Source organism: Hesperophylax consimilis, chromosome 5 (genome assembly GCF_061612785.1).
Source record: "Hesperophylax consimilis isolate HC1 chromosome 5, BYU_Hcon_1.0, whole genome shotgun sequence".
In the NCBI taxonomy this organism is placed as follows: domain Eukaryota; kingdom Metazoa; phylum Arthropoda; class Insecta; order Trichoptera; family Limnephilidae; genus Hesperophylax; species Hesperophylax consimilis.
This window is the reverse complement of record NC_142840.1, coordinates 5,353,911-5,498,089: the sequence shown is the minus strand read 5'-3', so window position 1 is coordinate 5,498,089 and position 144,179 is coordinate 5,353,911. Positions and strand designations below refer to the sequence as shown.

At 33.6% G+C, this 144,179-nt stretch overlaps 1 pseudogene; it reads left to right on the top strand.

Moving 5' to 3' along the window:
* Positions 1-139,851: 139,851 nt before the first annotated feature.
* On the top strand, positions 139,852-140,601 carry LOC149423447 (uncharacterized; annotated as a pseudogene).
* Positions 140,602-144,179: the final 3,578 nt, after the last annotated feature.

Sequence of the window (144,179 nt, the reverse complement as noted above, 5' to 3'; positions counted from 1 at the left end):
GTAAATGTTTGACTTGTATTATGTTTTTAAAAGCCCTATGGTGTTCATTAAATAATCAATAAAAAATGAGTATTCATGACTAGTACACCGATAACATACATATGATACCTCTTTACCTCTAAGTTTTTGTTGTTGTTATGAATATAGTTTCTATCGGAAAGCATGCATCGTCGTGGAAAGTCAGTACAAACTTGTACAGTAAAATATGATTGATTTTCGTAAAACAATTATTATACTAGTGAATTGAAAATAACTTTAACGACAGGATTTGTGTTGAAACTCGTATCTGATAGTATTAATGTCCTAGCGTCTGGACGATGTAGGCCCTCTGATTGGTCAAATTAAAATTGTCTGTTTCGGGTAAATTCAGCTAACTTGAAAATTAAGACACGATTTAATACTAAAATAGGATCGCCTCATAATAATACGAGATTTCTTCAGAAGCATCATTTCTGATCATATAATTTTTGGATAATATCGAAGAAAATATGTTTTAGAAAGTTCATAATCTATTGGATTAATTACATTACAATGAAAATTATCCACAGTTACGTGATTATGTTTGACGTTTATAAAAAAATCACGCGTTCCTTCAATGGCCGATACGCACAGCTATAGATGGCCGACAGAGCGCACCTCTGGCGCTTTAAAAACGAACCAAATGAATGGCGCGAATATTTAAAAATGCAGCTCACAATATTTGACTACTTACGATTAACAAGCGTTTAGTAATAAGATTTCTTCTGGAAGCTTATCACTTTGTAATGGCATTTTTCATTATTATTTATATTTTTTTTGTTTATTAATTATATCTGATTTTATATTGACATGTTTTCTAATTTCTAAAATTTCAAAATTATTTATTTGCGATGCTTTATATCCTGAGTGAAGTATTTTAAGACCTGATTTTTTTATCGAAAGTGTGATCATTATTCAAAAGATGATTTGCAAACTCAGATTCACTATTTCCATTTAGAGCCCTGCGATATTCTTTAGTTCTGACTTCAAAGTTTCTATTGGTTCTACCTTTGTAAAAGAAATTACAATCATCCCAATTGAGTTTTTAAACTCCTGATTTATTTGTTTGAATTTTGCTATCTTTATTATTAAGAATATATTTCTTCATTGTTATTAGTGTAAAACGCCAGTTGAATACTACAAGGATTGTTTTTATATATAATTTTAGAAGTATCGTTATCCACAAACAGAATTCTACGCCATTGTTTATTTTCTATCTTTAGAAAGACCGTTTGAAGAGAATATGTTTAATTTTTTTATTTAGTATTTCAACTGTAAATTTCTTAGAATAACCGTTATTAAATGCTATTTTTCTTATGAATATATTGTTTTATGGTTATATGCTATTTGTTTTTTCAGGTCTAAAAATACTTCACTATAAATAATTTTGAAATTTTAGAAATTAGGAAACATGTTAATATAAAAGCAGATATAATTAACAAGATTTTTTTTATAAACTCTCTATTAAATATTTTCTCACTCAACTGGTCTTTCCCGTCTAACGATATTGTAATTCCTAATTATTATAAACCCAGCCTACTATTACCCCTCCCCCCTCCTTCCACTTCTTCTTTCCCAATTGCAATCTATATTTAATTTTTGACTTCGGTGTATACACAATATAATGTAAACATTAAATTTATTTATTTATTGGACAATTTGCATAGCGCCGTTTTTGTGAGATATCACCTCAGGGGCGCTATATTGTAATAATCTTCATTTATATATAGATTTTTACTCTCCTGATAATGTTGTATATATGTATAATCTAACTTTAAACTTTATTAGATACAGTAACAGTTGTAGGTAAAGAATTACCACCAGTTGGAGTAAAATTAACACCTTTTAATTAAACCGACTGCTAATCTCATCGCACAATTACCCTCCTTTTATTCATAAACACGGGTACAATTAATCAATATGTAAAAATCTATTATTTAAGTCAACTTTGTTATAACTATCTTTAATTGTGACAAACTAAACGATATTGATTCAACTTATAGACATTGACGGTTGTAACACATATTTAAGCACTGCAAGTCTCCTATGAGCTAATTATATTAGGTACGATAACCGTTAATATCAGTTGTAGACATGTAGTTAATAATAGTGTTTCATTTGAAATAATCCATCACAAATACGTAAAATTTCATTTACTCAAACAACTGTCATTCTTATTATGCGTAAATTTAGAATGTTATTATTAATTAACTCCTTCCTGTTCCGTGTTTTAACAATATATATATATTCACCGTCTCTCTGTGAATGTCCTTATATCTATCTATTATATTTACCGGTCAGTGGTTGAGTGGGCATAGCGCTTGGGTCTCACCCGAGCGTCGCGTGTTCGATTCCTCGGCTGGCTAAGTCCTCCATCACAACACAAGCAACATTTTCGGCTTTCTGTGGTGGTAGTAGGAGATTTTCAAACATTGTTGGGTTATCCGTGACCCGGGAATGTTTGTCTTTCTTTTAAAAAAAAAAAAAAACTGTTGTTAATATCACTTAAAATGGGCGAAGCCCATCTAAGAGCCGCCCGCAGGGCCTAGCAGAAAAAAACCCGCGGAGCGTGTTTTTAACTGCTAGTAAATAAATTATTATGCCACATTTTTTTTTCAAGAAAATTTCCTTGGTTACGAATTACTATCAATAATATTTGAAAATCTCCTACTACCACCACAGTAAGCGAAAAATATTGCCTGTGTTGTGATGGAGGACTTTGAGCCAGCCGAGGAATTGAACGTGCTACGCCTGAGTGTGATCCAAACGCAATGCCAACTCAACTACTGACCGGTCTAATATATTTAGAAAGAAAATGGTACCCTGACTTGTGGTGGAAGATTAAAAAACGTTTATATTTTGCAAATAAACCACTTCATCAAGTCAAAATGTTTGGAACGCATCCTTACCTACTCATATTTAGCAATAGTTCTGGGCGGATTTTATAGTAAACTTAAGTTTACAAAATAAGAAGATAATATAATGTACGTGGTTAAAGTAATTACCGTTGGTGAAAGATATACAGAGACATGTTTGAAAAGGGATGGAGAGTGGGGGAATTTAAAGGGTATCCAAAAATATTTTAAGCATGAAGAGATACAAAGACATGTTTGAAAAAGGATGGTGGGAGGGGGAAATTTAAGGGTATCCAGAAATATGTTAAGCACGAAGAGATACAAAGACATGTTTGAAAAAGGATGGTGGGAGGGGAAAATTTTAAGGTTTCCAGAAATATATTAAGCATGAAGAGATACAGAGACATGTTTGAAAGGGAATGGGGAGAGGGGGAAATTTAAGTGTATCCAGAAATATGTCATGCATGAAGACACTCTTAGTTTAATACATTATTGATACTTTTCCAAATTAAGTTTTCCCTCACGTTAAGTACGTGATTGGATTTCTAAATTTCGAGTGTTTATTATTCATTCAATAACATTATGTGTTTTCAAACATTACTTTGTTGCTGACTTGAATTGCAGTAGATGTTAAAGTGAATGGTAAAATCATAGAAACTGTTATTTTAAGAACTTAAGTGTTCTTTGATAAGAGTATCGATAGTTCGTTTTTTTGCAAATAAATAACGATGGGCAACTTTAGCAATCATTTAACTTTATTGGCCTGCTAATGGCTCGAATGGCTTCTATTCCGAGTTCTGAAAAAAGTCCAGAACTATTTCAATTCCAACAAAAGAAACGTTATGTAGGTATGTAGTAGAATAATATGACGCCGATTGATGAGGAAAAAATACAATTCATTCTAAAATGTTAATTTTAAAATTATCTACTAATGATAAGTATATAACGATAGACTTTGCAATTGATAAATAAATCGACGAAACAATTCAACCAATATGGTAATCGTAGAAGAAAGGTTACTTTAAATAGCTTTAGCTATCTTTGGTAACCAGATTTGAATAGCCAGGTACTTCCCAACCTATTTTTTATCCATTTCCTTCCCTTCTTTACACCTTTTTGTTTCACAAAATACCCCTCCAAAAGATCCCATTACTCCACTGCCTCCTGGGAATTGGTACTTCTGTTCAATATTCACAAAAAAGAATCATTTTTCTTTGTTTTTTTTTTCCTTTATAATGCGATACAAAAATTTAATCCAGTTAAAACTATATATATGTAAATACAATAAGGAAGTTGAGTCCATTTTTTTATTTTTTTTTATCAATGTTCGCATTCAAACTTAAATATTGGTTTTTTTTTTTTTTTAAGTTTGTTTTCATAATTAAATTAATTCTCAAAGTTTAAATTTTATTAAGCCCGCCAAAACGAGCGGAATCCGAGCGGTAAGAGGCGGGGTGTGGTGTGACGTCATTCGAACTGTGAAAACCACGTCGCATAAGCATTTTGTATGGAAAAATTTGTAATTCTTCAACAAGGAATTCCAGTAATTTTTTTACCAATGTTAACCGTCTATTAGAATTGATGTTATTAAAAAAAAGAAAATTGATTAAGATTTCATAGTTAAATTAATATTTGAAGTTAGAATATTTGCTTTTCCCGCCCGGTACGGTACTTGTACGGTATTGCCGTCGCTACTTGTTGACGTTCCCCGCGCGAATTCAGGACCACCGCGCAGAAAAGTAAAGACCAATAGTAAAATAACGGTTTACAGCCCAGTTCACTGTGAGACTTTTCTGGGCGGCCGGCGGCCTGAAGTGTATCACATGCTATGTGACATGTATAATAATAAAAACTTCTAAGTTATGCAATAAACAACATATTATTATAAAGCACTATACGAATATGTATCTTTAGAAATCCATTTCATATAATAATAACAACAAATACGTACATATATTTGACAAACCCAAATAAACCTTTGGCCTATACACCTCTCTCATCTAAACCGACCATCTCTCATGTAATAGAAAGAGATGCACCATAGGTGATCCGTTGTACGTACAAGTCACGACACATGTGACGTCAGAATTCTTTCGACCAATCGTGGAGCGTATACAGTCTATTGCTATTGAATGCTTTTTCAAGAACGTTTAACTAATTCTAAGAATAATAATATAGAAATATATTTATATATTTAGAATCGATATTTTTTGATCTACATGAACATATTTTTTATAAGTCAAAATATTTTTTACTCAACTTCCTTATTGCAAGCTGAATAAATATTGCAAAAGTCCATAAAATAATGTATTTTCTGACATATCCAGAGTAAATATTCTGTTGTTTTTTTTTTAAATATAATTATAATATTAATTTAATTTGTTTATATAATTCTGTAATGTTAATTTCTTAAAAAAGGAGGATATCGATAATTTGTTGTTGTGGTAGATATAATTAAAAAAAACATTAAAATTCAACTGTTGTTTTCCTAAAGATTAATACATTACTAGATATTACTAGATGATAAATGAATTGGGAAAAATTTTCATAGGTTTGCTTCAACCGAAACGGTGGGCGCCTTTTAGATAAATGCCCTTCATAAATCGCTCGGATCAGTGGACCCAAAATTGCCGGCGGGTGCCCAGTGACTCGGAGAAAATAATACTCCGGTCAAGGTAACATACTGACTCTACGAATAAATCTTGTTTCTTTAATATTCAGCGCCGTGACCGACCGCGTTCGGGCTTTATTTCTGAAACATTTGCCATTTTTTGCTACCCCTCCTTCGTATCCAAAAGCCGGACCACTACCCTCTGCCCACCACCGCCACTGTCGTAAACTGACGGGCTAAAAGAAAGCGGAAGCCCCCCCACACCCTCCTATTCGGCTCGGCTCCCGGCAGACAACCACAGAGGGTCGCATTGTAAAGGGGTTGCGGTCGATGAAAATGTGATTGATATTTCGGACGCAGGAAAAGTCGGAAATGTGAGAAGCTACTTTGGCGGGAGACATCCTCCTTTAATGCGTCAGTAGCTATTGTTGCCTAGGGATGGCGGTTACTGTCTTTTAAAATTATATTTTTACTAGATTTTGCTAACCTAAGCTTAACTAAAGGCTAAACTGAATAATTTATTTCAACACGCAGTCGCATGCAATAAACGAGTCACCGGAAAAATAATAATCGCACGCGTTTGAACAATATTTTCATTATTGGATGATTGACAAAGATGTTAAAAATAATACATCGTAACTTTTGTAGTATTAAACAGGTAAATGTATATTTCAAAGATTCGCAGCTCCTGATGAAGATATTGGATATTTTGTGATATATTAAACCGAATATATTATTCCGCTTAGTGAGAAAGGTGATCAAAAATTACAAATCAATGTATTGTTTCATTCTGAATCAATTGCGACTTGGTACACTGCGTGATATCAATAATATCTGCGTAAAATCTAAAAAAGCATTAAAAAAAACTGTAAGCACGGCAGTAAATTAATTGTTTCATTTGACAGTTTTATGAGCAAATTTGACACATTGACGGTTCAAACAAAACACTGAATCCACTTTAATCATTATTAATTAAGTAGTCACATTCGTATTATTGTATTGTCATTTTCATTATACCCCTTCAAGAAAATGCCAAATACAGATATTTTTCACTGTTATGACTAAATTTGCTTAAAAATGTGTTTTAAGCTATCCATAGTTTTTCATTCTGCTTTGGTGGCTGGGCTCAAAAAATCCAGTGGAAGTAGGATGTGGGACTTGTTGCATTATAATCCGAAATGAAATTTTGTAATATCATTAACTGTCGATTGCTAATTTGATGTAGGTAACAATAAAATAAGTTAAATGCATAATTTTTTCATGACAGTTCATACGACAGTCATTTTCCCCTTACGATTCATTATTTTGGTATCAAACACTGGTCAATTTTGTTGTTGAAACATAATATATGCTGCATATTGCTACTCTGTACATATGAGTACACTCGAGTCAGAACTCCTCTAGTTCATAATGACGTTGCATTTTGGTCCTTTGACCAATAACAATCATTGAGGAGCAGAATTCGCCTGGTCTTTGACTATCCAATCATATAAACAGAACGTGAGATGGGCTTAGACCACCAATAGATAGGCTGGTTTTATGTTACTGACAAGCTGATGACCGGTCTTTGCGATAGTAACACTACGCAATATGTGAGGCCTCAGTACCGATTGCTTTGTTATCAGTACTCCCATTTACAAGACAAACAAACAATGATGGCATCTGATGATTATTCCTCAAATTTTCAAAAATCAATTCTTCAAATCAATTTACCGAAATCAATTGTTCAAAGTCTCCGAAATACACATTTTTAGAATTCTCAATTCTTAGAATAGCAATTCTTCGAATTCTTGAAGTTTTGCATGTAAAGTATCTTTAAAAAAACAACACTTGATTTTAACTTAAATATCTAATAGAGACAACTATTTAGGTGGGGTTTAAGTAAACTTGAACAAAACAGCTTTTTTAGGTGTTAGCTTAAGGTATTTAAAATTCTAAGAATTAATTAATTCGAAGAATTGATTTTAGAAGAAATGCTTTTGAAGAATTGATTTCTAAGATAACGTTAGATACCGTGCGTGAGACATAACATAATTATAAATAGTTCAGAAGGTAGTGTAAAATAATATATAAATAATTCATTTAAACACTGACAGAGATAAGTGTCCAAAGCAACAAATGGACGATTCTATTAAGCTTAGTCTGAATATGAAGTGTTTCAAGTACTTTATCTTTAACACTGGTCGTATGAATTTTCATTGACATTTTATAAGAAAATGATGCTATGATTAATGGTGTGGTATGTCAAAAAATTAATCTGTGCAGACTTAAGGCGATGCCATACGTAGTAATTCAAAATCATGTGTTTTTGGTTTGAAAATTTGGTCGCCTAGAAATGTTTCAGATGCCTTAATTAAATATTGCGAGTAGAATACATCTTGGCCTTTGAAATAATAGAGTATTTTTTAGATAAATCTTTTTATAAGCCCAGAAAAAAATAATGTAAATGCCTATGAAAACTACTTTAAAGTTCAAAATCTCCTACTTACGAACCCATTTTCGGTTATGATTTTATTGTATAATGTGGCGAATTAATTAATTTATAAAATGATCGAAAAAAAATTAAACATTTATGCCTGAACATCCACAAAATAAAATAAAAGGCACTTTTTGGCCATGTTTTTTACTTGCATAAATCAAAACAGGCGGATTGTGTTAAGCGGGAATTTAAAACTTATCGCCATCTACGTAAGGGTTGTTATTGATAGCGGCTCAGTTAAAAAAAAGGATTTTCAATTGAATTGAATCAAAGGCTCCATAAGTAATCGTTATTTTGATTAGATTGTTAATCTTTTTCTAATTATTTGTTAAGGAGTCTTTTCTCTTTGGTCAAAATTTGATAATCGTACTAGTCCTGAGTTAAATAGGTTTTTTGTTTATTTGATATTACTATGAAGATTTTTTCATTTTATCCTTGAATCACAATAATTCACCGATAAAAGGAACCAGTGATAACCAATAGTTTTCGATTTAGAGGGACAATGATCATAAAACTTTTAAACTACTTATTATATTTTTTGTACATATTGCCAAAGCCAAAACGTGCCAGTTATTGCTAGTTCTCATTTACAAGTTACATTTGAACATTATCTGATTCTAAAATGATTACTTAGTATAATAAAATTCATCCTTTCCCAAAACTAAACACATGGCAACCCCATCCTTTCTATGAACGCGGCAACATAATAAACTTCTTGCAAAGATGCCCTTCACTAAATAAACCTTTTTTTTATCAGAGCGGTGCGCAGAGGCTAAAACTCTCTTTGGAATTTACAGCCTGCCTTAAGCCCACTTCCCCATATAAAAACTACCATCCCGAATAAAACTTGTGACCCCGAAAACCTTCATTATGGTCGAATCAACAAACATGGAACTGGAGTTGCCAGTTGCCCTACCCTTAAGCCGGTGTCACACGGGACGATTTTGTGGTTGCTACTTAAATAGTAGCGACAAAATCGCTTCGAGTTACTTGACTAGCTGCTATCAAAAGTAGAAGCGACTAGATTAGAACGCCTGTAATACCTGCCTGAATAAAGTTTTATAAAGAATTGTCATTGAGGTAGTGACGTTTCTTCAGGCAAAATATGCAATTCCTTATTTTAAATAAAAACATGCAACGTTTAATATATAGTTAATAAGTAGGTAGATATTTGAAAACCCACTTACATATTATCTTGTGATTTCAAAGGAAATTTATATTTTGATTTATTATTTTTGTGCACAGAACTACTAGTTGAAAATACAGAACGCAGTTTAAATAAAAATTAAATTATTCGTATAAATATACTCAAGGACATTTCACGCACTACTATTTCACCTTCTCCTATTCCAGTAGCTTCTGGCGACCGTCCACTAGCGGCTACAGGTAAATGCTATTATTCACCGCGGCAACGAAGCAGCGAAAAAATCGCTACGTTTGACACAAGCCTTATAGCTTACTGCCTCACACACTGTTCCAGGGGACGTCCACATCATCAGCCTCGAGGGAAGGGGATGGGGAAACGGTCACATCTAAGAGTCAAATGGCTGCTATAAACTGACACAAAAGGGGACAGTCCACTCGAATTACATTTTTTTCTTGTATCATTGCGCCAATTCGAAAGCATTGACAATGTTTTTTTCTGAGACACCGTGATTTAAATTAATGTACCTGTAAACACGTGTATTTATTATTTTTAGTTCAATGCCGTTTCAGAACAGCGCAGATCTATTGGAACAACAACATCCCCAATGTTTTACTAAATATTGTTTCGTATAAAGTTTATCAGTTTTCTTTTATTTCATGCTTTCAAAATTGTGTGCATAATTTTCGATAGCTCACTAGGTATATTATGTTCTTAAAAGCCCGGCTGGGCGTTAAGCCAAATAAAAATGAAATAGTACATTTTCACTGTTTTTTTTTTATTCTTGAAAAAAAGTAACGATTATCTAAGTCTTTTCACTGTTGTTTTTTATTCTTGAAAAAAAACGATTGTGAAAGTTTGAAATTTTTTTTTGTAGACCAATTTTTTGTAAAGATTTAAAATGTGCCATTTTCAATTTTCTACCAAAACGACTTGTTTACTTTAACTCTTCCACCCATCTCTAACGGTATTCATTATTTGTGAAAATTCTCAATTGGGCAACATTCTATTTATAGTTAATTCTTGTTTTATTTAATTTGGAATTTTTTACGTTTTTTTCAAAATAGATCAAATTCTCTGAATTTTTCAACAATTAAAGTTCGATGCTAGAATTTTTCAATCTGTTGATTCCTGTTAAAATTCATTACACAAATTTAATAAAAAAATGAAATCGTTCGTTCAACCGTGATATGTCTGAACCATAAATTCCATACATCTTTTTAGAGAAGGCATAGAATTTTATCGTTCGTTTTTAATGATACAATTATACTAACATACATACAAAGATATGAATATTTAAAACATTCATGAGTAAATCTTTTTTTATCAAAATAGTAATCAGAATCGCAATTCCCCGAAATCCGTGAGACTATACTATAGTATTCCGATTGGTGGTATGTTGAAAGATTTAAGACAGTGAAAAATGGATGAAGATTGCATTTAAGAGTTCCTGTTTATTGTCACTTGGTCACCAAATATTCAAGCAACTTTTCGATTATGTACGTTGGTATTTCTGCTGGATGATATATTCAAAGCCATCACTCTAATTTAATAGTAAAATTGAATAGCTAAATGTTGATTTTTCGTTCCCAAAAGAAATCATGGTGTACGAGTAAAAATCAATACAGCTACACTATCAGGTAAAATTGATTTTCGCTTACTTATTGGAACGAGGTAAAATAACAATCTTTACTGGAGGTAATTTTCTTAAGTAGTAACTAATTTATACAGCAGTTGAGATTTACTTACCGTTAGCAAGGAGCTTGTTTTAACATTTTATGTTCCTAAGAACAATACTAATTATATTGAAAACGTATTTGTAAGAAGCTGTAGCATGTTTAATAGATTATGCTCAGACATTGATTTGTTTAGCACGAAACTCACTAAATTCAAAACATTCTTTAAAAAATAACATTGTTCGAATATTTCAGAAGACTTGTGAAATTTTATTGATATATAAACATTATTTTTTTTCACATTAACATTTAATTATTTTTTCCTGTTCTGCTTTCAGTTTGAATTGAAAAAATATGTTTGAAAAGCACAGTTTAAATTTGATAACATCACTTTCCCTCATTATCATTATTGAAACACACTTCATGTTTAAATGTTAGCCTAGAAAATTTAAAAAAATAAACACTTATTTTCTATTATTTAAGTAGATGCATGTTATCAGAACTGCTTATGTTATGTTGTTTTTTTAAGTTGGTTCTAAATGTTTTATGTTATTAATCAATGATATTATCTATTCCTAAAACTGTAAAATATGAATATATAAAGATTCTTTCTAATGCAAATAAATAAATGAAATATAAAATTATTTACTTTGTTTAATAAAAATCTTTCATGAAAACAAATAAAAAATTACGCAAAGCTGGCAGCTTGTCTACATGCTCTACCATTTTTATTATAAACAAAGGCAAAATCAATTAAGATAGTCTAAATTATTGATACATTAGTTACAATTACGAAAAACCAACTAAAATAATTTTCCGTTTAATATATTATATTATAGTTAGGTACTTTATCTCTTGTCTGATTCTAAAAATAATCATTTTAAATAAGTTGTATGGTTTATTGAACTGGAGTTACAGATAGAGGCTCAAACGAAATTATAAGTTTTAATGATGACTTCATGGAATAGTTTAAAGTAAGAATTCACAGCGGATAGTATTAAAGTATGCAAAGAGGATGAGTATGAACTGGGATAATAGAGATGCAGGTTATTTGAATTCTGCTGTAATAAATCTACTGTTATCCAACTTGGAATCCCCTGACTGCTACCAAAACTCAAATCCGGCTCTCAAAGGTAAACACTACTGAGCAGTTTGTGGATTGAAGAATAGAATATTTCTTCAAATTGCCATCTATTATTAATTAAATGCTTTTTTTCGAATAGTTAAATTTTATTTAAAACCTTCGATCACATGTGGCCGAAAAGAATGTTTCTTCAGGTTAGTTTCTAGATATCTTCTTCTAGCACTTGTTCAATGAATGTTCAGAGAAATGTCGTGTTTTTGCGCTGCATGATCCAGTCGATGCGTTGATTTTTTTTCTGAACACACATACTTTTTTAAACTATGGCAGACAGATTTTGTTCAGTAAAATAAATAATAAATAAATGCGCTTGAAAACTGGTAACTATTAAATGAACGGCCGTTAATGTACGTAATTCACACATTACTGCAACCTTTTACACCGCTATCTTTATGGTACTTCAAACTTAGTGTTATTCAGGTTAATGATAACATTGAACGGCCTGGAACAGCGGTTATGGTGATGTAACTTTTACAGATTTTCCCTGAATTTAGGGAACATTAATATCTTTATAAAGAGAAGTTTTCAAAAGATGTAATTTTTAGTTAAGGTGGTATTACAAGACACAGCCGAAAATCAGTGATTTAAAATCGAATTCAAGACGTATCGAATCTTTTCTAAAAAAAACAGCCGAAAATTAGTGATTTTAAATCGAATTATAGACGTATTGACTCTTTTTATAGAAAAAAAAAAATTCATTTCGAAAGATTGTTACTTTATCTTAGTATCTTTTAGATTTTAAAGTACCTATGCAATTTTTTTTAAAAATAAACTTAGTTGTTGCCCTTTTTTTAAAATATTTTAAACGTAATGTTGTAATAAACAACGCATATTTCATGTCATATTATTTTTTTATAAAATAATATTTTTTTATCTTAAGCACTTTTCAGAATTATAATTTTACTTTTAATAAAATTATTAATAATCATTATTATTAATAATTATTGTAAATCCCCCATTTTGTCTATTTATTTACGCACTTACAAATTGATAAAATTTAGGTTTTTTTACACACATATTTTACAATATTAAAAAAATTTGAAATAATTATGACCAAAAATTATTTTTATAAGTGTGTTATTCTAATGTCTTTGCCATGAGCGACACACGCTCTAAGCACGCCGCTATTCCTATTTTTGAAAAAAAAATTAAGAAAATTAAACAAAACAACAACAAAAAACGATAATACGTGCTATCAACAAGCGACCGACAAGATACTCCTCCACTCGACTCTTCACCGAATACAATGTCTTAAACATACGGCAACTCCACATAAAATTTACTCTAATGCATTTTTTGTACAAATATAAGAAAAAAACCCTCGTACACCACAATTACACCACCAGAACAATAACCAACCGAAACTACAACGTACCTACACTACATACCACGTCAGCTCGAAGACATTTCATGTACCTAGCTCCCAAAATATTTAACCTTCTCCCTGAAAACTTCAAAACCGAAACCCAACCCCATAAATTTAAAAAACTAATATCAAAATGGATGAGTTCACTTGGAGACCACAATATATAAAAATTGGTACATAAATTAAATTATATTATAATTTTATCAACTAATTATCAATTATTATTGATATTTCATACTATTTTTATTACTATAAATACATTTAGAAACCATGATTTTAATATTTGTAATGCAATTAAATTTGTATAATTTAATAACTTTTAATTTAATTTAATTTGTATAGTTTTATTACTTACTTATTATTTTATTTTATTGTATAATCTAATTAACTTATATTTTAATCTAATTTGCATAACTTTATAACTTGTAATTAACTTATTTTATAAATCCAATCTGTAAACATCACCCGCCATAACACAGGGACATCCCTAGCATGGCGGATGAATTATCACAAATATGTATAAATGTTCAACAAGTTCTTATAATAAAATAAATAAATAAACCTCTGGCCACTTTCAGTTAGAACTCCGCTACAGTACAGAGGTATTCAGAATCTCGGGAATTACTGGAAATTTTTTTGCAATCTTAAACTGTGTTTCAAATTTACAAAACAAGCAAAGCCGTTCGGGCCAGTAAATGTTGCTTTGGCGATATTATTGGAAACAAAAGCACAGTAAAATGTCGATGATTGCCATCTGGTGTGGTTCTGAGAGCTCGTTTTTTGAGTTTTACATCAACATCATGTACATCAAAACTTTTGACTTATATAATATCCCTTTATATATGATATCCCTTTACAATAAAAAATATTGCAAATACAATACTCTAGATCTATAAAAAAATATTTTTGTTTTAATTAAGTACTCTTAACTGCAATAATTTCTGAGTTTCTTTCCAATAGATTAAAACATTGCATAAAATGTATGAGAATATTGATATTTACATTTTTTTAGATTAAATCTTAAAACTTCTTTTTTATTAAGTTATTATTCTAAATTAAGTTTTTAAACATAATATTTTAATTTAGGGCATCTTTGGAGATGATGTGAGGAAGGATTTTTTAAATAAAGGAAAAGAGAAAGGTACGAGGGGTGGAGTTGGAATTTGGAATTCAGGGATCTTTATTTTCCAGGAATGATTTTTAAATCCATCCTTCTCACTGTGATGCAGCGCGTTCGGTCGTGAGATTGCGAATGGAGAGGTTAAAGGGCATATTTGAACCGGCCTCTTGCGATCTGGCCCGCCAGGCGGCTGGAGGGTAGACGCGTCCGCCACCGAGACCTGGACAAACATCACCTCATCAACCCGGGCTCCCCTGTTAAGTCACCAAATAACGGTGACTGATCCCAAAATGTTTGGAGTCATGTTTTATAGTAGATCAAAGTAGAGATACGTTTTGAACTTCAGTCTCTTAAAAACTGAGTCTCGCCCAGAGGTGTTGGTTATCCGAATTAATGGTTCCCGAGGTAGCGGTACCCATACTCGCCTCTTTAATCGAAAGAAGTCTATCGATGTTGGTAATTGACAAGTTCAGTAAAACTATAGTATGAATAAGTAATAATCACCTAGGTGAAGATATGTTTTTGATGAGGACAGTAACAAAATAAGGCAGGAAATTTTCAATTGAGTTTTTAACTTGTAACACAAATTCGATTGCACTTTTCATAGTTATGTATAATAGGATATTAAAAAAAATATGTTTTTAACAAATAGATGTATGAATTTACTCTATTTAGTCAGTTAAATACGACTGTCGAATATTTATGTTTAATTAATTATTTATATCAAAAGGCAGCGTTTTTTTACCACGTCCCATTTCTACATGAAATGAAAAAAAGTTTGGTTTAGAAATTAATTTTAGGTGTATAAGATGTATAAAATTTTTGTGGTGTCTTAAATAACATACATATTTTCGGAAAATAACATCACGTTTTAAATTTCTGGTACAGATTCCGTTAGTTTCATTCCGTGACGACGTACGAATTTTTAATGCCGTTTTTGGAATAGTTTATAAAATTGTACATAATTATATTTCTTGTAAACGATTTTTATATACGTTTTTTTAACATAACCGAACTGCCCAAGTAATAATATCTTTTAGTCCGTTGAATAATCCACGTTTTTACCCTGGGGTAACATTATTACAATAATATTAATTAGAAGTATATATTATGGTAAGTACTCCCAGAATTACTGCTTTGGCAAAAAAAAATCCGACTTAAATAATAATCTGGAAAAATTTAAAAATAAAACGTTAAAGTAAAGTATGTGATGAAAAGCTTAAAAAGTGTGTACAAACTTTGGCCAAAATGCTAGAAATACGCCAAATACATAAAATTATTCACGTTCAAGGACCTTTTTTTCACATTTTGGTGATTTTTTTTTCACAACTGATTGTTGAAACCAAGCGATAAAGTAGGCTCCAGCGATATTTTTATTAATAATTCAATATTTTAAATACGTATATCTTTTGTTAAATTTTTTGGCATATTTTAATCTGAATCGCTAATGATTTTTGAAACTTTCTATCGGTGTTTATTGGAAGTTTGTTAATTTTTTGATAGGCAATGATTCCAAGGCCAATATTTTACTTCACATTAATTTATTATAATATGCGTTAATGTTATAATAATATGGACAAGGAAATGGCATTTCTCAAATAAAACAAAAGTGGTAAAATGGATCTCAAATGGTGAAGCGAGTTGCTCGTGTTTTATTAAATACTTTCATCGGAAGAAACAAGAAGAAAAAGAAAAACTATTGATTTTTGCATACTTCAAACCAAAAAGCGCATTCGTATTTAAATTCAAAGGCTTAAACTATTGACGAAGTCAAAAATAAATTATTTCCGGCTGAATTTCAAAAACAACAGACGGATACCAAAAATTGACACTCTAACACCATTGTTTACGATACGGATAACGATGCGGATACAGCGAATTCTGAAGTGTGACTTGTCCAAAATATTCAACATGTTACGAAATAACATCAAAAGGCTTCTAAGCAGAGATAATTTATACTGGAAGGCAATTATATTAATGAATTTAATCCTAATTGTATAATATTTAATGTAGCCTCTATATTGAGTATCGTCTAATATTCATGTCAATTGTAATTAACTGTAAATTATTAACAATTCAGACCGTATACTTTTTAAGAACAATTGATAAATCAAACAATCGCCAAATTCCAATTCTAGAGACCATCAGAAGAAAAGCCGTAACAAAACAGGTTGATCCAAGTAATTGTGATATTGTGGCCAACATTCATAACTTTGTAGGAATAGGAGTGCGGCCTTTCTCAAGCAATGGGCAGACTAAGGTGGGGTTATTGATGAGAGTGAAGAACTGTCCCTATGGGCCTACCCGCCCCGTGATGGATAGCCTTCCAAGTTAATGTGATAGCTGTTATTATTAATAGTGCAGTATCGGAGGCCACAGTGAAATATTGCTTCATTTCCCCACATGCTCCCGCCCACTGTTTCTAGGTAGCTACCATACTACTGCTCAACGAGCCGATGTACGTACTCCGTGAACAACGGGGATTCATCGTATTTACGCTACGTTATAACTTCACCTGTTGTAAAAAATAATCTTCACCATCCACATCCTGCGTACTGATTCTTAAGAGTTTACCAATTATTTACTTATTATCGTGAAATACATCATTTTCAGATTTTGCAGATCGTCAGGGCGATATTCTTTCTGAAAGAAAAAATAAAATTATTGAATTTTGACAAAATTTATTTACAGTGCGAAACTTATGCTATGTATCCGCGAGCCAAACTGCCGAACTGAGCCTCAAAATAGAAATAAAAGAACAACCGCAAATGGTGCGAAACGCCGCTTGTAGTTGCTTCGTTCCTTTCCCGTAATTCGTGGTACGGTTCTCCTTTCGGTTCGCAAATGTATACGTACCCTTAGAATTCCGCGCATATTTTACAGCTCGCATGTGGTAACATTCGATGGAAAGGTGTTTTACATTTAAAGTTCTGTGCAATTTAAGATCAACTGTGTATTCATTATTTTATACATTTTAATAGTTTACCCATTTTTCTTAACTTTTCCACAGCCACACAGTGACATTTGTGAATACAAAAAAACTAAATATCGTTAATTATTTGGATTGGTCTAATGATAATGTGGATGTAAAGGTAATTTGATGTAAACATAGTATAAGTTATTTTATGGTTTTTGACAAAAATAGTGCTTTGCTATTAAATGAGTTTTGTTTTGATGAAAAATTAACAAAAAAAAAATATTGACAAAACACAAGACGGAATAATGAAAACAAAACAAAGCCCAAAACAAGTTCTTAAACAATTCTGAAGTTAATATTTTTTATATTTTCAAGACGAAATATAAAAAAAATACATATTATAAGTTTTGAAGGTAGAATTTTTTTTAAATATATTTAAACTAAAAAAAACATATCTGAATGCTCCACTTCCCAAAATAAATACTCAACCCGGGCAATAAGACAAAAATATTGATTACTTCCAGTTTTAATACATCTTTAGGACAGAGTTATATTGAATTGCATTTTACTAAACTATGTAATGCTCTATCAAAACAAACAAAAGATAATAGAAATCAATAATATAATACAAAATTAAAAATATTATTCAGATAATAGAGTGATAATTAAATTGCAAATATTAAGAAGATAGTGTAAAGACAACTAGAAATTAAATATAAATCTAGCCAAATTAGACCAGGAAACCCCAATGAGGAGAACTTTGAACACTTTATATTTATACTTATTATGCTTTATACTGACATCATGTACAATATTTGCCAGATATGTATTTTAAAGAAAGAAAAAAAAACTTTCTTATTTACAATAAAATACAATTTGCGCTGGCACGTAACAAATTTGAGAAACACTGTGAAAAAAATTAATTCTTTACTTAAAAGTAAGTGTTTATCAGCAAAAGACGTTTCCCAACAACCACCAGCAGATTTACCTATACTCCACCTACGGAGATTACCATTTGTCAGTGGATGGCAGAAGAGTGGCTACAAGACAGGATAACGTGACCGGTGACATATTTTTAAAAGCTTGTTTTATAACGGTCCAGAACGAACTTTGAGATTATGAGGCTGGCTGGACCATGAACTGGGGGGTTGTAATAAATCTTGCAAAATCCAACCATTTATTTATCAGAAGAGTTTTATTTACAATGGTACAATTTTCTTATTGGATTTTTAGATAATAATAGAGTCACAACTTCTCCTAATCGTCCAGAGCCAGTGAGACTATGGCATCCCCAGTTGGGGTATGTTATGAGGCTGTAGGTAGTGGTAAGGGGAAGAAAATGATGGAGAGGAAAGTGGTGAAGTATCTGGATACTTAGGTCTGGTCACAAAACGGCTTGTGCCATTTCAAGCAATGTTTCAATTCTGAATGGTCTTCTTATAAAAGGGCGTCATTGAGAGAATCTTTCATTCTGGAACATGCCGCAAATATACAATTGAATAATTTGAAACGCAAGCCAGAGAGAACTACAGACCTCCGGTTTGATCCCACGGAGGCTGTCATGTACAACTGTTTGGAATCAAACAGTATTCAGGAATAAAAAATTATGATGTTTAGGTTATTTATTTTGTCGTGTGCTCCCTATAAAGAAAACATTTCAATTATTACTCAAATTGAGAAATGAGCGAATTTTTCAAATAAATAATACAGCATCTTAACATTATAAACAAGAATAAACGAAGTGTGAAGAAATTTAATCTTTTTATTTTAAAAGCTGCGACGATTTTTTTGATTGAGGCCGAGTCTGAATTTTATTTTTGAAAATAAAAACGTCTTGGTTTTAATAGGCAGCAATAATATTATGAAAACATTTATTTTATAAACCAAAGCTGCCGCGAAAACATTAATTAATGCGATACATCTACCGAAAAATAGGAAAAAAATATTTTTTAAAATATACAAATACCACAAAAAAACAACAAATTTACACTAAAAAAATTAAGAAAAAATCGTTTGTAAATTATTCGGATTTTGTATTCCTTCGATAATATATTTAGAAGTATTTGAAAGCAAGCCCAGAAAAAATGGTTTTGATTCCTAGAAAAAAAAATGGCTGAATGAGATGAGACACAGGTGAGTGAATATTATCGTTTGTCTCATCGTTTCTCAATTTAAAATTTTATAAAAACATTGCTAGAAGTTTTTTTTTGAGTTAGTAGAGTATTTAGAACTTGAACTTAAACAACACATGATTTATTAAATTACACAAAGCCACTCGCAAACTAAATTAAAATAATTTGTTGGATGAAAACTGTAAATATTTTTTGGTTTCACAAGCCAGATTATTACAATAACTTACCGCAGGAATGAAACATTTAGTTAACATAATTAGATAAGAAAATTACAGCACGCAAATGCAAAACTAAATGCAAATACTTGTATCCTGACTTATACCGTGCCCTTTGGACAACAAGGTTCTATCTGACAAAATCAATATATAACTTTTTGCACCAAGTTTTTGTATGTTTTCTCTAACCGTGTACGTGTCCAACTTAATAATTAACTTCGAATTTAATTACGCATCAAAGTTCTATTCAAAACAATACTTTTTTTTAACAAAAATGTTTTATAATATCTATTAAAGAGAAAGATATTTAAAATTTTATAAAAGAAATTTTCGAACCATAAGGTTATAGATAAAATATTTTTGAATCAAGATGGTTTTGTTTTCGTTGTACTTCGAGCTTATTAACTTGGGGCAGCAAGGTTCTATCTTCGATTTAGTGGAACTGACAAAATAAATGGTAAGTGAATATGGAGAAAGTACTGTAATTGATTTATTTTTGGGCTTAAAAACATTATTTGCAAAAAACTGTTGCTCTGAGTTCAACTGTTTGTCAAAGTATTAACGTTATTAAAGTTATATCTGTTTAATTTATTTTACATTTTTAACATCAACTCCACACAAGAGGTCCTAGGAGAAATTATTTCCCTCGTGGCCTATGTCATCTTTAAGGATGCTGTGTGAGGGTCTTTTTTAAATAAAGGAAGGACAAGAAGTTGTCGGAAGGTAAAATGTATTAGGATTGGGTAAGAACTAGGAATCAGTGTGTCCAGGAGCGACGGATGTATGAATACATCGAGACACCAGTTGAAGAGGTCAAAAGGTCTCCCCAAATCAGCCTCTAAAATTTGACGAAAAATACCAAGGACGGGTTGTTATGGAGAATTTGAACAATTCATCAAATTTCAACGGTCATTTTAGGGTTCTGTGAAAGTCCTATTCAAGTTCTGTTATCATATCACTGTAGGCTAGTTGCTTGACAAAACTTAAATAAAAACAGAACTTGAAAATGAACGTTGAAATTTGATGAATTGTTCAAATTCTCCGAAACAACCAGTCCCAAGTGTTTTTTTTGCATTCAATGTTTTTAAGCAAAAATAATATTTATTGACAATACGTTCTGTCAAGTCTGTTCTAATGTCGAGTGTGTATTGCATTCGGAATTCAAAATTTTAATCTCATTATCTCAGATGATTTGAGATTTTCACGGCCGAAAGTATAATAGTGATTTGTTTTTGGGGTATTATGCTTTGTTGCGCTACCCCCTTCTTTAGCCAATGTTTCAGACAGTATTAAAGTATCCACCATCATTACACATCTGCCTGATGATGGATGCTGTAATGCTGTAATGCTGTAATGCAAAATGGCACACTATCCCAAAAATTAATCACCCAGAGTTATATAAATGGCAGATAGAACCTTATTATTCGTTGTTATTCACACTATCCCGATTCCCGTTTTCTGAAAGTGCTCTCTGGAGTGGTATGCGTTAAGTTATTGAATTTGTTATTTAAAGAATGATAAAACTGAGCTGCCGGAAACATCGGAAATGGAACTTATTGGAAATAATTCTTGGGAATAAAAATAAACTGAGATGTTTACAGAGAATTTAGAGATTGATTTTTTCGATGGTACTTTCAAAATCTGTATAATTAGTATTTCGATCAACTTCGTGGAGTTTATAATAGTCGATGTAAAAGACAATTTTGGATGATCAGATATCGAATTGCGTGCGCTGCTAAAATTGTGAAAAATACCAGCCTTATAATAATATAATGTGGTGTAAATATTACGCGGCGCGTAAGGTCAGAACAGTGAAAAACTTGACTTATTACCATGAAGTTTGTTTGGTTAATACGACCTCAAACCAGACTCGAGGCTGGTTTTACCACATCAACATTGTACAGGAGTATTAGAATCTAATTAGTAAGACGTCAAGTGTTAAACACATGAATACGGATTTTGGAACTCAGTTGTGTAGGAAACTTCTTCGTTAGGGTGTTATTATTAGCGGAGTGATACCTGGTTAAAATGTACAGATAACATTCATGTTTCAAGTTGCACATAAAATTAGTTATCTTGATTAGTTTTATAATATCTTAGAAACTCTCAAGTAGAAGACTCAAATCATATCTTGGAAAAAAATAAATAATAAATAATTTAATCACTCGTCAAATCACTTCATTAAAAAATACGTAAATTTAGAAAACGTCACATATTTTAGCAGTTTGATGTAATTTAGACTTGCAAGACAGGGCAAAATTTGCAGTTGCTTTTTTTCTTTCCCGTAATTCGTGCCTCAAGAGCAGTGCATATATATAATTCACCCCGTGAATAATGCCTGGACGGCGAGTGAAGTTTGCAACACTCTGAACATGCATAATCCAATGCGTCTGAAATGTATTCGCTTAAAAATACTAATTTACAATGTTAGCGCTACGACATTCACACATTTAATACAAACGATTAAATAAGATGAAATACGTGCCTTTTACTCTCGAGATGATTATTGGAACTATAATTTAGTAAAAAGAATGAATTGCAGTAGGTATTCATTTAATTACTCTACTTAAATTACAAAAAATTTACATTTTAAAAATAAAATACACTGCTGGCAATTTCAGTCACGGCCGCCTCTGACCACAAGGTCATACAAATCTCGTCAAAATTGTGCTTCTTTTTACTACGTTACTGTTGCGTGTATTTTAATAGTAGATATCACTGATTTGGTCAAGAATATAATATATTACTTTAGATAATATAAATTATAGTTATCATTATTATTCATTACTTTTTGTCAAATCCCAAATCCAGGACAAAACGTCGTTTCGTTGAAAGTAATCAATTAATTTGAGAAATTTGTTGGCACCAAAAAAGAGTTTTTTTATTGTTGTTCAGGAATTACTGCAAAAGTGTAATTCCTCATAATTTTGCCCATGTTCACCTGTTCTTGTCTACTCCCCTATCGGTGCTCAATCAACACTCGACACTCCCACCGCACCGGCCCGTGGGGGGTGTAGGGAGAATTTACGGGGACGGAGCGTAAAAAATGAATCTCATCACCATTACTACAGTAAATGGCGGCAGACACAATCACTGAAAAATTCAACAAGAAAGGCATAATGCGGAAGCCAGCCACTCGGCATTAGTCGGGTAAATAAAAAGTTTGCGAGGTGTTGGCAGAATTGCTGGTTAAATATTTGTCAGTAAGTACAGTTCGCCAGGTCACCTGAGAGCGAGGTCAACGCGGACCGGGCGCTTGAATTATACGGGTTCATAGTTCATTCTAGCAGCAGGAAAACACTTGGGAACTACCCCCACGGCGTATCATACCTATCTCTCTTCATGATGAATTCATTATATCGCGCGTCTCTCGACGATCTCCGTGGCGGAACGGTAAGCTCCTTCGGTATTGGACCCAAAATTGGAATAACTTATATCGACCAATATGATGTTTAATAAATAGGTCCTAATGGTCAAGTGGATTAAGTCGCTTATCTTGGTAAGACAAAAGATCGTCGGTTCGATTCCTGGTTGTGACAGTTATCTTTTTATTTTTCTGTGTTCTGTTCCATTTCATGTTTCGTTTAGATTTATATGCATTGTATCTTCTTCTTCAGTGGTATATTGCATTGATGGGTATAACTTTCAAAATATGTTAACAAGAAAAAATTGTTGATGAATATAATATTTGGCTTCTTTATTTCGGTCATGTGTACAGAATCTGTGTATAATATTCAGGTCATGTGTACAGAACCTGTGTATAATATTCAGGTCATGTGTATAGAACCTATGTATAATATTCGGGTCATGTGTACGGAACCTGTATATAATAAACTAACAAAAATATTTGGTTCATTTGCACCGCGTTTTATAGTGAAATTTTCTCTTAGTACGATTCCGATTAAGGATTATTAAGAACCTAAACGTACTCTAGTTTTTGAGATGATTTGTGCTCGTCTATTTTGTTTTATTGATTGTTTTAACTTACATTGTAGTATCTCTTAACATTTAAGAAAGTTTTGTTATATTCAAAGCGGTAAAATTGAAACTATTCCATAATATAATGCAACTCAAACAAGTAACGCGACAGCGAATAACATCAACTACATGCCAATTTAAGGTTTTTTCGAAAATGAGTAAGTAGGAATTTATATAAAATCAATGACAATGACCTGAGCTACGTAGGTAGGTACATAGATACCGTGTAGACTTCAGTGTACGGACTTTTTCTGGCGATGTTTCAGGTGGGAATTACAAATTCTAACGTTAACAATTATTTACAGTATCAAATTTTGATATTTAAAAAAATACAATCATTTTAGTTAGACAGTACACATTGATAAAAATGTAATGGAATTCATTTTTTTTCTTACTAAGGAGTAAAAAAAATCTCCATACAAATTGCACTAACGTCCATCGCTTGGATTGCAATCGTTTTTTCGGGCTAAAATTCAATATTCAAAGTTGGTGAATTATTTTAAACATGAAAACGAACTAAACTAAACGAACGGAAAAAATACCAGTATCAAAGTTTCAGTGTGGATGATGAAATTTTTTTTAAACGGATCCAAATTTCCTATTCTTCACTCTCAAAACATTTTTAAATAACTCTACACGGGAGGCCCCAAGGAAATAATTTTGTTCAGTGATTTGGGGATACTACGGGGGTTTTAAATGTCGTTCTCTCTTTTCATATTGTAATAAAAAGAGAGGAATTTCTATCGAGTAAAACAGTTGGACAGGGCGTATGAATATGGGGGTCAATGTGTCCAGGATTATGTAACATACAAATACACCCCTCGAAAGAGTTGAGAGAGTCGGCCTGGAGAGGTTGAGGGGTTCATTCAAAACAGGGAAAAACCTTACCCCTTGAACTCGGACACCCCTGCAAAGTCACCAAATGGAGCGAACAACTTTGGGTGACATATGACAGATGTGTTGGTTATCCGTTGAATGGTTTACAGGACAGGTGTACTCATACCCACCTCACAAATTGAAATCAGTTTTTTTTTGTTATTTGACCAGATCAGACCAGTCTCTATAATATCTTATATTTGGAGATGTCATAATGACAGTTATGAATACAAAGCGGTCTCACAAACAAAAATTTAAATCACTCAATAAAATGATACTTAATTATCCCATAATAATCTTGCGTGAATTCTGCCCGGGCGAAGAAAATGCCCAGAAATACCTGAACCAAAGAAAACTAGAATGTAATTGCCTTTTAGAATTCTCAGTATCAGGAAAACATGAAGCCACAGGGTGAGGGTTCGGCTCACCTTCCTTATCACCTACGATACCTCCCGCTTTCCCACATCACTTGGCTGCCCCACCCGTCACCACCCACCCTCACCCCTACCTGCCCCTCGCCCGCAGTACCGACCCATGAATAATGCATGTGGATATTTACACTTGTTACTGGCAGCGCCCGTAGCAAGGTTTTTATGGAGATTTCACATATTAACTTCCAACAAACTCCCGCGAAATATAATAAAATACCAACAAAGCGTCAGAAAAAGTACCTAATTAAATCGACGGTTGTCAACGGGGTAATGTATCACCTTTGAAATATCTAATGGATCTCAATTAAATACAATTTTTGTACCCAATCAAATAATAAACGATTTGTACTTTATTTTTTTTAAGACGAGTAATATTTCTTAAGAATTTGACTTATATAAAATAACATGGTGTAATAATTTTTCACGTTACATACGAATGTTGGCGCAGATTTTTTTTAAAGTAGACGTATTGTTTTCCAATTTTTATTTATTTTGAAACTCAGTTTGCAATAGGTAGCCAAAATTCTACAACGGTGAGCTCTGGCGTTATGTAATTTGAAATTATTTTTAGATGTATAATTTCCAGGTCCACGCAGCCTCTAGCTGCTTCAAAAGTTTTATTGAAAATGTTAATTCATACTACATTAAGAACAGTGCATCACTGCTGTTAATTCACAAATCCACCCAACCGTGTGAAAATCCGTTCGTAGGAGCGGACTCCAGAACGCACCTATGAAGAGAAAATTCCAGTGGGATATTCCGTGCAAGTAATATTATGTCTCGCAGAGTGAGGAGTATTTTTTTTCTATCTCCATGGCCAAAATATTCGTACTTTGTCGCGGAGCTCCTTCCACTAGCATGTACCAATTGTATTGTGCAAGTGACATTTTGGCGTTTATAAAATTCAACTTCGAATAATATCATATATTCTCAATGAAAGCCACAATAAAAAATACGAAATTATTATCGGGTGGATAAAAAATTTTGTTGTTTAGAAAAAAATAATAAGTTCACAAATATTTGATGCATTTGCAAAATTAGATTTTTAATTTTTCAAAAGAAGCAGATACATTGTGACTTGACATTTTAAATAAATGAAATAAAAAATACTTGGTTTTAAGCCACTTTATTCATAAATTTTAATGTCTACCGGTTTTGGTACCTCCTGATGAAGGTACGGAGGTACCGAAACCGGTAGAAGTAAAATTTATCAATAAAGTGACTTAAAAAAAGTATTTTCATTTCATATATTAAATTTTTATGTGAACGGAGAAAATTAATATTAATATAAATAAACCTTCTATGATTAGAAAATAGCTCAGAAAAAAGGAATCACGAGCAAAACCGGGTAGTAAAAATAAAATGTATGACACTTATTATGAAGAAACGTTTTATATCTTCACTTAGCTGCTGAAAATTAAAATGCTTTGGCGGATGACTAATGGCTGTCAGTAATTTTTTTTTTACACTTACCCAAAAAAAAAAAATCAAAAGGTATGAGGGTTGGGTATGAGTCTAGGGATCAGAGTGTCCACGAGTGTCGGACATGTGAATATATTCATCCCACGGCGGCGCAAGGTAATGGGTCAAGAGACCAGTCGGAGAGATCAAATGGTCTCCCCAAACCAGCACGCAACGTAGTTGATGTGCAGGCGCATCTTGAACATACCTCACCCGATGAACCCGGACACCCCTGTTAAATCATTTAACGTAGCGAACCACTCAAGGTGACCTATGGCAGAGGTGTTGGTTATCCAATAAATGGTTCCCGGGGCAGTGGTGCCTAAACCCGCTTCTCAAATTGATGACGTTCAAAATGTTGTCAGAAATATTGGCTGAAGAAAAAGGTACTTACCGCAATAAGGCATAATACCCCAAAAATAAATCACTATCATACTTTTGGCCGTGAAAATCTCAAATCATCTGAGATAATGAGATTAAAATTTTGAATTTAGAACAGACTTGAGAGAACGTATTGTAAATGAATTTTATTTATTCTTGACAACATTGAATTCAAAATACACGTGGTATTTAGCCAAACCTTAGATTGGTAGTTTGGGGAGAGGCTATCCTTGTGACGCAGAGCGAGGGATATATTCATACGTCCGCTACTCCTTGACACACTAATCCCAAGATTCATATCCACCCCTCATACCTTTTTCCTTGCGAGAACTCCTTCTTATTTTTCCCCTAAAAAAACTACCCCACACAGCATCCCCAAAGATGACATAAGCCCCGAAGGAAATTATTTTTTGCTCAGTGCCTCCTGTGTAGGGTAAATGTAAAAAAAATCACGTGAATTCAATCCACCTGCTCTAATTTGGGGTTAATGTATCAATTCTCGGATGTGGAATATTATCACAGGGGAACGCAAACAAAGATTTGAAATAACATGCATTACCGCCGTGAAGCAGATACTGGTATAAATTAGCCTCGAAACATGCTTGTTTATCGCGTATCAGCGAATATAAATATAACGTGACAGATGCGTACATTACCCGGAAGGTACGGGAGTACCAGGGGTGAAGCGGGGGTAGGATGTAGCAGCGACTATGGTAATGCAGCAACCAAACAATCCTCCCCGGGAACCGTCCCTCGGGAGGGGGGCGCGGTGTTACATGAATAACTTCATATTTCTGAAAGTTTGTATGAAAAGTTATGATCCCCTCGCTGAAATATCACTAGCAGCTTCATTTATTATGAATTCATACAGAATCTAATGCATTTTGCTAATGAATTATTAAGCTGCAGAATACTGGTGGATTATAAATTCACAAATTTACTGCACAAAATTTATGAAAACGCTCCATCAATTTAAATATCACAATTTAGTAACAAGAAGGAAAATGATATTGAAAATGAATGGAATACAACCTCTACCTCTTTATTACCTTAGTTATTGACTATTTAAAAAAAAAGTATTAATATAAGTCATAACTGCAACCAAGTGGTACTAAGACATCCATAATAACGAAGTCAAGTGAAAAATATTAACACTTTTAAAACATTCCTCTATCTAGAACAATAAACACTGCTTCTAACTATGTAAGTTTTATTATATTATATTTATTAGTAGAATTTATAAAACGTCATTTAAAAACGAGTAAAACCCCATCACATTAAAACACCGAGATTAGTTGTTAGACTTATTTTGTTGATTCGGATACGTTCTGTCTAATAACCACAGCCAGTCTCCTTTAGTAATTTATCTATGGTCTACAATGTCTTTTTCTTTTGTAGTAATGCAGGTTTTTAAAAACCGGTTAGTTTTTTTACTTTTGTTCAACACAATAAAATTAGTGACGAGATGTTAACATTTTACATAGTGTTTGTCAATGTAATTTTTTTTTGAAGTGAAACTTCTTTAGCCGCGTAATGAATTTTCGGGAACGTAGTAAAACCGAGTCAAGATCGAAACGAAAAAGCGGGTACCCCCACCACCGCTCACCGTTCAGAAAAATGGTGTACAAAATTCGTTGTAATTATTAAACAAGTTAAATAACGTATTTTCGCACAATTTCGCAAGTCCAGTATGGTCTAGTGGCTAGGATACCTGGCTCTCACCCAGGAGGCTCGGGTTCGATTCCCGGTACCGGAAATTATTTTTGGTCAATTTTCTGAGATACTGTTTTATTTAATTTGTGTTTTGATTATTTCAGGTGATATTTTTAAGAATTCATTTTATTAAATACAAGCAGTGACTTGAAAAAAATCATAAAATTGTTAATTTTTCAATATGGACTTTTGGCAGCCGGGATGTATTTATAATTTCACAATTATTTTAGGAATGCGGAAGCACATCATGCAAGATTCCCATTCTTGCGACCCGGGTTCGATTCCCGGGCAGTGCACTCCTTTTTTATGGAGAATCATTATTTTTCAAAGGAAGGATATTTTTGATATTGTATTTTAGCTCCAGTAGTATGAAATAAATTTTTATTTCATATTATATTCATATACCCCCACCACCGCTCACCGTTCAGAAAAATGGTGTACAAAATTCGTTGTAATTATTAAACAAGTTAAATAACGTATTTTCGCACAATTTCGCAAGTCCAGTATGGTCTAGTGGCTAGCTGGCTCTCATAGTGGATACCTGGCTCTCACCCAGGAGGCTCGGGTTCGATTCCCGGTACCGGAAATTATTTTTGGTCAATTTTCTGAGATACTGTTTTATTTAATTTGTGTTTTGATTATTTCAGGTGATATTTTTATTTATTATGTGCATCTATATAAAAAGGTTTATATATTTTTTTTGGCTTTGCCTGTCTCACTAGAAATTCTGTGCCGAGACAGACTAGCTTACAAATATTTTATAATATTAAAATAAAGTGCATTTTTCAATAAAGCAAAAATATATATATTTTTTTGAAGTGAAACTTCTTTAGGCGCGTAATGGATTCGGGGACGGAGTAAAACCGAGTCAGGATCGACACGAAAATGCGGGTACCCCCACCACCGCTCACCGTTCACTGTCCCTCTCTCACCATATGCGCTTGTTGAGGTGGGGGAGCCGCTCACGAACGTTCTCTCTCTTCTCTTCTTTCCTCTCTCTCAGACACCAGCGAACTGCGCCACGCCAAGCATCAGCTGCTTGGTTAGTATACTGCGTCGTGAGTGTAATACGAGTGAAATACGTAATTGATTGTGGTTCATACGGTTAATTTGAAAATAGAGAGAGAGGAATAAATTAAATTTGAAAATAGAGAGAGAGGAATACTAGAAGTTTCACTTCTGTCTTGCGTAGGCTTGACACACCCACTTTTTTGTTTTTTTAAATTGGATCAATTCCCACAACTTAACATTGATATGACCAGTGTAGTTTTAAATATTTACGAATTTCTTGACAATAAATGTCACCTTTGTTAACCACTACTATATTTTAAAATATCAACATGTTTACGAACCAATAGTTCCTTTATCGTCATATAAAGTATACGGTATGATTATGTATTATTGAAAAAAAAAATACCAATCTATGAGTGGTAAGCTACCACAAAAAAATAATAATCGAAATAAATAATGAATATCTGTATAGAAAGAACCAATTCGATCAAATTTGAAAACGTTTACAAAAAGTTTTTTTTTCCTTTTTCCCCCATTCATCGTAAACGTAATCTGTGAATATTAGTCGAAACGCCTTGTAAACTGTGTCTTCCCAAGAAAAGCTGACTCGGTACAACACTCAACTGAGTTTTGGAAGTCTGCAATCATTGTAAGAGAAAATGTCCCCTTGTCCGTAATGTCCCGACGCAAAAAGATGAAATAGTGGGACAAAAAGCGGTCACTCCGCCCCCAGCGAGAGGGAGGCACAGCCGGCTGGGCGGATAACGAACACAGCAGATTAATCACGATTTAAATGAAAACATCCCCCGGCCCAGGTCTGTATTCCGTGCTTCCCATGTATTGAAGGTATCGGAGAATTTACAATTATTTATTTTTAATGTCTACATAAATGGCATTTTGCATTAACTGCCTTTAACAACCTCACCCTGAAATGGTGAAATGCCGTTACGGGGGTGAGATTGTCCGTGTTGAACTAGCTACACGTGGATACAAATGTTTTTTTCAAATTTTAATTTTTTTGTTTTTACATATTTATTTTTTTCAAAAATGATAACTATAACATTATTATATTTTTACATATTAACATATCAATTATAGAATAAATAAGAAAATTCGGAATTGGGAAAATTGGGAATTCCATACAAATTTCAATGGAAACAAGTGTATGGAATTCCCATCTAGTTTCCTTATTTATTTTATAATTCCATACAACCTCACATGGATAAATATAGAATAAACAAGAAAACTTGTTGGGAATTCCATACGAATTTGAATGGAAACAAGTGTCGCCACTGACTACGTACCTTTTGATTCTAGACCATTTAGCACGCGGTCTGTCTCTCATACATTTGCCTAACATTTTATGTAGCTAAAACATTTTAATTTCGTAATCGTGGTAAAAAAACATTTTTGTACTAGAAATTTAAGGCAAATTAGGAAAATATTTGGATCACGAAACACGCCCACAGGCACTTCTTGTGTTATTATTTATTATAAGGGCATCAACGAATTTAGGAAATTCGGGAAGTATGTTAAAAAAAGATGGGAAGGCTGATAGAGATATTGAAAAAAGGGTAAATTCAGGTAACTCCATTAATGTAGGACTGAACGCTGTCGGCGCTAGCAAAAAACTGTCCAATAAAGAGAAGCCAGCAGTCCACAGTGAAGTGCTGGTACCTACCCTTATGTATGGCAGTGAGGCATGGAACTGGTCGAAGGATACAAGTAGATTCCCTGAGGCGTATGTGTGGTAAAACCATGCAAGATAGTGTGAGAAATATGAAGATCCGCAAATAATGCAAGGCTGATGTAAGCTTAATGAGTAAGATTAAGAAAGGCACGATCAAGTGAACCGGTTGATAGGTACTTGAGCCGGGCCAGGTCAAGAGTCAGAATAATGGAAGAGTATGTATTAGACGTATGTAGCAAACGAAAGGTGGGCAGACCTAGGCTGAGATGGGAGGACGATGTCAGGAAAGATGCCAGAGGACTACTCCATGTTGCAGATTGGAAGACGACGGCCGAGGACAGAGGGCGGTGGAGGCTCATGTTAAAGGTGGCCAAGGCTCGAAATGGGCTGTAGCGCCATTGAAGAAGAAGAAGATGTATTAGACGATGTATGAAAGTAAATGAGGCTAGGAGTGTGTGCCAATATCGAATCTGCCTACCCTTGCAAGGAAACGGCGTGATGGTTAAATAATTAGTTAGTTAGTATCAACGAAGGGATTCCATAAAAATATTTGTGACGACATTTTAAAAATTTTCTGTAAGTGGCAAATATATTAAATATAACATATTTAAATACTACACAAATTATAAACAACAATAAACCTTACACTAATAGTTGTTAATCAGTTGTGTAATATTAAACACGTTTATTAATAATGCCCATAATATTTTAATGCTGTGTATAACTAATGCAACAAATTTTATATTTTTCATAATAAAAGATAGGTATGTTAGTTCTTTGGTCGGTTCTCGACGGGGTTCTAATCAAATTACATTAAAGTAAAAAAATATATCCACGGCCTTTACGGCTATATAAACATTGTTATAAAATAAGTCATCTGCGGTAAAAAATGAAAAGTTAAAGGTTATAAATACCTGCTAACCATTCAATAATACGATGCAATTTTACTTTTCTTAAATATATTCAATTACCGTTTAATGTAAACCGCATTGCCGGCAATGATAGCATCCGTGGTGGAGGGGTGAAGCTATTGGCTAGCAATCCGGGTGCAAATCCCGGCGTGCGCAAATAATTTTTATTTGATGAATTTGTGCTCTTTGACAATTTATTGATTTAAAATAATGACATAGTGTAGCGGCAGCTACTATTAATTTCTAGGAAATCTATACCTGCAACGCGCATCACATTGGAACCTACGAGTAAGATGGCGAATGTACGCTGCATCTTTCTATCCAGAATAAACAAAGCCACCAACCTACCTACTAACGATTTGTTCTCGAACGAGTTGACCTATATTAACATGGCGATATCGAGGTACCTAGAGTAAGTACCATTCAAGCGTTCAGGTGCAACTAACGACGGGCAGCCCGCTCCCGCATCAAGCCGCAGTACCAACTGCGTGTACCCATCATCGCTAACGCGGTTCGAACCAGTCATCAGCCAACCAGGTCCACAGTAAATTTGGCCTACTTAACACTGGAGAACCAGGAAAACCCATGGTCTTCACCAGTGATGAACCTTCTGCAAGTCAGGACTCCACCGACGCGGTGTCGAGACATTGACTTCATTGCCGTGATCATGCACCACGAATTTACATCCCACCGTGACGTGAACTACATGCACATCAACTACGATGACGACATCGTCATTCATCGTCAGCAACAACTGTGACTACTCTGGCTACTCTATTTGGACTCTGTAATTCGACTACCTCAGTAAAACCGATGCTAAGACCTTACAACATCCTTCATTCGTCTCCTTACCAAAATACTATACTTGCGTCACTTTCCAGAGTGGAAGATACTCTCAGTATAGCCCTGGCTTAAGACCACCATTCAGAATTGAAACCTTGCTTGAATGATATTAACCGTGTTTGGTCCAGATTGGAACAGCCAGGTACTTTCCTACTTCCTGTTCCTCATTTTATTCCCCTCCCCACTACCTTCAGCCTCACCACATACCCCAATTGGAGTATATATATTTAAAGATATTTGTAAAGGTTTCCGGAAAATCTTGGAAACTGGATGACAGCACTGGCTGAAAACCTCTAACCGAGTACCGAGCAGGTACTAACTCGTACATGCTCGCATAGCGGAAGGAATATTTTTCAGTTAAATTAATATCTGTTCGAAACATAATTTATTTTTATTGCCAAATATACAATGCTGTTTCTCTCGTGCAGATATCGGAAAATTTATTCAAATGATTCATTGTTTGCCAACAATAAACTATACATAAGCATAATGTCCACTCACAACTTGAATATTCTAGTAGGTATTAACGGAACTAGGTAGTGACGTAACAAAACTACGCATTCACAGGGACTAAACCTATGTCATTACCTGCCTTACATTTAGTACACAGGGTTGATGAGTGAAAAGTAAACTAATAATTTATTATTCAACGTTCCTTGTGGCGGCAAACTATGTCAAAACCACATATCGGATGGGACTGAAGGAATCGAAACCACAATCGCCTACTTGAAGTCAAATGCGTAAACCACTGCGCTTCCAAGGTAATAAATATTTGAGTAGGAATTTTGTATTGAGAAAATCAAACAAAATTATTTACAATATAATTCTAGAATAGAACGAATCCCACCAAAATGTAAAAAAATAGTCATCATCCATTTATTCCAAAAACACTTCTTAGAAACGGAAAAAACACTTTTTACCCTCGATTTTAAAGCTTCTCTAGAATTTTCAAATAATAATGTAATGTCAATCACGTTTTCAGTTTCCTGGTATCACTTGTGTATATAATATTATGTTATTATAGTGCGACACTCGGTTGCGGCAGAATATTGTTTCTTGGATGGGGCTTTGGGAATAAGGCCGCGTCACGAGTCACGAGCATCGGAAGGGAAATCTCGATCCGATAATATTTTCACTCAGCGAATAGAGTAATATCGTTCGCTTATAATACCTCGGATGTAGTAGCACGGAGCACGGGGCACGGCGTAGAGTTCCCAGGAGGGTGTCGGGAGATCCTCCAGGGAGATTCTCTGAGAGGCTGTAAACTCACTAGAAGAAGGTGGAGGGGGCATGAAAGAAGCCTTTGTATAAGTTGAGCATTCCGTGCGAATTCACTCGGAATCTTTTTTTGTTTCTGGCCATCAAATAAAATGATTAAGGCTTCAACAGGCCAAAAAATCCCTAGAAAAACCGCACGGCCGCATAACGCGGGGTATTACACCCCCAAACACCACTTAGGATTGTATACTCGCCTGGCTATTGTGAACGCCAACATGATAAATGGTTTGTGTCGTGTCTGGATACCTTACGGCGGGAGATGTGCGGCGTGCGTGTTGTACACGGTACACACACACCACGCACGTGTATGTGGGCGCTACGTGAGCAATTCTTTATTCAAATCAAATTCCTTACGTCTTTTAAATAACATGAAGCTTTATATGTGGAACAAGCGTACTATTCATGTTTATGGTCGTAACGGGACTGGGTCTTTATTTCACCACTCTGGTCGGTTCCTGGAATATTTCTTTCTATTGGAAAGGAATGAAAAAAAAAATACTTTCCCCACTATAACCCGTGTTTGAATAAGAAAGATTTCTTATTGTTAATTTTATTATATTTTAAGGTATGGTGAACATGTTATTTATTCTGATCAAATAATAACAACAACAAACAAAAATAGGATAGATACGACTAGTCGTATCTATCCTATTTTTGATATCTAGATATGAAATTTTCAAAGGAAACTAATGTTCAATAAAATTGGGTATTCAAATATCAGAGCCCTCAGTGTTATTTTCACTAATGCCTTATCCTTATTTTTTCAAAGCCCGATAGAATTGCCAATGATTGGTAAATATCAATTAATAATATCGCTGGACTATAAAACCGGCGCGCGGATAGTCCAACCAATAATGTATTTAAAAAAAAGTATTTTTTAACATTAATTTAATTTAAATTATTATTATATTTATTTTTAGTCTGTAATATGGTGATAGTGAAAAAATATTAAAAAAGTATATCACAAACAATATTATTAATTATCTTGTGTCACAATTTTTTTCATATTACATTTTTGAAGGAATCAAAGGCTTAGGGGTGTGAGATTATTATATCAAATGAAATAAATATGATTAGTAAAACATCATTTTTATTGAATTAATAAATGACAGCAACAAAGTTTTGATCATCTCAAGCTTTGTCATGGCGAACGTACAGACATATATATATATATATATATATATATATATATATATATATATTGTCCTCTTCCCGTATTATGTTGATCCAGTAAGAAGTTGTTAGACTAAGTTGATCCACCTTAAACACCATATAACTTGGCTATTATGGAATACATCTGAATGAATTGACAACAGTGGTACAATACTTATCAATGTTGCCAGTTTGCCAGAAAAACCATTTGATATACTGTTAGTAAAATTTTCAAAATTTGTATGGAAATCGGATGCATAATTTATGTTGATCTACCAAAATTGGCATACTTATGTTGATCTCATATATATTGATCTATTCCCGTAGTATGTTGATCTACCCAAATTGGCATACTTATGTATGTTGATCTCATATATATTGATCTATTCCCGTAGTATGTTGATCCAGGTAAGAAGTTATTAGACAAAGTTGATCTGTGTCCCTATATATGGTTTTACTAAATGAACCAATCAAGGGGCAATCGGTGGACTGTTCATCACAAGGTTTTATGTGATTCCATAATCTTTTGTGATATTGAACTCAAAGTATTAGTCTCTAGAGTCGAATATCGCATGAAATGACTGTGAAATGGTACCGTTTCAAATCAAAATGACGTGTGTTGCTTGAATTGTTTATAAGAAATGTATGCGTATTTAGATCGAAACGAAAATTTCGCAAAAACAAATCCATAAAAAAATCATAACTTAGCAGGGGTACACGGGTTCATAGGGTGAGGTTTGTCTAGGTCCTGGCGGCGGATGCGTTTTCCCATCTACTGCGTGGCGGGCCGGATCGAAATAAACTGGTTGAGGGATACCTTTCGACCATAAAAATCCAAAATGGCGGCAAAAGGAATAATGTTATGTAGGAAATTTTGAACCTGTATCTTTTACCATCTCTCCTGATTACGCTTCGTGACTTAGTAGGGGAGGCCGGGTTCTTGGTTATAATGGGTAATTAATGGATGATTGGACGCGGTTGGAGCTAACTAAAAACTGTCCAAAGAAGCGAAGCTAGCAGTCCACAATGGAGTGCTGGTACCTACCCTAATATATGTTGCTTGAATTGTTTATAAGAAATGTATGCGTATTTAGATTGAAACGAAACTTTCGCAAAAATCAAATCCATAAAAAATACCTACTGCGTGGCGGGCCGGATCGAAAGAGACTGGTTGAGGGATACCTTTTGACCATCAAAATCCAAAATGGCAGCAAAAGGCATAATGTTATATGGGAAATTTTGAACTTGCATCTATTACCATCTCTCCTGATTATGCTTCGTGACTTAGTAGGGGTGGCCGGGTTCTTGGTTATAATGGGTAATTAATGGATGATTGGACGAGGTTGGAGCTAACAAAAAACTGTCCAAAGAAGCGAAGCTAGCAGTCCACAATGGAGTGCTGGTACCTACCCTAATATACGGAAGTGAGGCATGGAACTAGCAGAAGAAGGCTGAAAGTATTTTTACAGTATTACCGCACAAGAGTCCCAACTGCTCCCGTCTGGAGCCAGTGAGACTATGGCATCCCCAATTGGGGTATGTTGTGAGGCTGAGGGTATTGGGGAGGGGAGGGAGATGGGGAAGAGGAAGGTGGGGAAGTACCTGGCTATTCAGATCTGGTCACCAAACACGGCTAAAGCCATTTCAAGCAACGTTTCAATTCTGAATGGTGGTCTTACACCAGGGCGATACTGATAGTATCTTCCACTCTGGAACGTGCCGCAAATATACTATATATTATTTTTAATTAATTAATTGTGAAATAACACAAATTAATCAAATAAAATTTATTTGCGCACGCCGGGTTCGAACCCGCGACCTTCGGATCTGTAGTCAAAAGCGTATACCACTAGACCACGCCGGCCGTCAGTAGACTGAATACTGTAGAAATGAGATCCCTGAGGCATATGTACGGTAAAATCATGTATGACAAAATGTGCGAATGCTGTGTCTATTCTACAGATATTTTATTAGAGCCTGTTAAAGGGAGCTAGCAGCATTGATCCCCGGTGCACCGTGCACGTGCTTGATACTCGACGGACCGAGCGGAATACACGTTCACAGTTAAGTTGATGTTATCTATACATATATGAACGGGTCGTTTCTCCGACTCGTTTTATCGTAAGTCGGCTCGCATGTGGAACGAGCTATCAATATAATCCGGGCCTCTTTAAGACCCGCATTAATAAATTCATTCCTACAGCCCCTACCTTAACCCGCCTCATAACGCTGCCCAACCGGTTGGCGACATAGTTTCTATGTTTTTAACGTGTAAAGACAGGGGCGCTCTAGTGAGATGTGTCACATAAAAAAATCATACCGCCGAATTTGAATATGGAGACTTACAAAAACTTCCGTCTGGAGCCAGTGAGACTATGGCATCCTCAAAGGAGACCTCAAAGGAGATGACGAGGAGGAAGGTGGGAGAGTACCTGGCTATTCAGATATAACCAAACACTAATTGTAAAATAGTGCAAATTAATTTTAATAAAATTTATTTGAACCCGCGACCTACGGATTGCTAGTCGAGAGCCACCTCAAGTAGTTTGATATGTTTGGTGACTTAGCAGGAGTGCCCGGGTTTATGGGGTGAGGTTTGTTCGGTTCTTGGCGGCGGATGCGCTTGCCTACCAAATGCGTGGTGGGCCGGATCGATTAATCCTCTTTCAACGCATCGCCTTGCAACGCAGTAGGAGAGTTGGAATCTTATGTTTATCACTCGAACACACTGACCCCCAGAATACTACCCACCCATCCATACCTATTTCCTTCCCAGAACTCACTGACCTTCCTTTCTTTCAAAATACCCCCAACACAGCATTCACAAAGATGACATAGGCCTTGAGAGTTACGATTTTCCTTAGGGCCTCCTGTGTGGAGACGATGTAAAAAAATACAAAAAATAAACAACTATCTCGCTAAAACGTTGGCGGTGACTAATGGTAGGTGTACTGGTTATCTAATATATTGGCTCCCGGGGCGGCGGTACAGATAATTGTAATAATTCTCGAGGGCTCTGATGTACAGACATTATGGCTCCTGTTGATTGACGAACATATACTAAAACATCGTTGGTTGGAATCGGTGCTTGAAATGACTTTAGCCATGTTTAGTAAAAAACAAATTGGAATAAATTTTTCAGCAATTTCAATTTAAAATTTGAAAAATTAAATTCTCACCAATCTAATCACCGCAATTTTAATAGGCACATATTATGGATATTACGCTTTGTTTCAACTTAATCATTACAAGAAACTTACGTCGGGATAGATGGTAAAAGATACATTAAAATAAAATTTTATTCAATCAATGTTCAAAATTTCTCTTATAAAATGACTTAGACAAATCTCACCCCATGAACCCGGGCACCCCTGCTAAGTCACGAAACGTAGTAAATGATGCATTAAAGTTACATTTTTGTTTAATCAAGTTCAAAAGATTTTGTTGATCTCATATATATTGATCTATTCCCGAAGTATGTTGATCCAGGTAAGAAGTTATTAGACAAAGTTGATCTGTGTCCCTATATATGGTTTTACTAAATGAACCAATCAAGGGGGCAATCGGTGGACTGTTCATCACAAGGTTTTATGTGATTCCGTAATCTTTTGTGATATTGAACTCAAAGTATTAGTCTCTAGAGTCGAATATCGCATGAAATGACTGTGAGATGGTACCGTTTCAAATCAAAATGACGTGTGTTTCTTGAATTGTTTATAAGAAATGTATGCGTATTTAGATTGAAACGAAAATTTCGCAAAAACAAATCCATAAAAAAATCATAACTTAGCAGGGGTACACGGGTTCATAGGGTGAGGTTTGTCTAAGTCCTGGCGGCGGATGCGTTTGCCCATCTACTGCGTGGCGGGCCGGATCGAAAGAAACTGGTTGAGGGATACCTTTCGACCATAAAAATCCAAAATGGCGGCAAAAGGAATAATGTTATGTAGAAAGTTTTGAACTTGTATCTTTTACCATCTCTCCTGATTACGCTTCGTGACTTAGTAGGGGAGGCCGGGTTCTTGGTTATAATGGGTAATTAATGGATGATTGGACGCGGTTAGAGCTAACTAAAAACTATCCAAAGAAGCGAAGCTAGCAGTCCACAATGTAGTGCTGGTACCTACCCTAATATATGGAAATGAGGCATGGAATTGGCAGAAGAAGGCTGAAAGTAGACAGAATACTGTAGAAATGAGATACCTGAGGCATATGTGCGATAAAATCATGTATGACGAAATGTGCGTATGCTGTGTCTATTCTACAGATATTTTATTACAGCCTGTTAAAAGGAGCTAGCAGCATTGATCCCCGGTGCACCGTGCACGTGCTTGATACTCGACGGACCGAGCGGAATACACGTTCACAGTTAAGTTGATGTTATCTATACATATATGAACGGGTCGTTTTTCCGACTCGTTTTATCGTAAGTCGGCTCGCATGTGGAACGAGCTATCAATATAATCCGGGCCTTTTAAGACCCGCATTAATAAATTCATTCCTACAGCCCCTACCTTAACCCGCCTCATAACGCTGCCCAACCGGTTGGCGACATAGTTTCTATGTATTTAACGTGTAAAGACAGGGGCGCTCTAGTGAGAGGTGTCACATAAAAAAATCATACCGCCGAATTTGAATATGGAGACTTACAAAAACTTCCGTCTGGAGCCAGTGAGACTATGGCATCCTCAAAGGTGACCTCAAAGGAGATGACGAGGAGGAAGGTGGGAGAGTACCTGGCTATTCAGATATAACCAAACACTAATTGTAAAATAGTGCAAATTAATTTTAATAAAATTTATTTGAACCCGCGACCTACGGATTGCTAGTCGAGAGCCACCTCAAGTAGTTTGATATGTTTGGTGACTTAGCAGGAGTGCCCGGGTTTATGGGGTGAGGTTTGTTCGGTTCTTGGCGGCGGATGCGCTTGCCTACCAAATGCGTGGTGGGCCGGATCGATTAATCCTCTTTCAACGCATCGCCTTGCAACGCAGTAGGAGAGTTGGAATCTTATGTTTATCACTCGAACACACTGACCTCCAGAATACTACCCACCCATCCATACCTATTTCCTTCCCAGAACTCACTGACCTTCCTTTCTTTCAAAATACCCCCAACACAGCATTCACAAAGATGACATAGGCCTTGAGAGTTACGATTTTCCTTAGGGCCTCCTGTGTGGAGACGATGTAAAAAAATACAAAAAATAAACAACTATCTCGCTAAACCGTTGGCGGTGACTAATGGTAGGTGTATTGGTTATCTAATAAATGGCTCCCGGGGCGGCGGTACACATAATTGTAATAATTTTCGAGGGCTCTGATGTACAGACATTATGGCTCCTGTTGATTGACGAACATATACTAAAACATCGTTGGTTGGACTCGGTGCTTGAAATGACTTTAGCCATGTTTAGTAAAAAACAAATTGGAATAAATTTTTCAGCAATTTCAATTTAAAATTTGAAAAATTAAATTCTCACCAATCTAATCACCGCAATTTTAATAGGCACATATTATGGATATTACGCTTTGTTTCAACTTAATCATTACAAGAAACTTACGTCGGGATAGATGGTAAAAGATACATTAAAATAAAATTTTATTCAATCAATGTTCAAAATTTCTCTTATAAAATGACTTAGACAAATCTCACCCCATGAACCCGGGCACCCCTGCTAGGTCACGAAACGTAGTAAATGATGCATTAAAGTTACATTTTTGTTTAAACAAGTTCAAAAGATTTTTTAAGCATGGATTTGACGTTTTTGAAAGTTCCATTTCAATATAAATACGCGTGAGGCAGTCTATCCTCTTTAAGTACAGAGTCATTTTCATAGAATATGGATGTTCTAACGGAATCTAAAAAGTACCACAACGCGCGCGAAATTGGCGGTTACAAGTTACAACACATGCAAGCGGTCAAGTTTGTCAGAAATATATAGATCAACAAAATAAATCGTGTAAAATGTATATGCGACCGAAAAATGGGCGTGGCTTACAGCAAAATCTCGATGACACAAGTTGATCTGTAGGGATTTACATATGTATGCCAGCTTGGGTAGTGGATCAACATATCCGGGGTGGATCAACAAATGCAAACGGATCAACATATACCTGGCGTACCGTCGCGCGAGATCATATATATATATATATATATATATATATATATATATATATATATATATATATATATATATATATATATATATATATATATATATATTTTATCAGTGAACCCCGTTATCAGTAACATTATGGTGATGTATTATGGTGATAGTGAAAATACATAATACAATGAGAGAAAGAGATAAATAGAGATGAATACACCTTATTGGTGACAGAAAGACATACAAAATACTAGAAATTAAGAGAGCCGTACTCCAACATAATTGATAATCAAATTTAACTGTATAATAATTTGTCTCCCTCTTTTCTATTTGTAAATATGTGTCTGTGTGTAATTATGACTAGTTTATATAATTGCTCTTGTAATGTTTTCCCCGTCTCCCCTTATTCTCGTTAACGGATTAATCTTTTGTTATACGTTTGATTTACAACTTCCCGCGGTTTATCAACCCTTCAATCTTAACGAATTAATATGTCACGTTGTGTCAATTTTTTGTTTCGACAGGGATTAATTCATTGAAGGATCCTTTTAATTGGTTGTGGTAACTTTGGTTCTTTTTAGATGAGGCGTGTTACATTCTGTATGGTTTGAAAATAAGACAATGACCGACTACCCTGATTTTAACTACCTTTTCCTACCTTGTTTGCTCGCCCAAACGTTTCCGGTTGCTGCAGTTGATAATGTGCTAATATAATGAGACAATTAATTACAAATTAAGTACATGAAATTCACTATAGACAATTCAATTCAAGATGCACAAGATTCTAAGTTAATGATTTGACTATGGATTGTTAGTTTTGTGAGTTATTTCTATGAGTAGGTATTTTCGGGAATAGCTAGAGACAAAACATGTGTTGCTTTCGATTGGTCTCCGTCCAAATCCCATCCATCAACGTGACCAGCACGAGAGCAGCCAAGTTGATGGTCCAATCCCAACACCTCCAGAAATGAATTGAATATCGCTCAGCGACAGATGAGATAATGACATGTTTTGCCTCCTGCCGGAGGGTGATGAAGGTGGAATGTGGGTCCTTGGTGGTAGCTGTTGATGTTGATGTTGATGATGAATGATGAAGATTCATCTTATACCGTTAGGTACAAGGAGCTGCTCTGGTCCGGTGGCATGATAGCCTGGTGTCAGGAACCATTTGGGCCACGTGGGTAGCGCGAGGTTTAGGTCGCGTCAACCTCCCCCAAATCGATGATGAGTTGAGCTTCGCCAGCATGCCGAAAATTAGGAGTCCACTCTACTAACCTCAAACATAAACATATACTGAAGTGGTTTGCATCAGCAACGTCAGGAGTTCGGGAGTCCCGTGAACACCCCTCTGGTTTACGCTCGTAAAAATAATGATGAATTCAGCTTCAATTTGTTCGACTTCGCCTCTGCAGTCACGCTACTCCAAATAGCTCCTGGCTCCAGTCTATACAGCTTCTCGTTCCAGTAGAGGTAATGACACATATTTATCATATGTACAATACAGAACATACTTCAAGTCTTTTGTCCACACTCAAAATAGTCATGTCAATATTTAATTTGGATGAGGGCGTCCATCCGACATAACGAATGTTTCCTAGACGGGAGATTTTACCCCACTTCAAAGTCATGGTCATTCGCTCTATCGTTTGTTACCCTCCGCTCGCTTCAAATATCAAAGAATGGTAGAAATTGATATCCTCGACTTCCGGCGCTAAGGATCAGGGATACTGGAATCATCAGGTCGTGAATCTGAAATCATCCGATCTCCGTCAGCTCAAACGGTTTCAGTCGGAGTCAATTTCCAACCTAATTCTGGATGACTTCTCCTCCTATAGTGGGGTAAGTACTTATTGAATTTGACAGGAAGGACGTCAGAAAGCGCCGAAACAACTTCATATTCGTCACGATCCCTTCGTTCTGTCAGCGAGAAAATCCTCCTCACACGCCAGCCAAGAATAGCATAGCCCTTATCCGCTTTGTTCCTTCGTCTACCAGCTAACTCAAGTAGGAAAGCCCATTAGCAATTTTCGTTCCCTTCGATCTGAACTCAGTGAAAGCGTCCTCTCACCAGCTGAAAATACTCGAAACAGGGGTCTATTCCGGGTGACTATCTAAGGCTGGTCCGCCAACACCTTCGACTGAAACCGGTGCTTTTACGGGAATAACTCAACCACACCAATAGCAGGGGAAAAAGCCGGCGCTGCTATACTAAAATAGACGTTATCTCGGTATCCAGGGTTATCGACTTTGCTAACACAAAAGTCCCTATTAGGCAAGCCAAATTACAAATTTCGTTCCCTTCGCTTTTGTCGCTTTGGTAAGATAGGACAGCCTACGGAAAATTCGTACACTCCGTCCCCGCCAAACTTATGCAAAAGGAAAGTCTCACTTGATAGAATAGGAATGCCAGACAGATGCATTCTCTCGGCGACTAGCCTCGATCCGCTGCGTTATTCCGATTCAAAAATGAATTAAAAGAGTGATGTTTGAATAAATTATATTTAATTAAATATATTTTATGAATTCCGTATAGAATAAGTTGAATTCCCAAGGAGGATACGACAACTCATTTTCAAATAACAGGCATTGAAGCATTTAATTAACCGTTCTATCCGTTACTATAAAAACACAGCATAAATACAATGGTTTGTGTTCTTTAAATTTTGGCGCTAAATATAACTACTGGAGAATTATTAGATCATTTTAAATTGCATAAAATAGTCTAACTCATAAACAATGTCTATTGTTGGATGATCTAAAGCGGTTTCAGGGTAACCGTTCTTCGTCCTTTTTTTTAATGGCCAGGTCTCGTAATTTATGGCCTCCTTTGCTAACGGGTACCTATAGTGCTCAAGTTAAATACCCCTACTTCAAAATACAATTGAATTATTTGGTTTACATTAGGGAAATAAGTGTTAATAATTAGATTATAATAGACTTACCGATACATCTTAGTGTCAACAATCCAAATAATTATAAAAAAACAAACACAGTCACATGCAGAAAAACTCATGCTGTTAGAAAACCGCACCTTCTACACTAAATGATTTTAGCCGTGTTCGCGTCCCGACGATTAATTCTTGTTGACGCGCTTCCTAGTTTTTACTAACTCGACTATCTTAAAACGCTGACCGATCCTGATTATTCCTGACCGTCTCCCAACGTTTTCAAAACCTGACTATCTTGAACCGCTCTTTCTAACCACGACTATCGACTTTCTTCCCCCGTTCTTCAACGCTAACTCTCTATCCGCCCGCGCTCCCTAATCACGACTCCCTTCTCCCGTTCTTCCACGTTAACTGTCTTGAACCGCTTTTTCTAACCACGACTATCGACTTCCTCCTTCCGATCTTCAACGCTAACTGTCTTGAACCGCTTTTTCTAACCACGACTATCGACTTCCTCCTTCCGATCTTCAACGCTAACTGTCCCGACCGTCTCCCCGCGCTTTCAAATCCAGACTCCCCCTTCTCAAACCACCCCCCCCAAATCACCATATGCGATTTCTAATTTATGTTCTTTTGAATTCTGAATGCTTTTTGTTTTCAAAAGACAGAAATGCACTAAAGGAACACATCAATTATGGCCCTAGAACCTGTCACATTAATTTTAAATCGTTTCAAAACCAATAAATTGTTACTTCTCCAGTAAAATGTCTAATTCTTTGTTCAAAGGATGAAACTTGACTACCCCCAGTCCAGCGGCGTGTTGGCCTACCAGCATTTTAGCTCGGCTTACTATTATCAACCACCATCACGGAGGTCTCTGCCGATACAGTGCATGTTCCTATTTTTTTTTCTCTACCCTAATAAATCTAAACACTTGTTTTAAAATCAGTTGTCCAACATCTGGTAATCTCCTATGTCGTGAGACCAACTGAAAATTTCTTTCCCACCATAATAAATCAACAATAAAAAAAATTTATCCCAGGGCGAGTCCATCACACTCTGATGAAGCTTGAGATAAGCGAACCCTTGTTGGCTGTCATTTATTAAATTATTTAAAGCGGTTAATTACATAATCTTTTTGATTGATTTATTTATGCTATGTTCATCTTGTTTAGCATGTATCTATTCATTTAACTTATTGCCCATCACACCGTTTCTCCGCAGGGGTGGGCAAAGAAGACAGATTGCCAAACAAGTCGTCTTGGCACACACTCCTTGCCTCATTCACATTCATACATAGTCTCATACACACTCTTCTATTTTTCTGTCTTTTGACATGGCCGACCCAAGTATCTGGTTTACTTGATGTTGCAGACTTCAATGAATTTTAAAAATGAATTTCAAATATGCTCCAAAAATCATTTTTTTTGTGTTGAAACTGTGCACTAAGTATTTGTTTTAATTATTTATTAACAAAGTATACATAGATAGATAGACACAAACACTTTTTGTTGGTGTAACCTCCTAATCATTTCCGTTGTTAATTAAGATTCTAACTGCTATACATCAGAGTTGATATCAGAATATCATTGTGAACTGCTATTTCCCGTTTTCAGTGACATATTTTAGTACCTTTAAATGCATTCAGCCCTCCATTCAATGAATTTCTAGCCGTTCTCGCGAGAATGTTTTACATATATTTTTACAAACACGTCGACTTGCTCCAAGAAGTCCCCTTTTACAGCCTATTCAGTTCACATCCTCTCCTTCAAATTCTTTGACTTGAGACTTTCATCAATAAATCATTTCACATTCCAGCTTCGCTCATCCCAGACACGAGAGACTGCAGATATTAAACACTGTTAAATTTCCAGAACACCTTCAAATTATTAATTTCATCACCTACGTAGACTGTTCTATACCTATAGTAATAGTTCTTGCACACACATTAATTATTCATGAAGAGATTTAAGAATCATGGCGACATAACACAGGCGTGTTATTCTTATTTTTTTGTCGTCATAGAAAGATCTTTTTTGGAGTTTGTGAAATGAATTGGACAAAAAGTGCCTTGAAGCATTGTTGTATTTATCAATGTAAAACCTTTTATCATTGTGATCTTAATACATGCTTAGTCTTAGTGAGGTTATTAATAATTTTATTTTAAAACAATAGATTTTAAAATGTAAAGATATAATAAAAAATAAATCCATTCAAGATTTTCTTTTTTTAAGTGAATACGGCATAAGAGTTTCAACCGTATGAAGACAGTGAGACCATGGAATCCCCAAATGAGGTATGTTGTGAGGCTGAAGTCAGTACGGATGGGAAGGAGAAGAAAAAGGTGGAAGAGTACCTGGCTATTCAGAGTACATGGCTGTTTCAATTCTGAATGGTGGGATTACAACAACAAGATACTGAGAGTATATTCCACTCTGGAACGTTCCGCAAGTATACTAAATATTATTTTAAATTTATAAATTGTGAAATAATTAAATTAATAATTAATTCGCCAAAAAAAAAGAAAAAATTCACGGCAATTTTTCTTCAATGTAAATGTAGTTTAAATGATACCAGCTGACGAATACCCTGCGTTGATCAACTTTTCTCTAATTTCAAAACATATAATATCCAAATATTGTACTAATGAACTTTTCGGTAGAAATTCTCTAAATGATAGTGAAAACCCCATCAAACTGCCTTGCATAGTTTAGAAGAACTAAATGCTCAAAGAGGCGGATAGTGATTTCGTACTATTTAGAGATAACTTAAAAATGCATTAGTAAAAAGAAAATTTAATAACACGATCAAATAGTGAGTCTTATTCGACAGAGATTTTATTGGGCAGGGCCATTGTTACTTCGTGCAACGTAAACAGCTTTTATATTGTTAGTGTTCAAATTTTAATTTGTCAAAATTTTAGTACTGTCGCATGATAAGAAATATGTAATTAATTTTTGTTGAACCGACGCGAAAACACGAATAAAATACTTTACAGTAGTGCTCTGCAACCTTTTCTGATCGACGGATTAAAAAATGCCATTTCTATCGTTTTGCGAAACACCGGGATTATTGTTTGATCTGAAGGATTAGATTAAATTTCACCCGATGAATCCGGTCACTCTTGCTGAATCACCGAACGTAACAAATCACTTGGGGTGATCTACGGCAGAGGTGTTGGTTATCCACTAAATAAATGGTTCCAATTTAAACATCCAAAACATTGTGTTCTAATTTAATCTAATTAATTGTGACAGATTCCCTTGATTAATTTGTGTAATTCCTGATCGAATTTTGCTAAACTGCTACACAGTAGTCTAAAAAAAGTCTTTATTGATTAAGTAGGAGCCGAGTGGATAAATACATCGGGGTTGCCACCCAGGCGTCGCGAGTTCAATCCTGTTCTACTTCCACCAAGTCCTACATCATTGAACAAGTAACATTTTAGGTTTAGCTGGTAGTATAAGGTTTTCAAATATATTCAGGTTATTATTATTTGTAACTTAAATATGTTGGATGTCGATTTTTCTTTAAAAAATTATGTTGGTACCCATATTGAATTGGATATTATATCAACAGGAATTTTCATTTCATTCTTATTTCTTATTTTGGGGGTCAAAAGGGAATATCATGGCCTAATAAACAGTCTAGATCTCAATAGTCACACCTCACTGCAGCTGGCCTATCACAGCTGAAATATACAGCATACATATTAAAGACTACTTATTTGTGACCATAGACATAAAAAACTACAGACATGCCGATAACGGCGAAGGCAACAAACCATGTTGCGCGGAGCTATCATTAAAATATTACAATCATCTCCTTTAATTTAAACTGATTTATTTAATATTTTTTCGCATAAATAATTCAATTAAAATAATATATAGTAGGTACATTTTTATTTCTCCCTATGTGTAGTAGATACTTTTAGTATCGCCCTGGTTGCTTGAAATGACTTTAGTCGTATTTAGTGGCCGAATTTACTATTTGTCACCATTACCACCAGTCCGCAACCTCTTGAATATAATTAATTTATGTGAATTATTTCACACATAATTTAATTCATACAATTTATACTATTATTAACACCTTAAGCCATAATTTTTATACGGTTATAAAATGATATGCATCTTGCAAGAGTAGGCTTCGGAAAAAATCTATACTTTTTTGAAGGTACAATGATTTTGCCTAAAATAAATAAAAAATTTAATAAAATATATAATACCACGGAGGAATATGTACATAAGGTTATGAAAGCAAAATATACAGTTATTATTATATGTATATTTTAAAGTGCACAGGGTGATTCTCTATAAATTTATTTAAACTTTTATATCGCTATGCAACCCGTTGTGATAGTACTATTCGGTTCGGTTAGAAACGTACATTCAGACCCTGCACAGAAAAGTCCCTCAATGGATTGCGCTGCAAGCGTTACCTTAATTTAGCGAAATTTTCTTTTTTGTGCAAGGTTTGGTTATTTCAATGTTTTCTCGTGGCGGTCAATTTACGAATGATGTCGTCGTTTATTAAAAACATGCTAGATGTCCCCTGGTACCTGATTGTAACGCGGATCGCTTCCCACTCATAGAAATGATACTCAGATTTTGTGTTATGGCTTGTCTACTGTTTCTTGTATCTAAGTTTGGGACCCTTTCCTCTAACAGAAAGGCAATGTGCCCTGGCACAACTACCAACATCTCACAGCACACCGGTTGCGGGCACCGCAGTAAAGTACGTCGTTTACAGGCAGCCCCGGAACGCGGAGGTAGCGGGGAGGAGTACCTACTACTCCCACGCCCATGGACTCTCATAAACTCAGCATTTAATGAACATTATATTTCGGTCGTAAATATTTAATTAAATATTTAATATAACCTTTGGATGGCGGAGCCTCGAATAAAATTGAGCAGCCCCCTTTTGTTACGTTGTATCTTTTAATTTACATTTTTAATTAATCGATTCATATATTAGGTCTTTTCATTTGAGATAATTAATAACGTTGTTGCTATTAATTTTCCAGTTGAACAAACTGCACACAGCAACTAAATTCTCTGAAAACACACTCACTTAAAATGATATGTAATTGTTTAGAAATTTACATAAATCTCTTTGTAGGCTTCAGGGGCGGGTCTAGCCACTAACGCAATGCATTTCAAAATACATCTTTTGAGGAAGAATACAAGGCTATTTAAAATCAGCGAATGATATTTAAAACCAGTAGACGAGTGAAGACATGTGGACAACTGCAATAATAATAATAATAATATTTGGCTAATTTATATAGCGCCGTTTTCGTGAGAAATCACCTCAAGGGCGCTGTACAAATATATTTCTTAAATAGTTAATACTAGAACTACTGACTTATCTCTAAGATTTATATCTAGTGACTTACGACTAAGGCCTATAACTACTATCTTAACGACATATATACGAGTATTTACATATTTAGCAACTTACAACTAAAATTAATATTAACAATCTAATCTTACTTAACGCCAGAAGAAGAAGGAAGTTCCATTATATTAGGGTGTTTTATGGTTAGCTGGATATATATGTTAAATGAATGAAATTAGTGAATAAAATCAATATTCAATCTTAAACGCATTTAGATGATTCATCTGCCAATAATTAAACCGATTGACTTGTTATGTTCCCGCTGATATTGTCCATTGTCCATTGGTAGGCAAGTTAATAGAAAAATTGAATAAACGGAATCGCTAGATAATGTAACAATTACAGTATAAAAGATGAAAAAAAAAAATATATATATATGTGGATAGAATGACGGATTTATGGAAATGAGTTTCTGAAAAAGTGAGTTTTTAGTTTGGATCTAAATTCTGTTGGGCTGGTTATACATCTCAATTCCATAGGAAGTTTATTCCAAGCCTTAGGGCCGGATACTCCGAATGCACGATCACCAAACTTAGTGTTCGGATTTCGCTAAGGCTCTTTCAACCTTCCAATTGCAGATGATTTCGCTGATCTAAGACTTGACTGCCTTAGACCAGTATTTTCCGAAATGCATAGCTCAGTAATATACGGTGGCGCCATTTCGTTGATAGCTTTAAACACCATCCAGCATAGCTTGTACTGGATCCTTTCAGGACACTTCAGCCAGTGAAGATTTCGGAGGTGCTCCGAAATGTGCGAAAACTTGGGTACCCCGGTGATAAGCCTTGCTGCGGCGTTGAACACTGATTGTAGTTTATCAGTTTCGCATTTAGGAAGATTTGCATAAATGCCGTTGCAATAGTCAAGACGTGATACTATATATGAGTTCACAAGTAATTTAGTTGCCTCTGTTGAAAGGTTCCTACGAACTGACTTAAGTTGTCTAAGGTAGAAGAACCCCGTGCTAACGGTCTTATTTACCTGACTTTTTAAAGAAAGGTCTGAATCCAGATAAACTCCCAGAAGTTTGACGGTTGTTTTAGCAGTTACGTCGTTGCCGGAAATAGCGATTGGTGAGTTTTCTATTAAATGTTGGCGTCTGCTGCCCAGAGAAACTCCGTTTTTGAAGGATTTAGCTTAAGTTTATTTGAGGACATCCAGAGATTGATTGCTTCTATACACTCAGCTGTGCGAATTTTTAGGCCGTCGATCTCATTTGGTGAGCAGTAAAAGTATATTTGCTGATCGTCAGCATAACAGTGAGATAAAAGACCAAATGACTCGATAATTTTTGCGACGTCATTTGTAAAAAGAATGAAGAGAAGTGGACCCAAAACGGATCCCTGGGGTACCCCTGAAGAGAGTTTTGTGAAGTTGGACTGTTTATTTCCAACCTTTACTGCTTGCGAGCGATTGGATAGATAGGATTCTAGCCAATATTTGATGTTAGAATGTAAACCAAACGTTACTTCTAGTCTCTTAATGAGAAAGTCGTGGTCAATGGTATCAAATGCAGCGCTCATATCCAAAAGTGAAATAAGTGCTAACATACCTGACTCTATGGCAAGGGTTATATCTGACAGGACACGAAGTAATCCGGTTTCTGTTGAGTGGAACCTCCTATATGCAGATTGACGATTGGTGATTAATTTATTCAGATTTAAGTGGGAGATTATTTGAGAAGCCACAATTTTTTCTAGGAGTTTAGCTACGAAAGGCAGATTTGATACAGGTCGATAATTACCCAGGTTGTCAGCATTAAGTTGTGCTTTTTTAATAATTGGAGTAACTACAGCAGACTTAAGTGGCTCCGGGAAGTCACCTGTGCTTAGGGACTTATTAAACACGTGAACTAGGAAAGGGGATAACACGCTGCAACATTTCTTGAGAAGCCACGTTGGGATAGGGTCAAGAGTACATTGTTTGTTTTGCGAACTAAGGATCAACTTTCCTACTTCTTCCAGCGTTGTAGGTTCAAAAGATGACAGTATCCTTGTGGAATTGGCTGTAAATCTTGGCGGAGGGGCAGAAGATGTGGAGGCGCGTATGGTTTCTATTTTTTCACAGAAAAACTTAGAGAAAGCCTGCGGTGTAATTTCTGTAGCAGTTGGAACAGTATTACCAGCGATGATAGTTTTGACCGAGTTCCAGAGACGTCGTGGATTTTTCCGCTTAGAGTCAATTTTATTGATCCAATAATCTGATCTTTTGTCACTTATTCTGCTTCTGTACTCATTTTGTGCATTTATCCACTCATCTCGTGTAGTAACATCGGGGTTTCTTCTGTATGACCTCTCTAGTTTCCTCATTCGCCTTTTCTGGCTTCGGCACTCTTCGTCGAACCAGCCGTCAGACTTCCGAACTTTCCGCGTTTTCAAGGTGGTTGGAGCATATTTTATTAATAAATTTGAAAGAGTGGTGTTATACTCCTCGATGAGATCTGTCGTCGTCTTAATTTCCCAGTTGCTTTCTTTGCATAGAGAAGAATTTTTGAGATCTTCAAGGAAATTTTCGAAATTAAATTTACGCCATTCCCTCGATTCTATTGTTTTATATGACACTTTTGGCGGGTTGAAATGAATTTCGGTGCGGACAAGTCGATGATCTGATAAGCCTATATCACAGACTTTAGCGATCAGTGGTGGGCTATTACACATGGATACAAAAATGTTTATAATTCCACCAGCATCATGAGTTGGTTCGTTGACCCATTGCCGGAGTCCAAAACTATCCAGTAAGTCGATGAATTTGATAGCGTTGGGTGATGTCTCGCGCTCGAGGTGAATATTTATATCACCCGTGATGATGAGAGTTTCGGAAAGACCCACTGCCCATTCCAAAAAACACAAAAACTCATTAAAAAATTCTACACATATCGTTTTCGAACCGGGTCGGTACAGTGTTAATAGTATAAATGACGATCCCGCAGAAGAAACACGGCAGCCAATGTACTCAAATGTACTGAATGTACCATTTTCGACCCTGGTAAGCCGCAGTCCTTGTCGGGCTATTATCACGACACCCCCATGATTTACATGTGATATATTATTAGAGTGTTCCGTAGCTCTGGGTCGAGCCTGCTCCAGAACGACATACCCAAGAGCTTGAAGTCTTTTGATTGAATAAGATTCACTGTTTTCATGCCAGCTTTCTGTGATGGTGAGTATGTGGAGTTTTTGATCTTTAAAAACATCATCCACCTCCTCTAACTTGTTGTTCAGAGAACGTGCGTTCCAGGAACCCACCGCAAGCCGTCTGCTTCTAAAATTCACATGCCGTTCTGATCGAATTTTATTCAAGTTCAGTTTGTCACATTTATCAGAATCGCATAAGGCTTCAGAAGCTAGGATGCTCCGTTTGTCAGTTGGTATGACCACTTGAATACCCTGTTCTGATAGAGAGTTAATATTATTAGAGTTATTATTAGTTTTAAAGTCTTGTTCCTTCCTGCATAGATATTTTTTCCTGTTTTGTCCTCCACGACAACCCCGGTACCTAGCTTTTACATTTGGGTCACGCACAAGGTTGTACAAGGTTACTTTTGCGGCAACCAGAGGGTCCAACAATACACGTTTATTTTTAAAACTTAATAGTGTTGCCCGATTATACACAATAGTAGTGTTTATATTATGCATTGCATAACAAAGTAAACATCGTAAATCACTGCACTACAAACTGAACACTTGGGATTAGTTGCTGGGTCCAGCCACGTGCGGTATGCACATGTGTCCAGTTGACCATCGGATGGAAGCGGATTGTGTTTTAAGAAACGTGTGCAATGTGTCGGCAATTCATGAAATATCTTGTTTTCACTATTATGGATTACGGTTTTCTAACGCAAATGCTTGTATGATTGATATACTACAACTTTACTAATTTATTTATTCATTTAAATTTACACACAGTACAATATGTAATATACAAGATATAATTAAAATATTTTATGATTATTGATTATTGTACCTTATCAGGTCGAAATTATTGGTTCCTAACTAGGAAAATTGCCCGTTCCAAGAAACAAAAAAATATGTGAAAGTAAGTGTGTGATTTGTCTATGTCTATAATATATCTCATTAATGTTTTAATTTGTGATGTTTAATCGTTACAATCTTATGATAGAGTCGAACTTGAGCTGTTGTGTATGTTTCAATTGTGTATGAGCAATAATTAGAATAATGGAAGATATATATAGTGTGTGATTAGTCTATGTCTATGTATTACGTGACGTTTTTTAACATTTTTTCAGATTCTCCTCTGCCCAGTCCAATCAACCATTTAGTTATTATTGGGCCTATGTATGAGATATTAAAAGTTTTTATGTTTAATTCAGGGGGGATTTCGTTGTACAATTTAGGTCCCATGTATGTGTGTGTCTTTTGGTACTTTGCCATATTGCTCGTTGGGATCATAAGGTCATTTCTGGTGTGGCTTCTTGTGATGTGTTTATGGTCAATTTTATTAATATTGTCTAGATTTTTATGTACATGGATAATAACCCTTTTCATATAGTTTTGACGAACATCAAGTACATTAAATTGTTTAAAGAGCTCATCGCTAGAGAACCTATATGGTTTGCGCATTATGACTTTAATTATTGATTTCTGGGCCTTCATAAGCGGATCTAGAATTGATCTTCCTGATGCTCCCCAGCCAATGCAACCATACATTAAGAGGGGGTTGCACAGTCCGAAATATATTTTTCTTAGATCTACTCATCTAATTATGTTTCGCACTGCAAAGAAAATGTGAGTAAGTTTTCTTACCCTAGTTGTAAGATTGTCAATGTAATAATTCCACTTAAGATGATTGTCTATTATAACACCTAGGTACTTGATGTTTTTCACACATTTAAGATCTTCACAATTGCAGTTAGGTTCAGTATTATAGGAGTTACAGTCATGATTATGTGTTTTTATTGTGTGTGTTGTACTAGGTTGTCCCTTTATGGTTGAGCTGAATCTCATGTATTTGGTTTTAGAAGTTTTTCAGTGTTAGTAGATTTTTGTTGAGCCATTGTTTTATCACATTAATTCCACTTTCAGCAAGTTTGTGTGTGTCAGTCCAGTCATCTCCTTCAAAGATAGCTACCGTATCATCTGCGAATGTAATAATTTTACCACCGATTGGTAGCTCGCACAACTCATTGATATATTTTATAAATAGAAGGGGTCCCAATGTGGTTCCTTGTGGTACACCAAAGTTAGTGCCTAGTGAGTAATATTAAGTAATAAGTAGTAATATTGCATCGGTTCAAAAGAAAAATACCATTTTTATACATTATACAGCTTTCAGATTACTTTTTTTTTCAATTATTAAGCCCATTAATAAGATGTTATGAATATAAACACGTTAATCACAAACGTATAAGGAAAATTTCACAGCACTAAAATCATACGTTGAACATTATGAAGGGATGCTTGAATTTTATGTTTATCTGTGTTTGTTAAATTTAAAATTTATCAAAACAACAAAAAAATCATACTGTTATTGTTAAATCTAGTCATTATAAGCCATGTTACAGAAATTTAATGATGTCCCTAAACTAATTATCTCAAATTTGTAGAAATATCAATAGAACAATTCTCAGGTTTGAAATTAGAATATCTAAACATAAAGAATACCTTTAAATAAACACTTTGTTGGTATTATAGTTTTCATAAAATGTCTACTAGAATAGAATATATTTTGACCTCCAAAACAATATAATTTTCACCAAGAAGCTTTAGAAAGGGTTGAAAATAGTTTTCTTAATTATAAATTTAGTTTTACTTCAAATAAGACTCACAATTTGACTACTAATTGAATTGAAACACACAAATTATTTGAATCAATATTATTTTATAATATTTTAACAGGAGTAAGGGTATCTAATTAGTATAAAATAAAGTCGCTATCCGCGTCTGTCTGTTGTGCGCCTAGTTTTTTGAAACAACGCAACAGATTTTGATAGAATTTTCACTATCGTTTAGAGAATTTGAAGAATATTGATACACTATAAATAATATTCAAATTATTTATTAGTTCACAGCTTAATTTACAAACCAGTCAACTCAGTGTGTGGGAAATTTATAACATAGAGCAAGCGTTTTAGAGTAATTTCACATTTTAACCATTAAACATTAAATTACATCAAGATTTTTCTAATTAATAAAAAACAGAAAAATGGTTGTTATCAAACATTAAATAATATTGTAATTTTTTAATATCCAGTCTGTGTTATAACATACATTTGGCGCATGCGAAGCCGTTTTCATACATAAGTTGGCTGGTAAATCGATAAATTACCCCTAAAAAATCCTAGGGTTTGTAAACAAGTATTTTGCAAGTCATGTATCTTGATAATCGATTAACATTAAGCTAAAGACACATTACGCTACACGTATAAACGCTTTTTTTGGAGGGGCCTATACATATTATATGTCAATTATGTTATAATTTTCCTCAGGAGAGGGGGTTAAATCGAATTTGAGAAATGCCGCGGCATATCATTTCTTTCTATGGGATCTATAACCTTGACAGATGACAGCTGCGTGATCACAACGCTCCGTTCATTAATATAAAAGTCACATTTATTTATTTATACTGGTATTTTACAGATGTTCTCACTTACGTGAGAACTATCCACATCATTTTCAAATATCGCCTGGCTAGCAGATTATGGCGTATCATCGTCGCCACGCCCACTCTTATAACATATCTTTCAGGTGTGATATGTATACGTGGGATTGTGTGGTGAGGTATATTGAATTTAAAATGATTTGGTGCGCATAGCGTAATGTGTCGCCCATATTAGGCGTGCAACGCAGCTGTGTAATTTGTGTTTGCCTTTTTACGAAAGGAAAACGAAGTATTAAATAGAAGATCTGTATTCATGTATCAATGTAATGGCTAAGCGAATAGGCGCTGCAAGTAGGTCAGGCATTGAACGGATTTATGAAGTGATATTGGATTATTACATACTGGTGCGATGGTGTAACCCTCCCTAGTCCCAGTCTCACCCTCGTACCACTAGCTGAAGCTCCTATATACCATCAAGCACCAGCCACCAACTAACACTGGAGTGGCAACAGGTCTTTACAGAACAATGAATGAATAATAATCCGCTTTGTTTGCTCACTGAGGGTTGTGAGGCCATTACTCGCTAAACCCGTAGCCCAATTCACTAATGAGCTGGCTTCGATGAGCCACAAACTGTAAATATACACCGGACGAAACTTTATTAATATAGTCTCAACCATTAACAGTAAACTTTGATAAAAAAAACAATGTGAATTTATTTTAAAATGTGCTTATTTTACATAATACTAATAATTATGTTATTATTAAAGTAAGATTTTAACGCTGAAAGTATTTATAAAATAATTACATCAGGATATATATTAAAATTTAAGTAATTTAATGTTTTTTGTTGACAAAAAAATAGAGCTCTCTCTGTACTAGAAATACCGTTTGATTGAACACCGTAAGTAAACATTAGATATGTAAAATATAAGGAATTATTAATGAATAAAATAATTTTGGTACCTACTTTATCATTTGTCTGTCGATGTGATTTATATTTACTAATTCTAATTTTGAATATTAAATATTCATTGAACTTATATTATTGCACCTACAACCGAGATTAGTGTGTTTATTGAAAGAATGTCGTTATAATGCTTTTAAAGGAAGTAACTTAGCACTAAAGATTTTTAATATGTTTCATTTATAATTTTCTGGAAGAGAAAGGAAGAATGAAAAAAATCATTTCAAAATATAAACTTTACATAGATGATATAGAACGTATCCAAAACAAATTTATAAAATATATTACCTAAAATTCAACTATAAGTTTGAGTTTTTTTGTTATATGTTTTTGGGGTGTTATGCCGTGTTGCGCTAACTCCTTCTTTAGCCAACGTTTCGGACAACATTGCAGTGTAACAGCGCAACACGGCATAACACCCCAAAAACATATAACAAAAATACTTTTAGCCGTGAAAATCTTAAATCATATTATAAATTTGAGTGTACATTTGAAACTTTGCAGCGAAGAGCTGACTCAATATTTATACACAGAATTTTAAACAATGACACTTCCGAACTTCTGTCCTTTATTAACTTTAACATACCTGAGACGTACACGACATACAGTGCTATTTCACATGCAGTATCTAATTTGCCAATTAACCGAGCTCTTCATACTCTAAATAATATTTGTCTTAACTCTAACCTTGACATTTTTTCGGATTCACTGCCCAAATTCAAACGAGGCATCATTTCAATAATTTAAATTGTTCAATGCGCATACATATAGACACACAAACAATCACACATAAATTACACACGTCACACACACACCTATATACTAGACACGTCACCTGGTAATGGAATAAACATACCACTTACCAGACATTACAAGGAAATATATCATAGGTACCCAACATGAAGTATCTTATTCCTATATATCATCTCTGTAAATCATGTACTTTTGTTTCTACAATATAAAATAAAATAAAACAGTTTGTTGGTTTACGAACGCATATGCGATTCTAGGCTATGATCTTTTTTGGACTTTTATCGCGTACCTTCGTTGAGTAATACAGTATGAGTTAGGTTCTACTCGTATTGTATCAATAAACGTATGCTGATGAAGGTTATAACGGCCTACTGAAGTTCATTGAAAATGTTTTTTTACACATAATCATCTAATTAGTTTTCCTATGTTACAATAATATAATCATCTAATTAGTTTTCCTATGTTACTATAATATAATCATCTAATTTGTTTTCCTATGTTACTATAATATAATCATCTAATTAGTTTTCCTATGTTACTATAATATAATCATCTAATTAGTTTTCCTATGTTACTACAATATTATCATCTAATTATTTTTCCTATGTTACTATAATATTATCGACTGTTTGTAATTTTGTTCACAAATTCTAAAAAATGATGGTGAAAAACCCTTGTGTTTCATCTCACCTCTACATACGATAAGTATATATTAATTGTTCAGTCGCATCATCTACAATTTACATCTCTTCTGAAAAAGCAGTTTATTATGTACATTAGGCTGGAGCCACAATGCATTGAACTTTTTTTTTGGATTTTGGGTCAATACCCAAAGCTTCTACCGAGAGAAAGCCAGTGAGATTATTTGTTTTTATAACATAACGCAAGAGCATATGGTTATAATCATTCACATTTTAAGTATTTTTCGAGAATGTGGATGATATAAAGTAACTTTCTTTTGCTATTACAATTAATTAAAGCGAAAATAGTGATGGAAAAGCAATTGCATCCTCTGTTTGCCTCCTTTGCGCCCCGAATAATTCAATTATGCAAGCATACAAAAATAGAAAAGATTTTTGTATCACATCAATCAATCAAGTAACTGAAATTTTAAGACCATAGTGTTTTTACTATACGTAAATAATATACTCGGTATATATATTTTTTGAAATTTTTGATTAAATGGTGGTAAGTAAAAGGTGTTTGATTTTCATATAATTAAACGCCAAAAAGTAATCTTGCACTTATTGAAGAAGTTTATAATTTCATATCAATTTGACACCATTCGTTAAAAAACGCAAAACTTATTATTTCTGCATTCATTAATGAATGGTTGCCGAATAAAGACATATGCATAAAACAAATGGAAGTATTTTTACTAGAATGTGGATGATAAACCGCAACCTTTTTTGCTATTGTAGGTACTACTGGCATTGGAATTTTGCTCCACGCCAATGTACATATCCCATGAATTCATCGGTTCCATGCTAAATCAACACAGTGACAATTCAACACACTTTTAAAAAGTGATATTGAGTCATTAGAAACCTAACTTATCTAACCTAACCTACTTAAACCAGTTAATAAAGTTTTTTTTCATCACTTTCCATGACTTTATATAACTTTTAAAGATGTGATGAATTATCATTGTGATAATTTATCTGGTCACCGAATTCATCAACACATATATTGATATGTATCATTTTCAATATTTATCTTGTTAAATCCGTGAAATAAGTTTTTTTGGCCACGGAGCCTTGTTCTGAGAAAAATTAGGTCAAATCAGCGTGCGATTTTTTCGAACTGAAATTGTGAAGATAGATCATCATTTTGTCTGAAGCCTTGAAGGAACTGTCTTACTTCGATATTGTGAATTTATCAATATAATCATACAACATAAGGTGTTCCAAAACCAATGATCTGGATATCTCATGTATTGAACGTGTAATATTCATTAAAACATCAATTAGATAATAAACAGGACTATGAAATGCATAAGATTTGATTAATTTTAAACGATCAACCACTCTAACTCCAACTGAATTAAGTGAAATCATTTCAATGGCCTTATTAACTGCATGAAACGTTACATATAATATTTAAAAAGTTCTTCATTTAACAAAATATGATCAAGTTAGGACGGGTTGTTTCAGAGGATTTGAACAATTCTTCAAATTAAAAAGTTCTGTTATTATTTCAGTTCTATCAAGCAACTAGCCTAAAATGAAATAATAACAGAACTTGATAAAATTTTCATAGAACCCGAAAATGAACGTTGAAATTTGATGAATTGTTCAATTTCTGTGAAACAACCCATCATTAGAATAAATATTTCAATAATTCATTAAATTTAAAGTATTTATCCATACCCCAATGAACAAATTAATTATCATTATTTAATTAGATTACATGGAAATGTTTATTTCCGATACCACAAATTCGTTTTGAAATTCCATCGCATGAAATTTTAATTTCAAACCTAAACATTTATTTAGCCTATAATTATTGTTGGTTTCCACCAATTTATTTGATACTGGGTAGATAACTGCTTAGAATGTCTAGATGTTTCTTAACTTGTCAATGTCCTAATTTTTATTTTGATAGCAGAAGTCGTCGAAGGTAGTAAAGTCTCAATATTCTAGGATATGCGTAATCAGAGCATTGCATAAATCGGTATGGTGAACCGGATAAACTTACAAAACAACATTGATAAAATGGGTTTTTTAAATGACAGACCTGTTGTACCAATCATAGTGCATCGGAAGGCGTGGTAGTATAAAAAGAACACTGCTACCAACAATCCGGAAACGTATGCTAGCAATTCTACGTTATCCGAGCTCGGCTAATAAAATCATAAAAACATTGTTTCATTTTGTCAGTTTTGCCCAACAAAGGCTTGAAAAAGCTATGTATTGTATCGTGTTGTTTTTTCGAATGAATTCCAATTTTGCTCCTGGGTTCGGCTTTATCAAAACTATTTAATGTCATGGATATTTTTGATTCTGTTCTTTGAAAAGTAAACAAAAAATGCATGGTTATTTCGAGGCAATACACACAAGTGCGATATTTACACACTTCAAAACGAAGTAATTCTCTTATCATTATCCATGTTAAACAGGCTAAATATTACATTTTTTGGCAAATATAAATATATCCGCCCGTTAACACAATAATAGTTACCTAGTTAATTTGACAGTTAATTAACTTTTGTTCCTCATATAAATGAAATAACCAACAAGGCCATGAAATGCCTGGGGTTCATTCTGAGGACGATAAAAGAATTTAAAACAATTAATTCCTTCAAATTGCTTTATACTGGGTTGGTAAGAAGTAATTTGGAGTAAAACTCAACAATCTGGGCTCCATTTTATAAGACTCATCAGCAAAAAATCGAAAGAGTACAACATAAGTTTCTAAGGTTTATTAATTACACACTTGGAATACCAATCGAAGAACTTAATTATACATGTCTAATGGAATTACTAAACCTAAGCGATTTAACTACAAGACACACAGTGAGTGACTTAGTTTGCCTTTTCAATATATCAAATGGCAACCTGGACGCCCTCGATTTAACGAGCTTAATTAATTTGCGTATACCTACCCGTGATACCCGTTTAAATGCTCTATATTTTGTTACCAAATCTGCCAATAATTACTTCGTAAACTCTCCAATTCAAAGGCTTCATACACTTGGAAACAAATATAGTTTAATCGATGTCTATCATTTCCAATCGGTTTCCAAATTTAAAACCAAAATATTAGAACTTTTAAAATAAAACAATAAACATCTAGCTATTGCACCTCTTATTGAATTATTTCCCCAAGATTGACAAAACAGGCTTCTACCTACAAACTATCATGTTTAGATTTGCTTTTTGCTTGGTTTTATATGTCTAATAGTGAATGTTATATTATTGCTTTACTATTCTAAATATATAATCTTCACAATATTTTTTTATTATAAAATATGTAAAATGGCTGACCGATCGCCCTAGATTTAGCAGGCCACTTCAACCAGTCAAACGCAGTATATCTGTTAACAATACTGCCAATAGTTCTAACTCAAAGGCCTCATACACTATGTGTCGTATTGTATCATGTTACTGCTGCCACTACCTAGTATTTACATATAAACTTTACATTTCTTATTAACTAATTTAAGTCTGTATAACTTAGGAGTAGGAATATTCTTATTTTTGTACTATTTACTTGTGGTTATAATATGTCAAATGGATATGGTTATATGTATTTTTACTATTACTTTTGTGAACTTGCAATCTTCAGAATATCATTTTTTATGAACTATGTATGTAAAAGCCCAATGGGCGTATAAATAAATAAATATAATAAGCCCTGATGAAGCTTGAGATAAGCGAAACCCGGTTGGCTGTCATTATTAATTCAAATAAAAAGTGGTGTCTTACAAAGTGTGTTTTTTTCAATTAATATACAATAATTTGCATTCAAACCTACTTAATCTACTTTCAAATACAAACTAAAAATGATGGGAATGTATTTAATTATTTAAAAATTGAATAGCTATAAAAATAGTTTAATTTATTTAACGTTTGCGGACTTTTACCGTTCAGTTGCATAAATGCTCCTCATGTTCGGGAGTTGGTTTTTTTTATTACTGCCATCAGTGCATCCACAATTTTAATTTTTTTTATGGAAATACCGCACAAGAGTCTTAACTGCGCCCAACCGTCTGAAGCTAGTGAAATTATGGCACACCCAAATGGGGTACGTTGAGAGCTAGAAGGTAGCAGGAAGGAGAAGGAAGGTGATGGAGTACCTGGCTATTCGAATCTAGTAACCAATCATGGCTAAAGCTATTTCAAGAACCTTTTTAATTCTGAATGGTGATCTTACACCAGGGAAATAATGAGAGTATCTTCCATTTTGGAACATGCCGCAAGTATACGATATGTTATTTTTAATTAATAATTTATGAAATAACGCGAATGAAATAAAAATAACTTGTGCACGTCGGGATTTAAACCCGCGACCTTCGGCTTGCTAGTCGAGAGCCTTACTTATCTACCACGGAGACCACGTGATAAAATTGAACGTTCATCTCTCTTGTAAATCTTCTTGCCGTATCAGGTGTCTACCTACTTTACGTAGGTACAAGCCCCTGAGCGGTAGTTCCCTAGAGCCAACATTTACAGCCCACTCGTACCTTTAATCCTGTACCTTGACTTCTGCTCCTGAACAATAACAATCACATTAATACAGAGCAATAAAGTGATATTTCACCCCAAGTGTGCTTAACACCAATAAATTAACCAATTTTACACAATATACACTTGCTTAGATAATCTACAGGGTTCGGCAAAACAGACAGTGAAGTTTTGAAGGGCTATTTAAGAAAGTGGCACAATTTACAGAAATAGGGTTTATGTTATTTTATTTGATACTTCCTGCCGTGTTATGCATCATGCCCTGAAGATAACATCAAAAAGATGATGGCATTCAGCAGCGATACATCGAAGAAGAAGATTTAAGAAGTTTTCCGCCGTATTTTGGCATATCTCGACGGGTATTGCGGCGATTTTTTGCCGAATTCGATCATTGAGATCTTCTTACATGTGAGACCTTTTCCTTTTGGTAGCTCGACAGGAAGAAGTTGCAAACTGCAGACGGAAGACCCGATAGGTGTCGATGAGAGAACGGCCATTTTCAAGAAACATTCAAACCGCGAAGCCTCGGTGTTTTCCAGACCAAACCATGGTCACGACTAAAAATGGCACAACCCTCCCGATACAAGATTCCCCTTCCAGGTTAAAACCCCACCACGCGGGATGTACCAGCCCTTCAAAAGTGCACTGTCTGTTTTGCTGCACCCTGTATTTAGTGGTTTTCTGCTTAAAATATCTTCTACAGTGGTTCTACATACCTACAGTATTCTACAGTCTATATCAGAATATTACAGCGTCTATAGTACAAACATAAAATTTACGATCCCCATTTGACCTTAACCTCATCAAAGCCATGAAAGTAATTAGTTGATAACACTTTTTTCACAAAGCCTCGTAATTTTGAGTTAACGAAAACGTGATGGTTTTATGCTGTGCTAGTAGTAATTATTCACATATTACATTAACTCAATTTTCTTAAAATATATATATTTTCAAATAATCATACAATGTTGCCTCTATCCTATTTATTTTGATAGCTAAAAACTGCCTGTGCATATAAATTACAGAAAAAATTCAAAATTTCATTGATTGAAATTGACGTAACCAGTAGAACACACACTCCTCTTCTATCCACAAGCAAATACGATGGAAGAGCAGTTTAAATCGTAAGATACAAAATAACTCATTGTAAAACCTAATGTTATATAATAAAGTTTTATTAATATAAGAAAACTTTCTGATAGGTATTGTTAATTTATTAAGAATTTCTTGAAATTATTCGTAATCCGGTTAAAAACGGGATTTAACCTTTAACGAAAGAAATTGATAAGTTTCCACATAAAACTTAAAAAAAAAAACTAATATTTTTTCATCATGTCCAACATTTATGCACATCGTCATAATATATTATTACGACAAAATCAGGTGGATGAGTACGTGTTTCGATATTATTATGAATGTACTAACACTTTATCAAGAAGCGGCTATCAGTCCCATTTTTAATAGGCTTACCAATAATTTGTAGAGATGTAAAAAAAAATGCATTACACATTATTCTCCGCGCACAGTAACGAAAAAAAATCCGGACATGTGTGCAATTCTAAAATGTGTTATTAAAGCTAACTGTTTGAGAATTTTTCCTTCATTTTACCAGATTTCTCTTTTATAAATAAGGTAATTGTAATATTGAATCTTTACAAGATTTCACCTTTTAGGTTCAGGTAATGGGGGTAGACCTAACTGTTGAATCGAAGTAATACCTACTTAACTTATTGAACATTCTGAAATGCGTGAGCATGGCTATCATATCCTTAAGGGTAGCCTTTATGGGAGATAATAAAATTATACTTAACTAGGTACGTGAGAAACTTGGTTTTTCTGAGCCAATGGTATTGCTGTTCGACATTTTTTTTAATGTTCAGTAGGAACGTAATAATATTTGGTTTTAATAAAAATTTTCATCCAAAAAATAGGTTGTAACATTTTAAGAACGTTTTAAAAAGTGCTATGCTTTATCTGCAGTATGTTCGATTCAAATTGATCTACAGCAACGACTAACGAAAATACCCGTTTTACATGACACCTTTTTTCATCCAGTTGGTCAAATCGGGACGAAAAAAGGGATGTGTTTTACTATGTTATTATCGATTTATTATATATTTTATCGATTTATTATATATTTTATGATATTGTCGATTTATTATTTATGATATTGTCGATTCATTATGTATCATATATATCGTGGTATTATCGATTTTCGTACAGTTTAAGATGGCGGCCATTTTTTGACATCTGCCATCTCTCATTGGCGTTTATTCATTTTCACATTTAAAATATTAATAAAAAGACTTTAATTTATATTTTTATCTGATTGTGAATGCGTATTTGCATCTGCCATCTCTTATTATTTTACGTAACTATAATTACGTGAACATGTTGTATTTTATTCAGTTTTACAATTAAAATATTAATAAAATGTATTTGTTACTGATTTTGAATGTATATTACTGTTAGGTATTTTAATTTTTTGGTGATTTGACCATTTTTTGAGAAAATAATACACGAGGACTTTACATACACACTGTTAACTCATAGATTGTAAGAAATCTACGTGTGTTTACTTAATATTGTAACATACTTTTCGATCAATGAACAGAGACAAGGTTGTAAGAGCTATTGCTTTATTTTCTGCACTGCTGTGTTTTGGGGGTTCCACTTCATATATTATACGAATATCGTACCGATCAAAATACGATGATCAGGTAAGCAGTTTTGTCAAGGCATAGGTACATATGAAAATGATTGTAATAAAGGTTCAAAGACGAATGGGTAAACAAAAAAATCCATTGAATAATGACCAAGCACGTTAAAAAGCTCGTAAATGACGGTGAAAGATGCTTAGGGGTTATGTTATGTTCAAGGTATTTTTTGACGATATAGTACCGTCTTTAAATATTATTTCTTTTCTTCTGGCAACTATGTGCACTGTATATGAAAATAATGATAAGTATTGTTTAAAGCAGGTATAAGAGAGCATGGCATACCAATAAAAAATTCTTTCCAAATAGTAACATAAACATGGCTGTCCAAATGGCGGCAACGCCAGACCGTTTCGATGGTTATTATTCAGTGGATTGTGACATTTTATTGACATTTGGTGGAAACAATAATTATTACGTACTTATCATAACCCATGCCGTAGAAATAAAATTCATTGTTGTTTGTACAATACTGTATTTAAGTATCATATTATATTTTTCTGGTAAGCCTAGAACTTTTCAATTTTCCAAACGTGGATACATAATTTGTTATACTATGTGTTTTTTAATTCATAACCTTATAAACATAATAATTAAACAATAATAAAATAAACAAATATATTAAAGCCTACCACACAAATACAGGATATTTTTCCCTTGTACCGCGAACATTAAGAAATTATAACATAATACATGGCTCTAATAATGAAATAGACATTTTTAATGACCAATTAAAACACTTCAAAAAAATGTATTACCTTTAATCATATTAAGCTGATATTGTGATGAAACCCTTTATTTAATGAGAAGCAACATTGTACCTACCTAATCAGTGTCTCGCCAGTACAGGTGTGACAATAACAAATCGTTTATGAACATATTTGTATTAACTTTTACCCATTCTTATTTGTTATTTACTTCTGCATATTTAGCTTATTCATTTTGTTACTATTTTTGTTATTATCATTTTGTTATTATTATGTATTTAAACATCCATGTTTGTAAATTCTTGAGCACCATGCCTGTTTTATGTACTTAAATAAAAAAAATAAAAAAAAACGTAATTATACCAACATATTTTGTTGTGAGCACTGCGTCATTTATAGAATTACATTCAATGTTCTTTTTACGAAAGTATTTTGAACACAGAAGAGATCTTGGTTGACTTCCAACCCTGAGTTTGCATAGCTTTGAAGCACATTTTTTGCTGCTAGGTGTACCGCTTGGAAAAATTAAAAGTGCACTTATATCACAAACATGTTATGGATATTCCCATGAAAATGGAACAAAAAAGATCATAACACGACATGAATAGGAACATTCACCAGTTACGGAAGTTTTAACAGTTGGAATGGTGAGTTCTTGATATTCCATTCTTAAAGTGTAACAAATGAAATTAAATAATTTCCTTTTTTATCTTAAATTTATAATCTTAATCACAAGTATATTATGATACATCATTGAATGGTGCTTTATTAATTTTCCGACTTTGTGTCCGGGTTAAATCTTCCACAAAGGAAAACTAAACCCTTACACACACTTTTCCACAAATGATCATCTAGTCAATCCACATTATGCAAGTGCATTATATAAGCATAATAAATAAAAAAATAATAAAAAAAACAACACGTCAAATCACCAGAGATCAATTGGGAAAATAATTCACCGACTCCAGATATTTTCATATCCAACTTCTAATTGGACCTTTAAATCCTACTGATCCCTCAATATAAATATTTAAAAAAATATTTCGTAATGCTACACGAATTAATTTATTTAAGTAAGTTCTAAGAATTAAATTTATAAAGGTGTTATCATTGGTACAGTTAAAAATAAATTGTTGAGCCTAAATATATTAGCCCGGGTCGTGCCGCATTTTTGCTGAGCCTCTGTATTTTCATTTAAATTTGGTTGGTTTTATGTTCTTAAAGAATAAATCTCTCGGTGAATAGAATATTAACTCACAACATACTTAAATATCGTACTCTAAAACATGTCTAAACGATCAAATAAACTGAAATTTTCTTGACAGGAATGCTTCCATAAAATTTCACTTACCTGGAAATGATATTCCTGCCATTATTTTATTCTAAAAGCTGTTGTAATCGTTTGTTGAATACTTATGCGGCATCTTGAATGTATATTAAATAAACTTAATATTGTTTTAGCCAACTGACAGTTCAAAAAAATGGACTATCGAAAATGGCTTCGACACGTCATACTAGACAAACAATTGAAATTTCATAATGTAGTTTTAAAAGAAAACGTAGGCGATGATATTATTCTAGTCTCTGTCTCACAAGACAGGATGGCAAGAGAAGAGTGCAACTATGCAATGCTAATAAGTAATCTATTTGTTTTTTCATTCTGTGTTATAAAGGGCACTTCATCTCTTTATTCTTTATTCGATGATCGTCAGATATGCAGATCGCTGTGTACTAAATGTGAGCTTTAAAAAATGTCTCTGTGAGACCAATGGACCTTAAATCATAGTTCGAGCGTAAATAACGCTCATTTTTAAATAAATGGAATTTTTATTGAAGATTTTACACTCATGATAATTTTATTGGTCTCCTTTCGTGACAAAGGTTGAACACCTTATATAATACATATATTTTTTTCCCTAAGAGACCAAAAACCAAAATTTATTTCCATAGACATTTTATCGCATATCCAAATCCTTTAGTCATCACAATCAGTGTTCCATAGAGTCTATGGACAAAGGAATAATAATATTGATGTGGGTCCTGGAGAGCCCAAATAGTCCGATTTTCAATCCAGAAACTATTTCTTATCTCGGGGTGTTATGGGTTGTGAGCATTGAAAGTACAATGCTGACGCGGATATTAATTACGTACCATTTTTAAAATGTACACATTTAGGTTGCCTACAGTAAAAAAATAAATTTAGTGTTCTGAATTAATAAAATAAATTAACTTTACCTTCGCTTCCAAAAAGCGTTCCGAGTATTATTTTTCTGAGATAAAATGATGATCTTTCCGATAGTTACACTCCGAAATCAACCAGCCTAAATTACTTCACAAAAAGCTCTTTAGCTGTAATGTGAAGAAAATCATTTCGCTAGCTGTGGACATCCCTTCAATGTCATTATATCTCCCCCACTGAGCAAGCTGTAATTCTTAAAAGGTTCCAAATATACGCGTGGTCATCTTTCGAAACGAAAAGTCAATTTTATCACTAACCGATATTTGATTTCCCCCCACGACTTCCCGAGGAAATCTCACTCAAGTATAGAAGAATAAGACATCTTGGAGGTGTATAAGGAATGATTTTATGTGACGTCTATTCCGTGAAAACGATTCTCTCCCCGAAACATCCTCTCCCTCGCCCTACCCGAGAACACGAACATTAGATTTTATATAACTTGAAATGAACGCGAATGAACGTCGGCCGACAGGACTAGAACTAGTTCTCAGTTCCCTCCTACCCTCCCTCACCTACCACCGCCTACCACCACCCAACCACCACCCACCTCACAAGCTCCTGCCGACCTTTCACTGACTCTGGTTTTATCTCCCATTTATTTGAAAGCTTTTTCTATCCCAGTGCGATTTAGTCTCTCTCTTACCTCTCTCTCTCCCCTCCGCAGTTTCTTCAGAGAACGCAATATACTAAGGAGGATAATCTGTTTGTACAAGATTACTCATATGAAAAAGGACGTAGGAATTGTCTTATGGAAAAATGATTCTTTATTTTCAAGTGCATTGGAAAGTATTTCTCTCGGAAAAGCGGATAAATAATTAACCTCCGCGCTTGAAGAGTTCTGGGAAATTTGTGTGAATATTCAAAATATGCGGCTGTTCAACTTTTGAAGGGCTACAAACTTTTCTTAGCTTTGAGGAATGTAAGAAAAAAGTCTGAATTATTTGGGGTTGGAAACAAGGTGTATAGTAAGTAGCGTTCTGTTGATTATACTGTGAAAACCTTTAACGCCGTTATGATGGTGATTTTTAAATTCATTTATAATCGGACGGGGAATATTTGATGGAACTTTCATACTTGTAACGACTGATGAAAGGGACACGTTAAACAAACATGGATAGTATATGTATAGTTCTACGAATGCAGAAATACATTGTCCAAATCAATTATCAATCGGCTCTTTACGACGTGACATACGACACGTGTGTAACGTTATGTGTCCCTTTCAACAGTTGTTACTAGTTATCAGCCATTTTTGAAAGTTTCATCAAATTAATATTCCCCGTCCGATTATAAATGATTTAAAAATCACTTCAATATTCGAATGAGATGTGAAAATTGTATTAAAAATTATGATAACGTTGCCCTGACCCGTGAAAAATCACGAGATAGTTGGAATAGTCTGAATTCCGGACAAATCAATTTCCATTTTGAAAATGACAATTAAAATTATTATTTTATATAACGTTTCTTTACCGCTTCACACAATCAGTTTTAATTTTGAAAAGGACACTTAAATTCAATTCAAATTTGATTTCATTGAACCAGAGTTACACGGACAGACACACATACGAAATAAGTATTTTTGATAATAATATAAGTAGTATTATTTATCTTAATTTGAATGGATTGTTTTGTTATAAGTGATGGCTTATCTTTTCGCACGTAACTCTGTCAGAGTTTGTTTTCTCACAGCGAGTAATGCTCCCTTTATAAAAAAATATAACATTTATACAAAAAGAGTATTCGTTCATTCAGTAGGGCTTAATTTATGTATGGTTCGTTTGTGAGTCGGATCGTAAAGGCATCAAATTAATTTTTATTTATTGTTTAATCCCTATCTTAATTTCAAATAATATATAATATCTACATTCCCAATAAGTTTGAAAACAAACAATGTCAAAACATATTCTTTTTTTATTATTAATTGTTTGTGTTGATTATAAATTTAGTATTTTCGTCAGTTCCCCGAAAACAATATCCATTGTTTGAAGTAGTTTTCTGTGAAGTTAAATTTCACTTGTCATATTATTTCTATTGGACTCAGTCTCATAGCGCTCTACAGAAAACTCCATCTCTTTTCATGAATGGTCTCAACTTCTGTCGAAAAAAATATTTTTAAGAAACTGCTGATTCAACACCGATGATGATGTCTTCTGGGAGAAGTTTTCTCGACACAGCGGCATAATACTACTTGAAACTTCTGAGGTTTTATTTGCTGACAAACTAGACAAGTTATAAACTATTTTTTGTTGTTGAATTTCTTAGGTTGTTCGGGTTTCCTATTTAGTAAATTAAATATAAATTGTAGCTCTGCCTTCTAATTACTTTCGATTCCGTCGAGTGCCACCTATACAAAAATGTAGTGTCTTGATCTATATCTTAGAAATCAGAAGATAAGTAGATTCTGGAAATTTATGCGTATAACATATTTTTTAAAATTAATTTTATTATTAAAAAATACCGATATCTTTTGAGATCTCTCGATAACTTTAGGCTTTAAGCCTTTTAACCTAGACAACCTTAATCATTAGAGGAATGAATTCTCATGTATGAATATAACTGAACAGTTACTTACCTACGTCATTAAAAGATCTCAACGCATAAATTACTTTGTTTTCATTACACCATCTAATTAATAAAGTATAAAATAATTTGTAAACCACTTAGAACATTAGAACGTCAAAAGACGTAAATATGATAATAGCGGTCAAGACATTAGAACGTTTTTTCACGTAAACGCGCGAGATTTTACGAAAATTGATTTATTTCCATCACTAGTATACGGATTGCCATGATTTAAAAACCAGAGTATTGATAATGAATAACGCTACGCGTCTGTATTCAAGAATATCTATGGAACGTAGAGGTGCATTATCTAAGCCGATTGAAACTGTCAAGATGTTCGTTAATAATTTATTGCGTTTCTAAATAATTTATTAAAAATATTTTAGTTTGGACGGTTAATATTTTGAGGTCACTAATAGTTTTTAAATATATTTATTCAATATATAAAGTATCATTCCTTTATGCTACTCAGAAAAAAGTACATTTTCAAGGTTTTGAAATAATGGTAAGCGATTTTTACATATGTTTGACGTTTTCATAAAATGTATATTTAGAAACGCAAATATTTACGTACACAATGCGATAATGGATTTTATAATCTTTTCAAAACATTTTTTAGAATGAGGCTACGTTTTCCAAAACGTGAGTTATGAAGATTTTAGTAAAACTCGTAAATAACACAAAAATTATCACGTTCTGACAGTTCTCAAAGGGACACATAATAAATAAAATTCTATGTTTGAGAGTTAATTAACATTTACAAGACATTCATAGATTGAATCACCATACAAGGCAACTGCCTGTTTCATGGTGACCAATACATTATAGTTATTTTATAAGGTACAATATAATGTAAGATTTTGGATCTTACAAATAAATGTGTTTCAAATCCAATACAACTGATACCCAACCTTTAATGTAGAGTAATGGTTATTTTTGAGCTGCACAAAATCTAAAACACGCCCATTGATAAGGGGGTAAAAATGTTAAAATTATGAATATATGTAGTTTTGATTAGATGTTGTTTTGAATAGATGTAGTTTAGAATAGATGTTGTTTTGAATAGATGTAGTTTAGAATAGATGTTGTTTTGAATAGATGTAGTTTTGAATAGATGTGGTTTTGAAGAGATGTAGTTTTGAATATATGTAGTTTTTAATAGATGTAGTTTTGAATAGAAGTAGTTTTGAATATATGTCGTTTTAAAACAAATTAAATCGGTTAAATTGGTTGGTTTATGTGTTTAATTTTAATTAAATACACGAAGAAAAATGACTATGGCTTTTTTATGAAAATACCGTTAAAAATGTGACTGCATTATCATTTCCGAATAAAATATTAACAATTCAGAATATATCTGAACACGTGTTCACGCAGGTGCCCTTGTCCGAATAAAAATAATGGACGAGATGTGAAACTATTATTATTTTGAACAACACGTGTTCCGACTTTTTTATGACATATTCATGCTTTATTGATAGTTTGTTATAAAAGTTGTCAAATCATTCGCCATAGGCCTCCAGTCCCATTGTTAACAGGAAAACGGAAAATTTTACCCAATTTTTTTAAAAATTAACAATATTTCATCAATAAGTTATAACTTTTCTAAGTAAGGTTGGGTTTATAGACCATCACTATGTGTTTCGTGGTATAATCCAGTTTTTACTTAATCAATAATATTTTATTTGTTGGGATTTAACGAACTCATATTATATTTCACCAACTAACCTAACAACGTTTTTTGGATAGAAATAAACGACTTGTAGTATTTTTTTTTGTTTGTAATCTTATTAATGTTATTTCTAATTTCATCTGTAAGCTGTACATGAATCTAATTTAAATCACATTTTTGCATAGTTTTTTATCAACACTGATCAAAATACAAATCAGAAACGAATTTAAAAAAAAAAAACACCGCCACCAATAATATTTGGCAAATTTGTATAGGGCCTTTTTCGTGACAAATCACCTCAAGGACCAAGTACTTAATAAATTCAACTAGCCGCCATCGATAGGAACGTCAACGTCAGTATGCTACACTCACGCCTCTAGCGACCGGGGTTGTCAATATTTACAAAATTTTACCGGAGTTGGACACATTATTTATATTTCAAAAAAAATATTCGATTAACTCACAATGAGGAAAATAATTTCCCTCAGGGCCTATGTCATATTTTGGGAAGTTGTGTGGATGGTCTTTTTTAAGAAAAGGAAATCCTAAAAATGTTAAAGGTTGGGTAGGAATCTAGGGATCATTGTATCCAGGAGTGAAGGACATATGAATATATCTCTCCAAATGCGGCCCAAGGCAATGTGTCGAGAGATCAGTTGGAGAGGTCAAAGAGTCTCCCCAAGCCAGCCTATCCCGATCTGGCACGCATGCAGCTAATGGGCAGGAATATCCTTAACACACCTCACCCGATAAACCTCGGCTCCCCTGCTGAGTCACAAAACAAAGCAAACCACTTGGTATGAGAAGAACCACCTATGGCAGAGGTGTTGGTTATCCAATAAATGTTTCACGGGGCAGCTGTACCCAAACCCGCCTATTAAATTGGTGTTTATCATAATGTGGTATTTATTTAAACGGTAATGCACACCCTTCCTTATTATGCATGAGTACCCCAAGTGCAGAAAAACGAATCCCTTTCTCAATATGTTTTAAGCGAAACTTTACAAGTCATTCATATTTAAATAGATTTCAATATTTGTTTAAGTCTCACGTATCTCTGCGGGGATTTTTCAAAATTGCATTTGAGGTAAAACACCCCCAGTTGGTGCGCGTCTTGATATTCCTTGGGTGGCTTCCATACAACTTGAGAAATGATGTTCCCGGGTAGTGGAGAAAGTTAGTAATTGCACCGGGGCGCTTGTCGGCTGAAAAATTGTATTTTTCGCTCACTTATTCACCATCTGAAACTTTTCTCTAAACTTATAATTATTTCAAATTGCTCCTACAGATGTTGAAAATAGTTTTGACCATACCTATTTATTCACTGTAGCGAGTTGGAACTTTATTTTATCAAAGGGAACGTATTGTTATTTTTTAACATTGAAGAAGATAGTTTTATATAAATTTTAGCGAAACAAGAAACAGAACAAGAAACAGACAATAAAAAGGTAACGGTCGCAACTGGGAATCGAACTAAGGACGGGACAAAGCCTCTATCGACTTCGCCATTGTGGGACATATTTCAAACTCAGAATTAAAAATATTATCTTCAACTATTTTCTCATAAATTTTTGGTTGCTATATTTTTGAATGATTGGAAAGTTTTTATTAAATTTATTTGTAACCGAAATAGTGGCCCGGATAAATGTATTATGTAGGGTGCCTATTGACCTTTTCTACAAATCTGGAGTGAATATTCAATTTATCTTTAAATATGAGAGTAACAGAGCGGAAAATAAAAAAGGCAAATAACATTGATAGGTATCACATTCAAATAAAATTGTGAATTGTTTTTTTTAAGAAAGAACTTCAATAAGCTAATCTCCGGCTTAACTCCCCAAAACTTCTTTATTCTCAGTTTTAAATTATTATTTATATATATTTTTGGATACTGTACAAGAGTCACAACTGCCCGTGGTATCTATTATCTATGTGCATCTGGGATGGGTACATTTTTTTATTATATTTATTTCTTGCTAGAGCAATTCTGATGAGTTACGAAATTTATCGTAGAACTATCGTATCGGAAGGAACTTACAATACGTAGGTGGATCTTAACAGGTAAAATTTTACAACGGTATTTTGATATAAAAAATATAAATTTCACATACAAAACATTACAAAAATAGAAAAAGGGAGGTAAAGTATAACAATCAAGAAAAAAAGTTTAAAAAAAAACAGGGATATATACACATAAGCACAAAGCCAAGGTAAACATTTTCCAAAGGGTACTTACCCACTAATACATTCGTAAAAATAGATTATGCTCGATTACAAATACGAAGGATAGAAAAGGAGAGAAAAAAAATAGACAAAATACAACATGATAAGAATTACTTATTTTCGTTTTTGTATGTTCTTTAAAAAAATCCTTTAAAGCATTAGTTTGAATTTTTTTAAATGCTTGCTGTTTTTATACAAATTTGTATGTAATTTATAGAGTGGGTAGTCAATTTAATTAGGAGATTTTATCCTATATTTTGTAGTGTATTAGGGGAATGCGGATTTGCCGAATTGCGGATTTTTTTAGTTATAAAGAAGTTAGGAGTATTGTGGTTGTGAATGTCTTGATTGTAAAGTAGTTTGATGTTAGTGTAGGTTAATTTCTGGGTAATTTGTACATAGGATGGTTCATAATTTCATGTTTGGAAAAGAAGCCGGAAACTGAATGGATGTCCTTGGTATGTGTGTCCCATTGCAGACCACATGCAGGTCAGCTTTCAGTTTATTTGAAGTAAAGAAACAAATACAGCAGAGATAGGATAGGTGTAAATGTACCATGGAATAATACACCAAAATTAGAAAATAAATGGGTATATATTACACCAGTTACAGGGGTAATTTTTTCCTTCGCATGATTTTTGTGGAGATCCCACGATAGCTAGGACTCTATAATTTGTGATCGTTTTCTTTTCGAGACATTTGTCACACTTTTTGATAGTGAGGCTGCAATTTTTCTTATTGTCAAAAAGTATTTATTGCGTTTTTTTACGTTAATGGTCAGTTTGTTTATTCTCAACCAGCTTGTGAGATGGGAAACATCAACATTTCTTTATGTTTCGAGCTCCGCTGAATTCCGTTTGTTAAAAAAAAATACTATGTCATCAGCATAAAGCTGTAGAGTTCCTTTAATAACCCACTTATTAGGAACAGCAACGGTAAGAAAATTAATCTCTGTGACACTCCACATGATATTTTACCTAAGTGACTCCACCCAGTTCTACTGCTGAAAATCGATTCGATAGGTAAGATTGGAAAAGTTCCAGGGAAGTGCCAACAGTGCCTAAATGTTTCAGTTTTTCTACCAATGTCTTATGATCCATTGTGTCAAAAGTCTTTGTTAGATTAATAAATATTGCTGCCGTAAAATCACCACTATCAATATATTTCTGTGGATTCGATATGAAATCGAAAGCTGCACATATATTTTTTGAAACCGCATTGTTATGACATGAGAATTTCCTTGTGTTCGAGATATTTAAATAGGCTTTCTTTAATGACTTATTCAAAAATTAACTGGAAAGCATAGAGATTAAACGAAAATTTTGAATATTTTTTTAAGTTCCTCTTTACGTAAAGGTATTAATTTTACAATTTTTAGTTTGTCTGGAAAGATACCCTTTGACAGAGAGAGATTTATTAAGAATACGAGGTCGTCCATTAGCATGGAGCGACATTACAAAAATCAAATCTCGGTATTGTAATAGCTGCCAAAAGATGCTTCATGTCATTCATATTCTCGTAAAAATACTTTAAAAAATCTAAACTTATGTCTTCATTCAACAACCTAGCGATTTCGTAACGTAAAAAACGTAAATTTAGCCTTTTTTTCCCAAAATCTGAGTACAGTCTCAAAAATATAAAATAATATCAATTACTTTCAATTACATTTACCTTATTGAACATTACGTGTTTTATAAAAAAAAAAAACACTGCATAAATTGCTGTTAAACTAGTGAGTTTGTGAGCACTGTGGAGGTGGGGGGGATAATTTCGCTCCTATTGTTTCGTCGCAGAAACTAGATGCGACTTGCATCTAGTTTCGTTTCGGCTACCGCTGACCGTAGACGTGTTAGAATCTTTTTCCGATTCAATTTTAACACATATAATTGTTGCGAAAATGAATGCAAATTACACGAGAAGCAAAATTTTATGTCCAATATTTGGGGCACCAACTGAAATGAACTCTCAAGTGTTACCTACTGTCTCAGAAGTGATTAAACATTATTTGTTCTTACGATATGAGCGTAATCTTAACTCTACAAAAAAACCGTCAGTATTCGAAATAAAAAGTGTTATATCTGCAATTGTTGAAGAAATTTGGAAGCGCGCTTCTATTCCCATTGTTTCACACAATCGAGTGATGAAACTGAACCAAGATCATTATAACGAATACTTAAAACTTAAAAATTGGCCAAAAAAAGTGTGCATTATTATGTTAAGTTAAATTCTTATAAAATCAAAATGAATAAACTTTTCGATATTGCTTCATGCAAATGTAACAATCTGAATATGTGTTCCTGCGAAAAGACGCGAAAGGTACCCACCAAAGAACAAGCATTCCTTCAAACATCCTCGAGAAAAATGATGCTGGGAGCAATAGACACCGACACAACAAAAAAATTACATCGGAAAATGAGGATGCAAGCTCGTTTATCTGAACTTGCTTCGAAGGTCAGCTCATCTACAGCATCAGCGACAAAACCACGTCAACCTTTTTTTGATGAAAATCAATCATTTTCTTCACATTCTTCGCAACCTCCAGAAAATTCCCGTATGATTTTAAAACTCCCCACTTTGGCCAGAATCTGCGATCAGTATGGTTTATCAGACATGTCGGCATCAGCTGTTGCAAGTGCTACATTACAAGATTTTGGCATAGTAACCGAAGACGACTCTAAAATGGTGATTGATAGGAGCAAACTCAGACGAGCTAGACAAACGTGTCGCATTTCTTTAATAAAAACATGGCAGATGTCGTCGTAGTCAACAAAAATTCGAGGTGTATATTTCGATGGAAGGAAGGATAAAACACTGTCTCAGGAAAAAAAGGGGATAGATATCATCGGAGAATGATTTCAGAAGAACATTATTCCATTTTATCTGAGCCGGGGTCTCAATATGTTGGACATGTTACACCATTTTTGTTATTTGTTTTTGGGGTATTATGCCGTGTTGCGCTAACTCCTTCTTTAGCCAACGTTTCGGACAGCATTGCAGTGTCCATCATCAGGGCAGATGTCAATAAGACATCTGCCCTGATGATGGACACTGCAATGCTGTCCGAAACGTTGGCTAAAGAAGGAGTTAGCGTAACACGGCATAATACCCCAAAAACAAATAACAAAAATACTTTTGGCCGTGAAAATCTTAAATCATATATGTTACACCATTATCAGGAACTGGCAAAAACATCGCAAAGAGCATGTTACACCATTTAAAAATGAACGGTTTTAATTTGAAGGATTTATCAGCGATTGGATGTGATGAGAGTGCTGTCAATACAGGCAAAAAAATGGAACTATTAGATTCATGGAATTGGAATTAGGTCATCCGTTACAATGGTTTATCTGTCAGCTGCATGCAAACGAACTTCCCCTTCGCCACTTGTTTCAACACTTAGATGGTGCTACAACAGGACCTAAAGGGTTTTCAGGACCTATTGGAAAATTTCTTTCAAGCAGCTCTAAAAACACCGTTATAAATTATTCACCAATACACTTTGAGATGCACAAACTCAACGCAGAGGAATTGAAAAATTTGAGCACGGACCAAAAATACTTGTACGAAATATGTTTTGCAGTTACAACAGGTCACTGCCCACCAAATTTAGCAAACCGTCATCCAGGTAGTATTTGTCACTCACGCTGGTTGACGACAGCAAACTCAATACTTCGATTATATATAGGAACAACTAACCCTTCAGTGAACCTAAAAATTCTTGCTGAATATGTTGTTAAAGCATATGCTCCGACATGGTTTGAGATAAAGAGGCACCCGTCGGGTAAAGATGGGGCATTACATGTTTTTACTATAATAAAACTCACACGATATTTGAGCACCGATCTACGAGATATAATTAATCCAGTAATTCAAAGAAACGCCTATTTTTGCCACCCGGAAAATCTGCTACTATCCATGATAATGGATGACAACCTTATTGTAAGAGAATTGGGTTTGAGACGAATATTAAAGGCGCGAGATAGATGTCCGAGTCCATCTGTTGTTGGAGACTTTATTATTCCAACAATAAACTTTTCAGCAAGTAAATATTACGATATTATCAACTGGCAGGAATGTGAAGTTACACCGCCACCGATACTATCCGAAATCAGTAATGACGACCTAGTCAAAATGATAAATAATTTCGGTGAAGAAAAGGACAGTATTGAATTTCCCAGATTTCCCTGCCACACTCAAGCAGTCGAGAGGTGCATCAAATTAGTTACCCAGGCATCGTTGTCTACAGTTGGGCCTGGAGCAAGAGATGGATTCATTCGGGCGACAATAAAATCTAGGCATATAATGTCCGAATTTCACACCAAATCTCATTTCAAAACACGATAAATATTATAAAACTTCGATAATGTTTAAAAAAATTCTCTTTGTTAAAGTATTTTATTTAATAAAAAAAACATGTTTCTCAAAAACACGAAAAAAACCATAAAAAATCAATAATCCTCTTCAAAAAACCAAAAATAGACCCCGCCTTGAAACTATGGTAATTTTATTTTTATTTTCACATGTGTTATGCACCTTATTAGCTATAAAACCCCAAATAAAATTGTATTTTTGCTATGAATATCGCTTGTTTATAATGCTTGGCAGAGTTTTCAGCGACTTTTTTCATACATTTTTTTTTTAAATATAAATGTGCTGGTTGTTGAATAAAGGAATGTTTCGATCGAGTTGATTGATTTTTTTAGACGAAAGAGGTGTTATATAAAGGCAACTTTTTTTTGCTACTACAGTACTGGCATCTTTAAAAAAAAAGTCCCATACAACGTCACTCCACCCTATCGTCAATCAATTGGTGTTTGCAATTTTCGAGAAGGAGAGAGGTTACACCATGGACACCAGCTGCCACTTTAGACTAAAGATTAGATATGGTCCGTAAAATTTCCTTTCTATTTGTCCTGATTATGTTATTGCTTGAGGTTCCGTTTAGATCATATTTACATAAAATTTAGACGTTTTTATGACTGATGCTAAGTTTTCTCCAACTGAAAGAAAAAAATCTTTAAATGCGGTTGCAATCTTCTTTGGTTCCTTTACTTCTTCGTCATTTATGACTAGAAATTTACAAGCTATTGATGGGCTTTCCAAGCTATTTGATAGAATGGAATTTTTTGTTTTCCAGGTTTGTTGTGGCTTATTCATGTTTTCATTAAAATTCAGTACTTTTGTATAATATTTAGACTTTGTATATCTTCTATAATTGGAGAAAGTATTACGAGAATTATTTTATTCTGTTGTCAACAGAATAGTTCCGTTTTTTAATCGGTGTGTCAAATTTGGCATCAAACCATGGAGTATTGTTCAGTTTGTTGTCTCATTTATTAGATTTTTTCTTTTGCGTGAATTCATAGCATTTTTAAAATAGTTAGCAAAATTGTTATAATTTTGCTTTATATCGTCAGACTAATGGGTAAAGTTACAAGTTTTAAGTAAGTTATTTAATTTTTAATAATTATTTTGTAAGGGTTTGAGAAGGTTTGACGGCCGGCATAGTCCAGTGGTAACGCATTGGACTGCCATTCCGAAGGTCGCGGGTTCAAACCCGGCGTGCGCAGATACATTTTATTTGATTAATTTGTGTTATTTCACAATTAATTAATTAAAATAATATATAGTATATTTGCGGCACGTTCCAGAGTGGAAGATACTACCAGTATCGCCCTGGTGTAAGACCACCATTCAGAATTGAAACGTTGCTCCAAATGGCTTTAGCCTTGTTTAGTGACTAGATCTGAATAGCCAGGTACTTCCCCACCTTCCTCTTTCCCTTCCCCACTTACCTTCAGCCTCACAACATCCCCCAATTGGGGATGCCATAGTCTCACTGGCTTCAGACGGGAGCAGTTGGGACTCTTGTGAGGTATTCACTATAAAAATTTTTTTTTAAAAAGTTAAGAATTTTTATAATCAAATATGAGTATATTGTGTCACTAAGCGGATCATCGATATTTGAGATTTTGCTGGAAACATTTGTCCTATTTTTAATGATTTGATCTTAGTTACCCTTGTGTTACACACATGACAGTTACACGATTTCAAGGTATAGATATATTTCCGCGCAGTATCAGTGTCTTTTGATATATCGATATTGAAATATCCAAAAATTAGTATGTTTTGTTTGTTTATTTTTAATATTAATTCTAAAATGTCAAAGAATTCCGTTATATTTGAGTTCGCCTTAAGGTTAAAACATACAAATTTAGAGGTTAAATATTTTTTGACGTAATCGTAATTCCTAGGAAGGTATTTTCAGTGAAGAATTTTTTGATTTTCTTATTGTTGAGTGTATTGGGCATGTATACTCCTCCTCCTCTGTTCAGCAAAAATTCCGGAGTAGTCAGCAATATTAAAATAAAACCTCTTGTCTACTTAGCCAGGTTTCCATGATCACGAGAATACGTATTGTTACTGTAACAAATTTTATAGTTTCTTCGATTTCGTCAATTTTATCTCTAATACTTCTAGCGTGCATGAACATAAAATCCAATCAGGACCTTTTTGTGGTGTGTTCTTAAATTTTAAACATTATATTTATTTTTTATTTTTTTTATTTTTTTTTATTTGGTACATTATTTTTTACAATTTATGTTTTCCAGTAATGTAGGCCTCACTGGGTGGCTTGCCCGTGCTGAGGCCTTCATTTTATAATATAAAAATATAATCTACATATTATTTAAAGAGAAAATAATAAATTTAAAAAGAAAATAATACATATAAAATTAAAAATACGAAATAAATAATAATACATTTAAAATTAAAAAGTAATACAATGAAAATAATCTTGTGTGTTTGTGAGTGATGTGTGTTTATATTGGTTTTATTTTTATTTTATGCTATGACATTTTGGTAATATTGTCTTTTTTGTTCTTTAATCCATTTTGTAATTTTGTGTGTGAATTGATAGCCGAGTTTGTTGCTCCTCCCCAAGCAATAATTCCATATTCTATTATTGATTGGTAAAGTGCAAAATATATTGTTTTCAATTGTTTTATTTTATATATGTTTCTTATGTTTAGGAAAATGTGTATTGTTTTGAGAAGTTTATTTGTGATTTGTTTGATGTGAGGTATCCATCTAAGGTTTTGATCAATTACAATTCCTAGATACTTTATTTGTTCTATTTTTTCTAGAGTATTTATATAATATATATAATATTATATATAATATTTCCTTGAAGTTGCCTTTAGTGGTGGCTCACGTATTCTACCCTTTCTCTGAAGCACTCATCCATTTTTCTTACCTCCAATGCAAGTTGAATGCGTTGGTTCTTTCCCCTTGTTAGGATATGTGTCATATTGATGACATTCTCTACAGTGAATTTAGGTTAGTTTTTCATACAAAAACGTAATTAAAACGTAAAGTGTAATTAACGTTTTTTGTTTTGACTTTCGAGTGATTTCAATAAGTAATTGTTGGAAACTTCTTTTGTCAGCCTTTTTATAATTATAAGCGGATCAAATTGCGGAATCCTTCTTTGCTTAGCTCGGCCTAAAAATTATTTTTGTCATGTAGTGAGGCCATTTTAAAAATGAGTTTTCGCGATTAGTTTTTTGCATCCCCGATACACCTTTACCAAGAGATCAAATATCAACATGCTTCTTTATCAGCTGGTCCAAATCAATGGAATTGTTCCCCGGGCCATCTGAGCTGATCTCTACTGCGTGACTCTGTTGAGAAATTCTTGGCCTGGCTGTAACATTTGCATGTAACAATTATTTTATAAGCAATAATTATTAGCCTGAAACACTCATCCACATTGAAAAATCTCCTGATAAAAGATACATGACGCCAACGGGACGCCATAGTTCAGTGGTCAGAGCTGTCGACCGGAAACCGAAAGGACACGGGTTATAATATTCTCCATCTTTATCGCCATTCTTTTATTTGTTTAAAAACAATATAAAATTTTCTTCTCTCTTGGCTATGACCGATATTTATTTTTTTTTTCTCTGAGGCTTTGCATATGTGTTCGCAGGGATGGAAAATTCCTCCCTACAACACATAAGCCTCCATGAAAATTGGACCCTTAATTTCTTTTATATCTACAGAAAGCTACTTAAAGCTCTCTTGTACTATATATCTTTATAGACATATATCTACTTAACTAATTAATACGTTATTTACGAACTTGAACGCAAATATTTCCGTATTTATATTGTAATTAAATTCCATCAAACGTTGTGTAATTTTTTGATTTATGATATAGGATTTTAATTACTTTCATTTTGTGGTAACCCTCTCGGTTCTGATCAAGGCGTTGCGTTTCAAAATTGTATTGGTCTTTCCATTGCAAACCTAGACTTAAATGATTTCTCTGAATGAGCTAGCTTCCCTATTGTAACTATTCTGATTTCCTGCACCCTAACAAAGTCGTAGTTAATCGCAGGTAAAAGATATTATACATGTTTATTTGAACAGGTGATTAAATATAACTCAAATGGTTAATTGTTAGTAAATTTGATTTTGGTAAACTCTTGTGTCTGTTTGGCGCCACTCTTTTATGATTCTGCTGCTATAAGGTACATGTAAAGATTGATTTAGTAGGTTAATGTAATTAGTTAATTGCATATTTGACGAACTCGGAATAGCCCATTTGCTGGCATAATTTGGCTCCTATCCTCCTACAAGTAAACGAGATGATCGTGAGTCAACGAGAAATTCGCACAATCTTTTGACACGGTTCATTGATTGGTGCCTAAGTCACCGCGTCCCAATGAACCTTCCACGTCATCATGCACTGCCTTCAAGTCTCTTCTCGAGTCCCGAAACCCCCAAATTCCGACCCCTCCTTGGACTACAATTTACTTAGGGCGAACCGGTTTCGTCCTATATACAATCATATACTCACGGTTGGTGTGGACTTACGGGTCGTGAATCCTCATTCCACGTTTAAGAGAATATGCGAGAATAGTCCAGAAGACCTAAAATGCAAGCTGTATACAGGTCCGCATTCTCCAGTAAACAGTACATACGAATAAATATATGTATACATACGTTTTGGGAAAGGTTTATAACTTGCAATACAAGACTATTTGTCTCGCATCCCAAGCTCGGATCTCGTGCCAAGAACTCTGCGAAGCTCTAGGTTTGGTAACCGAATAAATACGTAATAATAAGGTGATACTAATAAATAATAGTAAAATAAGATCTTATTGATAGTTTGTTTTGGAGAGCTATCGAACTCCAGGCTTTTTGTTTGGTTTTGACGTTTTTATTTAAGAGAATCGTCATTTCTATTTTGTTTGGTTAATGGTCTTGTTATAGGAGCGACCACTGCCTCCTATTTGATGAACTGTATTTTTCTTTCCCCAGGATTCAACATTAGATTTAGTTCATCCTATCCCGTGATTTTTCAACTGTTTCATGTGATTGATTGCCACATAAGAGGGTACACGACTCTCAACTGTCTCAGGCAACTGATGGGGGTCTGTATGAGCACCCAATCAATAATATTCAAATGTTTCGTATAATTATCCGATATAAATCTTTCTAACCCGTGATTTTTCAATTGTCGATTGTGAATGATAGGTATTTGTAAGCACGCAGCTTCCAGCTGTTTCAGGTAACTAATAAAAATCTATGCGACTATCTAACCAATGGTATTTAAATGTTTCATGTTATTATGCGATATAAATTTGCTAACCCGTGGTTTCCAATTGTCGTTTGTGAATGATAGGTATTTGTGAATACGCAAAAGATCGCTGCACATTGTACAATGACATCCTGGTAATTATCTAGTGGCGGCCAAGGTCGATTTCAAACCATGTGGTTGACACAGTTCTTCAATGACTTTATTTATAAACATATCGAATAATATAAACACCTTCTTTGACACACTAACCCAGATGCGAGATTGTTTATTTAAGAAATATTTCTACCTTTCCTTGTAATTCAGTTATGTCACCTTTTATTTGCATAGTTAATTAAAATATTTTTAATTCCTTTTTTGAAGTTAAATGAAGAATAAATATAAATATATATTTAAGTACACATATCTCGATTGTCAAAATATGTTAAATAAGAGTACATTTATTAATAAATAAATATAAAATATATGATTCTACATAGTCTTGAATATTAATAAACACATATTTTCTTTTTCAATAAAATAGATACGTCCATAAGCAGGTATTTAAGATCGCTACCATTCCAATGTTTCGATTAAATGATAAATATATATATATACATATACATGTAGGTACATACATTACTCATATATATATTCTTTATATACAATATACTACTTTATTTTTATATAAATAAATTCATAATAAACATATATTAATGTGTAAGTCCTTTTTTTGTTGTTTTATTTTAATATTCAATTGATATACCTCCACCTCACAGTCTTTCTGTGCCTCCTGGGACCTGAAAATTATTTATAAAAGGAAAACTCACCCCCTTCAAGATTTTTCCGGTTGGGTGCCACACAACAAATCTTGCCGAAGAAAATCCTACCTAATTAACTGTATTTTCCAACTAATTTCAAAATAAATCTTTTCGACTATTTATTCCTATTTAATATTTTATTTCTTGCTTGATTCATATAAATTAGCTGATATTTAATTTTTCTTCCGAACGAAATCCTAATCCAGAAAACCCGTTGATTTAATAACACCTATCTAGTTTAGGCTTTTGAATGATAGTTGTTTCAAATTCTCTTTTTCGAAATGGTAGGTTGATGTTAAAATTCCGGTTAAAACGACAAACACTTTTAACACTGTCGCTATACGCTCTATGGATTTTAATTGATCAATTTATTGATTCTAAATTTCTTTTTTATATAAATTTATAAGAAAATTTATTCCGAATTGCGCAAACTTTTAATTAACTCGATTCTCAATAAATCAGATTTTTTTCTAACTGTTACTTTTAGAACAAAGGTTTGAACATTTGTTGTTATTTCTTCTCGAACTGTCTAAATTGTGTTTATTTTAAACTAAGATGTAAGTATTAATTACTTATATATATAAATATTTTTTTTTAACCAAACTGATGCTAAATTATAATCTATTTTTAAATATCAATCCGCGATCACGTTCACTTTAGTTTAACGATAACAAACTCTTAAATTTAATTTGAATGTTTTCACTTTGAATCAAATAATTATTTTAGAATTTAAATAATTTTCATATTCACTAATGGCTTTTTTTTCCACTTTTCACTTAACACTTTTTAGCACTGAGTTCAACCATATTTATTTTCACGGTTTAATAAAATTAAACTGACTTAACAAAACTTCACTGATGGGGTTTTCAAAGGAATTTAGAAACTGAATTTAAGACTTTTTACAAAACTTTCTAAGTCCAGGGACTTGTTCAAAATTTAACACTTAGAGATATTTCACTGTCAATTTTTACCAAAAAACGTAGTACTGCGACGTATTCACCTCTTCAAAACCTCGACTGACTGTCCCAAAACTGGTGTGTACCTTTATTTTATACCCCTCTCAGGTTCCAAAAGACGTATCTGAATTTCCTTTGATAATCAATTCTATCTTTTAACAACTCGCAAATCCGAACACACCTTCCCCTAATTTCAATTGTCCCTACATACGATCTTCTGTTTTCCGGCTCTGGGCGGTGGTCAGTTTTTATCTCACGACTCTAAATCGATAGGGTCCGAATCGGGTAAGTATGCGTTAATCGCCCAAGCTTCCTTTGTCCTCTGTTCATACAAAATGTAGTTAAAATCTCATGATTTTGCGTTCCTTTTTTTCTCAATTCGCGATAGGTCCGTCCTCAATAACATATATATAGATCTCAATTTTCTGCATCTCGTGCGAAAATTGATTAAATCCATGTCGAAATCTTTACTACGCATTTTTGAATTTCGATTTGTCTAAATTCTACTTAATTTTATTGTCACTTATATGAGCTTTTCCATTTCCACCCGTACTTTCTCTCTTTATGTCGCAGATTTGAGTTTCCCCTTTTACTTTGAATTTTATATTATTCGCGACGTTTTCCTCCACAAATTTCTTCTTTATTCTTATGTTATTTCTCATAACTCTTTAATTAATTATTTTCCAAGTCGTATTTATTTATTTCACGGATAAATTTAAATTTTATCGCTTTTCTCCACTTGGATCATTCCTTATCACCGTTCTTTACCCTTTCTTTTATCTTTTCTCCACTTTCCCCGATGTGTGTGGTCTCCAGGAAAATTTCATAATTCATCTATTATTAATTAATATATAATTTTCCACACTTCTATGGGAGATATACCTAATTAGACTCTGGGATATCTGTCATTTTTATTGTTTTATTCAATCTCCGCCCGATTTTCTATCTTTGTCATACAAAATATCACATAAGTCATACGTCTGGACACTGTTTACGTCTCAAAGTTTTGTACTTCGATCGTAAATTTCATTTAATTTTAGAGCCATTAGTTTTAATCTCTTTTGCCTTATCTAAATATCTCATAAGCCCCAGTTAAATTTTATTGGTTTTCTAATCGTTTATTACCTTAACGTAAATAAGAATCATGTTCGCATTTCGATTGTTTATCTTTTAAAATACACATGAGACCGTCAACCTTTTATCTCATGTCACTTCTCCTGCAGTCTTGTGTAACTCTAATATATATCTACCCTGATAATCATGTAAAATGCCTACGTTTCCTGAATTTAACATATCGCTATATGTTTAGTTTTACTGTCTTCTTCTGATACTCAATTTTCATGTCCCTAGGACCTTTGTAGCAGTTCAAAGTCTCTGTATTTTCATTTCGTCCAGTTGCTGCACTGTTTCTAAAATGTCTATTTTTTCTGCGAGATTTTCATTTAAAATTGATTTACCAATACGTCCGCTTCATCTTAAATTGATAACGATTAGTTTCCATTGTTTCCAACACTCTCACCTCTCTTTAGTACGATTTATTTATCGAACTGGACACCCTATCTCTATCATAAATAATTGCACTACAGTTGAAAATTCTGCCAGCAACCTTCTTTCGCTTTTCCGCCCTCTCTTATACTATCACGTTTATAATTTTTTCCATCGCATTTTCGTGTGTGTGCTTTACAACATGTAAAGGTCCCAAAGCCCTCGATTTCAATGGTTCGATACCTCATAAATGTCTCAGTTATTGTAAACATTCCCAGGATCCGTTCCCTTGAACGTCGATTGTTTACTCTATAGTGCGTTCGCCTCTAATTTCTGTGGGAATGGAAATGTAATCAATTATCTATTTTAATGTCGGGTCCAAAGTTCATTCCTTTGTCTTTCGTAGACACACGCCTTTCCGTTCACTGATTGGTTACTCAAAATTTTATAGCTTTTTGTTCAGATCTATTGGTTGACAAAATTCAATGTTTATTTTCAGGTCCAGACAGGGGAACCCTTTCTCGTGCTAGACGATTTTACGACCTCTCTGCTTTCGTCCCAGAACCTCGATTTAATTCCAACTATTATAGGTGCCTACTGCAAGCAAACTGAATCACTTTTTAAATCAACAGATGTCGCTAGAATGACGGTTTTCATAAATAATTTGCATATTTTTTTGCAGCTATGGTTTATCTGTTTTTTCACTGTGATTTAAGCCTTTCATCACAGGGTTCATGTCTCGTTGGCGTCATGTATCTTTTATCAGGAGATTTTTCAATGTGGATGAGTGTTTCAGGCTAATAATTATTGCTTATAAAATAATTTTTATCCTTTGTGCTATGCATCTTGTCTTAAACAATAGTTTACCAAAAAAATAATAATTTGCATATGTTATACTTTTGTCCAGTGTAGAGTTGATTTTATTAACGTTGGTGGCGAGCGATTTGATTGATGCCACAACCATTTCCAGTGGTTTCGATGACGAGGTACATTCGTGCACCGTAACTTCTAGGTGATCTATAATGCTATTGACATAGTTTGTAAAGGTGTCCGCTTTTATTGTAAGCAAGCTTTCTTCAAGGCAGATTCTTTCAGGCAATATGTAGGCTAAGAATGTAGGCTCAGGCAATATGTAGGCTTAAGGGCGAAATAGATGCGGAACAGAATAACCGGGAAGTATATGGCTACTCAGATCTGGTCTCTAAACACGGGTTAAGACATTTCAAGTATTTTTTTTGTTATTCTGGATGGTTGTCTTTCATCAAGACAATATTGAGAGTCATAACCACTCGAAAAATCTTAGGATTCAATGAAACTTAAAGTGAAAGAAAGTAATTAAAAGTGATTGAATAAAAATTATAAAAACTATCCCAAAAACCTAACCTTCCCACACCTATATGTACAGTTAATCTAATTTTAAAAATTAGAGAAAAAATACGTTATCATTGTGAAATTTGATAAAAAAGGGTTCATTTAAGAAATACGATTTGGTTACAAATCAATAGGTATGTAAAATATTTCTATTCAATATAAAAATATTATTATTTTCGGGCTAGTTATTTGACATCTAACAACCTTAACTCGCAACAAAATTATTTAAAACAAGTTTTAACACCCTTTCAAAGGATACATGTTAAAATTGCCCCGAAATAATTAGCCCATTAAACGGACACAATACTTAGCGAGCTTTTGCATCGTTAAGCTCCCATATTAGATTAAGATTTAAAAGTTTGCACAAAGCATCGCCCTATTATCCATTATAAATTACAGGGATGGCACTGCGGAGTAAATAAACATTAACAAAATTAACGATTGGCCTTTTTTAATGGGAGTAATCCTGGCTAACAATTAGAGAAAGTTAGCCGGAGGGATTAAATAATTCCACATAATGTCGGATCCGCTGATTACCATCTCTTCCCCTATCCTTGTGCTGGTCTGTACTAATGGGCAGGTACCCTCACCCCCACCACTTCATCTCCCCACTTCTATCTCATCTCGTCTTGGAACAAATGCTCTTACAATATTTTAATAAGAATAGCCTCACATTGATATTATTTTCTTCTTGTTTTCTCGGACCAAACTACTGCTTGAAATACTATTTTTGGGTTTTTTATTATATTTTTAACTCCATACATAAGGTCTTGAGGCTTTGCGTGGGGGTGTACGTCATGTAAGGAGAAGTTGTATACAGGGCCTGTTAAAAGAGAGGGAGAAGTAAAAGGTTAAAGGTTTCGAACTAACATGTCGTAGAAAACACAAATTCGTCAAAAAGTCAGTCGGCACAGCCCACAGTTGTTAACCCCGTCTTTAATTTGGTAAACAAATTTCCCCCACCTTCCTTTTCCCCATATTCTTCCCCTCCTCACTTGAAGGTAGTGCCTCTCAATGTACCCCGATCGGGGATGCCATAGTCTCACTGGCTCCAGATGGTTGGGAGCAGTTGAGATTCTTGTGCGGTTTCACATAAATAAACCAACTAATAGGATTTTTAAAACACACAAATTTTACAAATATTATTTTTCCTGTAGCTAACAGAATTAAAGAATAACTTAAAAAAACTATAAAAAGTAGTGCGGTAAATATCAACAACGCATAAACGTTCACTTTTCGATTGTACGGAGAACAATGACGCTACCTCTTCGGGGCACAATCTATTTTAACTCAATGAGGAAAAAAAACTGGCAGAAACAATCACTTAACAAACTACCATATTATAAAGATTATTGCAATCCGTATTTTGGGAATCTATCTAACAAATTATAAGTTTTTGCACTGATTTTAATATTTGTCAGGTAATTTAGGGATTCAGGTCAAAAGGTAGAAACAAAATAAACATTAGCATTAGAATGTTCTTATGATTTGTACAGGGTCAGCAGTTGTGTTGGTGCTATAAAGTCTACAAACTATTCAAGGACTTAGTTATATCCATATTTACAAAGATCTTAATGCAAACACATTCTGCCAGAAGATAAACATAAGGTAAAATTTGGTTTACTACACTCTTTTACTATTTTCCGTGAAATGATGTCAATTATCAGGGTTACTAGAGTTCTAATATTACAAAACATGGCGTTATTGATGTTTTTGTGACGATTTTTAATTTTTTCGAAAAATCAATTTTTGTATGAAGATTTTCAGGAAATCCGTATGGCGCGCCGCTTAACTGAAATTTCCTGAAACTCTTCATATAAAAAATCGATTAAAAAAAAATTAAAAGTTTTCAGCTACAACACCAAAAATTTAATGTTTAATAATATTAGCACTCTTGTACACCCAAAAGTCACGAGCCGCCACTTGAAATTATGTCAGTGAAAAAAATTAAACAATTGTCTGGATAGTTCATTTTTAAAGGGACACCTTTAAACTACATATATGAAAACCGTAACTCTCAAATAAAGTTAAGTGTACGTTTGTACATCAATTCAGTTGAGTAATTCTTTCGATTCACTATATTAATAACAGAACAGATCCCAAAATATGTAGGTATTTTCATAATTCTCTATTATATAGATGTTACCTGTGACAAGTAAAAATGTGCTTTTAAAAAAAAACTGCGCCATCTGTTGGATATAAAAGCAACACGCGCTATTGTTTCTCTATCTGCACAGACAGACGGAGCCACAATTACGCGTGTCGGGGTACAGATAGTTTAAAATAGAGTTAAAATCTTCAGACAGTTGTCTTAGAACCAAAAAACTTATTCAAAAAGTTTTCAAGAGAAGTGTGTCGAAAAAATTCGGAATGCGTGGTCTTATACAAATGCATTTTTTTCTGAATATTAACCAACTAGAGCCAGTTAGAATACAACATCTACAATTGGGATATTTTATGAGGCTGAAGGTTAAAAGGAAGGGAATGGAGGAGGTGAATAGTGATCTGGTCACCAAATACGGCTAAAGCCATTTCAATAAACTTTTCAATTATATATGGTGGTCTTACACCGTTTCGATACTAATGAAATCTTCCACTATAGAACGTGCTGCAAATATACCATGTATTATTATTATGGCATCCTCAATCGGATAGGTTAAGGTAGGAAGTACCTAGCTGTTCAAACCTTCTCACTAAATACCCCTAAATACATTAAAGGAATGCTTTAATTGTGGTCTTTCTCATGACATAGTTACTCTGATGAATTACCTGCGTATGAATAAACTAAATTATTGGTGGATGTTAGTATAATGTGTTAAAACATATTTTTTTATGTTTCCGTATCTGGAAGACGAGATTCGAGTAATTGAATAATTATTTTAAGAAGGTTGATATTTTCCGTCTAAATATTTCGTGTATCTGTTCTGTGGCAATCAGATGATGTAGCGATTTTCGCAGGATGGGTAAACCCAAAAACACGAAAGATAGGTGACCCACATGAAAAAATAAATATAACTTAGTCATGTGGGAAGCGATAGGGTAGAGAAACGAGAAATGATGGTGAGGTGGAATTGAAACATTGTGCTAGCCGGAATATTAAGTACTTGCTGGTTTTTGTGAGGGCACCCCTTATGTCTAAGAGCAGTCCTTTACTAAAACGTACCTAAAATAAGATATATTATAAGTTAAGTGTATAAATGGCAAAGTTGTGTTAATATATCCACTCGAGCGATTATTGTCACAAATATACATATTATTTAATGGATACTATTCCTCAAGATATTAATATGGAAATATATGTATCTGCTTACTGCAACTTAAAGCCAAATGAATCCAACTAGATTTTAATTTTTATCTCATATTTTTAGGTTCTTTAAATTCAGCACGTTATGGAAAGCGATCATTCAAAAAGTTTTGGCAAACTTGATATAATATACAAAATCGCTCAAATAGTACGTCATTTCACTGGCTTTATTAAGAACTTATTGTGATTCAAATAAGATAAATTAATGCGGGTAGGCCAAACAACATATTGAGGATTTTTTTTTTTTGATTTATAGGGAGGTTTTCAAATTGTTTTAATGAGATTTTCCATTCCTTAATTTCGAGTTGTACTTTGACGTAAGAACACAGATCTTACATAATATAACCACACATATTAAAAATTATACTTAGTGATGCATCTCATTGTGAGTTCCATGGGAAATAAATTATTACATCTATAAATCCTGCGTCGGTCTTTTTCATAATTATATTTATATTTTTCCATGATCTAAAGGAATTTTCCAATTAGCGAACTACATATCAGTAATATACAATTTGGAGATGCGTTAACCACTAGACCTTATTTAGCCACATTTTGGTCAATTTTCAAACGCTGCTTGCTCACGCTAGCCAAATTTAATAACAATATTAAAAAATAACTCAGAAAATTAAAAAATTAAAAAATAACTCAGAAAATTATTCTATCAAACACCATAACGACAGAAAAAAAGATATCTCATAAAAATATTATATATTATAAATAATCACATTAAACCCTGGATTAGTCAGAACATTATCAACTCAATCATTAAAAGAGACGAACTCCACAGAAAAGTAAGAAACTACCCCTATTATATCCATTTACATCGCTTCTACAAAAGATATCGTAACATTTGTAAAAATGTAATCCGTTATGCTAAAGAAGCATTCTATAAAAAGAAAATCGAGGAATGTAATAATGATTCCCGGAAATTCTGGCAGATTATAAAAGAAATTACAAACGCTAAAGCCTCGCACAATGTTAAAGATATTAAAGAATTAAACATTGAAAGGATACCAACATCTTTTGCAGAACATCCAGAAAAAATTCTCAACTTTGCAAACAACTATTTTTGCAATATAGGCTCGAACTTAGCGAATAAAATCAAAAAATCTTCATTTACTGCCGAAAAAACAGTGTGGAATGAAAATGTCAATCAAGAAAACTCCCTTAACATAGTCAAGATAACAAGTGAAGATATAAGAAATACCATAGCCTCCCTAAACACAAATACCTCATCGGGAAATGAACTGATATCAAACAGAGCAATTAAATATCTACTAAATGAACTAATCTACCCACTGACGTACCTTGTAAATCTTTCAATAAGAAAAGGTATTTTTCCCACACGTCTTAAAATTGCTACGATTATTCCAATATACAAAAGCGGTCCCAAAAATGATATATCTAACTATCGACCAATTAGTCTATTACCTACACTATCGAAAATATTGGAAAAAGTAATAAAAAAACAAATGGTTAAATTTTTGGATGAAAATAAAATATAATCAACGACGCAATACGGTTTTAGGGAAAACCTGGGTACTGGTGATGCTATAGCTAAAGTAACAAATACAATTATAAAAAAACTGGATGAAGGTAAAAAATGCTTGGCAGTTTTTATTGACCTTCAAAAAGCTTTTGATACAATTGACCATGAAATACTATTTTTTAAATTAAAAAAATGGAATAACACAAACAACCCTAAATCTAATTAAAAGTTACTTAACTGGAAGAGAGCAGTATGTAAAAATTGGTAAAAAAAGTAGCAAAACTCTATCAATCAAGTACGGTGTCCCTCAAGGAAGCGTATTGGGTCCAATACTATTTCTCATTTATATTAATGACTTTATGAGTCTTCCCATTGAAGGAGACATAATGAGCTTTGCAGATGACACTGTCATTATATTCTATGAACAAAATTGGACAAGCACATATAAAAAAGCGGAGCAAGGTCTGACTGTACTCCAAAACTGGTTAAAAGCAAACTCCCTTACATTAAATGTGAGTAAAACTAAATATCTAACTTTCTCTAAAACCAAAAGAGGTCAACCAACGAATGAGCATACACTCAAATTACATGAATTTCTAAACAAATATCCGCAATGTTCTTGCCCGCATATAGTCCAAACTAAAACAATTAAATATCTTGGGATCATAATTGACGACAAACTTCATTGGGATGCACACATCGAAGGAACCTCAAAAAAGCTAACAAAACTCATATATTTCTTCAAAAAATTACGAAATATCTTGTCAACTACAGATCTAAAGAGAGTATATTATGCTCTATGCCACTTTCTACTGGAATATGGAATAATAGGATGGGGCTCAGCATCATCAAACTATCTTAAACAACTTAAGAAAACTCAAAATTGGATCATAAAGACCATATTAAAGCTCCCCGTAAGGACGCCAACTACTGATATTTTTAATCTGTTTGATGTTCCAAGTTTACAAAAAATCTATGCTAAAAATATTCTAGTTCATCACTTAAAAAATAAACCAGAGGCAAACCCCTCTCACGATCATAAAACCAGAGCCAAGCTAACAGACATGCTAATTATTCCTAAATGTAATTCTACCTTTGAACAAAGAAACTCTGAATTTTTAGCAATAAAATTATATAATAAACTCCCTCTCAACATAAAACAAAGGAAAACGAAAAATAACTTCATTAAGGACATCAAATCTTGGCTAAAGGAAATATCGGAAGAAGAACTAGCTAATATATTTAAAACATCATCTTATATATATACATATATATACTAACTTATAACTTATTTTAATCGCCCAAAAAAATATCGATTCTTTCAAAATATGTACGATTCGGTTAAAATTTGGTGTTCTCAAATATAATAGTCGGTGCGCACCCGGGCGGCTAACATAATCCTATGGTTTAAATTCTAATATCTTTGGTTTAAATACTCGCACGGTTTACCGCAGTTAGACGCCACAAATATGTTTTGTATGAACTACTACTACGAAGAACAGAAAGTTCCATAGTTGCTGAATTTTTGACGCACATTTGGGATTTATTTCTCACTCACTCTAGGACAGTATTGATACGGACGGGGGGATTTCAAAGAGCGGACTGTTTAGAGTTTCGTAAAATTATAGTACAATTTTGTCTTATTTTTTTATATGAGTTCATTTCACAAACGCACACTAGGAAAACCGCCGCTGTGTGTTACTAAAATGTTTACCCGTTAGTGACCTGAGGAAGTATGGAAATTAGCATTTTTAATTATTTGTCATGACGTTTAAATCGTATCTAACGACTACAAGCAGTACCTATTGTAGATAACAAATATCCTCACATTGTTAAATTTTCGTACTATTGCTGGAAGTTATTCTAATGATGTATTTTGAAGAGAGGTCAAAATCAGCGTATTATCAATATGTCAGAATTTGAACAGTTGGTAACTCTTTTACTTGTTTATAGAAACCAGTTGAACTACTTCATGAAGTAAAGAGGGTTCTATCTAGTCTTACTCGTTGTCTTAGCGATAGCTTGAATTATTTAGTACATTTCCTTTGCTGGTAGCTGCGAGCTGCCTGCTGCCTGCTGCCAGTTGAATAGGAAGCTAGAAAGTGAGAGAGAAACATTTCCAATAGGTCATTCCCCGGTGTTAAGCCTGTTTACCGCTCTTAATTAAAACAAACTGCCTTCTTGTCGCTTACTTACTCTAACGCTAATGCACAAAAACATATTTCGTGTTAGTGGAAGTATTTTGGTAAAAGCGTGGCCGGTAACTGACCGGTAATTACGGGGGATATGTTTATTTTTTCCCGCGGAGGGAAGGTGTGGAGAAGTGGAGTGAAGAACAACAACTAATGGTTACACTTTCAGCACGCAGCTATGCCCAATCTCCCGATCCTCCCAATCTACCCAAACCTCCCAATCTCCCCGGTCTCTCCAATCTCCCTGATGCCCCATTATCCGCACAGCGCTTAGGGCAGAACAGCGAGTGCCCGCAACACATACTATAAACACGCCTACGTACTACTCGCTAGACATATAGACCATACTATTCATTACGCTATCGCTATACAGAAACACTGTAGCGCCGCGATGGAAAAACACAACATACGATACCCACTCGTAAAAATATTATTGTTTTCTATGCTTATCAGTTGTACAATATTGCGGTGGATGGAAACAAAGAAATAAATAGAGCATTTATAATGCAACTACCGTTTGAATTTTTACATTTACTGACGTGTTCCCATATTGTAAGCTTAATTATGCCGTCATAAGTTAAAACACAGCATCGTCTTTGAGATTCTTCAAGAATTGCTTGCTTCTGTGGCTTCACTCATGGCGGCAGATGAAATCATATTTAGAAATATTTCAACAATGTCCACAATAATTCAAAACACCATTGTCAGTTTTAAAATGGATGAATAAAAAATTACATTATTCACTGTTAACGGATTCATACACATTTTATTTCAAGATTATTAGTCAATATTTGTTCTCAATACAATGTATTTAAAGAGAACTTTTTATGAAACTGGCAGCGTTTTTTCTTTCCTTTGTCGACTGTAAGAATCAGTTCAAATAGTAGTTCAGTGGACAGCAGCCTCGACGGCTCTCAGAATAAAAAGCTATATCATCTTGAAAGGATTGACCTGACGCGGAACACATAAAAAAATTTACAGACAAGCAAAATGAAAAGTGGTTAAATTAAAACTGGACGTTGCTACGCTCAGTTAATAATCTAAGAAAAAAAAACAGCAAATTAATAAAAAAATGTACAAATTTTCTCTAACGGCTATGTTTTATATTTTAAGCATTGTTGCATCAAGTTGTTGTAAACAGGGTACAATTAAAAGTTTTTCTTTGTTTACCAACAATTGCCCGATACAATACAAGTATAGATTTTCTATCACCCTTCAATTGTATAGACAATACTATTATCGAGAGTATTCTTTTCTGAAACCCTTTTCTTATCACAATCAGCATTGAAACTTGTTCGATGTGCATGTACAGGGTTTTCCAATAAGAGGTGTTATTTTGAATAGCCCGTTATTTCGGTAGATGTTACTTTTAAAGCTGTCATTTTTTGACATTTGACAAGCAAAAACTACGTCATTAATAAAAATGGAACAATACACGCTTCGACAATGTATTGAAATTATTAAAATTCACTTGAGTGAATCAAATGCAAATCACCTTGAGTGATGAGGCCCATTTCCACCTCGGTGGCTTCGTCAACAAGCAAAATTGTCGAATCTGGTGCTCGGAAAACCCAAGAGTTATTTTTGAAAAGCCTTTTTATCCTCAACGTGTGACTGTTTGGTGCGGTTTATAGTCCAGCGAAGTCATTGGACCTTACTTTTTCGAAAATGAGACTGGAGCAACATTACGGTGAATGAATTGCGCTATGGAGAAATGATTAATGATTTTTCATGGCCGAAATTGGATGGTATTGATTGAGACAACGTTTACTTTCAACAAACCGGTGCTACGTGCCACACAAGCAACGAAACCATTGATCTTTTATGATTGAATATCAAAATAACACCTCTTATTGGAAAACCCTGTACGATTGGCCGATTATAAAACCGTTTTTGTTTCCGTGTGCTTCAATTGTACAAGTATCACGAGTTTTTTTCAGAAATTCTCTTGAATGTAAGCTCCTCCTAACGTAAGCTTAACGGCGTTAAATCAGTCGAATGTAACGTACATAACAGGAGTTTTGATGAAGATGAATCTGACGAGGATCAAGAGACCAAAGAATTTGTATTTAGGTAATTACACGTGGCCGATTTAATGCTATTTAGATAACGTAAAAGATATGGAATAACCACCTGTTCGTATATTATTAAAGAAAAAAGGTAAACCGAGAATAAATCTCATTGACTGGTCATTATTTTACGTGCCGCTGAGCTCGCAGGTGGACTGATCCCTCTTCAAATGTTCAGGCATCAGGCAAGGTAGGTACCGCGCGGTCATCAAGGTACGGAGTCGGGTACCGAGGCAAGAACCCCTATTCATTGTGAAATAAATCCGTTTTGAAACGTGTCAGGTTTTTATGTCGGTGCCCGTATAATACCCATATCTATTTAACCCTGCCCTTCTTTAAACATAACACGCCCGGTCCATTCTCAGCCAAGTCTCAGCCGGGGATCAACAGACTCAGGGGATATCCTGCGGAGCTTATTATCTTATCACAACAAATGGACGGAGAGATGAAATATGTTAGCTACTGACTTCAACTGTAAACTACCTGGGGCTAGGGGTTGGGTGGGGGTTGAGAGATGGGGTAACAGGGGGTATTGAGTATCGTAGGGCGGATGGCGGGGGAGAACTCTGTTCACTTGAAGCTTCCCGTGAGGCTAACCAAACTCCGCTCCACTTTACCCGTCCTGGCCTTAACAGAACATGAGATACGATTTATCACAGTTTGGGGAAAACGCAAACACAAAGAAATATGATAAATTTCTAGGATCGATAATATAATATACTTTCTGCCTACCTGCCTTCGACAGCGGATCAAATACACTGATCCCGAGTCAACTACGTTTGCAATAAGACACATATTTAAAAAACGAACTATTTAACTGAACAATATGCTTTTTTCCCACATTACTAGGCAAATTTGATTGTACGTCTCACAAGTCTGTTCTGGTTTATTATTTGCTTTCATTACTTTCCTTCTTACATCGTCTCATCCAGAGATGTGCAAAATGGGTACCCAAAACCATTTGAAATGCAAAATGGACATAGGTCAAAACTTTTCCATTTGAAAATGCAAAATGCAAAATACCTATTTTCAAAATGCATTGAAAATGCAAAATGGTTTATCGGGTCAAACAATTGAAATAATTATAGAATTTTTAAACAATTTTGTCATTTAATGGACATCAATGTATAACAAACATATTAAATTATGGTAAATCCAAAAACACCACGACTACAGATTATGAAACCACAAAAAATTAGCGCGGGACTAATGTTGCCAACGTAAAAACGTAGAAACTGCGATCTAATATAATACTATGTATAACAGCGTCATACGGCCCACAGTGGGCTGAAAATCGCCTTTCATAGACACAGAGACTTGAATTTTCAAGGGTATTTTTTGGCTAGAAATGGATTCTGCTGATCATTACTATGCTATAAAATTTCGTACGAGGCAATTGCGTGTACAAATGAAGGAGTTATCATTTTTATAGAAAAATTTGTATGGCACTGACATTAAAAATGAGGCTATCTCTGGAATCATAAGGTTGGCCATTCAATCCTTACACACAGATATACTACTATTTATTTGTATTTTTTTCACATATTTCGTATTACGGCGCAACTTGCGATTTTTTTTTTTAAATCCTCAAGTTGAAAAAAAAACTTTCTTATGTTGATGATTCATTTTAATGCTTAAATGCTTTACATATGAGTATGCTTTGTCTAGTTTACAATATTTTATTGGCACTATAAATCAAAATTCAAGTCTCTATGTTTAAAGGTGATTTTCAGCCCACTGTGTGGCCCCATGTTCAGTATTTATATCAGTATTTTTTGTAATGGTATCACTCAATTGCCAGGGCTCCTACCAGGGAGCAACTTGACAAATAGAAATTATCTCTCATAGCGAGGTTGAGGACCGACTGATATTTGGGGCTTATGAAAAAAAGATGAGTGGAGATAGTAGGAAGAATGTTGCAAAAAAGCATTTAAAATGGAAAATTCATTGAGAAAAGCATTTAAAATGCAAAATGGTTTTTAGAAAAGCATTTAAAATGCAAAATGGAAAATACCCATTTTGCATTTTGCATTTCCATTTGAAATGGATTTATTTGAAATAAAGCACATCTCTGGTCTCATCCATATTACTCTGTTTACATTACCCCAGTCAATATTGCTGTACACAAATATAAAATATTAGAACGGACTCTCGAAAAAAAAAAAATTTAGTTCTTCGTATTTCTAACCAAAACCAATTATACGTTCGTAATATACCTAAAACATGGGCAGAGTAAACTCAATTTCAAACTAACTATCCGATGCCTTGAATGGCGTAGGCAGGAAGGGGAGATCTCCTCACAACTTTCTCTTGTCATGCACTTCTTGCTTCATTCACATTTATTTACCAGTTCATACTCTTCAATTATTTAGACTCTTGACATGACCGAACTCAAAGCTACCTTCCTCAATGTGAATTACCTATTAAATAATTCATCTTGTAATGAGTTCTAGATAAGTACTCGAGTGGTGACATAATGGTGGAATATTAAAGTGTTTTAAATTACATTCATTCTGATTCTGATTTTAATGTTTTGGGTAAGATATTCTACACTACTTATCAGAAAATACTTTTAAATGGCAGTTCTTAGCCAATCTCGGTGGGTGTTCAATCGGGCATTTAAAAAAAATCATCCCTATCAAAAAATAAAAATTACTCAGAACTTCCTCAGAATATCACTGAAACTAGAACATATTTCCTCTAACGGGTGTAGTCGTGTTGTGTGTGTTTTTTCAAGAGCAAAAACTCTTCATTTAATAACACCAACAATATTCACAGGAAAAAAATCTGTTGATTCTTGTTAAATACTACCATTCGGTAAAAAATTGTTATTCATGGTCGCTGCGCACTAGCGCAGCTAGAAGATTCCCGAGGTTTCAAGTCTACCGCTAAAGTACCACTAGTATGTTTGTTACGAACTATTTATTAGGACAGACTGTTCGATAGTATGTGCTGAATATACAACTTGGGCAGAAGTATTTGGACGGATGGACTTTTTAGCATGAAATTTGAATGAAGCGCCGCTTAAATTGTGGAAAAATTATAATACATGCTCTTATAATCATATATTTTTTTTATAGGAGCTGACTGCATAAACGTTTTTTTGAAGAAAACCGCCAATGAAAAGAATCACGAAAGACATTCATGAAAAGCGTTCCACAAAAATGTTTTCACTGGCAGCAGGTGTTTCTTTCGATGTATGTTGTTTCGTACATTATACCCGTGTTTATAAAACTAAATGGAGGTGTTTCATTAATGCGGTGCTTGCAATATCCTCGAGTAATTCGAGCTTGACTCCGAGGCACAGGCAAGCCCCGCGCTGAAAGCCCCAAAGAAGCTACCGACATAATAATGTGCTTTAGAAGTTTTAAGTGTTGCGCATCATGCTCATATAAACTTGTCCTGTATTCGTGTACTCGTGAATTCCTACTCCATTTACATGGGCACCTTCATTATTGCTAACTTTAATGGCCGCTTTCGTAAATCAAAACTTAGCGAAGGATTACTGGATTCCATTTAGCTATCAATTGTTACGACAGAGCAAATTCTGCAACTCAAATACCTAGACGTCAAAACTATTGATGGCTATTAAAGTCAAAGTGAAACTTTTAACTTTTCATCATTGTAAACTAATGTTGTGCAATGGTTAGCTAATCCAATGTTCGTGTTTTGAAATTTATTAATGAATAATGCATAATGATTTAGTTTCCTTTTAGAGCTTACTTTAAAAATGATTAATTTAATTCCTTACCTTTCAATTTTATGAATATATGTTATTTTTTCCTCTATTCATTGATTTACCTTTACAATAATTTAAGGTTTTCTAAACAATTTGTTGTTATTCTTTGATGCTATACAAACTATTATTGGGGTTTTTACATTTTTTTCAATAAATATATTAGAGATTCTATACAGCAAAGTGCAAATCACTATCAGCTCCTCTCGATTAAATTTGTTTAATTTTATAGGAACCTGCCAAATATTTTGCATTATAGCCAAATTTATCCAAAGTTTTAAAAATACTTTTTTTAGAAAAAAGTGGACAGATTACTTTAAAAGCTCGGCTGAGGGTTGAGTTCTCCGACAACGAATTCGGAGGTCAAGGGTTTGAATCCCGACGTGCGAAAGTAAATTTTATTTTATAATAATAAGAATAAAATAACTTTGGTTTTAATACCACTTTATTGAATATCTTTTCAATATATAAAAACCAACCGGTTTCGGTTCACCCTGAACCTTCATCAGGGTTACATAAAAACTCACAAGGTTTTATAAAAAATCGTATTAAAAAAAAAAAAAGTTATTTTACTATAATTATGTACATCGACAAAGTGTTTACTACATGTGCAAATCAAAATTTTAATTTGCTTATACAAATTAAACATTGAAATATAAAATAATATACAGAATACTAGCGGAATGTTCTAAAGTGGTAGATATTCTCAATCTCGCCTTGGTGACTAGAATTGAAACGTTACTTGAAATGACTTCAGCTGTGTTTAGTGTTCAGATCTGAACAGTTAAGTACTTCTCCATCTTCCTCCTTGTTTACTAATCCTTTAGCCTCACAACATACCTAATTGGGAATGCCGTAGTCTTACTTGCTCCGGTTAGCAGAGAACTATTGTGCAGCATTCACGTAAAAAAGTCAAGAGGAAGTGTGTTTGTAAAATAATAGCTGGTGCTTACCGCTAATTTTATAGTTGAAAATCATTTTATATAACTTTCAAACATTTACCAGTACCCTTGATCATCATAGATATTGCCAATTTTATTTTTAGAAAATGAAATATTAATTAATTAATATTTTTATTTATTTGCATTTTTTAATAGTTCAATTAGTTAAATAAATAGCACGAACTTCGCATTCTTTTAAGTTAAATACGATGATACATAATATGATACGATGTTATTTTATAAGTTAAATTAAGTTAAATACAAGTTAAATTAAGTTAAATACGAGTTAAATTAAGTTAAATACGATGACACGTAATATTATACAATGTTATTTTATAAGTTGAATACAAGTTAAATTAAGTCTTGTAAGTTAAATACGATGATACATAATATGATACGATGTAATGTTATATCGTTTTTTCATTGGCTATTAATATAACCTTATTAGCCTTGAAATAAATGTTATTAACATTTTGTATTATGTGGTTACAAAAACTTTTGATAAAGCCAATGAAAAAATATCAAATGAAATATGGCCCAAAAATGTATGAATATTACAAACTTGACATTACATTGGCCAATAAAATAACGATATTTAAAACAGAAGACCAAAACAAAAAAAAATGATAGTTAAAATGTTATATAAAACAGCTCTAATCTAGCATCTATAACTAGCATCTATAACTCTAACCTTATCATCAATAAGAAAACAACAAACAACAAGAAACAAACAACAAACAACAAGAAAAAGCGATTCTATTCAATTTTAAACTTTTTAAAAATGAAAACAAAAAAATTAATAGATTCTGAAAAAATTACCTTATTAAGTTTTCTGTGTTGCATATTTTATCCGAATGTTATTTTTAAGAATGTTATGAATTTTGAGAGGTTCGTGTTAAATTCATTGATGTCTGTGCGTAGTCTATTAGGGGCCACAGTTACTTCTTATAAATAATTTTCATGATGATAACTGTGGTTTTTGGAATATTAAATGTTTACGGGGGTTGAGAATTCTTAATAAACATCTGTAATTAATATTTTGTAATAAGTCTATCCACAAAATTATAAATTTTCTTATTAAGCATTATTAGGTCTACAATATCTCGGTGTTAATTAAGAAAGAGTCTTGAGGTTTTTTTTAATTTTTTTTATTTTTTTTATTTTTTTTATTTTAAATTTATTTATTTCATCAAAAAATTACAGAATATATATAATATATCATTAGTAAGTTGTATAATTATATGTAAGTTAGAAACAATGAAATTGTTGGAAGAATAATGTTACAATAATACGGCAGTTTCTAATATAAGAAAAAATATATATGAATGTAAGAGTGTTATATAGAAATGGCATAATATACTATATTTTAGGTTGTGCATAACCTGCCTCACTAGGCGAACCTGTATTGAGGCAGAATTTTTAGTTAATTATTTCTCCATTTAGTCTATGGTTTGCTAATATGTAAATGTTTAATATGGGTTCCCATACAGCAATCCATTATTTGAGGTTACATTATTATTTACATATTGAAGATACAGATATAATAAGTTTAAACACAATACATACTATAATAACTCACTGTGACAAGGCATTTGGTTACTTTTCATTATTGTTTGCATTTACACAATACGTATATAATAAGTTTTAGCACCGTACATACTGCAATAACTGTCAATGACAAGGCGTTTGGGTGAGGGCACTAGTGTAGGCTCGATCATTTGAATAAATCCAAATTTTAACATTTTTTTTAAACTCTTTCCGTGTTTGACTCTCTTTAATATTTTCCGGGAGCATGTTGAAGATCTTTGTGGCAAAGTAGCCAAAGCTACGTTGACCAAAGGTGGAAGAAAGTGCTGGAACTTGCAACATGTCTTTGTTTGAATTACGCGTAAATCTAAAGTTAGTTTTTTTTTCGTAAAACACGTGTTTGTTTTTAAAGAGATGCATGAGGATAGTTTTTACATAGATCTGTCGAACATCAAATACTCTCATTATGTTGAAAATTAAGTTACTGTTTGCAGTTTGAGGAAGTTTGAGAATAATTTTCATAATTGTTTTCTGCGCCTTTTCAACAGGATCTAGAGCTGATGAAGTACCCCCTCCCCATGCAATGATACCATACTCAATGATAGATTGGGTTAATGCAAAATAAATCGTTTTTAGAATTTGTAAGTTAAGGAAGTTCCTTACGGATCTGAAGAAATGTATTGTTTTCCTAATTTTATTCGCAATGATCTGAGTATATATATTCCATTTGAGGTATGGGTCAATGGTGAGACTGTTTTGTGTTTTTCGTTTTGACGGTTCATGGAGACTGTTTTGAATGCGATAAAATACATATAGATATGGTTTTCTCTCCTATATATAAGGAAAGTAAACTCATTTTAAACAATTTTCCCGAGAGCAGTCATTTTAATCTAAAACATTAATTTTTATTCGATTCGACAATAAATTGATCCAAAAAACTGCCATTAAAAATGTTCATATATATTTTCCTTACTCGGAGAACGTATTTTCATGTAACGTTAAATGATATCCGCTAAGCCGCTTGATACGGCATAGACCCGACCAGGCTTTGTCCGGCAGGTGGTGTAGATCATCCTTAGGCAATACGTGTCTCTCCCTCTCCTCCTCCCCGCCGCCTTCACCTTGCCCTCGCCCGCTCAGTGTATTCGTGCGACCTCCCAACTATGCGATTATTCGCACAAAGAAGTTTGCTTTACAATATTTCATGAACGCTTCTGTGCTCTTTATTGTGGAAAAACGTAATGAATGGTCCCAATACCGCGACCCAAACCAGAAATATGATTCAGAGTTATTCTGAAATGTAGCCGACGATGTTATGAATGGAAGGTAGATTGGTACACTCCTAAAGTAAATCATTTGATACGCAAAATATAATATTATGTCAGCAGTGATATTATTTGATGTTATTTTAATAGCATGGGCATTAATAGCTATTAATGTGTGATACATATTTCACAGAATAAAATATAAATTAACGATTAAAGAAAATTCAAATAGTGGAATTGATAGAAAAATACGGATTAAAATTATATTATGGATAGATAAGGTTCAATAAAAATATTTTAAAATAAAAATAAAATAATATAACTGATACTTTCGTTTATTAAGGGAATAAATATGTAAGTAATTAATTATGTTATTAATTATGCAATACCCATCACTTTAATGGTCACACTATACGGGGTTATAAAATAGGAAAAAAAATAGGTAAGCAGTTTTGTTTTATTATAATTATCACTAATATGCCATTTTATAAGTTCAACCAACATAAGGTTAATGGAATTTAATACTCCATAATAATACTTATTCGTTAGTATGAAGGACAATCACTAGGTTAAGGTGCTCCCACAGCCGCTGTGCATACATGATGCTCTGGCTGGGCCTTAAAGCTGCTGCCACACGCAAAGCTCACATCAACAGATAATATAAAGCACAATAGCGCTCGCCATACAATCCCATACAGACCCGACACACGTAAAAAGATAACGCGCTATAAGTGTGGTTCTGAACTTCGCTAACCGAATTTATTTTACGTAACCGCTCCCGACGCGATATTTGAAAAGTTATGCGTCCCCCTCTCCGCCGTAAAAAGGAGAGGGGGTCATTTTAATTACGGAGCTACCAACTAAGTTCCGTGTTCCCTTTGACAGCCATGACATAAGCAGCCTAATAATTCATTTCTTATTTATTATGTTAGCTCATATCGTCATGTGTGCTAGTAAATTTAGAAACATAAAAAAAAACTTTATTTGGCAAAAATACTTAACATATATTTAAAATATAAATATAATCAATATTTGAATTTGAAGTAAACAAATTTTCGCCCTTTCAAAATTAATCATATTTTTAATCTCAGTATGTTTATATGGTAATATCATTCGGTTTTTTGATAAAAGTTGGACGGCTTGGACGAAAGTTGAGCTTATTTTACAATAATTTATTATATGTCGCTTTCGTCGATCGGCGTGCGAACTGCGAATTTCCTGATTCGACGGAGAGGTTATGTCAGGTTATGTGAAAATGCGCTATTTACGCGCAGATTGTTTAAAATCTAAAAAGTTTATAAATAGCATTTATAATTATATAGTTGGCGGCATCATCATCTGAGGATGAGCTGTCCAACAGATCCAGCAATAGGCGACAAGTATCATCCATTTCGAAAACGTGCTCAAGCTGTCAGTAAGTAAAGTTGTCACTTTGACAGATGAAATTATGTTCCTCGACCGCTCTCGAATTCAACTGACCCCCTCTCCTACCATAGGAAGAAATATTTGATAGCGTCGTGTGTCGGTAGAAAAGATGATGCGCTGTACATTAACTTTTGATGTGAGCTTTGCGTGTGGCAGCAGCTTAAAGATTTGGCGGCGTGTAAATGCGGTGTGGTGCAGACCAGACACCAAATATGTGATCTACGAATTCTCGCTCCATTGATTCCCTTCAGGGATTGATGAGGTTCACAGGGCGACGCCTGCGGCCCCGGTCTGGCTCCCAGACCAAAATATCCCTCTCTGACCCCCTCCCATCATACGAAAGAAGAAGAATTATCAAGGTAGCTGCATACTGAAAAATACAGTGAGAATAAAAACCAACGAGCTGTCGGTATACTGAACACGCGAAAAATCCCATCCCCCATTCCCCATTCCCGGGGGCCCGCGTCCGCACGCCCGCGCCCCCCGGCACCTGTCCGCGGGCCTACCGCACCCCCGCCGGACTCATCAGCTGGCGTCGCACCCAGATTTATTTCCTACAAACACAGAATGTTTATTTCCACTGTCACACGGCGTTCTTTTGGGTGTGTTTTACACTCGTGTTGCTCTCATATTAAATTTGCTTATCGCTGGCAACAGTAGTCGTTGTACGGATTACTAAATAGTTTACAACTTTTTTATTGCTTTTATATTAGTACGTCCTTTTTTTTTAGTGTTTCACATATTTTTTGTTGACATTACGTATGTATTTTATTCACCTACTCATTTTATAATCAACAAAACCTCCTCTCATACCGGATTAAACACTTCCTATTCATAAATGGTTATGTCGTGTTATTTTATGATATTAATGACGTGTGAATGATTCAAAGTGAATTATCTTGTTTCACAAAGAGTTATTTCATTCAAACACAACACAAAGTTTTATTTTGTGTGTTTTACAAATATTTCCACCATCACGCACTGTGATTTTGGTGTGTTTTGTATTATTTCTCTATAGTATAGCTGGTAACCGTTGTTCGGATTGCTTTAGTCTTGTTCTTTCATGATATTATTGATACGTGAACGATTGTGCTGATACCTTTCTACGCACAGTTATAAATTACTACCGTGATTCTACACGATAATAAAAGTCAAAATATTTATCACTTTTACAATGGAAAAAAATAACATTTTATTTAAAATTTAAATATTTTTAAATAAATAAATAAAAATTTAGATTATCACCGGATATTACTTTATCACGGGATATTCGGTATATTATGTATATTTTTTAATGAACAGAAATTTTGGAAGTTACAGCTACGGACCCTTTAGTCAACCGAATTGAGTTATTGCTTTATATCTCAACAGAACATGTGGTTCAACAGTACAATCTCAGCATCACCTGATTAGATTACCGCAAAATAAATACCTTACGAGATTTCCAAATTATCCAAGGCCTCTCAATTGCCCGGAGCCAACCAGAGGCATTTCTAATCGTGTTAACTTTCGAGGCTGACGGATGCGTGATAAAAAGACAAACTGATAGTATTTACCATTTTGCTGCTGTTTATTTATCATTTTCGTTTTGTAAATGTTGTGGAAAATTTTTAGCGTTCAAGTATTTTGTTTTTACTATTTTGTAACACTTTTTTTAAAACATATATCTTTCTATACTGTACATATAATTCGTAATTTTGAAGATATGCTTACAGCATGAAACTTTCACCTATACCATCTCTATGGTGATCAATTTAGGTGAACAGCGAAGGAAAAAACAACAAAAACTACGTAGTTAAATGAAAGTATGAAAATTTTTCACGCTAATGAATATAATCATTATATTATTTTAAATCGAAGGAATCCACGCTCTTCTTTTTGGAGGGTCATTTACAAAAATTCTGAAAGTGAATCAAACAGTTAGTTATTTTCGCAATAATACATTATAGGTCTTACTTATAATTGTTGAGTAAATAAAGCATAAGTTCTGAATAGTGAAAATCATAATCAAGTCGCGTCGTATAGCTACATCGGCTTTACGCTAGGGTGTAAATAGCTCTCAGATTATATCTCCACCGGTATTACTTGGAATGCAGGTTCTAGTTTTAAGCTATTTTGTGAACAAATTCCTTCTCATAGGGGAAGACTGAAGAGCAAACTGAAGGATTAAGTGAGGTTGCGGTGAAGATATGCAGGCGAGCAAGAAGAACAAAAGTTTGAGGTCGTCTAAAGTTTTAATTGTTAGTAAGCGATCAGCCATTAGCGCACCAGAGTTAAAGTATTTTTCTAATTTTATAGTATTCGATAGGTGTTTTTGTCTTAATAATGGTGAACTATATCTGATAGTTTGAATTTCAACAAAACCATACCTCAGAAAATTTTTCCCGCAATCTAATTACCTTTATCGTTAATATAAAACAAATATTTTTAAACAGGTTAACCTCAGAACAGAAATCTTCTAGTGAGGCAGGTTACTTTCATGTTTGTAATATTGATCATGTTATTGCAATAAACACCCGGATTGCCGGCAATTAAAAAAAAAAAAACAAAAAAAAATTACCCATTTCTACCAACAAATCTAAGAAATGCAAATATATTTTTATATATTATGATATATATTTACGCGTGGGGTTAAATTTAAAAAAGATACCCCTTCTTAAAACAAAAAAAACAAGTAATTACCTTAACCAAAAAATAACACCAATATAAGAATGTTGAAAGAAAAAAGAAACCTTAAGTAATATGTCTGTTAACTTTGAGTTTCATAAAAGTTCGTATTCGTTTAAGATAATGATATATAATTATGTACCTACTTTTGTAAGCTAGAATGTTTTACATCTGATTTTTTGTTTGTATTTGTTTACTTTTTTATTGTCTCGTAATGAGGTTCTGGAAGACAGTTTTGTTTGTTTTGGGTTGGGGGTTGGGTTAGTTATTGTTTTGTGTAAATCTTGTTTACTTGTAAGTTGTCAGTGTTTTAGGGGACCTTTGTCTGGGGATGACCGTACTAGCAGGCATAACTTCATTATTATGTATGTTGTGTATGGCAGTGACAGCGAGCAGATTATTTTTTAATAGGGGTTCCATTTTCTACGAGAATTTCAATTCCCTTCTCCAACAGTACGTTATTTATGAATTATAAAGGGTGTTAGGATAACTTTTTTTTATCTTAAAAACAGTTAGGATCGGTTGAGGGGTTGGTCAGTTTTTAGGCTGAGTGATCAGTGATGATATGTGAGTGAAAGAAAAAAAAATGGTTGGTTTTGAAAAAAAAACATAAAAAGAGTCACCGGATTCCAAAATTTGCCTAACATTTTTTTACATCAAATAATATCAGGAATCACTGGTTGTAAGTCAAGTACGTCCCTTAATACCCTGTTTGTATTATTTGTTTTTATTATAATATGCAGGGAGATTAAGCTGAATACTTGACTGGGCTGAATTATATGCTAACAAAAGACTACCGACGTTCTCCCATTACAACAAAAGTTTTGTCCAGTAAAAAGGCCAGTTGTATAAATCTTAGAGAATTAACCATTTTTATAATAGGAAAACATAATTTTCAAAAATATTTTTATTTCTTCGTGTTTTGTAAATCATTCATTTTTCATATATTTCGACCATGTATTATTATTCTCTCTCGTAAAAGTTGACTACTAAATAAGTTTCATTTCGTAATTGTTTTCAAGCAATGAAGCCTTTTATTGAAATACATACATACAGGAATAATTGGAAGGATAACTAACACATCTGCTATAGGTCACAATAGATGGTTCGATACGTTTGGTGACCTAGCAGGGGTGCACGGGTTCAGGGGGTGAGGTTGGATGGATTCATACGTCACTCCTGGACACACCGCACGGATAAAAATGAGTACCGCTTTTTTATAAAAATAATAAAATTTTAGTCATTCAGAATATATCTGAACACGTGTTCAACGCAGGTGGCCTTGTCCGAATAAATATATTGAAATATTATTATTTTGAAGGAAACGTTCATGGTTTACTGATAGTTAGATAGAAATTTGTCCAATCATTCGTTATAGACCTCTAGTCCCGTTTTTGTCAGGAAAATTTATAATTTTACCAGATATTTTTATAAATTAACCATATTTCACATCAGTAAGTTTTCTACTACATACCCCTTTTCATTCCCAGAACTTCCTCTCCTTCCCTCTCTTAAAAAATACCCACTACACAGCATCCCCAAATATGAGATAGGCCTTAAGATAATTATTTTATGTGTGGAGTTAGCGTACAAAAGAAAACCCTCTAAACCAGTGGTTCCCAAAGTGGTCTATATAGACCCCCAGGGGTCGATATCAGCTTGCTGGGGGTCTATTTCAGCGATAAAAAAATTTGGGGGTCCACGAGATTCAAATGGGGGTACATACGAGCGGATCCCCATTTACCTCAACTCAATATTTAGGAGTTCCGTAAATGACACAATACACCTAACACAAATAACACAGCTTACGTAATACTAATAATTGACTGAGAAATTACTTATTTGATATTTGTATGGTTATATATCATAAAGTTGTTTATTGAGGTATATAAATAGAGTCTACGTTCCTTTTCTCGTCAGAATTAATATATTCAAGCAACACATTGCACATTGGAAGCCGGGAATTATCCTAGTTCCCCAACTTGTTTTTGAAAAACGTGCAGGGTAATAATGACGTTCAACATTTATATGTACTTCACACAGACTTCAAAACTAAGTTTGAGGATATTTTGACTGTGGAAATGGAAGGTTGAAGAATCGGATATCATGTGACAAAAATAACTAATGGGCAGTTCTGTAGGGCCAGCTACAGAAAGAAATTCCCGTTGCTTATCCTGCTCCATTTTCATTTGGTGTAATACCTCACAAGGGCGCCCCTGACTGCACAATGCAAAACAGAGGAACTATACCGCCACCCGGTTGTAGGGCAGGCAAGGGAAGGGAATATTTTTACGAAAAAAAATCAATGATTATCACATGGGACGTTAATAGATTTAGGAAAATTCAATATTCGACAGGCAGGGGGTCTACGGAAAAAAATATTTTTGGATAGTGGTCTACGGGGCAAAAAAGTTTGGGAACCTCTGCTCTAAACATACATTTTAATGGAATGATATCAGTTGATTTTATAAACCACTATTAACTTACACTGCATTCGATATGGCCGGGATTATCTCTTGTCTACGTACTCGCGCATTCTTCCTTAATAATAAAGCACGTTTCCAAATGCTAACATTAATCAGGACTTCCATTGTCAGCCTTCCTGATGCTCGGTTTAAGTCGGGGCCACATTGGAAACACTAACAGTCGACAGCGCGGGCCGCAATTAACTGAATCCGTAATGCTTGGTCAGTGCCAGGAGTATGGGAGCCGAGTGTAGTGTGCACCGTTGTGTGCCGCTTTCCTAGTTCGGTGACCGGTCACTGTACCACCAGCCCTGTGTGTACAATGTACATTACATACTATTAGGTAGCATTGTATACAATTAAATTATTTTAGTAGTAGAGTGCGGGTTCGGTTCATCTCCCACCGCTGCTGCTCTCCGGGAAAAATAAAGTTTAGACTCGTTACTTCGAGTAAGCCTTCTTCGGAAGTTTTTTGGATGATGTGAGAGAGAGCAAAGTCGAGTTTCACAGTTTTTTTAATGGAATCTGACTCTTTTAAGAGATTATTCATTTTTGTGATAACATTTATTTATTTAACATCATCGACTTCAATTATAAGGAGCACCACCTTGAAGTTGAAACTAGGCGAAGAAAATTTTCTGATGCTACATTTGTTCTGATGGGTGACTACAACCTTCCAAATATTGTATGGGACTTTGAGAACATCGCGTCCTCGAGTCCGGACAACATTAATCATGGCTCCCACGAAATTATAGAAATGTCGAACTTTTTAAATCTGCATCAGAAAAACCATGTGTACAACATCAATTCTCGTCTTCTCGATCTTTTCTTTACAAATTCTTCTAGTGTTAATGTGTATGCATCTGATGAAATGATTATTCCAATAGATAAATACCACCCCCCTCTAATAATCAATTACCTCAATATTTATGTTAAGGTAATTGACCCCACGATTGTCAAGCGTAATTTTGAAAAAGCAGATTACGCAAAGATTATAGAAATTTTTACTTATAATTGGGTTTATGATCTCACTTGTAAAAACTCAAGTTAAATGAGGCCTTAGAATACTTTTACAATGTTATTTATCAAGCAATCGATAGTTTTGTACCCCTACAAAAATATAACACTTCTAAATTCCCTAAATGGTTCGATTCTGAACTAATTAATCTAACGTACGATAAAAAAATTTCCCACAAACGTAAAATAAATAGAACGCTAGATAATTATATCGCATTCTACTGTAATGTTTTTAACCGTCTACCCTAGCTTCTTAACGAATTAATATTTTGTTACGTTTGATTTGCAACTTCTCGCGGTTTATCAACCCTTCAATCTTAACGAATTAATATGTCACGTTGTGTAATTTTTTGTTTCGACAGTGATTAATTCATTGAAGGATCCTTTAAATTGGTTGTGGTAACTTTGGTTCTTTTTAGATGAGGCGTGTTACATTCTGTATGGTTTAAAAATAAGACAATGACCGACTACCCTGATTTTAACTACCTTTTCCTACCTTGTTTGCTCGCCCAAACGTTTCCGGTTGCTGCAGTCGATAATGTGCTAATTCAATGAGACAATTAATTACAAGTACATGAAATTCGCTATAGACAATTCAATTCAAGATGCACAAAATTCTAAGTTAATGATTTGACTATGGATTGTTAGTTTTGTGAGTTATTTCTATGAGTAGGTATTTTCGGGAATAGCTAGAGACAAAACATGTGTTGCTTTCGATTGGTCTCCGTCCAAATCCCATCCATCAACGTGACCAGCTCGAGAGCTGCCAAGTTGATGGTCCAATCCCAACACCTCCAGAAATTAATTGAATATCGCTCAGCGACAGATGAAATAATGACATGTTTTGCCTCCTGCCGGAGGGTGATGAAGGTGGGATGTGGGTCCTTGTTGGTAAATGATGATGTTGATGATGATGATGATTGAAGAAGATTCATCTTATACCGTTAGGTATAAGGAGCTGCTCCGGTCCGGTGGCATGATAGCCTGGTGTCAGGAACCATTTGGGTCACGTGGGTAGCGCGAGGTATAGGTCGCGTCAACCTCCCCCAAATCGATGATGAGTTAAGCTTCGCCAGTATGCCGAAAGTTAGGAGTCCACTCTACTAACCTCAAACATAAACATATACTGAAGTGGTTTGCATCAGCAACGTCAGGAGTTCGGGAGTCCCGTGAACACCCCTCTGGTTTACGCTCGTAAGAATAATGATGAATTCAGCTTCAGTTTGTTCGGCTTCGCCTCTGCAGTCACGCTACTCCAAATAGCTCCTGGCTCCAGTCTATACAGCTTCTCGTTCCAGTAGAGGTAATGACACATATTTATCATATGTACAATACAGAACATACTTCAAGCCTTTCGTCCACACTCAAAATAGTCATTTCAGTATTTAATTTGAATGAGGGCGTCCATCCGACATAACGAATGTTTCCGAGACGGGAGATTTTACCCCACTTCAAAGTCATGGTCATTCGCTCTATCGTTTGTTACTCTCCGTTCGCTTCAAATATCAAAGAATGGTAGAAAATGATATCCTCGACTTCCGGCGGTAAGGATCAGGGATACTGGAATAATCAGGTCGTGAATCTGAAATCATCCGATCTCCGTCAGCTCAAACGGTTTCAGTCAGAGTCAATTTCCAACCTAATTCTGGATGACTTTTCCTCCTTTAGTGGGGTAAGTACTTATTGAATTTGACAGGAAGGACGTCAGAAATCGCCGAAACAACTTCATATTCGTCACGATCCCTTCGTTCTGTCAGCGAGAAAATCCTCCCCATACGCCAGACAAGAATAGCATAGCCCTTATCCGCTTTGTTCCTTCGTCTACCAGCTAACTCAAGTAGGAAAGCCCATTAGCAATCTTCGTTCCCTTCGATTTGAACTCCGTGAAAGCGCCCTCTCACCAGCTGAAAATACTCGAAACAGGGGTCTATTCAGGGTGACTATCTAAGGCTGGTCCGCCAACACCTTCGACAGAAACCGATGCTTTTACGGGAATAACTCAACCACACCTGAGCAGGGGAAAAGCCGGCGCTGCTCTACTGAAATAGACTTTATCTCGGTATCCAGGGTTATCGACTTTGCTAACACAAAAGTCCCTATTAGGCAAGCCAATCACAAATTTCGTTCCCTTCGCTTTTGTCGCTTTGATAAGATAGGACAGCCTACGAAAAATTCGTACACTTCGTCCCCGCCAAACTTATGAAAAATTAAAATCTCACTTGACAGAATAGGAATGCCAGACAGATGCATTCTCTCGGCGGCCACCTTCCATCCGCTGCGTTAATTCCGCGAATAACTCTGATAATACCAAATATATTGGATGTCCAAGGAGAATACGATAACTTATTGTTGAAGAACGGGTATTGAAGCATATAATTAGCCGTTCTATTCGTTACCACTCCGCCTATAGGTATCTGATTGTTTCGACTAATAACCGTTCGCCGAATTATAAAAACATCGCATAATTACAATGGTTTATATTTTATAAATTTTGACGCTAAATATAACTACTGGAGAGTTATTAAATCATTTTAAATTGCAGAAAAAATTGTCTAACTCATAAATAATGTCTATTGTTGAATGATCTAAAGCGTTTTTTTGAGTAACCACTCTTCGTCCCTTTTGTAATAGCCAAGACCCGGTCGGTTTCAATGCAATAGGTGATTTATGGCCTCCTTTGCTAACGGGTCCGGACTATTGTCGCAAGTTCTTCCGTTCAAGATTTTAACATTATTACCTATAGTACTCAAGTTAAATACCCTTACTTCAAAATACAATTGAATTATTTGGTTTACATTAGGGAAATAAGTGTTAATAATTAGATTATAATAGACTTACCGATACATCTTAGTGTCAACAATCCAAATAATTATAAAAAAAAACAAACACAGCCACATGCAGTAAAATACTCATGCTGTTAGAAAACCACACCTTCTACACTAAATGACTTTAGCCGTGTTCGCGTCCCGACGATTAATTCTTTTTGACGCGCTTCCTAGTTTTTACTGACTCGACTATCTTAAAACGCTGACCGATCCTGATTATTCCTGACCGTCTCCCAGACCTTGAAACTCTGACCCCCTTGACACTATTTGATCGTCTCCCAACGCTTTCAAAAACCTGACTATCTTGAACCGCTTTTCCACCCTCGACCGTCTCTTAGCTCTCACCAATCTAGACTATCTAAAACTGACTATCCGCCCGCGCTCCTTAACCACGACTATCGACTTCCTTCTCCCGTTCTTCAACGCTAACTGTCCGCCCGCGCTCCTTAACCACGACTATCGACTTCCTTCTCCCGTTCTTCAACGCTAACTCTCTCGACCGTCTCCCCGCGCTTTCAAATCCAGACCCCCTTCCCAAACCAACCCCCAAATCGCCATATGCGATTTCTAATTTATGTCTCCTGAATTCTCGAAATTTCGTGTATCCAAGGGCAGAAACGCACTTAAAGACCCCATCAATTATGAGCTCTAGAACCCGTCACATTAATTTAAATCGTTTCAAAACCAATAAATTGTTACTTCTCAAGTAAACTGTCTAATTCTTTGTTCAAATGATGAAACTTGACCCTTCCAGTCCAGTGGCGTGTTGGCCCACCAGCATTTTAGCTCGGCTTACAATTATCAACACGGTCTAGGATGTATTAAATAATTATGATGTAATAGTTTTATTTTTAAATCTTCTTGCGAGATTTTAATTTAATTAGGCAAATTCCAAACTCGTCCTGTTAAAATGTTATTTACCTCGCTATTCATAATTATAATTCGTCTAAATCCTTAGAAAATTACGTAACTATATTTAACGGCGTATTTCATACTTAGAAAGTCACTTAGTAGCATTGCTCAACCTAGTTGAATTGTTTCTTATTGATCTTGTTAGGGTTTTTTTTCTATCCGCCCCAAACTAAATTCGTCGCTACTCCACTGAATAAAATCTAAGAATTCAAACCACCCCGGAGGTCTCTGACGATACAGTGCATGTTCCAAGTTTTTTTTCCCCACCATAATAAATCTAAGCACTTGTTTTAAAATCAGTTGTCCAACATCTGGTAATTCCCTATGTCGTAAGACCAACTGAAAATTTCTTTCCCACCATAATAAATCAACAATAAAAAAAATTTATCCCAGGGCGAGTCCATCACACTACATTATGCGTAAAGATTGTACTAGCAAATCGAAAGTATGTTTCAAGAAATACACCAACAACGTTGAATATTCTATTTAAACAAATATTAATACATTTTGGAAACTCCTTTCGGAAAAATAACTCTAACTTTCCCGGTACAATGTTTTACGGGAAAAAAGTGGGTCATGACAAAAACGATATTGTAAATTTATTTGCAGATTTCTTCAAGAGTGTATATGTTGAAGACAATGACAACATATTATCTGATAAACCTCAATTTACCGAAAGCTCACTCAACTTGCATAACATCCATGTGGTAGTAAATGATGTTGTGACTTTTATCAAACAGCTGGATATAAGGTCGAATTCGGGGCCAGATATGATTCCCTCAATATTACTTAAAACTGTATTCATGTTCTAGCTCTTCCTATTACTATAATTTTCAATTTATCCTTATCTACAGGTTGTTTTCCTGAAATTTGGAAAAGCAGCTTTATAACACCAGCTATTTTTAAAAAAGGAGATAAATGTCAAATTAAAAATTAAAGACCCATATGTATTATGTCATCACTACCTAAACTTTTAGAAAAGATTATATTAAGTAAAATCATGCATCAAATTAAACCAATTATATCAACATTTCAACATGGTTTTATGCCAGACAGATCTACGTCATCTAACTTATTGCTTTACGAACATTTTATTTCTAATGCACTGTCCAAGGGTCTTCAAGTTGATACAATTTATACTGACTTTAGCAAAGCCTTTGATACTGTTTCTCATCGCATTCTAATGGGAAAATTAGAACATTTGGGAATAAGCGGCAACTTTCTCGAATGGCTTAGAAGTTACTTATCATAAAGAAAATTATCTGTAAAAATTACCTCCACAACTTCTTACACTTTTTTTTGCCTTAAGTGGGGTCCCCCAAGGTTCCCACCTAGGACCAATTCTTTTCATACAATTTATTAGTGACATTTCACTTATTTTCGATTCGCCGACGATCTAAAGATGTTTAAATCGATCGGTAATTCTTCTGATTGTTCAACTATACAAATGAACTCAAATAAACTTTATGAATGGTGCATCGTAAACAAATTACATCTTTATTTCAACAAATGCCAAACAATCAGTTTCCATAGATCTAAAACCCCTTTATTATTCGACTACTCAATTAACAATGCCAACCTAAAAAGAGTCTTTGAATTCAATGACCTTGGAGTTATCTTTGACTCCAAATTACGCTTCTTGAATCACATTAATAGCATTACCAGTAAGGGATTACAAATGCTTGGATTTATTCTCAGAATCGCTAAAGACTTTAATAATCTCCCGCTATCAATACTGTTTAATATATCGATCAAGACTGGTACATTTCCAGATATATGGAAAAGAGCCTACATCACACCAATTCATAAATCGGGAACTAAGTGTGAAGCAGATAATTATAGACCCATTTCCAAGCTTTGCATTTTTTCAAAGGTGTTCGAAAACATAGTCTATGACCAGTTATTCCCTGTGGTAAAGAATTCGATCAACGAATTTCAGCATGGATTCTTTGCAGGTCGCTCTGTTGCTACTAATCTTATAACTTTTACAAACTTCTTGTCTGCCTCCATGGATAAACGTGTGCAAGTTGATACAATCTATACCGACTATAGCAAGGCTTTTGACAAGATCAACCACAACATTCTGCTTAGAAAACTTGCTAATCATGGTATTCATGGAGATCTCCTTCGTTGGTTATCCTCATACGTAACAAATAGATCCCAGGCTGTGACAGTGGGTGGATTTTCCTCGGTCTGGAAAATCATTACTTCCGGTGTGCCTCAGGGGTCCATTTTGGGTCCTTTGCTTTTCTCTATCTATATTAATGATATTACGACATGTTTTCACAACGCTCAAATTTTACTATTTGCTGACGATATGAAGATATACCTTCCTATAAGCTCCCCGGACTGTTCTGCGCGTTTACAAGCAGATCTTGATCGACTGACGGATTACTGTCTCAGAAATAAGCTTTTTATCAATATTTCTAAATGTTGCAAAGTCACATTCACACGTAACCGTGTGAAAATACTGCATGATTACACCATTTCTGGATCGATTTTAACAAATAAAGACTATGTGCGTGATCTCGGGGTTTTCTTGGACTCTAAACTTACCTTTGATAAACACGTTGATAACATTGTCACCAAAGCATCAAAAAGTCTAGGTTTTGTACTGAGAACATGCAAATTTTTCAAAAATACTAAGACATATCTGACTCTCTACAATTCACATGTTCGTCCTCACCTGGAGTACTGTTCACCGGTTTGGAACCCGCGCTATATTGTTTATGTTAACAGGTTAGAAAGAGTTCAGGAACGATTTCTCAAATTCCTCAATTTTAAATCATTTAACATATACAACTCTTACGACGAAATCGAGAAACATTTTCGAATCACGAAACTACTCAACAGGAGGATTGTCGCTGATCAGATGCTCTTGTATAAAATTATTAACTCTAAAGTTGACTGCCCGGAGTTGCTGAACAAAATAAATTTCCATGCGCCAATTCGATACAGCAGACAAAATACCCTTTTCTACATTGATAGATGCAATACCAATTCCAACCAAAATGAATTTATGCAAAGGACATGTAACTACTATAATAATAAATTTGCAAATATAGACACTCGTGCTGACATATTCACTGCTAGTTACTATCACTACAGAATTTCATTGTATCACATTCTAACTCATATTAACCACTGTTAAAATGATTGTACCTAATATTTTAATATTACCTGCGTGGCAACTTTTCCTCATCCCTCTCCTCCCCTTTCCCGTTCCAACCCAAGTCTATTTAAGTATAGTTAAAATCACTTTTATTTATTGCTGTTTATGGTAGGCATATTATAGGTTTATCGTTTGCAGGTTAGTTTTATGTTTCTATATATATCTGTGAACATTAATAATTGGTCTGTTTTTTGTTATTCTCTTATGTATATTATATTACTAAGACTGTTAATGTTCCTAAAATAAATAAATAAAATAAATAAATAACATAAAAAACTATAAAATTACTATACACGTCTCTGGTTAAAGTCAGGTTGAATACAATTCAACCATTTGGTATTCTCATTTCAACTCTCATTGTTTACAAATTGAAAAAATTCAAAATAAATTTTAACGTTTTATTAATTTCAAAATTGGTATTCCTATTATTGAAATCAATTATGTCAATTTACGCAGTAAACTTAACTTATCGAAATTATCTGAAAGGCGAAAAATATTTGATCTCCTTTTTTTACATAAAATTGTTCATTCAAGGTTGGACAGCCCTGACACTATAAATTTGCTATCTTTACATATACCTCCAAAATAAACTAGACGGAATATTTTATTCTACAACAATAACTTCGCTTCGAATTCTGTGTTAGAAAGAACACATAGGTTGGGCAATAAACTAAGTGTGTCGCTGACATATTTAATTTAAACTTCAATACATTTAAAGCCAAATTAGTCCACCATTTTTAAATGTAAATAATATTTGAGAAATCATTATATTTTATTTCGATTTTCTAATGTTTGTTTTATACTGTTGTTAAAAATGAAATTTGTAATTGTTATGTACTTGAAAGTCCAATAGGGCGTCAATAAATAAATATATAAATAATTGCATCGTACCCTTTCAGTGTAATATAGAGTCAGACTAGATTCAGAATGCAGACGAAACGTATGGATAAATGAAAAAGTGGTAACAAGCCGCAAGAACTTATGAGTACTCCTTGTAGACTTCATTATCAAATGTTTGCATTGGATTAAAAAAATAAACAATGATATTTAAAGTTGACATTGTAAAAATATACAGGTAGGTACTGGGACCTAACGTTGTGCAAACAAAATGGAAAGCCTCACTTTCGACACAAATCGAAATCGAATAAAAAATACCGTTATCTCTTTGATACGATTTCTATTGTTTCTTTCATCAATAGCAAATACAAAGAAAGTTTAAAAAGAGAGAGAATCAATCATTCCCCCCATCGTGGTCGGTACCACGGTATATATGAGGTCTATAACAATTTTTAGGTATACAAAGTGATAAAAAAATTTAATTTACCTAAGGCGATTCACGCAAGGAAACAAAATTAAATTCTCTTTAAAATAAAAATCATTTGGAAAAGGTCTCGTAAGGCATAACGTACGTTTAACTCTTTCCACAGAATGCTTTGAATTTTAAATACACACTATCAATTTTCAGTAATGGGGGAGAGTGACTGTTATTTCGTAAACGTATTTCTTTTTAATGTGGGTAAAATGTTTTATAACTACCTCCCTTACATGAATAGGAATTTCCAAAGACAATAGATCTTGTGAAGGTGTCTACGAACTAGAAATATGTTGTACGTGAATGAAAAATACATTATAGGGTGTACCGGATACTTGAAAGTAATTTATGTTGGAAAGAATCTTCAATATAATAATATAAAACACTTTAATTGACATTTTTATTAAACAGATTTTGTGAATAAATTTTAAGAAATCGATTAATTAAATAACTTCATAGACTACCCTCAATCCGTGTTCATATTTGATCTCAATCCACCATCTTTTCTACTGTGACAATGATAACACTAATTATTCAAATAACACATCACTAGCGCGATTTCACTGAATTGCTAATACATTTTCACAGGCCTTTTCGACATTTCTCTGCGTCCTGCAACAAAGCAAAATAATTCATTTGAACGTACCTGATGTATATATTTTTGTAACTTTAGGTTTCTGCTATTATTTTGCAATGGTTTTTGTTTTATTTTGTAGGTATCTACTATTTTAACTTTATTTTTGCTTAATATGTATTATGTTTGTAAAAACCCCACGGTCTTTGAATAAATAAATAAATATAATTCTTTTTCACCTACTGTCTAGCTTTTGGTTGAATAAAGTTTTGTAGACGAAGCTTATGCTTATTTAAAAATATATTTTATCACACTGTGATTAATATCCTATAATATTGTGTTCTGTTTTTGTTTTGCCACGCACTGAAACGTAAAAATATTATACCGTTTTACAAATTTACTAATTATTAAATGCTTGTCAAATTTTACGCAACTGATAAACAACAATATTTTGTAAAGGGTTATTATTACTTATTATGAGGATTGTCTAAATAAAATTGAGGAAAACAAAAATAAATGCAGACATAAATTACAAAATGACTTAAAGAATAAAAAAGACAATATTAACAAAATTTCATAAGATAGAATTAATAAAACTTACACGTAACACATAAAACCAATATAAAACACACATCACTCACAAACACACAAGAATATTATATAGTATTTCTCTTTAAATGTATTACGTATATATTTTTTTTATATTATAAAATGAAGAATTATTTCACAATAATTTTATCTACCTACAGACTTGACGTTTCATCCTTGCTCACACTAATTTATTGAAATAAACGCAAATAAAGCTATATTTAAGCAGTAAAAAAGTGCAGAATACATTGATTTCACGATCGTGTGTTGTTTGTGTGTTTTCAAACTTTAAAAAAGTGAATCTGTGCTCTATTTCATTGTTTGTGAAAAAAGGACAATAAGACACAACAATTTTGTGAATTAAACAATTAACAAACAGTGAAAAATAACGAAATTTAAAGTTTATCCTAAATATCTAGAACCTATTAAGGTTTTTATTAAAAAACGGTGTTTTTTACTTTAAAAAAATATGAATCCACATCAATTCATGGATTCTGCGAAGGAGGCAATTGATGATTTATTGAATTGTGTTCAAGATAAAGTGAATAAATTTAATAAAGAACAAATTAACTTAATTACAACAAAAACAAGTGCTATATTTAACTGGATGGGACATCTAACTCTTCAGTTATCTGAAGCAAAGGGAAAAATAGTCGAACCAACATTTGGATACGGCAAAGTAGCTGAAAACCAAAATAAAACATTGGAAAGTGATTACAAATTAATAGTTTCATCGAACAATGCTGACGAATCTTCAGAAAATATACAAAATAAAATCAGGAAGAAAATTAACTTAAGTAAGATTGGTGCAAAAGTGATTGGTGTTAATGCGATATCTAAAAATAGAATACTTATAAAATGATCGACAAAGTACGATGCGGAAAAAATGAGTAAAGCTATTGGAGACGAGTTCAAAGACATCAGCGCTACAGAAATTAAAAAGAAAAGACCAACTATAATACTTAAGGGCATTGCTAATGACTATAATAAGGATGATATAATACAAGATATAATCGAACAGAATGAAGATATCAAGGATGTGATGATAGATAAACCAGAAATTGAGATGACGTTAAAAAAGATCTTGAAAAACAAATATAATAACACATCTAATTACATAATAGAAGTTAGTACTGAAATAAGAAGAAGGCTAGTATATACCGGTAAAATCTATGTGGGATACCAGAGAATACAAGTAGAGGATGACCATCCTCTAGTGCAATGCTATCACTGCCTGGGCTTTGGACATACTTCTGTCAGGTGTCTTCATAAAGAAAAGGACAAACCATTGTGTACACACTGTGCTGGTGATCATTCCTACAAAGATTGTGCTAACAAAGATAAAGAACCTAAATGTAAAAATTGTGATAAAAAAAATAAAAAAATGAACTGGAATATTGACATCAGGCATTCTGCAAACGATAAAACGAAATGTATTGTGTATAAAAAAATGAGCTTTTTAGCAAAAGAAAAAATAGAATATTGACTAGAAATAAGATTAAACCTGTCTCAAAATAGATTTAGTGTTATTACATTTTATTACATAAATATCGTTATAAAAATTATAAAAAATCACAAATTAACTAACAAAAATAACATTATTATATTACATTATTTTTTTAATAGTAATATCATAACGTCACCTTCAAAAACATTTTTTTGTTTACTTAAACATGCATTTTTTCACTGTGTACTAAATTTCACATTCATAATTATAAAAACAGCTTTTAATTTTTTTTTTTAAATATGAAAAATATTCTGAAATAACACTAGATGTGAACATACAGTTTATTTTATATTTATTAAGCCTTTATCAAAAATTACTTGTACCAATTAGCTTCAAATACAATCACTTTTATTTTGTTAAATATTTAACATTAAATTCTTCAATTTATACTCAAAATATGTCTGTTAAACAAAACAAGAAAACAATTAATTACCATCACGAATTAAATGGCGCAGAATAATTTTTCTTATATAGATAATGATAATGAAATAGAAAGTAGTACAGTAAATAATTTAGAAGATTGGATAAAAAAACAAAACATAAATTCGTCTGATAATCTTGTTTGTATTCAATTAAATATTAGATCTAAACAAAAATATTGGGATGTATTGCATATATATTTAATTAATTGTTTGAAGCATATTGACATTCTGATGCTATGTGAAACATCTGTACAAAATGAAAGTATGTGTATTTACAATATTCCTGGATATAATGCATATAACTACTGCAGAACTGATAAGTCAGGAGGAGGAATTATATTGTATATAAGAAACAAATTTGAATTTAGACTAAAAACATTAAAATCAATACATTTTGAAAATATATCAGGAAAGCTCATACTCCAGGACAAAACTAAAGTCAATATAATAGCTATCTATAGACCTCCTAATTTCAGTAAATCTTCATTTCTGACGGAATTATCATCATATCTTGAGACAATTAATAGTAAGGAAAATATTATCTTACTTGGAGATATAAATCTTAATTTGCTTGATGAACAAGATAATATTGTAACTTCGTATGAAAACTTACTTACTAACCATTATTTAACTAAATGCATCAATGTAGTAACCATAGAAGCTGTATCAAATGGACAAATTACTCGCACGTGTATTGACCATATATTTGCCAAATTTAGAGGCAAGAAAATAACAGCTTGCGTCTGTGAAAATAATATTGCCGATCATTTTATCACTGCTATTAATATAAAATGTCATAAACGTCAGGTAGACTTTGCAAATAAGTATATTCAAATCATCTCACAAAAGGATATTGATAGACATAATATGTCAGAGATTATAACTGGAGTAAATTTATAGAGGATAAGGATTGTATTTCATTATATGAAAAAATAAAATCTTTATTTAATAAATTTTACAAGAGTAGTTCTAAAACGATAGTGCAAAACCCGAAAACACGACCTTATGCAATAAATGAATGGGTAAGCAGTGAATTATTATGTCAAATAAATAAAAGGGATAAACAATATAAAAAATGGAAAAGTACACCAACAAACAAAACATATGAAACAGAATACAAAAAATCACGAAACCTTGTCAATAAAATTATAAATAAAGATAAAACTAGCTACTATAATAATAAATTTAAAAACTGTTTTAATGATACAAAAAAAACCTGGGATGTGATAAATAATATTTTAGGACGTAAACCCAAAAACGATTGTGATGAAACAATAACACGATATATGTTAAAAGATATAACTGAGGATTCTGTGTCAAATGATTTTGTGAATTACTTCTCGGATAGCATCAGCAACATGTTACATAAATGCAATCACAAAGCTACTAATATTGTACTGGAAGAACTGCCTCACAGTTTATTTATACCAAGAGCTACTATAACTGATATTGAAAACATTGTTCAAAAAATGAAAAACTCTAAAAGCACAGGTATTGACAATATAAGAATGTTTGATTTAAAAAGAAATATAAAAACTCTTGGGCCAATAATTACTCATTTAATCAATACGATAATAAAGCAAGCAAAAATTCCACAAGAATTTAAATGTAGCATTACTAGACCAATATTTAAAGGTGGAAAACACATTGAACTGGGAAATTATAGGCCTATTAGTATACTACCTGCGTTAGAAAAAATTCTCGAAAAATTTTTATCAAATAAATTAAATAATTACATTGAAAAATTCGCTATCATAGATCCAAATCAATATGGCTTTCAAAGAAAAAAAATACTGAAAAATTACTGCAAGATTTTTCCAATTACATAAATAATCAATTAAATAATAAATTACATGTTATTGTGTTATTTATCGATAACTCTAAAGCTTTTGACACAATTAACTCTAAAAAACTGCTAGAAACCTTAGAAAAAATTGGAATAAGAGGAAATGTGTTAAATTTATTTAAAGATTATCTTAGAAATAGAAAAATATGTACCAAAATAAATAATACTTTTAGTAAAACAAAGAATGTATCTGCAGGAGTTCCACAAGGTTCCATATTGGGACCTACACTATATATAATTTATGTAACTATAATGAAAAAACTTTTCTCTTTTGTTAAACATTTTGTATTTGCAGATGATACGGCATTGGTCATATCACATAAAGATCTAAAAATTGCAATTGAACTCATGCAAATTGACTTTAATCAACTTTGTAAATGGTCACATGATGCAGGACTATTAATAAATGCTAAAAAAACCAAAGTTATGCATATAAGATCACCTAATGCCAGATTTCAATTTAATCCTAATATTATTTCTCATAGTTTTAATTGCATCCATAAAAATATCCCGACTAATTGTAAATGTGAAAGCTTAGAATTAGTTACAGAATATGTCTATCTTGGTGTTACAGTAGATTGCTTTTTCAAATGGGACAAAGATATTAAAAAAAACCTGTAAAAGACTCAGATCAATTGCTGGCAGAATGTACACATTAAATTTTTTCCTATCAATTGAAACACTTAAAATAATTTATATGTCAATGGCAGAATCTATTATAAGATATGGATTAACCATATGGGGAAATACTAGTATAACCAATCTGAAACAAGTCCAAGTTGTACAAAACGCAATTGTAAAATTACTAGTCGTCCCTAATATTTTTAAACAGAGACATAATACACCGTTGCTGTTTCAGAGAGCCAAAATTTTACCTGTTAAGGCTATACTATGGCAAAAAATCATAATTCAGTATATATTTACCCCGCAGCATAAAGAAAAATTAGAACATAAATACAGTACTAGATTCACGCGCAATGACGGGTTAATAGTTCCGAAATTTAATAATAAATACGGACAGAGAACGTTTGAATACAACATACCGAAGATTTTTAATTTATTACCTGACACTATAAAGCAATGTAAATCTATGAATAAGGTTAAATATATGGTGAAAAATTGGCTATCGGAAAAAAAATATTTATTTTAATATGTATGAAATATTGTATGAAAAAATTGTTAGATGTAAATTATAACTTTTAAAAATGTATTTGAAACTAACTTTAAGCACCTGTTGACAAGCCAATTCAATCGGCTTAGCAGGACTTGTTTTTTGATATTATGTATTAACTATTTATTCAATAAAAAATAAAAAAAAATAAAAAAAAATTATAATAAAAAAAAATAAAAGGCCTTACTGGATAACTTTGAAATTAAAAATAATATTGTATTAACATAAATAAAAAAAATACATATAAAAACACCTCCCGCATTGCATAAAGACTGTACAATTTCTATTTCAAAATATTATTATTCTTGCTGCAAAATTACTGGCAACATTTATTTTGGCAGACGCATACACCATGCGTGTGAGTTTCCCGGCAAAATGACAGGTTTGATTTGTGATGTGTGATTCAAATCATGCTTTTATTCATAATTTCTATCCGACTTCTAATGATATTAGTATAATTAATTAATTTTACTAATATTTGTGTATTGAATTTAGTTTGATGTTATCGGAAAAAACGAGATAATTTTGGACAGATTATTTAGCTGTTTTCATGCTTAAAATTAAATTATTGCGACTTATAAAAATTCCGAAATTTGACGAGAATTCATTATTTTTAATAGAACAAATAAACAACCTCTTCTATGGCTTAATAAGCAATGTATATGTTATTTTTCTATAAACTTTTTTATGTCAGTTTTAATTTTAAGTTTCAATTAGTAAGGGTTTCACATACAAAGTTGTTTAACAACTGTCTAAAATTTTCACCTTGTTTATTAGTAAGGCAGAAAAGCTGTTAGTGATTACTTTAGGAAACAATAAATTTCCTTTTACGTTTTCGGGCCAATGAGTGGATAAAAAAATTCTCAATGAGCTTGGGGACACGGATGATGTCCTGGGAGAAATACTCTCGCCTTATTATGTGCGAGAGTCTCAAGGATTCTCTTTCCGAGATTCCGTTAAAAGGCCTCTTGGACTAAATGACAGGTTAGTGGCGCTCTGTGCGTCTGTTGCCTGTTGGCCATATTTATTTTTTCACCAAAATCTCTTTTGGGGATAAAAACATAAGGAAAAATAAAGAACCTTAGAACCTTTTTCCTTTCTCTTTTTACGTTAGAAATTTTAGAAGAATTAAAAATTCAAAAATGAAATATTTATCCATATGATTCTGGTTATTTTTAACTCGCAAGAATGTATACATACATACTTCATCATGATTAGTTAATTTTGAAGTCTTGTTTTAGCTTGACCGTTTTGCATTTCATTTGTCCGTAAATCTGTTAGTATATTCCGTTTCAATGTGGTGACCATTTTAATGGTTCAGAAAAGATTATTTTTTCTAATGAAAAATCGTGTTCATTTGGACTTTCTTATTTGCATATTTTAAATATTATAGTAACTACCTAAACTGGATGACCACTTCTTTAAATGGTGACTTTTTTTTGGAAAAATTGTAAAATCATTATTTTTTTTAAATAAAACAAGGTTAGATATTATTATTTATAAATTTTATGACTATGGAGTAAATTTTATGGATTTAAATTTATTTAATAAATAATAAAATAAGAAACCTACTTTTTTTGGATTGGAGGTCTACTGTTCACAGAATTATTAGTCGAAGAGGTGATTGATTTATAGGTAAACACAAAAAATAAGAGTTCCCGGTTTGAGTGAAACTTCCTGGAAAATGAACACGCTAACTTTATATTTATTAGTCAGTGGATGGGCGCTGCGGCGAAACGGTTAGGATTGACAGCGTCAGTGATTGGATAAAAGCCCAAAAAATGACCCGAAAGTTCTGCTTGAAAAAGATTTTGCAAACGGTTTAACTGCGTGTTTTATTTTTTAACAGTAATAAGAGAGGATAAGAATATTGAGGAATTCTAAGAAATATGATTTTAATATTATAAAAGTATTATTAGGTAATAGCCTTAATTCCGTCCCTTCAACGTTTCCAATTGGATTTTAGTTCTCAGTTTATTTGGAGATAACACCGTCACTGGGGTGGTCATCCAGTTTGATGTTAGCCATACAAATTACACCAATAAGAGAGGTTTTAATTTTCTCAAATTAAAATCATTTATCAGTTTCATCAAACGAATCGTGCCCACAAAACAGGTCAACTCAAAACCGCAAATGTGGAACGTTTGCACTAACCTCACAGACACAATATATTAAGTGAAACTTAAGTACTATTAACCTATTTGATCTCCTTTGTATAGTTTTCACTCTAACAATATGGAAAGAGTTCCAAATAATTCTAAGAATTCCAATTTAACCCTAGATTCATAACCTTATCTAAAAGGAACATTATTCATAAACATTCGTCTCACAGACGACTAAATTTAAGTGACGAGTTTTGGGGTACTTGTAAATAAAATAAATTAATTTAAGTATGGCACTCTTTAATATGTTTAATTAGGTAACAAAAAAAATAATAAACGAGTTAAAATTAAATTTCATCAGTACATTCCACACACATGAGGCCGCGATGGTCCTTGCACATATACTTTTTGCATTGCTTGCATTGGAATCTTGTCATATGCAGTTTTTTATAATCACAATAACCACAAACCTTTTTTTGAGTACCACTTGGACCAGGTTTGGCAATGGTAGACATTTCATCTAAAACTTCGGCGATTTTCCTTTTTAGGCATCTCTTCAAAGTTGGCATTTCGTGTCTTTTACGTAACCATGTCGTTATCACTGTCGGAATCTGTCGGTACCATTTCATCTAAATCCACATGATCTTCGACATCACTGATTTCTACGTCCTTTTGCTGACTGGTAAAATCATCATCACCAGAATCAGATAAACGATTCAAATAGTCATCAATTTGCCGATCATCCATTCTAAAATAAAATAAAAAGATTTGATGTAAAATACAACACTAATACATTTTTAACGATAAAATAAGATGTAACTATAAATAATAACTCATATGGAATAATATCATATACTTACGTTTACTCTGTATAATCAGAACTCATCAAAAACAATGTTTTAAAAATAACTTGCAGTCTCGTCAAAAGTTACACTATTCATAAACATTCGTCTCTCAGACGTTCAAAGGTCTATAACTTGTCCACAAGACTTCACTGCGAGGCAAGCACACCCGCGTTACTAATGAACAAGCGATCTAGGAAAGTACTTTAGAGGTCATCATTCTATCTCTTTCACTCGAGACACTAGAAACAAATTTACGTTTTGTGCGATTTGTGGGACGAATGGTTATGAATCTAGGGTTAAGAGATGGTTGTGTTACACAGAGTCATAACCAACTTAATTGACAGTCCTGCCATCGTTGTCACTATTAAATTCCATGTGCCGACTAGGGATACAAGACAAATTTTAACATTCTTCTGCAATACATACACAGCCAACTATTAGACACACTCATTAACAAATATGATGCATGATCTGGGCAACAAGTTTGGGGGTACTATTGTTATATTTATTGATTTCATTTATATAATTTAGCGTTATATAGATAACGCACTTTGTTGAGTCCTAAAAATATAGTAGCGTTGGTAATGTAGTTTTAGTGATTTGTCTTGTGTGAAGTTCTAGTTTCTTTATTATTTTATGTTACTGTTACTTGTTTTATTTTCAGTTTATCAGTTTACTGTTATATCATGCTTTAAATTTTTTGTATAAATTTCGATAGCTCACTAGGTTCTTCACACAGTTCTGTTTTTAAAATCCATGTATAAACCCGGCTGAGTTCCAACAATACATTTCATTATCTTTCAGGATAATAAATATCCTTAAATAGTAATGCTGGCATTCGCAGATGATTGCTGATCCTACCCAGCCGAAAGGATGAAAAGGGTTGAAAGGTTATTACATGGATCAAAAATATTTATCTCTCAAAATAACTCGCACAGGCTTCAAATTAATAAATTCAATTTGAAAATTAATTTCTGTTATTATGAAATCTTGCCACCGAGTACAGAAAATCAGTCCTTAGAAGGCATCTTTAAACTGAAATATAATATTACCTTCCCCGAAATTCGAAATAATAAGGTTAACAAATTAATAAACGTCAATTATTTTTATAATATCACAACAAATTTTTACAGGGGTTTCAAAGCCCTTCTTTGATTTTCTTATTGGAAATTCAACACACATAAGGTGTATAATTTTCATCATTCCAAAGTTCACACTTAAACTGTTTTTGCTTCTTTAAATAACCAATATCTTGATTTGAGATTTTCACGACCAAAAGTATTAAGGTGATATATTTTTGGGATATTATGCCATATTGCTACCTCCGTTTCGGACACTATTTCAGAGTTCATCATCATATATGAATCTTCCCTGATGATGTACATTGTAATGCTGTCGGAAACGTTGAATAAATAAGGAGGTAGCGTAACGCGGCATAGTATCTCGAAAATAAATCATCATAAAACCAATATCTTAATAAAAATTATTCAGGTTTAAAAAAGTGTTATCCGCAGAAGATTCTCAACTGCCCAAGGCATATCAATTGCCTACGGTGAAACATCTACAAAAAACATACCAATAATTCGAGAGTTTATTGTTGACAAAAATATATACCAATATTCGTTATTTCGTAGATTACATTGTATGACTTTAAGCCCTAAAATTGTTTGTAAGTACTTTTGTAGATAACTTTTTTTATATTGAGCCCCCGATCATAATAAACACATGGCAACTAAGATCTCATTGTCGCAGATGAAAATACTTAAAGGTCTATCTACACGCTCAATCATAAACTCTAACATACGGCAACATAAGACTATTAATGGGAGTTTGCTCGAGGCCTACACTTTATTTAATTCCGACGAATTCGTACATATATTTTTAGAACAATCCGTATGGACGTAAGTTATTTAAATTTAAAATTAGTAAAAACAGGACCTTTCCATTACAATGTTTTTTTTAAAACTTTTAAAAAATTTTACCAACCGTTTTTTCTGCAAAATTATAGGTTTTATTTTTCTAGAAGATGAATAAGTAACGTTGCGAGGGATTTTTTTAGACACATATGAAAATGCTAGAAACAATTACAATAAAATCCATGGAAAGATCAATTTTCTAAGCCTGCTATGGCAAATTCTACCGTAGGTCCGTTCATTACGCTGGGCCGCGCGACCAATTCTATGTGTACACGACTTTTTTACCTATTTCATTAAGATTTCCACTTTATTTTAGATATTTGCTTAGGCAAATTCAACTGCAAGTCTGTCCAATACACCAAGGCAGCGCGTCGCATATTTTCATGCATGGTTTCTTCACTTCCGTCGTGAGGATTCCGACTTTAATTAAGGGTATTGTTTCTTATTAAGACGGAAAAAAGCGCAGATGACTTGCACGAACGTTAATTTTTCTCTAATTTGCGCAAGTAAGCAAATATGTTAAGACGGCAAAACAGTTTAGTGCGAAAATGGCTTGCGTAGACTTGAAATGATTGCGCGTTTTGCATAAACGTTTTACGCATGCAAGTCGCTGTCGTATATGTTCTGTGTTTTTGTAAAATTTTTACATAAATTTATTGCGATTGCAAATCGCTGCGTGTAGACCTTTACAACACGGCTATAGGGATTTCAAGCAAAATGTCTGTTTTTTAAGGTAGAAAAAATGTTGATCATTTATAAAAGCTCAAAACCACCAAGGGACACATAAGAACGCTTTATCCGTATTGAGTGAAGTATATTCAGGGTAAGTATTTAATATCTGAGGTCACTTGGAGCCCCACCTGCGAAGGGCACTTCCTAATCCGGCCATCTTTCAATCAGAGTCAGCCTGCCTTCCCCTTCCCCATCACCATCTCACCCCCTCCCCCTGGCCACCGCCTGGATGTATGAAGACCCGCTTCTCCAGGTAAACGAAATTCGTCTTTCCATGACTTATTTTTTGTTAACTCTGTTATGTCAATAGATATCACTGGATACCAAATTTTGAAATGTAATAAAGTTGCTCTTTTGAAAGCAAAAAGCTTGTAATTTTCTTTTTCGCATTTCGGAGGATAAATTTTATTTATTCAGACAAATAATTAAACATATTTTACGATGAAATTTTTTTAACAAACGCTTTCATCGTGATGTACCTGTGCACGTGGGTATAGAAATAAGGCGAATAGATGCATAATGATGTTTTAGAGTAATTTAAATACCATTTTATTTGAGACCGATACCAGTTTTAGCCTATCACCGACATCTTAATGATCTCGAGTGATAGGCTGTAACCGATAAAGGTCAGAAATTTAAAAAAAAGAAATGGGATGAGTTTGAAATTCTTTAAACATTTCATTATAATGGAATTCCACTACGAATTGTCTGATTCTGCCATCTAGGATCTAATCATAACATTACTTCATATTTTTGAAACTCTGTTTGGTAACCAGTTTATTAAGTACCTATAAATTTTCCAACTTTAAATAAATCGAGGTAAGTCAAATTTCGTCAGGCATAGTAATTATTCCGATTTTACCACGATATCAATTTATTTATCGTTTAAGTAAACGATTTGGTAACATAGAAACCGTGGAAAGTTATCCATTATATTATAGAGATATCCCTCAATCATTATGATAGAAAAAAATAAAAATGAAGCAAATTAAGAATAAAGCAACAAAATTTTCTATAATATCAAATAACTCTACTGCCTTCTTTCTATCCCCTTCACCACCAATTTTATATTCATCCACTAATTCTAACAACAAGTTATTTTTGTCCTGCTCTGATACTGGCTGGTAAAACAATTGATGAATTCGTTTTTATTAAGATATAGATTTTTTTTAAATAAAAGTAAGCCACAAGTTTCAGTTAGCAACACTTGGATTAATATTGTGATTCCGGTTTTCCACTTTCTATTTATTATGATGTCAATATTAAATTTTTGAGGTGTTATGTTCTTTTATTACTTTCTTTGTTCACATTACTTAGTTTTTTGTTATTGTTTTTGTTTCTTTAAACAATTGCTTCATTTTGTATTTCTGAAAACATTGAATTTGAAAAGTGATAAAAAACTTATTGAAATTTAATCATTATAAATGAAAATATAATTTTAGATATATTGATAATTTTATTTATCATTCATAAGTTCCATGTATGATCGTGTGAGGAATGTGAACATCCGCAAAGAGTGCAAGGCTGATGTGAGAGTAATGAGTGAGATCAAGAAAGGGACGCTTAGATGGTTTGGGTATATAGAGCGAATGAGCGAAGAAAGGAGTGTACGAAGAATATACGATGAAAATGTGAATGGTAGCAGAAGTCGGGGACGCCCGAAGAAGACATGGCACGACCAAGTGAATCAGATACTTGAGTCGGGCCATTTCAAGAGTCAGAATAATAGAAGAGTATGTATGATGTATGAATGTGAATGAGGCATAGAGTGTGCGCTAAGACCGAGGTGTTTGGCGGTCCGTCCTCTCTGTGTATCCCTGCGGGGAAACGGCGTTTTGGTTAGTTAGTTATATAATTTTAAAAATTCCTCATCTTACGTTTTTCGAAAGTGAAATTACAGATAGCTAAAATAATAAAAAAACCCATTTTTTTAAATAAATGCATTACGAACGTTATTATTACCTTAATTTTTTCATTTCATATAAATAGTAATTAATTTTAAATTCACTTTAAAGTGACTTTTTTCCATCGAATTGCGTTTGGAACATTTGGTTTCATAAGAATGTACATTTAAATGCATCTGTAGTTAACTTAGAGATTTGAAAATGAGCCTTTTTTTCTTTTTAACACCGTTCAAAATATATTTCTCACCGTGGGAGTAAGGAAGATACAAATATTTCTATGAGAGCATGTGAGTTGTTCCCAAAAGCGACAAATTAGCCTCAAGGCTTAAACAATATTCTAGGACTTTGATAAATTACAGTGATTCCACCATTTTAAGTTATTTTATATTGAGAAATCAATTTTATAATTAGTCCAGTAATTTATCCAGAAATAATCTGACGGATCGCCATCATTATATTTCAGGTTTTTTAGATGATTTTTTTAACAAGACCAAAATTATGAAGAAAACGCATATGTAATCAAAATAACGCAGACATAAAAGATTACACGAAATGACTTGAAAATTTTCAGTAAAATAACAAAAAAATACAAAAATAATCAAACTTAATCGGCGTTATTGTGTCACTATAAGGGGTGAAAGTATCTACTACCAGTTTACTCATGCCCCGACTGGGTGGTTAGCTAACCTCTCAATATACAGAGGTAACACACCAATTACGTTTGACTGATCGTTTTTTGACAACAGGTCTTTACGAAGCTTGTGTAACAAAATAGAAAACCAAAGCCTTTTCCCGCCCTCAAAGGCACGACGCACCGACTCTTTCTACGCTGCGCAAACATTGCTTCTATAATTTTATAAAAATTGATGGATTTAAATTTCCCGCCCTTTTGTAGTAACTCTAACTTGACCTTGTTGTAGGTAGAATATATGTACTCCTCTTCTCTTCTGTGACATTGCAAAGCGAGTGTATAACAAATGTACTTCTTATCAGTTAATCAAAGCAAATCATACAAAATAAGAGTTTATTTCTGTTTAAATCATTATGTTATGGCCCCAATTAACCCAGAAGCATTCAGTGAAAGTTTTTTCTAATAAACTAGCAGTGAAAAAAGGACTATTAGTAAAACATAACCTCCGCAGTGAAAACATAACCTCTACTCCAAAAAAAAAACAAAATAGTGACTTTCTCGAATCATATTCCAAAGTGTTTTCGTGTTTGAACTCTGTGTTTTCCTTGTGTTTTCATACATAAAAATGGCAACAAACAGTTCATTGGCATTAATCGAAAAGTTAACCGGCCGTGAAAACTATGCGACATGGCAATTCGCAGTGAAAACCTACCTACAACACGAGGAATTGTGGGATTGTATTAAAACAGCTGACACATTTACAGTGATTGATACGAAAAAAGACTTAAAAGCAAAAACAAAAATTATTCTTCTTGTCGATCCTATTGATTATGTACACATAGAAGAAGAAAGTACGGCAAAAGGAGTATGGGATAAATTGGCAGCGGCATTTGATGATTCCGGGTTGACACGCCGGGTTGGTCTTCTGCGTGATTTGTGTAATACCTCGCTCAGTGCATGTAAAAGTATTGAAGAATATGTGAGCAAAATAATGTCGACAGCTCACAAGCTCCGCAATATTGGCTTCAAAGTGGACGATGAGTGGCTCGGGACTTTGCTGCTCTCCGGTCTGCCCGACTCATATCAGCCAATGATTATAGCAATTGAAAGCTCTGGCACGAAGATAACTGCAGATTCTGTTAAAGCTAAATTATTGCAAGATGTGAGAAATTATGAAAACAACACAACAGCCTTCGCAGTAAATAAAAGGTTTCATAACAATGACAAGAAACAAATCAAGGGTCCGAGATGTTATTCCTGTAACAAATATGGCCACAAGAGCCCTGAATGTAAATCAAAACCCAAAAACAAGGTACAGAAACCTACCTCATCCTATGCTGCTGTGTTTATCGCATCGTCTAATTATGATGACGCCTGGTACATAGACTCAGGCGCCTCAGCTCATATGACGAAGAACAAGAATCTCTTTCAAAAGGAATCAACTCCTGTAATAAAGAACATTAGAGTTGCAGACAATAAAGTGTTATCTGTGCAAAGCTCGGGAGAAGTGAGTTTAGATGTTTATAATGACAAAGGCCAAGAAAATAAGATTCTGTTTACAAATGTTATACATGTCCATGGACTAGCAACTAACCTGCTATCTGTGAGTCAAATTATTCGAAATGGTGGCCAAGTAAAATTTGATAACTCCGGCTGTGTCATCTTGAACAGCAAGCATCAAATAGTAGCAACTGCAAGTATTGTTAATAACATGTACCGGCTGAACATGCCTGGAGGGCATGCTCACATGACTAATGTTGAAGAACAAGATGCTTACCTGTGGCACCAAAGAATGGGGCATCTGAATTTTCACAGTTTAATGAAAATGGCTGAAAATACTAAACATGTAACTTTTCTAAACAAAACAGAAAATTTGACATGTATAACCTGCAAGAAAGGTAAACAGACACGATTACGTTTTAAAAGTGAAGGATCAAAGGTTAGCAAACCCCTAGAATTGATTCACTCTGACATATGTGGGCCAATGAAAACCCAATCTCTTGGTGGTGTAAGATACTTTATAACTTTTCTCGATGACTACTTAAAGAAAATTTTTGTATACTTTCTCCACAACAAATCTGAAGCTCTTGGAAAATTTAAAGAATTTAAACAAGAAGTTGAGAATCAACTGGATACTCATATAAAGATTCTTTGGACAGACAATGGCCTAGAATATGATAACAATTTTTTTTCCGATATCCTGAAAAGTGCTGGAATCATACACCAGACAACCACACCGTACACACCTGAACAGAATGGTACAGCGGAACGCATGAATAGAACACTGGTGGAAAGAGCAAAGTGTATGCTTCTCAATGCTGAACTGCCAAAGTTATATTGGGCTGATGCAATACACACTGCCGCTTATATCATCAATCGTTCTCCAACGAGATCCTTGTTGTTCAAAACTCCCATGGAAAAATGGTTTGGACTGAAACCAAATGTGAATCATATGCGTATATTTGGATGTGAGGCAATGGTTCACCTGCCTAAAGAAAAGCGCAAGAAATGGGATCCAAAAGCACAAAAGATGATCTTCATCGGATACTGTGACCACGCAAAGGTTATAGATTCATACTGCCGAATTCCAGAAAAGTAATAAAAAGTAGAGATGCTACATTTCTTGAATCTTCTGTGAAAAGAGACTTTTTTCCTTTAGAATTATCCATGAATAAAATTGAAACAGAAGAGGAAAGTTCAAAAGATGAAGATTGTGCCTCAGAAAGTTCAAAAAATGAAGATTGTGCCTCAGAAAATTCAAATGAATCTGTAAAAGAAAACAAATCCACTTCTGACAGTGAATACATACCAGACACCAGTATTGAATCACCTGAAGTAAGTAGTGTGAATTTGAGACCTAGAAACAAAAACAAAAACTTGCTTGAAGAAAGTACTTACCTTTGTTCATTTATTCTTGATGTTCCGGAAACATATGAAGAAGCAATTAGTTCAGAAAATAAAGAAAAATGGATAAAATCAATTGATGAAGAACTAGATGCACATAAGAAGAATGAAACCTGGATATTGATAGAAAAACCTCCAAATGCCAAAGTGATAGGATGCAAATGGGTGTTCCGAATAAAGGAGGAGTCAACGGGTCCACGGTTCAAGGCACGACTTTGTGCAAAAGGATTTGCACAAACAGCAGGTATCGACTACACCGAAACCTTTACACCAACTGTAAGGTATGATTCGATACGTTTATTATTATCCATGGCTGTCCAGTATAACCTTAAAATCATCCAACTTGACATCAAAACCGCATTCTTATACGGTGAGCTTGAAGAGACTATATTAATGACTCCACCTGAAGGTCTGCCTAGTGAAGGCAATATGGTATGTAAGCTCAACAAGTCTCTGTATGGCTTGAAGCAATCTCCCCGTTGCTGGAATAAGAAGTTTGACTCGATTTTAAAGAAATTTGGTTTCGTCAACAGCAAAGCTGATCAATGTGTTTATTTTGGTCAAGTCAACAATAAGAAATGCTACCTTTGCCTGTATGTTGATGACGACTTGTTATTTTCTAAAGATGAATCAGTACTAAAAGAAATAACTAATGACTTAAAAACTGTATTTGATGTAAAAATAGTGAATTCAGTGAGTAAATTTTTAGGCATGCAAATTGAGATACTCAGCAATGGTATATTCATACATCAAACTAAATATGTGAAACAGATATTGCACAAGTTTAACATGACTGATGCCAACCCCAACAGTGTTCCTGTGGACCCTCATGTAAAGTTACAAAAAGGAGATGGAGACCCAGAAAAGAACATTCCTTACAGAGAAGCTGTGGGTTCCCTCATGCACTTAGCTATAGTGAGTCGACCTGAAATTATGTATGCAGTGAGCCTAGTGAGTCGATTTTTAAATTGTTACAATAAAACACACTGGAATGCCGTGATGAAAATCTTCAAATATCTGAAAGATACAAAAGAGTACGGACTGTATTACTCATCCACATCACAGCCACCAGTAGTGACTGGTTATAGTGATGCTGACTATGTCAATGATCCTGATACAAGACGTTCAATCACGGGCTATGTTTTCATTAAAAATGGAGCAGCTGTAACATGGTCTAGCCAAAGACAACAAACAGTTGCCCTGTCAACAACAGAAGCAGAATTTATGGCAGCCTGTGCTGCAACCAAAGAAGCTATGTGGATAAAACAGCTGTTATGTGATATTGAGGATTATAAACAAGATACAATGTGCTTACATTTAGACAATCAAAGTGCGATCAGTGTTATCAAAAATGTAAACTTCCATAAACGCTGTAAACATATCGACATCAAGTACCACTTTGTTAAAGACAAATATTATCAAAAAATTATTGATCTAAAATTTGTAAGTAGTGATAATCAATATGCAGATATATTTACCAAAGCATTGCCAAAGGATAAATTTAAATTTTTAAGATCTAAACTTGGAATGCACAATTAAAAACTCTCAAGAATATTTTGAAAGTTGTATAATATCTTGTTTCAAAGGGTAATTAATATCCAGTTATTTTTGTTTTTAATATTATAAGGCTCGAATTTAGAGGGAGTGATGGATTTAAATTTCCCGCCCTTTTGTAGTAACTCTAACTTGACCTTGTTGTAGGTAGAATATATGTACTCCTCTTCTCTTCTGTGACATTGCAAAGCGAGTGTATAACAAATGTACTTCTTATCAGTTAATAAAAGCAAATCATACAAAATAAGAGTTTATTTCTGTTTAAATCATTAAAATTTAAATCATTAACAAAACAGAAAACCAAAGCCTTTTCCCGCCCTCCAAGGCACGACGCACTGACTCTTTCTACACTGCGCAAACATTGCTTCTATAATTTTATAAAAATAAATAACAAATTGTCGACGGTTGAAAGGGCAAAGCGATATTTAAATATTTTATCAACGAGGTCCGAAAATGTTTCATGTTTTTATTTTGGAACAATTTTTTTTCGAACATGTAAAATATATCATGTTATTGTCTGGTGGCTTCTCCAATTGGAGGTTGGCTATCATTATTGTGACCTTTACCTTGCACATTGCTGACTGGAACAAATCTTGAAACTTTAATTTATTTCAACATAAACGTCATTTTGTAATATTTTTGTTTCTATCTCCAATTGGAGGTTGGCTGTCACCGAGGAAATATAAGCCTTTCAGGTTGTAACCTGGATCAACTCAGTAGTGTGGGTTTAGAAACCATCCTAGAAGCCAATTTAGAATCTTGCGTTGCACTTCTATCTTAAACGTCGTTTTCCATGAAATTAATCCTGAATTATCAGTTAGTAAATCATATTTGTCACTCAATATAAAATTTATTTTGTCGCTCCTCGTGTCGCATTGGGAGTGTATTTTTTGTTGTTGTTTATTTAGTACAATTTCCAAGTGAAATTTTCAGATAAATAATCATTTAATTTCTAAAATCGGTTCCATGCTAACTCAACACAGTGAATATTCAACACACTTTTAAAAAGTGATATAAAGTCATTAAAAACGATGATTTTTTTTTTAAAACCTTACCTTATCTAACCTAACCTTACCTCACCTAACATAACCTAACCTACTTAACCCAGCTAATAAAGTTTTTGTTTAATCACTTTCCATGACTTTATATAACTTTTTAAGGATGTGATGAATTGTCATTTTGATGATTTATCCAGTCACCTCTAAAATCAGCTCCTGCCATTACACATGTGGGGTGAAAAGCTTTTGATAATAATCGATAAATTTAGAGATGATTCGAATGATAAGGTCCATAAACTTATTACTGCTAATTAACTCTGCCACAGGTTTGTAAAGTTCCGCTGTTATAAAAAAGTTATCAGATATTTAGTGTAAGGAGATAAGGGTAGCAATTTACTCAGTAATTGGAATACACGTTTTCCGCAATATTTGAAATTATTCCATTAAATTGAAGTAAACAAAGCACACGAATTGTTTGCTCAAACGGATTTTTGGAAGGAAAACAGAAGAGTTTGAGATGGGTTAGAGTTTTAGAGGTGAGTTAATTGATTCATAAATTATGTGAAAAAATGTTAGTAACAAAAAAGTTAAGAAATGAAGAATTAATACTCTTTTATGAAATACGATTAAATAATAGGATTCTCGTTCAGTAACACTTATAAACAATTATTTTCAGAAAATCATATATTAGGTCTTTTATTTTAGTTTTTGCGTAATTTTGAAGTATGAAATGAAGCTGAAGGAATTGTAGGATGGTAAGAATAGCATGACTGTTGATAATATCTCGTTACAACATATATTATCTCTCAACAAAGGTGTAGAATTTTATGTTTGTTTCTATTTAGAGTTTTTTTATACCTTGGCACAAGATGTGATAAGATTTTTTGTGTTATATTTTTCGTAAATGATGTGACATGACCAACAAAACTTAGAACAGGTTGTTTCACGAAATTTGAACAATTAATCAAATTTTATAAGTTAATATTGAAGTTCTGAGAAAGTCCCATTCAAGTTCTGTTATGATATCACTATGGGACGTTTGCATTACATAACCGAAATAATAACAGAGCTTTAGTAGAACTTGAAAATTAACGTCGAAATTCGATGAATTGTACAAATTCTGTGAAACAAACCGTCCTTAGAAATAATATTTTTTACGAATTTTGTATTGCGAATCCGCATCATTTGGATTCGTTTAGTTCATACGTTTATTCGTTCAAAAATATCATTTGTTGATGAAAGATTTATATTTATATTATTTATATTTATATTATTATATTATTCATATATATATTTTCATATTATTTATATTTATATGTGTTCCCTTAATCCTAAATTTGAAAAGAGAACTTTTCTTTTTTCCTGATTGCAGCTAAGAAGTCATGAAACTTTACCACATGGATGTTCAACCGTTTTGCTTACCGGGGTCACATTGAGTAGATAACCGGAATTTGTCTTGGTTCGCACATAAAACATGTATAATCATAGTGAATGTACAGATATTATAGAATAAAAATTTTATCAGATTATTTCCTAGGCTATAAAATAAAACAGGTGAGATTGGCTGACACTAAAAAGTACCTACTTTATGAATTCGCCAAACTGGATAAATTTTAGGAATTGTTTAATTGCTTTTTTGAACAACTTTATTGAGTATTTATACAATTATAAAACACCTAATGGCTTCGGTTCACCCTCAGGGGTTTATAATTATATATTTTTGAAAATTGTATGTACTTTTAAGTTCTAAAAGTATTTTTTTGTGATTGTGACAGCTGTTTTGGCGTCCAAGGCCATTTTGTGTTAGTCTTCGTTGAGACGTCTTATTATTATGATTATTTTACCCTCGTCAAAATTCAATTTTTATTACGTATAAAATGATTTTTTATTATTAAACTGATTTCATAAGAAATTTACTGTGACAAAAGATATAACTATACCACAGAATAGATAATCTAATTGCCCTTAGAATATGCTGTTAATATGTTAACCGTTGTTTCTGTTTGAAACAAATAACTCCGTTGCAGTCATTGCATCTATGCAATAATCCGCACTCGAACGCGCAATCAAGTCTAAATTTTTTGTAGTTAAAAGTTTGCATCGTAAACTTTACGATTTTGTGGGCTGCAATCTGAACTGTCCAGGGCCGCAGATTGGACCCGCCCGCTTAACAAATGATAAAAGAGTATCTGTGTTGTATGCTTGAAAATTGAGAAGTTTTAAAACAAGCACACGCCAGTCGCCTGCTAATAGCTTGTGGGCGGATGAAACAATGGAAAACATTTTCTCATCAAGCGATATCCAGGAAAACTGAACGTCCAAGTAGCAATCAAAGCGAGCAAGTTACTACACGTGGAACATTCTAATTCACAGTAGCACATGGATTGGAATCAAAGGCAGAAAATACTACCGGTATCTATGAGTATATATTATCATGTAGGGGTGTAGAATGAACATATAGTAGGGTGTACGGTTTATGTTGTGGGGGTTGCCAAAATTAAAGGTAGGTACTATTGTATCGTATCCGCTAACGGATAGGAATACAGGCAGGTACATATTGATGTA